Raw genomic sequence first — 144,179 nt, 5'->3', positions numbered from 1 at the left:
TAACATTTAATTTCGGGCATGGATTTTTTTTTTTTTTTTTTTTTTTGCAACTCTGAATCTTCTGTATTTTTTTTATTATGGTGCAACGTCGGATAACATTATGAATTTTATAAAAGCGATGTACAAAATTCTCAAATTTCGCTTCATAAACGTCTACTTGACAATTTTTTATAACACATTAACTAAAAGACCTCAATTTATTAACACGTTTATATATTCAATTTTGAAAATTCAATTTTTTCTGACTATAAAAAACTATAAAGAAAAGACTCAAAGAAACTTTATTCGAAATATCTTGAAGAAGACAATGCCTAACACACACGGTTTTGCATTTACGTCCATTTATGTTATCTACTAAACTGTTTGAACATATTTACTTTACTCATTTATGTTCGAAATTATTGAAAAGGTTGCAACAACGCTTAATTTCATACTGGTATTTTTTTGCAGTTTTTAATCTTTTATATTTCTTTTATTTTTATGCCATATTGGATAATATTGTGAATTTTATGAACGCATTTTGTACAATTCACAAATTTCGTTTTATAAACAACATTCTAGTCGACGAAATTTTACGTAGAGCACACCTGATTCCCACAACTGGTAACCTTCTATGTACCGAAACGGTGTCATTTGTAATAATCTGAGAGGATTCAGAATGCAATATCGGATATGGCAGGAGAAATAGCTAGCTTTGATATTTCCAGGTGACTCGCTTCAACTAATGTCAAAATGACGTGATTTGTAATGAGTATTTAATTACCTTTCCTTAATGTAATTCATCTGGCATTCGTTACACCAATTACTCTTGCGGTTCATCTTCTGACGAACGCAACGGGTTTGACTCAATTATGACATTCTGACAAGAATCCCGTCTTGACGCGGACTGAGATAATGTATTGATAATGAAGTTTCATAGACATGCAGGTCTACCTTTAACATCTGCTTAATTCCATTTTTCTGTGCACAAATGCTATTTTACAGGCAAAAGTTATCCAAGTAAAAGATAAAATTCAATTTTTCAGAGGTATCTATCTTAATTTCAGACTTTTAAAAGTTAGTTTTAATTCTTCAGTAATTTTTTTTAGTTTCTCCCATATGAAGCTAAAAGGATAATTTATTTTTATTACCTAAATATTCACATGTAAAATTTTATGAATCGAAGCATTTTAGACATTTTGCTTTCAAAAAAATATAATTTTAGAACTGCATCGGTCCATGTATTTCTAATGAACACAGTAGCTGAAATTCGCATTGATCTAGATGGATGCAATTTAGCATGCAATCTATGAATCAAAATTGTAGATTTCTATTAAATTGGAGAAAAAGGCTGTAGGATATTTGTCTTTTTTCAGATTAATTAGCATTTAAATATAATAATTTAAAAACTTAAGGATCTACATAAATGAAATTAAATATATATATTTATAATTAGACTGGCAGAGCTCTGTCAAATTTGAGGCCAAATCCTTCAATGAATTTGCTGCTTGTTTTTCTGTCGTTTTATATACATGCAACAAGACAGTTGAATGAATTTTAGATCATCACATCAGAATTATAGAACTATATTAAATTTTGAACGAAATTCGTTTAAGTATAAAGGATATATCAGTTATCGATTGTCTGTTTGTAAATACTGTAAATCAAAAAAGCAATATGCAAAAAAATATGAAGTTTGATTTTTTTTTTAATTTCTTAAAATAATAACTGTAATGATCTATAGCAGCTCAATATTTGAAATTCTACACAGCAATACTTTTCCAACAAAAAGTTTCTTTAAACTGAAAATGTATTACTGTCATAAAGCATCTCAACAATCACAAACAACAAGTAATAAGTCAGGAATCAATAAAAACAGAAACGCCGGTGCATCACAATCATAGACATGCTCAAAACGGATAAAAAAAATTTCGTAAAAAAAAAAAGAAATGTTATACATTTAATAATAAATTTTAGAAAAGATATTTTTATTATTGTGCTATAAAATAGAAACTATCTACATTTTAATTGCTTTCTAACCTTCAGACGTTCATCTATAATTCATTGTTATAAATATTTCAGATTCCTAAAATCAATTAATTTTTATATTCATTTCCAGATGGCGCCATGCGTATAAACCAAAAAAAGATAATAAAATTAATAAATTAATTGAATATTTAACTCTGAAAATATTAAAATTATCGTGTATTGCTATCAGAAACAAACAAGAGCTAACATTGTAAAAATCTAGAATAATAGAACGTGAATGAAAATTCGATTAGAAGATTCTATGTTTATACACCTGAAACAAGGCAAGATGAACAAGTCTTAAATCGTATTCTTCATTGTTTTGAAATAAACGAAAGAAAGTCAAATGGAGCATATTCAAATAAAACAAACATGTTTCGTGATTACTTTCAGAATTTATTCAGCTGTTTGCATTGAATGATTATGTTGCACAAGACGAATTAGAAGCATAATAAAGACTTTCTAGCTCTTGCACTATTGCATATTTTGCTTATAAAGACAAATTACTCCATCGACTTTCGCTTTGGCTCTCTCATTTTATATTCTTTGTTTTGACAGCGTCGATATTGCATAGTTTTGTTTTGTCACTTTTGCAACGTTAACAGAAGCAGAACATAATCATAATTGACATCACTTTCTGTTATTTGTTTTAGAAAAGGCGACTTTGTCGATTGCTGTAGAAACTTTGCTGTAAGCAACTTTCGTAATATGTAAACAAATGTGCAATAAAGCTATACAACTCATAGTGGCTATATTAATAAATGTAAAAATTCAGGATGGGTATTTTTTTTTAATTTTTATATCGTTTTTTTAATAATATTTTTTAAATAATTTTTCATTCACTTCTTAATGTTCCTAGAGTTTTGAAATTTTTTTAATACATGTATGTTCTTGCTAACAATACGATATTCTAATATTTTAAAAGAAACCAGTTTTCAATTAATTGATTAATTTGATAAATAAAATTTAGTTTTCATTTTATAAGTGGCAACTATTAGTAAATTTGAGAGGAAAAAATTATTTCAAAATGTCTGTATAAAAAGCCTTCTAAATTAAAGGCTAAAAAGGAGAAAATGAATGACGATTTCATAAATTCTTTTTAGTATATAAATAAATATGCATTTTTCAAAACTGATTTCATTGATATCAAAAGTAATGTTAATGGAATATTTGACTAATTCACACCCCAACATTGAGGGCCGCGATGGCCTGGTGGTAAGGTTTCGGCCTCAAAACTGGAGGGTTTCTGGTTCGTGACCTGATTTCACCGAAGAGCCGTCGTGTAAATGGATCTGGTAGACGTTAAAACCATCCGGTCCAAACGCCTCCCACTCATGTGGCGTGGTGGGAAGAGGGGGTATCAGCTCAGGTGTGGTCCTCGTCATCTGACAGCGGTTCAAAATTACGAGATCCGTCCCAAAATAACCCTAATATTACTTTAAATGGAACGTTAATAAAACTAAACCTAAAACCAAACCACAGCGTTGAAAGATAGACTTTAAAACCGATTTACAATAGCATCTATCTGAGTAAAGCTGAGTAGTAGTAAAAGTAAAACCGATCATCCTTAGATCATAATTCTCATATCCGCTCAAAGCTGACTATTGCTTTCTACTATAAATGACGTTATCTCCCAAAGTTTTGATAAAGGTATTAATTGATGATAGTGCATATAATACTATATAATTAAATTTTAATTCTAAAAAAAACATTCCAATTTATTAAGCATTAGCGTCTTGAGTCGCTGAATAATTCAACACAGCTGTTGGTTATGCTTAGTTTCAATTCAATCACTTAGGTTTAACTTGATGTTTCATGATTACCTCAATAAGAAATTTATGAAATTGTAACTGACATTAAAGTCGCTTTATTTTAGTAGCCTTGTACCTGTTCTATTTATTGTGTTGATTAACTTTCCTAATGGTATCGATTCCCCTGAAAAACGGCACTATGAAAAGCGCAATTGTCTGATTAATCTATATTGTAACTTTCGTGCAGTATAGCTAGTTTTTTACTTCTTATGAAGGAAATTAATGCAGATATATAAAGCACCTTTAAAAAATTTTTCCTTCTCCAAGAAAGGGCCAAAAAAACAAGTTCTGGTGAATCCAGAACAGAGAGTTGAACCAACACAATTTCAGACGCGCCTAGTGAAGTAAAAAATAAATGCAACTAGTTATGATAACGAAAGTGAAACAAATTTTTAAGAAACATTATACTCTTATACTCAGGAGTGGGGAGACTTTTCTAGGGTACTGGAAAATTCTAATTTTTTAAAGGTGCTTCGGTCCACCAGTGGTATAGATGTGGTGGGTTAAAAATGAGGTATACAACATTTATCAAAACATTTATTATATTCAATAATAAATACGGAATATGTACTTACCTACATAACTACAAAATAATAATAATAATAGCCAAAAATATAATAATATCAAATGATGCATTTAATATCAAACAATTCAAAATACATTAAAAAATAAATCATTTTCATATGAAACTAGTTCTCCTAGTTATAGTTAGCAGAAGACTTAGTCTTCATATTGTCTGCTGGTTTTAATATCTCGGTATATAATTACTAACTGCTAATCTTGCACCGGATTCGAAATGGTCGTCTGTGAGACAGGAAAGATGTATTATCTTAATTATATTCATCATTGAAAATGCAGATACGCACAGATAGGTAGAGCCAAAGAACGATATTAAATAATACGCACCTTTTTTTTAAAAAAAATTAGAATATTTTACTTTGTTTATTAGATTCCAAAAGCTTTGCTTAGATTTTGAACTAATTACTTTTAAAATTATATCATTTTATAGGAGATCTTCGTTTTCCTCCAGAGATAACGAGAATATATAATTTATATTTTCCTTCATTTCTACCACATCAACATTGTCAAATGGGTAACACATGAATGTAACAATTGGTTTCTTATAGTATGCGCGTCTTAGGTCTTAGTAAAGGCAGTGAGCCCAAAATGTCTTGGTGGCCCACCGGTCGATTTCGATCCACTTAATGTCCACCTCTGCTTATACTCAACCAATAATATGTCTGGTAATTGTACTATACTGGTAAATTCTGCTTTTACAATTACATGTTTGTTTCATAAATTCAAGTAGGAAAAAGCCACTAAATATTCTTATTATATATATTACAATATATTATAAGATTATATATTGTATATTGTTCTATTAGAATTCTCAAACATCATTCTGCTGGCGTCCTCGCATAGGGAGCGCATCTTCCCCTTGGGCGTCCCGGGTTCGAGTCCCGGTTTGGGCGTGGTTGTTCTTCCTGTTCTATCTATGAGATGTGTGCATGTGCCCTCCTGTAAAATGGGGTTGTGAAAGCGAATGAGTGATGCGTGAGTAGTCAAGTCGTACTCTTGGCCCAAGTTGGCTCTACGATAAAAACAAGAGGCGCTCCCCCTTAGGCTTAAATCGGCTGTCTTTGAACAGCGGGCTTGTCCGTGGCAAGTGCCGTAAGAAACATCATTCTAAAATCAAAGTTGAAGAAGGGCAATAAAACTGTTGCATTATTTTATTATATGGTAAAATATTTTGAGAAACTACATGAAATTTTATAATATATCATAATCAATGTGTTACTTAATTATTTTTCTGTTGAAAAGAAAAAAAATAATGTATTCAGTTTCACAATGGCCATGTTGTAAAAACTCGGGATTTCTTCAAAAGTTGTGAAATTTCATCTATTCATTCCTCGAAGCGACAACTGAAGTCTTTCAGAAAGTGAGCGCTTTGGAACTGTTTGTTATTCCTCTCATGAGTTTTACAGGAAATTGAACCGGGAACTTGAAATTTCCGGATACTTGTTGTTTCTGTTTTGAAACGGGATCAAAAGTTTAAAACACTAAAGTAAAAATGCAGCAAACCCTGTAAAATGTAAATATAGTTTATAATGCTAAATTAATGTTATCATTAGAAAGATTTTTAAGAAGTGTTTAACTCAATATAATATCATGAAATATAAGTCCTTAGTAGAATACTTGTAAATATTTCTTTAATAATATAAATATTATTTATATGTATTTTCTTATCTAGGTTACGAGATTGCTTGTTCAGCTTTCGTTTGCAACATTTTTCAATTATTTTTTTAGTATTATTTTCAATGTTTTTAAAATGCCCATATATTTTAAACTTTTTCTATTATTCCTGTGTTTTAAATATCGTTGAAAATTCTAGAGAAAAAAATGCATTATGTTTTAAATTTATTTTCGAATTATACTAATTGCACTATATTATGGAAAAACGTAAATTTGAAAAATAATTATTATTGCATATTAATATCATTTTTAATGAGAATGTTTTGTTTTGTTTTAATTTTCATACTAGGTTTTCAAAAATAAACATTAAAAGAAAATTTTTCTTCCTGTGTAAATCATTCCAGTTCTAAAATAATATTTAATTGTGTCACGCATGTTGAAGGCCATTTATTGTCATACTATTTCAAGGTAAAATTTAAAAACACATAATTTTATATATGAAACTGTTAGTTATCTCATTAATGCTTAAAAACATTATTGAGCAGTTCAGTCAAGAGGGACCTCTGAGTTAATAGCATAGCGGGACTGAAGAATATGTATCAATGGAAGATGATTGGGAGTTCTATACTCTTAATGCGCTCTTAACCATAAAATTATTCAAAAAGTGTAGATCAGTGTATTGAAATCGTACCTGCTGGGGTGGAATTCGCCAGTTTTCCTCTAAGAGGAACACAAGTGTGGATCAATTTCCTCTGAAACTACTCCAAAAAGATAGTATATCCTCATAGGTTGGAGCTAAATCGGACTTACCCAAGTGCTCGAAAATCAGTTATATCAAGAGAATTTATACTTTTCATCATGAATCCTTGCCTCTTGAACTTTTCTAGATGTGGCATATAAGCTATCAATATTTCTGAAATTGACACTTCGTAAAGAATTGTGAGTGAAAAAACAGCAGTTGAATTAATTAAACAGAATTTATGCAACAGGAAAAATCTGATTATTTTATTGCATTTAAATGGTTTATAGATATATTTACAATCCGCTTCTAATTACTTACAGGATTATCAATATCTGGTTGAAGTCTATATCTTAACATCAGGACGCTGTAGCTTTTAATATACAGTTTAGTAAGGATATCTGTTGTCATACTAACATCTTTTAATTACGTTATTATTAAAAATGTATAATTATTTTATTATTATTTTCGGATCGGAGATAATAGTGTCCAAGTAACGGTGAAAGTACAAAAATGGTCAATGTCGCCACTACTATACATTTCCCCTAGATTTTGTCTTATTCATTACCACTATGTTACTTCGATTGCACCATATTTATTACGACTAATATGTTACTCGAATGTTTCTTATTTTAAATTCAAAGTTGATTCAACAATCATAGTGAAGATACCCTCATATATTGTACCTCCTCTATTGTAAATCCATCTAAATTACCTACTTCTCGATTATCTTATATATCCTAAGATGAAAATTGTAAATCATTTTTGTAAAAAAATAAAATCTATTCGTTTATATTAACCTATGCAGTGTAAGTCATTATTATTAGGTCAAAAATATGTTCTTTTATGCATTTGAGATCGATAAAAAAACTCCATGAAATTAAACAGCTTTCGTTTCAAGATTACTAGTCATGCACAGTACCAACTGCTGATGCTTCTATTAAAAAATTCTGCTTAAAGATGTCAATTAAATTTATATGTATTTAAATTATATTCAAGGTTTTTAAAATAGATAATGCTTTTAATGGTTGGTACCAAAGAATAATACTTCCTATGATAGCGAGTTCTTCTAATCTATACGGAATTTTATTTTAAGGACTTTTGAGTGGCCTTTGAGACAGTGGCGAATTGCGGATAAATACCACTTTTGGATTTAATAATGTTAAGAAATCATCTAGTGGGACAAAAAAAACAACAGTACAGACATAAGTAGTCTATACAGAAACATTTGTGCCTTCCTCACCCCCCCCCCCTCTCTTGATAAGCCATTTCAGTTTCAGAAACCCATTACTTAATTTCGTATAGACTAGAACAACTAACTAGAACTAGAACTAGAACTAACTAGAACTAAAAGTATCAGAAACTTTGATTCAAACAGTATTCAAGAAAATGATCTGCGAGGCTATTATGATTTTTAAAAAGGGTTTTTGTTTCTATTTTCCTAAAGTTTTGGTTTTTTTAAAAATTGAACTTTTCTCTGTTTTTGAAAATGCATATATGAATATGAAGTTTTGAAAATGCATATATGAATAATAATGACTAATATAAAAGAACCAACTTTATTTTATTCATAAAAATAAAAGGGGGAAATAGATATTTTTTATGCCTTTTTGATGGTTGCCTTTAAACATTATTTATACAATTATTTGCATGTCTTTATTCTGTAAACTATAAAATATTGTTTGCAAATTTCAATAAGAAATTTTTGAGATTTAAATCTTTCTGGAAGAAGCATATTTTGATAAAGCAGAAGATAAGCACTTAACAAACATGTCTTATATTTACTTTCTGGTATACATATAGAACAGTATATGTATACAGTCTGGTATAGTATAGAACAAGTATTATAATAGTCAAAAATTCGAACTCGAGATTTTGACAAATCTCCACGTTTCAGGTTTCCCTGAGTTCGAAGTATATACTTTTAGAAAATGTCTGTCTATCTGTGACAAAGATTACTGAAAACCGTTTTGAACTAGATGGTTGAAATTTGGTATACGGTCTTTACCCCAAATTTGCAGTCTTCTACCAAATTTTAAGTAAAATCTGCTCAGAGAAAATCCATCTGTCCAGGTATTCGATTACACGTTAACACGATAATTATAAAACGTAGACAATTAGATAGATAACATTCGATAAATTTAACATCAATAGTATAGATAAATTTAACATCAATAGTATAGATAAATTTAACATCAATAGTATAGATAAATTTAACATTAATAGTATAGATAAATTTAACATTAATAGTATAGATAAATTTAACATCAATAGCATAGATACCTGTCAAATTTAATCTATGGTTTGACTGTCTGGTCGTCTGTACTTTTAGAAACATGTGAACCCGATAATTCAAAAACACAGTGACTAGAACATATCAAATTTGGAATAGGATTTGTGATTACAAGTGCAATTTTATATCAAATTTTGGTTTGAATCGGTTGTGAAAACATTCTAAAACAGAAATTCGATTTTTGGTTACTATTAACGCATGCCAAGGTTAATCATCAAATACCTCGCCAAGAATGACATGATATATTAGATAAAAATACTAAATTCACGCCATTTTTTAATATTTTATTACTACTGTAATTTCAATGTCCTCCAAGGCTTCCTCTGGCATAACAAGTTTATTAGAAAATAAGTGAGAAAGTTCTGGAAAGACCACTTCCTATAGTTTGAAAAAAAAATCAGAAATTCAAGCTTCTCCTGAAACCTCACTTTGTGCATTTCTTAAAATTGCTCTCTGCTGTTTTTTTTTAATTCTCTGTATTTTTTTTCTAAATTTAGAAGCGATAAAATATTATGAAAAAATGATCTTGAAAGGATTTTAAATAAATTAATAACCGTAGCTTTTTATTTTCCATGTCATTTTTCATGTTATACATCTTTTAAGTGGACTTAATCAAATATAAGTAACCATTTTGTAATCGACTGAATATGTCACAATCTACCCAAATAATTCTTATTTAAGCCTTATTTGTTTAAGAATTCTTTTATTATCAATTATCAATTTCTTTCTCAATTCCGCATTTCTTTTTCCGCAATCTCTTTTTTGGCAAAAAAAAAGCTGCTTTAAAAGAAGCATTTTCATCATAAAAATTGATTTTAATCTCTACAATACACTGTCGAAAAGAAGACAAAAATTCATGAAACGCAGTTAGCGACAATCTGACACAAAAAAGGATGAACGATTAATTAAAATATTGCTTACATTAGCGGAAAGGAAATGAATTCAGCTGTGGTTGATATTTGAGAAAGAATTAGATTCAATCAAGCAATTACATCTTATTTAATAAAACATGGCATAATTAACTAATGTGTTCAATTCAGCAATTTTTTAAGTTTCTTGTAACACTAATACTTAATCTATCATCAAATAGAAATATTTTTTTCCCTTGAAAAAAAATGGCATTCTCATTTTTCTGAGGTTTCTGGCAAACATTTGTTCCACAAAATGCGGAACATGATTTGTTGGATTAAATATTTTACTTCTTTTATCTCAATTTAAATATAGCATGCTTTATTCATTTGTTATATTATATCGAAAGGACATATTTTTTGCATTTCTTTTTTTAATCTATTTTAATTAATACTCAGAATTTTTTAACTCTTTATTAAATGATATGTTAATTCAGTTTATTTTTACGAATATATTAATTTAAAAACCTAAGTTCTGAAATGATTGATAATTAAAATTAAAAATTACAAAAGTCTGAAAAAATATAATTAGACTGATAAATACAAAAAAAATTATATCTATTTTGATACACTGTTGTAAGTGTTTAAATTCGTATCTAGAATTTTTTCCTTGTTGTTAATACCAACAACCTAATTTTATTTTTTTAATTTTAGAAAGTAAATTTTATGGAATTCATCAAGCATAGTAAGAAAATAAAAGAGATCGAAAACTAGCATCAAAATACATTTTCAAATTTAAATCATTGTATCTCCTTTTGAATATTAGAAGAAAAAGTGGGATTTCCTGTCAGGAAACCTTTTATATTATCTTACATGAACTAAAATATTTTTAAATAAGAATATTAATAAAATTAATGATTTTAAAGAATTTAATTAACTCTCTCTTTGCTCTCTTGAATTTGATGATGTTATTTGATAAATAAAAATTTACTATTATCCAAAAATGCTTCATCACTTTTTTAAACTATTACAAAAATAAACGTTTCAATTTATATCTTGCAATACATTTCTTTGGATCTTATTATTAAGTTAACTTTCATATTATGAACTATTTTTTTCTTTTTATCTTGAAATTTTCCTCTAAACAAAATGAAAATCAGTTTCCTCTGAAATTTAGTAAAAAAATAATTTAGATCTACATATCCATCTAATTTTTACGTCTAGTAACAACTTGATATTCCGGATCAAAGTATCAGTCACTTGAATAACAAAATAGTCTTACTTTCAATTTCTGATGAGGTAATTGATTAAATAATACTTAACCAAATGAGACAAATAACTCCCATAGTCTACTATCTAATTAATTAATTTTTCAATTAAATATTTAAATACTTCATAATTTTTTAAAGAATTTCATAAATGTTTCACTTTAGAATAGAAATACTTGATTAATTAATACATAACCAAGTAAGACTAGCTCCCATAATCTACAATTTAATTAATTCATTCTTCATGAAATATTTAAAATTTCACAAATTAATTTTTAATATAGCACAGAAAACTGATTAAACAAAATTAGAGAAAGTTTAGAGGAAAATGAAATCTTTTACATGGGTACAAGTATTTGAAAGTTTTGTATTATGATGTGGATTTAAAGTTAGTGAAAGTGTGTTCATAGTATAAAAGTCAATTTAATAATAAGTCCGTCTGTTCATTACTCCATATTATGATACAGTTTTAAAGGTGGAAATGTGTTCATAGTTTGAAAGACAACTTAATAATCCATGAAAGAATCCATCAAATTCAATAATACTACATGAAATCTTTCAGCATTTTTCAGGCATCTAAGTTTTAATTAGCCATCTTTGACAATCATCCGGTTCATCAGACATATTAAACATCATTAAATTTTATTAATGATGATTAATATGTTCTATACTTAACAGTAAAGTTTATAAGATTGTGACAAATATTAGACAGGAGTCACATCAATAACTTTACTTTTGCTTTATTTATTATGTAAACTAACTTTCCAAATAGAATCAGATCTCATGGCATCATAAAGCCATAAAAAAAAGCAATTTTCATATAATCTCTCTTCTGGTTGCGCATCGTTTTTCGAAGTGCTGCACCTTCACTTTCTTATTTCTCTTATATAGAAAAGAATTATTCATTAGCTTCCACCAAAAGAAAAAAAATCACGTAATTATATATTATGATTAATTATATATTATGAAATAATGCAAACGGTTTAAATTTCTTTGCAAAAATGAAGTATATTCTTCTAATTTATTGTTAAAATAATATTTGGAAAATGTCAATATTCAGAAAAATCTACGCAACAAATAATGTAATATTATTTTTTTAAAATTAAAATTTTAAAACGGTATATCATTCAAAATATTGTTGTTATAACGTTATTGTTGTTAGTCAAAATATTGTAATTATAAAGTTATAACGGTGAAATACCAAAATCTCACTTACATTTTATTTAACTTCATTTCTATTCTATCAATTCTATTCTAATAAAATTTTAGAAAACGTCTTGGGATACTTATATCCATCCTTCAAACTATATTTATACCTAATTTGGTAGTCATAAGTAAAACTTTCGGGTCTGCAGAAAGCTAATAAATATAAACATTCCCTTTTATTAGTAATTGAGATGTATAAATAATGTTTCTTCCCTTTATAAATTTAGATAAAAAAAATAAATAGTATGCTTTATTTTATTCATTCTTCATTTTTTCTGCTTTCTCTCTTTATCCATTTTATATCGTTTTACTTATCCTTTTATATTTCAAAATGCAGCGAATAAAAGAAAACGAAGAAATAACATCAGCTATTTAAATAAACCACTTTTTTCCTGATCCTTTGTTATTCTTTAATTCTCGAAAATAAATTTAAAGAAAAATGAAACCTGAAATAAAGTTTGATTTCGGTCTTTGTTTCTTAAAACGACATTAAAACCACCAAACACATTTCTTTAAATCCGGAAAATATTTACCAGAATAAAAGAAATGATATAAAGATTTCGAAATTCCTACATTCATCCAATTAATTTGGAAAAAAATATGTCAGTTATTGTTTTAAGGAAAAATGCGATTTCGGTATGAAAATAATTTTAAAATTCCGATCTTTAACAAATGCTTGAATTTATTCAATTAATTAAACATTTGATTTTTCCTTTGTTATTTTCTTTTGGTTTATATCTAAAAAGCAAGGCACAAAAGAAAATTGTCAATTTATTTTTAACGACATTTTCAGAAATACACAGCAAACAAAATTACAATTCGTGTCATTAAATTATAATTAACTTGGAGTAAAGAAATGTTTAGAATATTTATTTTACACTGGCGCATAAAGAAAAATATTTCAAAAGAAGGATGGTTACATTTTTGTTATTTTGATCTGTATACAGCTAATATCATAGAGCCTAAATATCTATCATTATCTCATATTCGAAAATAATTTTTCCAAGTATCGTGCTCAAAATATATCTCTTATCTAATCCAATTTCTATTTAAGAGATTTTAGTTTAAATTAATAACTAACAATAAATCCAGTGAGCTAACGAGTTGCTAAAAGTGGCTAGCAATACAACCTGCATTATTTCTGATAACATACAAAAACTTTCAAAGGAAGGAAGGCTCTGTCTTTTAAAAACTTTTCTTTAATTTGACTCTTTTCATGTTTAGGAACAAGTAGATTTAAAATCGTTTTATATTCATTTTCAAATGTGCTAGAGAGCTTAAATCTTGTAATTTCCATTAATCTTAAATGCGTTACACTATTTTAATATTTGTAGAATTTAATCATCATTTAAATATTAATAAAATAGAATTTTGACTTTTTGCCACTGGCGCCATCTGGTTTTGTGTCTGAGAAGCAATATACCTAAAGATTGCAATGTAGAGTATAATTAAAATTTTAAAAAAAAAGCTTTACTGATTGATACACTAGTAAAATTGTATTTTAAACATTTTTTGGTTATGATCATTTTTTTTCAAATTACTTATGCCATAATGACCTTATGATTTCTCCTTTTATTCGATCAAAGTTTTTTAAATATGTAAACAAATACCTTTAAGAAATTGAGTAATACAATAAACATTTTTTTTCCATCCAACATGCGGTTGACGAATTCTAATAACACAAAACACGCAGCAGCAGTTTATTATTGAAATCAACTGTACATTTCATGAGAGAAATAGCTTAATGAAGTAACAACATTGCATGAGAAGATGAAAAAGACGTAAATAATTTGTTACATTTTTCATTTCATCATGAAGTCATAGGGTTTTACTCTATTAAATGATTTCTTGTATTTAATAAATAGACAAGGTGGAATTCTCTTGAAATAACAGAGATCAAATAACAAAGTTTAAATAACAAAATAACAAAGCTCTATCACAATCTGATGTTTACAATTACTATTTTGAGGGAACCATGATTATATAATTATGTATATTTTTATATATTTCCTGTCGTTTCGAAGTCGTCAACTACTTTCCTGGAATAACTATGGTTTAAAATCCTTTTTGTTAGAAAATAGTGAATTTCTTGTCACAAGTATTGATCAATAACTTCATTTTGAACATATTTACTTGTATGGTTCACAAGAAAATAGTATTAATTGCAATTAATACTGTTTTCTTTTCTTTCAATTGTTCTGCAAAATAAATATTTTCCAGAAGGAATAATCTTTAGACAAATATATTATGGAACAAATAATTCTTAACAGCATAAAAAAATCAATGTTCATAATTTCTTCTGTTAAATATGAAAATTAATTTAAATGTACTAAAAAGATTCCTGGAGAAATATATTTTACAAACATAAAAATGTAATGGACTATAAGAAAGTTTCAACTTAATTCCAAAACTATTCAGAGGAACAAACAAAATAAACAATTTCACATAATAAAATTAATTTCTTTCATCTTCTTAGATCTACGTGATGAAAATAATATCCTTAATACTTGGGATGGGAATAAAGTTTCTTCTAAGAAGTCTTATCTCTTTAGTGCTGAAATCTAATGGAAATATGAACTAATTCAATTTCCTCTGAGATGAAAAGCATGTTTTCCTCTAGATATATTTTAAATAATAAGAATTTCAGTTAAAATTCAGTTAAATCTGCCATGAATTTAAAACTTTCTTCTTTTTACGTTATGCAGCATGAGATAAAATAACAGAATGGAGACAAATAGCGAAGATCCATGAACTTTAATCCGATATTAAATTAGAAATAAGAAAGCATTTTCGCCAGCAAAATTTCAAGATAATATTTATATTAATTTATTTTGATCTTTCAAAGTTGAAGAAATTGAATATGTTGGTTTATTTTAAATCTTGAATGTGAACAAAATAAAATTATTTTAGTGATAAGGCTTAACCTTAATTAAGTTGCATTTCATAAGAAATTCTTCTTATATTAATGCAATACTATATATATAATTATTCTCCTAGATTAACTGTAATCACCATGATTTTATTTCAAATATTTTAACAAATAATATCTTGGTAATTAGAATATAATGATCAATATTCTATTTTAAGAAATTTGCTGAATAAGTAGCAATTCACTACAGTTTTATAAATAACATGAAAAATTTAATTTTTCTTAATTGTCAAATAATAACTTCTAGTTTCATTAATTAATTACTTGTAATTGAAATTATTATATTTAAAGCCATAATAAGTATCATTCTCGTCTCATATTTATTTATCGCTTTATTTTATATACATTAATTGAAGATACATTCTCATTAATTTATATAAAATGCTGCATTTACAAGAATTTAATAACGAAACAATTCGTTTTGAATTGATTAATAATATTTAATTTCTCAGAATTATCAAATAGTAATGATTTTAATCTGTTGTTCATTGCATTTAAAATTGCCAGTCTAGACAGAAAATTATATGCAGGGTAATTCTGCCTACATATTAATTACCTTGCATTACTGACTCAATTATAAAATGCGATGATTGAGAGAACAATTTCTAGGATAGTATAGAAATCAAACAAGCATTTTACCAGATTTTTTTAGATCAATAATTGTTCTGTTCCAACATAAAATAAAATTTTGGAAAAAGAATTTAAAAACTAGTAATCTGAGCAAGTTTCTCATTATCGTGTCCCAACATAATTTTTAAGTGGACCTTAGCATTGTTGCAAAACATTTTACCATATTGAAAAGGTTGATGAGCTCCAAATATTGTATCTGTCTGTCTGTGAGCTAGACAATTAAAAAAACATTCAAAACATTTGGCAGCAATCTTCACCAAATGTGAATATTGCTGCCAAATTACATAAAATTAAAGTATATGTTTGTCTATGCGTATCTGATTATGATAACACTAGTACATTATTTCCTAGAGTGATAAAATTTGATATAGAGTTTCATCAAGTGTATTATATTTTCAGCTAAATCGATTAAAAGAGTCACTATCTTTCAAAATGTGCATTAGCGAGAATTGGAACATGATTATATAAAAACGCAGAGACTGATAAATTAAATTGCATAGTGAGAGTTGTGATCAGTATGTAAATTAGTAATAAAATTGGAATCAAATATCTAATCGCTTATCGTTTTATAAAAGATCTAATCTTTTTATTTATTTTTACTGCAAGAATATAAATCAGAAAGATTTGTTTACTTTTAAACAGGTCAGGTGAAAAATAAGAAAGTGAAGTTAAAGTACAGCGAAATACAGTGTGCAATTAAATGATGAATTACCCAAACCGTTTTGTTTCTAATAGTACTTTGTCCTTACAGAATTCAGATACAATATTTTTTTCAAAATAAACAAAAATGATCTAAGGATGTCAAATTAATTCAATTTTAAAGTCTATCATAAGTAAATTATTCAAAAATGCCTTACTAATAATAAAGATGAATATGAGTATGTCTGTGTGCTGTTACTCCGCAATCAGACCATTTGGCGTAGAGTTGCCAAACTTGGCATTTAAACGCTTTAAAGGTCGAGAATACGCATGTCGGAACAATATTTTTCAACTTGTAGTCAGAACTTTAATTAATTAAAAATTAAGTGAAAATTTTGAGTTTATTCGTGTTGATTTCCAAAACTATTCGAACACAAAAATGATTTTTAACATCCTATTAAAATTTGAAATATTGTCTTTGCAACTACAAAGGTTTTGGGGCATATATTTTTCTTCTGTTTTATTTAACTTTTAGAAGTAATTTACGCCTGTTTGAGAACAATATATTTTATTTCTGTTGTGAAATTCACCTCATTTCATAATAGCATCTAATAATTCATCCTGACCTTTTCTAAATTTTGATAATCAAGATAAAAAGATTCGACTTATTTTCTTTTGCTGAGCAAGTTTCAGGATAAAGTATGTGTCTAATGAATTTTTTTTATTTGTATTATAAACAGTTAAGATTAAACTTGAGAATCAAGCGATATCTAAATATTTTTAAATAGTCCTATTTTTAAACACTCCTGCTCTTTCTTGTAAATAATTTTATGTATAAAAAAAGACAGAAAATTAGAGAAATGTTTAGCACAATGGACAAAACTATGAAATTTTCTAAAATAGAATGAATTATGAGTCTATAAAAATTTGTAATTTAAAAATATTTTGGGTAAAAATAGTTGAAGGAAATATTCAATTCAATTTTTTAGAAATACTAAATCCCGATGAACCAACTAGTCGTCAAAGATGGCTATTTAAAAAAAAATAGCAGAATTCCATTTGCCTTCAAAAGAGCGTTTGGCTTAAAAGCGCATTCTTGTCACTTATGCATATTCGAAGACAATTTGTTCCGTTATTTTTTTAAATATAAAGAATTACATAATAAAAAAATAATAACATATGATAATTAATAATTAATAATAACTCTGTTAAATGAAAATCGTAATTTTGTGAAAATATTTTAATACCGCAAACAGTTTTGTTGCTGGAGAATAATTTTTTATTCTTATCTCCATAATAGTTCTCGGCTTTTATAAACTACATTTGTCTTGCGGTAAACGAATAAAACTATATTAGAACAACGATCATTAGCAAATGTGCCAAAGTTAGCCATTTATTCCGGAGCAGATTGTAATAAATTTCAGTCTTGTTTTTATTAACCTTTTAAATCCGACTTTTATGTATAAGAGGCAAAAATTTATCTTGTAAATAAATACTAGATTTTATCGCTTCCCAGGTAATGAACACTCCAGCATGAAATTACATCAGGCGGTTTTATAACTGCAATAAAAGCAAACTCATTCTTGCTTTCAACATCAAATTTCATAACAATTTATGTTCATGAGTTCTCATTCCATAAAAAGAACGACCAAAGAAGCACTAAACTCTTATCTAATTTATAAGAAAAATGTAGATCATTATACTAGATAAAACCCTAACTTGGTTAAATTAAGATCATTAGCATTAATAAATATTATTTTATTAAGTAAATTAAAACCAGCAAGGTATAAATTAAATTCACGTTATACCGCTTTGGCAATCGGCTGTACGTCCGCTTTATTTCTAATAATAATAAACAAGAAAGTGCGTGTGTGCATACGTGTATGTGTATATTGGAGCTTTACAAACCAAATGGTTTGAACTAGAGTCTCCAAATTTGATACAAATTTTCTTTGAACTGTGTGAATGTACACCTCAGTCACATTCTTTTATTTTTTTTACCAGGAATTTAATAAAAAGTTGTGTAAATTGTGACGATTTTCCTTGATAACTTCCGGAACTAATACAACATTAAAATGATTTTAACATTATCCTAAAAACAAAAAAATGGATATCTTTTCAATGATACCAATTTTTTGCAGTACATTTTTTTCAATTTTTAATCAATTTTTACTAAACATATTTTAAACACATTTAACAATATAAAGGAGAGGATAATTTTTGTTGAAGTAAAGCTTAAATCGCTTCCATTGCTGCTGCTAGCATTTTACCTTGGATTTGTTTCCACTCTTGATAATGAAGATTTAAACATTCGGCTAATTTTTTCAAATTTTGTAGGTTTCAATATAAAGTATTTTTTAATAAAATTTTGTTTACATCATGTAAAAAAAGTAAAATTGGAAAGCTAAAAAAATAATAAAAAAATTAGCATAATATGCGATAGTTTATCATTCAGCATGAGAACAAGTACAATTTTCCTATTGTCTTATTCGAATTCATGTTAAGCGAAGGCATGTTAAATGAGAATTCACAATATTACGGGAATATCATGTGTGTGTGTGTTATTTAAATTACTTACAAAGTGGTTCCACTCTCAAGAAATAAAATTTAATTTAATGAATGAATTAACTGATATCAAGAATACAAAAGTAAGCAAAATTTTCGCAATTATGCCATGTTTCGAAATGATTAAAAAATAGATTACAAAATTCTATTTTCACAAATATGAAAAATGTCGTTAAATAATTGTACAAAAATAAAATATTTTATCTAGTATTGTACGAAAAGAAAAAAAATATTAATTCCTTAATCAAACTGAAATAAAATATCCACATTTATAATTTTTAAGACTAGCAAGAGACTAATTAAGTTTGCTTTTAGAGTTTAATTAATGGCTCATTTAGAATCATGATGAGCATGTTTGGGAATCGGATTTCACCGTATTATCTTTGCACAGGATTCATAATCAGATGACGAGGACGATATCTGAGCCATATTCTCAGTTCCAAACATCCGTGATAGGACATCAGAAGAATACTTTAGAGTCTGTTATAGATTTAAAATGCCCCCAGAGCAGATTCTTCTTGAAATCTGGTTTTGATGCGGATCAGACTTCTGCTCAGAAGCGAATATTTTACTAACAGTCAAGATATTGTCATAAAGGTGGGTAGTATTTGAAAATAAAAATTGATGCATAAAGAAATTTAGACATTTGCATTAAGTATGAATCAAACATGATACTAGTATATCAATAAAATTTACATAGTTATAACACTTCGGTGAAAAACAGATTAAATAATTCTTATTATGCATTTTCTTGAATCGTATTTTCGTTCAAAGCATCTCAAATTACCGTAAAGATAAAATTTTCCTATTTTATTATCTCGTATATGAAATATACAAAGGGAAATTATTGTGATCATCAAAAATTTGAACTCGGAGTTTTTAAAAAAAACTCCATGTATCAGACCTCCATGAAATCCAAAAAACATATTTTTGAAACTATGTCTATCAATGAGCATGATAACTCAAAAGCAGTTAAGGGTAGATAAATGAAATTTGGTATGTGGTTTTTACACTAAATGTGTTGATTTCTATTAAATTTTGAGCGAAATACATTCAGAGTAAATTTATCTGTCCGGTTGTATAATCTAAAAGCAATAATTGCAAAACGAATAGAACTGGATGGAGTACATAGTTTTAATATCTAAAGTTATGTTGTGATTTATGACACTTTACAAGTCCGCATAACTATCGGTGAGCGATTTAAGCCGAGTGAGCGTCTCTTGTTTTTTCGTAAAGCCAACTAGGGCCAAGAGTTCGACTGAGCTACTTCACGCGTCACATTCGCTTGCACAATCCATTTTTACAGTTGGGCCACTCACGCACCTCACAGAAAGAACTCAGAAGAAGAGCAATCATGCCCAACCCAGGACGCCCAGATCACAGGGAAAATGCGCTACCCCTATGCAAGGACGCCGACAATCTCTTGGTAATTAGAATATAATGATCAATATTCTATTTTAAGAAATTTGCTGAATAAATAACAATTCACTACAGTTTTATAAATAATATAAAATATTTAATTTTTCTTAAATGTCAAATAATAACTTCTAATTTCTTTAATTAATTATTTGTAATTGAAATTATTATATTTAAAGCCATAATGAATATCATTGTCATCTCATATTCATTCATCGCTTTATTTTTTATACATTAATTGAAGATACAATTATTACAGTACATTAATTGAAGAAAAAGAAGAGCAATCATGCCCGAACCGGGACTCGAACCTCGGACACCCAGATCACAGGGAAGACGAGCTCCCCTAATGCTAGGACGCCAGCAATATCTGAAGTATAGATTCGAATCAATTATGGAACGAAATTCGTTAAAGAAGTGGTCGTCTGCTTGACTCTATTTTTACAAACAAGTGGCTGTAATAATTCAACAATGCAGCGATTTAAATAAATGAGATTTGATATGCAATTTCGTAATAACATTTGTAATTCAATACCAAATTTTGTTTTCAGTCGATCGGAAAAAAACGTCCAAAATACTCATTCGTCTCTCGGTCATTTTTCTATTTTTTTCATGCCAGAAAATTTATCACCAAATATTGCCCACTAATAGGTTCTTTCGTAACTATTATTCTTCAATGCCATGAGGCTAATAACACACAAGTGCACTCAGAACAGTCCATACAAGGCCGGGGAAAACTATTCCAAATGGTTTTATTTTAAAGTAATAACTATAAATAACGAAAAACATGTTGTGCTTTAAACCGGAAAATAACTTCAAATTTACGTTATTTACGATAGCAAAAAACAGTGCCACAGAATACAAAATCAAGCAAATCGAATGAAATCAGTCATTTCGAAAAAAATACCTTATATGAAAAGTAGTTCTTCAGTTCATGTCGTTGAATGCGCTTAGGAGGTTTCTTCCATGAACCGGAAACCAAATGTTTCGAAACGCAAGAACGAAGTATATCCTTTTTTCAATCCAATGAAGTTCAGACCCCTGAGCAGACGATATTTATCCAGGACACGAGCGAAAATAGCATCTGTTTGCATTCCATGTGAAAATGCGAGTATGAAAATAAATAATCCCAGGACTTTTTTTTGAAAACCGAATCGAATTTCAATGCCACTTGAGAGGAAAAACTCATTTTTATTGTCTTTTATACTTGAGTCTGACTCGTAAAATTACTAGTTTACGCACGAATGACTCATTTTTTTTTAAATTTTTACTCTATGAATTTTCCCTAATCTTGCCTCATCAGCTATGCTCATTTCGCTTTAATTGTTTCAATATAAAAAAAACCGAATCTCCAAATGAGTAAAAATATTCTCTAGAGTATTTGTTATTCAAGTTATGCCAACATTTCAAAAAAATTTGTTTTATTACTTTGTAACAAATGTACTGATTTTATTTTTCAAAAATAAGAGAGCTTGAAAATAGCGATTTCTTTTTATTTAATTTGATCGTTTCATGCTTGTAGAGATGCAATATTATAACAGATCTTTCACCCAAGTGAGCATTTTGAAATTTTGAAATATCAAAATAGTGTGTTCTCGACACAAGTTTTTTAATATTATCTTCAGAAATTTATTGTCAAATAATTAATTAGTTTAATCAAATTCCCACTCCAAATATATAACATCATGTGTACTGACACTGAGAGAAAACTGATTTTAGGAGTCTATATTAATGAAGTAATCTTTAGATTAAGAATTAATACATCTTAATACATCTCTTTTTTAATATCGCATGTTTTCATTTACATTTTATCAGATTGAAATAAATAAAAAAATCACAATTTTCATCTATATATAAAGTAATAAAAGCAAATTTGTCAGTACTAGTGAGGCAGATATTACAATCACACTGTTTTAAAATCCTGCTCCTTTCATAACGCAAACTTGTTACTTTTCTTAATAATTGAATTTTAAATTGAAATGCCAAATTATTTAATTTCATTGCTGAAAAGGCATGCAAGCATTAATTAAATATATTGAAGCATACTGAAAAATATTTACTACAATCATTTACCTCCCTATTATTTTCCGTTATATGCGTAATATCTTAAAGAACTTAACTTATGAATTCCAGAAGAAAACTAATTATTATAATAAAAAGAGGAATTTGTCACAAAACTTATTCAAAAAAACATGATTATATAATAAAAACATTTTGCTCTTTATAAGAACAATGAGATTTTTTATTACAAATTATATAACAAAGAATTTTTTTAATTTGTTACAACTTTGAAATAAAATTTTGTTGCCAGAAAATAAAATCCTCTAAAGATATGTGAGTTGAATTTTAAAATAATGTTGAGGGAATTTTTGTACAATAAATCTACGAAATTACTGATTTAAAACGTAAAAATTTAACTCGATCTTCAATAAGTTAAAATTTTTTAAACTGAATTCTAAAGATCTAAATTATATTTGTGCCAAATGCTAAGTTTTCAATGAGCTATTCTAAAGAGTACTAAGAAAGTCAAATAAACAAATATAGAATGCATATATTCGCTTTTATTAATAATAAATTAGGAAAAGGTGAATTGCTGCAAAAACTAATTAAGAATTCTTTACTTATCGGAAATAAATTTCTGTATCTAAAGATTCATGCATATATCCTCATGATAATTATATAAATTTTCTAACTGTTCTGTTCTAACTGAATTGTTCTAAAAAGTATTAAGAATGTCAAATAAACATATATACACATGCATATATTCGCTTTTATTAATAATAAATTAGTAAAAGGTGAATTGCTTCAAAAACTAATTAAGAATGCTTTACTTATCGGAAATAAATTTCTGTATCTAAAGATTCATGCATACATCCTCATGATAATTATATAAATTTTATATAACATTTGAGAACATACTTTAAAAAATCGATTCTCTTGCTAGATGCTTACACACACACATAAATTCATTGTAAAAAAGTATTAAAACATATTTCTAAAAATTTTATGTTACTCATAACATAGTAGTTATATAACAAAAGCCAAAAAATCCACTCAAGAGCCTTTTCTAAAAAAATTATCATTTATAATAATTATTTCATTTTATTTTTCTTACTATTCCGATAAATCAAAATTCCTTTCTGAAAGAGGGGGAAAGTATACTTTTACATATTTTTGTCCTTATCCTAATTTATTATTTTTTCAAAAGATCTAATCATAATGTGGGAAGCGCTGACAGATCTCGTATCCTGTATGGCGCCATGTTGGCCATGTTGCGTCACGTCATTAATCATGTGATGCTTTCCCGCCACTATTGGCAGACGAGAGTTGGAGAGTGAGACTGCAAGACGTGCAGATCACGCTCATGTATCTTTTATGTTCTATGTAGTAATGTTTTATCTTTTCTCCTTTAATCTTAATAAATATATTTCACATATTAATGCTGGTCGTTGCCTTTTCCCACAATAATTTCCTAAAAAAATACCTTCATGCTTAAATAAGTAATATTACTTATGTCAATTTATTTATTTCAAAAATGAATAAGAACATCCTATCTCAAACTTCTTAACTTCTTTTCAACATATCAAACTTTCAAACATATCAAATAATAAATACTATTAAATTTATTATTGATAATTTGTAAACTTATCAAGAGAAAGTAAGAATTTCTCAAAAATCCTTAAAGACAATACTCTGAGATTATATTAAATTCGAAGCTATTCTACATCCATTTGGGTACATCAGGATGAATAAAGACAATTATTTCCTCTATCATTAAATTCTGTGACCCCTTATCAGTTATTAGACTAATTTCTGAAAGGGCTTCCAAGCATATCTCAGATAATTGCAGCGAATTATAGCGTTCCTGGAATGAAAGCTATAAAATCGTTCCTTTTATTGAAAGTTTTATTGAAAGTTATTTTATGGCATCTGGCCAGACGATGATTTTTTATGATGATATATGTGTAATATTTGATAAAGATGGTGGTAAAATTGTGTTCTCAATTGATTCGTAAAGTGCACTAAAAATATTTTTTAAAAACAAATAAGATGTGAAGGGTAGTATAATTCCTAACAAGTCCATCAGCATAAATTGCATAAATCTAGCTTATCTTCTTTTTTATACGTGACGTAATTAAAAATGCATTAGTTTTCAAGTTCGCCTTAGGATTTAAAGTTTCGGTATATATTCACATTCAGTAACAAAATTAACATAAAATTATGATATAAATTAAGGAACTGGATTTGTTTCCCCTTTCATAAAATGAATAGTTGCTTGAGACCTTTCGAAACCTTTTGAGAAATAACATTTCGCTAATGCGTTTAACACATCGCTTCTTGAAAGCGTCTTGCATAATAATTTTAATGTTTTCTTTTTTTATTTCGAATAGAAATAGTTCTTATTCATAATAAGATCTTATCGGAAGAACATTCCGTCTAAAACCATTTCCGATAAACGTTCTTTTTACTTATACTGATTTTCTCTTCATAGAGAGTTTAAATTTTCATTTCATATGCAATCTAAACATGTCCTTCGACATTACTTAGGCAACTTTATCAGCAATTAGTTTTTATTTGTAGTTTTTGTCGAAATTAATTCCTATCTCCAAATTAATAGACCATTTTATAGCACGAATACGGATTTTAATTTAAGACTTGAATCAGAAGGCTTAATTAAACGAAAGAGGGGAAATAGATAAATGGAAAAGAAATTTGTGCAATAAAATATGGAAATACGTGATTTTAAATCTGGGTCATCATACTTCCTTCTTTAAAATAAAGCAGCCTATTTGTATTTTTAATGTAACCATTGGCAATAGAATTTTATAAATAAAGTTTTTAAAAAAAGTGACTACGTTGAAAAGGAATTCCCAGGAATTTCCTCTCATACTCTCTGATCACGATTAATAACCGTCTTCCTTGTTGATCCTCTTATTGGGGCGCACGAGTATCCAGATTTGTATTTTTGAGGGTCCCAAATATAAAATTTGAGTGCATTGTACTATTTTTTTTCTTTTGATTCACGATGTATAAACTTCTTTTGTGCTAACAAGTATACCACAAGGCTTACAATTGTAATTCAGTACACAATTGATAGTTGAATAAATTTCAAATATAAGGACGGAGACACAAATGCGAAGAAAAATGGAGGAAACCGAAAAATACACAAATACAAACAAAAAATAGAACAAAATTACTCACATACTAACAGAAACATGCAGTAAATGATATAATACAATAGAAAAAGCATGATCAAATAAAACTTAAATATTCAAAATACAAATACAAAAGCATAAAAGTATATGTGAAAATATATGTAGGCAAACACACAGAAGATCTAAATAATACGGGAGAAAATGCTATTAATATATGTATAAAAGGAAATGAAAGATAATTTACTCTGTACAAAGGCAGATAAATGAGGAAGCCAAACTATATTGTTCTTTAGAAGGCAGTTCCAGAGTTTACGCCTTTCGGGAATAAACTTGGTGCATTCAAATATCAGATGCTTGGCATCCTGGACTGCACCACTGTAGCACAAACGCCTATCTTTCTTTCTTTCACCACAGAATATCCCCGAACTTGGAATCTCTAGGATTCCCTGTCGGTTGAAAGGATATACGTGGGAGTATTTATTAAGATAAGAAAATACACATAAAAAGACATAAAATATCAATATACATAAAAAGACATAAAATATCATCAATACACATAAAAAGTAACTATATACAATATTGTAATTTTGAAGGAGTTGGTCGTTGGGGAGTATGAGTAGATGAAATCTATTAAAGTTAATATATTCTGGAGAAGAACTTGGTGCACAAACGCCTATCAGTCGGCGACACATTGAAGCGTTTTAAATATGCTTTAAAGTTTCCATGCCCAGTCAGAAACTGCGTAAGCTTGGAATTAGACTCAATTATTATAAAGAAAATCAGTACTTGTGAATTAAACGCATAAAATTACCAATTTTAGTGTTCGCCTAATGTTATTGGCAAAACATGATTACAAGAGGGGCATTAGTATGTGAGTTCCTGTGATCTTTTTAGAGGATAAATAAATCGCTTTTTAGATAAATCGCTCGTATTTTACAAATACCCTATTAACTTGAGTCTTTTTTTTTTCTCAGCCAAAATTTGATATGTAACTACAACTATATTCGGAAATTCTCTATCAAATTTCATTTATTTAAGACATGGCGCTTTTATGCTATCACGTTTATATGCATACTAAAGTATAGATTAACAAATGCTCAAACCTTTTATAGATTTGGTTCAAAATTTGATAAGAAATACGTGCTTGATGCTACACATATGTACTAAATTTTACCAGTCCAGTTGTTTATGTGTTCCTTTGTCCTCAGAAAACTGGATAGGCAGATTTTCTCAGAAAGGATTTCATTCAGAGTTTGAAACATTTCCAAATCGTCAAATCAAATTTGTTGATTTGATTTGAAGTAAACATTTTAAACCGTCTAGTTCAAAACGTATTTAACTTATCGTGCTCTCAGACAAAAAGATTCAGTTCCTGAAATATGTTTTACGGATTCAGGGAAGTCTGAAACGTCTCAAGTCGACAAAATCTCGAATTCGAATTTTTTATGTTTATTCTTTTTTATATTTTTTGTATGAAAAAAAAGCAAATAACAAAATTTTGATGAGGCGATCTGTAACTACACTATTAAATAAAAATCGGAAATATCCTTTATATACTTATTTTAAGTATTCTTTGTGTTTCACATGGATTGGATTAAATAAAAATATCACAAAAGAGATGAATCACCTGATGATAAAATAAAATAAATGCATTTGCCGTAAGGTGTAGTAATGATTAATTTTTTACATTTAAAATCATATATAGATTTGATTCGATTAGTATAGTTATTTGAGGAAATCTGAAAATGAATTAACAACTAGACGTTTTATATGTACTAATAACAATCAATTGAAAATACCAGACTGATAAGACAGCGCATAACTATTATGTTTATATCATAAAAGCCAAATTGGAATTGCAGAAATGTTATGCTTTTTTTATGTATAAAATATCCGATCAAGCAAATAAGCTTTTTTCAGTGAATCTAATGCTCACCATATTAAGAGAAGAAAGAAAATAATAAGAAGAACTACTTACATGTTTGTAAGTTTCAAAAATTAAGTACTTTTCAGCCAATGCTATTGTACCACATTGGAAAACAGATGCTCCAAATTTAATTTTGGGTAACTGACCCCAGTAAAATAATACCATTAGTTTCCACCCTAGTACTTCTGCAGCAAAGTATTCTTTTTCTATTAAAGAATTCAATTATCATGCATTTGCTTGTGATATGAAGGTTTATTTGTTTACTATGCTGAGCGCGGCTTGGAACACGATTTTACTGCTTCAAAATCGACTCTTTTCTCCTCAAGAGTCCAATTTTCCAGTTAATCAGTGTGGCATAAGGAATACAACTTCTGCAATTTTACTTAATTCTGAAAGCTCCAAGAAGTCATCTGGGAATAATTATTCTCATTGATCAGTATGTAATCATTGTAATCCATCCATAGTAGTCAGGATTTGGCAAGCCTTTGAGGGAAATTCAAACTATAAATAGGATTTTGTATAGTAATTAAATAGCTCTCTGTTGATAATTAAGTAAGAAATTAATGCATAGCAAATTCTTTTTTTTTTTTTTTTGAAAAATAATAAATATTTCGTAATTCAAAGGATTTTGCATATATACAAATAACGTAACAGATTTATCAGTTTTGGAGCTATCTTTTGCACAAATATCCAAATTTTTGTGGTATATGACTATTATTTTATTGATTTTTTTATCAATTTCATCTTTTATTCATCTTTTGTTCCATTCTGGTTGGAGAATAGTATGAATTTTTCATAATGATTAATTAAAACTATTTTCAAGCGTATTGACAATACTTGAAGCAACAATGCCTTATGTTTGATCTAAATCGTATTTTTTAAATTATCGACTAAAATAATTAAAAGAATAATCCATCATTTTAATAAAATACATTGAATAAAAGTTTTATATAGACCTGAAATGTTTTAAGAAATAATTTCAATATTCAACTGTTAAACTGACAAGTCACTGGATATTCTATTCAGAAAGCTTCTAGGGCACAGGAGTCGATTTAATATTTCTCGTTTAGTATTGATGAAAGGATATGCAGATCAATGAAATTTACTGAACATTATTTTTTTAAACTCTTTTGCAATTTTTTCGTTTTCTGGTAAAAACTTCTTTGATTGGTTGCCTCTTAAAATGCCATGACTGTCATTCAAACAAAATGGACGCTCTTCATTAGGAATAGGATGAAGTTTTCAATGATCATTAAACATTCGTCCTAGAATAGATAGTAGACAATTAATTTTAGAATTATTAATGATACTGCCCAAACATAAATGATTCTCTAAAACTATATCATTGTTAAGTTGGCAGAATAGTTTGAAGAATTTGTTTTACTCTATATTAGTTAGCTCTTCAGAATGAGAATGGATTGAAAAATTTTCCTATATGATATCCATTCCGATGACAAAACAGCTTGCAGTTGTCATATAGCTGTGATGGGATTGGCCCTGCACCTCATTATGCATTATCCTCACAGTGTCTTGAAATATAAAAAAAAACCATCACAAAACCTTTCACAAGAATGACTGAAAAGAATCTTTATCAACTTCTTCTCCAGGCAAAGAATCCAAAGAATAATTAAACTTACCAGAGAAAATAGACTTCTTGTCTTTCTGGCCAACAGCATCAAGAGACATACATTCAAAGACAAAAAGGAAAAAAAGAGCGCCACAATTTCTTAATATTCATATGTTTCCTTAAATATCTCTTTCATGTGCATTTTTTTGTAATCATTAACCAAATTATTTTATATTACATTTTTAACTGCCTTTTCATACATTATGTCATGGTAACAAGTGGAATAATCTCGGAATTCGTGTTTTTTTAATTCATAATATCCTTCTGTTTATTATAACTCCATATAATTTTTCTATACAATTTCAAAGTAAAAAATCCTTAGTAAAAGGTTTCATATTATTATCATTTTTATATGTTTGCAAATTCTGTACATAACTTATTTCTGTTTTATCTTCTGTAAATATTCTGGTGTTTAATAAAATTTTAGTAACATGCCCATAAAATCGTTCAGTTACCAGAATGGTTACCGATATGGGAATATGAGATGGCGTTCTGTTTTGTAGTTGTGACAACTCCATTTAAATGTAAAGTTTCAGGCTTTACAATGTAGACAAATATTGCCATATATTCCAAAGTTTGAACTTCATTGCTGCCTGATAATGAAATAATGAATGTATAAAACTTGTTTGAAATTAATAACTTGGTGTTTTGGATAAAGGATTAAGCTAGAACTGTATTCCATTCACAGATTTGTTTTCTAAATTTTTGAAAAAAAGCAACAGTATATTCGGATGAATTAATTTAATCGAACTTCACTAAACAACATTTTAGAGGATTTTTAATTAGGCCTTTAAATTGATATAAAAATACGTTATTTTCTTTGATCCTACTGTTGATTTGATGCTAAGCTTGCTAAGCAAACTTGATTCCATTTAGGTGCACTGTTAAATCGATATTTACATAAACAACTATTTAACTCTCTTGATTTCGGCCGATGAAGATTTTTATTTACGTTTTTTCTGTATTTTTTTTCTTCTGGGCTCTGTTAGACGGAAAAAAAAATGTTCATAATGTTAACAAATAATCATTGACTTGACAGGTTACTCAAAATGCCAAATAATGCCAATTGTATGCCAATTTGTAAGATTCTAGCAAATCTGACTACATCAAATTCATGAATAAAGATACAAGAAAACTCTGCCAGCCATTTATATTATTATATATAGCTACAGAAGAACTTTTAAATACTGCATTTTAATTTTAATTTTATATATGCTAAAAGGAATTATATACAGGATTTTTTATCGCTTTGACATGCATTGTTTTTCATACTTTTATGCAAAATGTTATAGTTTATTTTATATTTTATCGATACATTTTATTTAAAAATAAATCCTTTTGAAAATTAGAATATTTATTTTTGTTGAGAAGATTTAAATACAAGTAGATTTATGAGTCAGACAATGATGTTTCTTTAAATATTTTACTTAATGCTTTTAACTTCTTTCTCTAAACATACAAATTCTACATGCAAAATTTAAGAAAATGAAACAGAAGGCACTGCTTGTTAATCAAAATTTAATGCAGGCATTTCTAAAATCAACTTTTTCCAAAAGAAAGCTAAAACTTCCATTTCCAAAACACAACAGAAATATCTACGATTTCATATACTTTAATGAATCTGTCAACAATATTCCCATTTTTCAGCGTTTCGTAGATTCGCAATTATCTCAGCTTATTTGTAATAGGATTTGTTCAATACAATAACATCGTAAATTCTTAATCTAAAATCCTTCATTTCGCTTATCTACATCTGTTCTTTCTTTATCTTTTGTTTCGAGAAGTATTAGTAAAGTTTCAAGATTGCTTAGTCCCGAAGTTCATTTAATTAGCAGAAAGATAATTGCTTTTAAATACACAAAGAATTGTCGCTGAAAGCTGGCCGTAAAAATGTTAGATACTATTACGATAGTGCATTGTTTCAAGTGGATAGAAAACGAACAATGAATTTAATAAAATGAGATTTAAATGTCTGACGATTTCAGAAAATCTTCCAAATATATATTGTTTACAGATGTAAAATGTTTCTGTGTGCAAATACTAAGCGATAGAAATAGATCAAAGCACACTTAAATTTCTGACTTTTCATCAGAATTGTTGTTTGAGCTTCTCTTGAGCGTCAACGAATGGAAAGATTATATTGACACTGGAGAAAGGTACTCAAGTCTAGATATTTAATATTTCCTGTTATTAAACTTCTTTTATTTTAGCTTAGTTTCTGTTTTTAATCTTTTGAATACTAAAGTAATAAATTCCTCACTAACCTTTTAAAAATATTTTTGTGATAAAAGTTAGTTTGAGACTCTTTGTAATGTGTGTCAGTGTTCAAACAACTGTTGATTTATTCCATGTTTAGTCATGTAGATGGCACTTACTATTTTCTTTAAAAAACAGTTGATTATTGATAATATTATTCTGTAACTTATTATTCATTAAATTTGATATTTCAACAAGTATTCTTATACAATAAATATTGATTAAATGTTGTAAATTTATTTTTAAAAAATCTCGTAATAACAATGAAATCTGAAAATAAAAATAAATTCAAAAAGTTACTAAAAACAAAACAAAAAAACTCTTCGTTGTTTCATATTTTTCCTTTTTTATCATGTGAGAACACGGGGTTTTGAATAATTGAAGACAACGAATAATTGAAGCTCGAAATCGCGTAGGCAATGAATAAAGCATAAATGGCAATATTCATCTTCATCTGTTTCATCTGCTTTTACCAGTATTGCATTATTATTATGTATGCTTCTTTGAAATCAGATGCGTTTCTAAAAGTTTGACCTGCTGTTAGACACGGGGTTTTCACCATAGTAATCTTCTCGGAGCTATAGAAGAATCCCCCACATGGATTCATCTACTGCGCATGTGCAGATGGTTTTCGTTATATCTCATAAATTACATATGTTAGAGACATAGGGTTTTCACTTAGAAGTAACTCCGAGGGTCCTCTAAGTCCAAAAAAAAAAATTGGATCCATTGCGCATGCGCAGTACGGGTTTTGCTTAATATTGGTCAAACCAATGTCGGATCAATACCATAGAGTTCCTATGGGTCTCGGGAAGTCGATGACGCCAACTTCCGGTCAGACCGAAAGTTGTTATATCTCGAATTCTATGCAATGTAGAGACGAGTGCGACAAGTCTAAACATTCGTCTCTATGAATAAAGTCGAACGACATTTTTACCAAAACTCTGGTCTGGATAGGGTCCGCGATTGGGTCTCGAAATTTACAAATTCAAGTTACATTGTATTTACTCGTATAGTTGGATAGTACTCGCCGAAAAGCACTTATCGATATGAGTTTCACGTTGCTACTCTAAATGATTCGGGAGTTACGGGCTCTCAGAGTTGTAAAAATTTGAATTTTCAAGCGAGGTTTACGACCTTGTATATAAGCTAAATTCTAAATATAAGAAAAATCCCAAAATTGGATACTTCATGGAATGTTGTAAATCTTCATCAATTCACAATTTTAAATGTAGATTTAGAATTATAATTTTAATTCTTTTAACTGTTGTTTTTTCTCAGAATTATCCAAGGAGCACAAGAAAAACTTTATGTTTATTTCATCCGTTATTGAACTGTACGTTTAACTGTAACTGTTTATTTTTAATATTAAAGGAAAACAAAACAACAGAAGCAAGTTTAAATCTATACTATATTAAAAAAATTAGAAGACAAAACAAATTCAAGAGCATTCACAGAAATAAGTTGAAATTAATTTCGAATTGAAAGTTAATTAAAACATGGTTTATATTATAAGTAACTCTGACGAATTGAAGGCCGACTTTAAACCACAGATAGGCGAATGCATTAACCAAGAGAGAAAAATATAGAATAAAGATATTTTCGCAGAGAAATGAAGTGATATTAAATATGATCATATATATTATCATTTGTTCATAAAGTAATATATATTTAATATAAATCATAGTTAATATAAATTATATAAAATATGATCATGTTGGATTCAGAGCACACTTCTCATTAATAATATATCCTTAATTTCTTGTTTAGAGGGATCAAAATGTAAACAAAGCTCTCAAGCATTGATTTATATCCCTTTCTTGACTCATCAAAATAGGTTCGTCGGACGTCATGCCATTCCTACATCTCAATCGCTAACTAGGCAAAACTAATATATTATAGAATGAGCCTGTAAAATTTTTTTAGAAAATTTCGTTGTATAATTTCTATATTATTTACTGCTCTTTCTTTAACCGACCAACTATTTCATTTCCTATACAACGATTTAAATGCTTTCAACTTTAGATTAGGAAGCTCATATGAGCAACTTACAGATATATATCTGTAAGTTTCTGTAAACTTATCTAAATAAATTAATTGTATTAATAGTGCTAGATAGAGTTTCCAGTAGGCCTTTTTGAAAAAATGTGATTTATTAAAGACTTACATTGTATTAAATAAAGCGGGAAATAATTAATTAAGACGTGCAAATTCATTTTTTAAGTTTTCCATCTGCTTGCACTATCGAAAGCCGTATAATTTTTTAATTAAATACTACTTTTTTTTAGAATTTCTAATTTAAATACAATTTATCCTCTCTTTTATTTATAAGATGCTATCAAATCTTCATGGTATTTGATAATTTATTTCGTCATTATTTTTTTTATTTTTTTACCTAAGCAATCAAAAACATTAGTTAGCTTTTTATAAATTATCCATAGTTCCACCCAGTTTCTGAAGTATAATTGCAAACGATTTTCTCATCTGATTTCAAATTTATGATGAATTGACTTCAAAGATTAAATCTTGATAGAAATCTTTCAATTATTGTTAATTCCACTAAGAGAATCTCAAACATTATTTTAAATCTGCATTTAACCAATCAAAAAATTTTATAATTTTATAATATGTGAAAATACTTATATTATAAACTTTTGCTTTTTCTTTTAAATCTATTTCATGATAAGCCCTTCTGAAATTTTTAATTAAATTTATCTTGTTTAATTATATTTTTGTACATTTAGTTTTATTTAAAAAAATTCACACTTTATTCATATATAAGAAATCTCTAAAGACTTATTTATTCAATATTTTTTTATTCAAGTATAGTAAAGTAATTTAAACTACTTCTTTATTAATATTCTTTTAATAAATAATGTAAAAATAATTTTTTGATGATAGATTTTAATGAATTTTAAATTATTTTACTTTTAGAAGGCTTTTATTTTTTTTTATCTAAAAATTCTTCTTATTCTTTTTTTTTGTGTGGCGGAAGTAGTGAATTTTGAACTTTAATTAATTTCTAGCCTTCCTTTATAATGACTAATTAAAACAGCCCATTTTATTGTTTACGAAAGTAAACTTTATTGAATACACTCGGTGCTTTCGCTTTCCAATACGTGCAGCGCATTGATGTACAGCATGAAAACGCATATAGGGATAAACTTAATTATAGTCTTGTTCACACATCAAAAGCTTACGCAAAAGAAACAAGACTTAAATTCATGCTGATGAATCCTTTGAAGAGTTTTCGATACAATAATTTAAAAGAAACAAATTTTTAATGAATTTTTTACATTCTGCATTAATCAGTGTGTTATATCTGAAATTATTAATATTTTTAGTCAAAGCAAAGTATTCGGATATTAGTTGGTATAATTATCCTTAATACTAAATAGCATTCTATTTATAAATATCGAGTTCTTTTCTTCGAACACATGAGAAGAATAGTAAATTCCACTAATATAAAAATATGTTTCAGATAATTCAAAAATCGAATTTTCTGGTTTAAAGAAAATGCTCCGATTAGCTTTTCCTACTTTGAACCCAAAAAGTATTCTTAACTTATGCTAAAAAGCATACTAGGAGAAAAGGAATTATAAGCATAAAAAAATTGGCTTCTAAATTTTAATGAATTTTAACATTTTAGAATTCTATGCAAGTCCAAAAAAATACTTTTTTTAATTATGACTGTCACTATGTCACCATGATAAATGAAAACTTAATAGTCTTGAAAAATAAAGCTATATAAATATCCTTTACACTCAATTAACAAAATATAAATACAACCTTGAGCGATATCCGCTCAAGAGAAGTCATTATAATGGAATCTTAAAGAGCATTTTTTTATATTCACCACTATGTGTCATCACTCATGTAAAAGGAAAAAATTCAATTAAAGTAATATATTTTTATTAATTACCTTTTGAAATGTATATTAGTATATTTTAATCAATTATACGCCAAGTGTAAAAATTGAAAATTCTAGCACATCAAGAAATGAAGGAAAAGTCCATTACTAAGTTTGATCTATTGACAAAGAAGCATTTATACAATACAGGAAGCGAATCATAATGTTAAGAGTTTGTAAACTGTTTTATTCCGCAGTTGATTTCACGACCAGGATAAACTTTACAGGTGGTGAATATAAGGATAACTGAAGGATGGGGAATATATAATATAACTAATATAATTATGTAACTAAATTACAATAATAATATTATAATAATATAATAATAATAATAATAAATAATAATTATAATAATAATAATAATAATAAATAATAATTATAATAATTATAATAATAATAAATAATAATTATAATATTAATATAATAATAATAATAAACTAAATATAATTATAAATTAACTAAATAAAGAATTCTATAACTAAAGGAAGGTGTGAATATACGATGGATCTAAGATTCCCGGCCTTGGAGAATATTTTTCGGCAAAGTAATTAGCGATTTTTTCGACAAAAATGAAGGATCTTGAATATTCGAGAATCATCATGATATCTCTATTCAGATTTGAGTTCTAAAATCATAGGAATTATAAAAAAAGTTGGTGTCAAGACAAGAAACAGTAACCGAGTCTGGAGAATCAAGTGTTTGAACGTAATCTTTTTTTTTTTAACCTATGGTGGCCTATTTTAAAAGTGGACCTATGGTAACTTATTTTGAATGTTGACCAATGGTGACGTATTTTGAATGTTGGCCTACGGTAACCTATTTTGAATGTTTACCTACGGCGCTTTCTATTCGTACAGTTGTGTACCAGTGATTTTCCGCTTTGGTATTGATTTCTGAAAGAGTTGTTTTGTGTATACTTAATTTACTACTAATACTGATAATTCTACATGAAAATACGATTACCTGTATATAGTGTTTTCTATAGCCATATATACCTTAAAAATGTGTTTTGAACTAGTTTCTCAATCTTAAAATTCTACTGAATAAATGATGTTACATTTATAAAATAAAAGTTTAATGTTTTTGAATTTTATACCATAAGGTTCCATAGTTTTTATAATTCTGTAGTTAGTTATAAAATTTCGTAATTATTATGACAATAAATCTAAAAACTGGTTAAGTTACAATTAAATTTTAAATTAAAATTTCCAAAAGCAATTTATTTTTTTAATCATTCATAAAATAAAATAAAAGTAAGAATTGGAAAATACCGTAATAATTAAAATAAAGTAGATCTACCTGATCATTTGTTATTCTTTAATTTTCTGAAAACTGCGAAAACATATTAAGAAGCAAAGTAGTTCCCTCTCTCTGGAATTCTTAAAATTTGTTTTCCACTAAAAGAGTTTTTCTCGGAATAAAAAAGAAGAGAAATAAAATAGAGATTTCGACGGATGTGGATTAATGAATTTGACTCCAAGAGAATTCAGGGAAATTTTATTAGTTTGAGAAAAGTAGTTCTTTCACCATGAAAGTAGTAAGATGTTTCACATTTTTTTTTTTTTTCAGATAGGTGAATTTTCTTTTATTTCTGAATTTATTCGTCTTCTTTGCTTTATGTTGTTAGATATTATACTGTTTTGTTGAGCACGTACTTAGTTTTTATTATTTAATATTTGCTGATATCGAATTTCAAAAATAAAGCAAAAAATCAATTTCCAATTCACATGGGATTTTTTGCATAAAACTGGAATTTTTATTAGAAATAAAAAAAATTTTACAAAACTATCGAAGTTTTATATTAATTTTTCAAACAATTTTAACTTTTATCAGTATTTTATTAATTATTTAACTTCTATCAGTATTTTATTAATTATTTAACTTTTATCAGTATTTTATTAATTAGTACATAATGGTAGCCTCTTTCTTTCATGTAAATTATTAGAAATGTTCTGATATCGCATAAAAAAGCGAAACTAAAAATGAGGTATTTTGAGTAAAAAAATGATTAAAAAACGAGAATAAGGGACAATTTCTCTTCAATAGATAAATACCAGTTTTTAATCTCTTATTTTATTATTATTATGCTAATAAACTTTGGGACTAGCTAGTTCGCAGTGTATATTAGTTTCGTTTAATTGTATTACATCTCTTATACATAATATTGACAATCATTATTACCTTAAAATTTTATTTCTATCAGATTGTGGTATACATTACAACCCCATTATTTTAATAGCTTTGCACATGCTGTATTTATTGTGCTTATGAACCATCGTAATAGAGTCAACAATTATGATATTGTTACGAATCTGTGATGCGGCTTCCCAGCATAGTCGGTTCCATAGAAGGTCCCAGAGCTTAGCGACAAACTTGGCGACCATTTAGCGACTTGGCGACGAATTTGGCGACTTTGGTGCCAAAATAGATTATACCCGAAACATCGGGAATTTTCCTGATTCGTCCAGTAGGAACGGAGTTACGCCTTGAACGTTCCTGATTAGCTGAGAGGCTTCTAGCCCCGCCTCCTGAGACCTATAAAAGGAAGCACCCGCAGCTGCCGAGAAGCGGTGAATTGAGGAGAAGTCGAAAGCGACAGAGAAGATTAGAGTGAACCAGAGTCGGCGTGGTGAATTGAGTCGTGACCCAGCAGTGGTGAACGGACGGTGAATTGAGTCGTGGACCAGTGGAGTCGGAAACGACGGTGAAGAACTCGTCATCCAGGGACTAGAGGAGCAGCGACGGAGTAGAGCTGCTGTGTATACTGTTGTATGCTGCACGTCTCGGCTGAAGATAATCGTCTTCTGTGCTGTATATAGTTGTCGTCTTTGTGCTGTCCTAAACGTCGTTGTTTTATTTTCTACTGCCGCCTGCTGATTGTGCGTACTTTACACCATACAACTCTCACTATCCAAACGAACCCCCGGGAAATTTCGTAACATTATGATAGCGCTTTTAAATATCTAGCACTTTGGTTCCTCTGTCTTCCCCCTTGGGCAATAGTATATGTAACTTCACTTTCTTAATCATCGTATCAAGCAAACACAGATGTTAAATATAATTCTTTTTCATTGGATTATAGCTATAAAAGAAAGAAACACAATTAAATATTTATATTCTAATATAAAAATGTAATTTTAATACAAATACATTCTTGGAAAAATAAACAAATATTTTTTTTTAAAAAAATAGCAAAATTCATGAAAATTTATACCACAATTTAATTGGTATCATTAAAAAAAAATAATGTTTTCCATTTTAAAATAATATAAAAATGAGTTTTGTGAAACAATCTTTTTAATATTTTCACGAAAAAAAAAACTCCTATATCTCACTTAATCTTTAATTACTAAAAGTTAAGATCAAATTTTTAAAAAGCAGTACATTTCTAACCATCAAAGTTCATAAAAATACAATTTGGTAATTCAAAGTCATACAGCCCATCCTATAGTGTACCAGCATAAGCACAGATACATATTCTTCTTTAGTAAAGATAATTTAATGCAAATTCTATCAAAATACAAAAATATATATTGCTAAGTTATTATCCTCAAAATATAAGTATAAAAATAACATAGGAATAAAAAATATTTATTTTCACTTTAAAAATTAAATATTTATAAATGCACCCCTTCAATCGCGTCTCATTAATTTCTAATCCAAAAGAGAATACAATTTCAAGATGGAAAAATTCGTTTAATAAAAAAAGAGTTACTTTTTATTGTGTTTAAGTCTATAAATGAACTGCTAAAAAGTACTAATTCTAAATTTTTGCATGGTCTCCTGCTTCTAGTCCTTTTTAATAATATGTTTTTATCACACTAATATTTTGAATTAAAACGATACCCTGTTCATCATCTAAAATTGATAAGATTACGATACTTTGGATTTCATTATTTAGACCACTCAAATGTTTACTCAAAATAACAGATCTGGGATGATATTTCTTGAGAATGTTATAGAAGTAGTTTAAAGGCGTGTGAAATTGCGGTATTTAGAGCTGCAGAATTCAGTCAATATTTTCTCAAAAATGTTAAACTATTTTCTTTAAATGTTTGTAAGAATAACTTCAAGAATGTTTTAATAAATACGATTTAAGTATTGAATAAACAACAAGTTTTCCTTTTTTTTTCTTAAATATATTTACTGACTTAAAAAATAAAATTGTTCACGATATTTAAAATATTTTCCAGCAAAACTTATATGCCTTTTTCTAACAATATAGAAATTAGTTGCTTGGTGATAGTTAGAGTGTGTGTACTGTGTAAAATAAAATTTGCTGCGACGGTTGTTTTTTTTTTATCAGAGCCTAGAAAAACAAAAAAAGATATGCTTTTAAAGAATTTCGATAGGATTTTTTTTTTTGTAAAATTTCCTTGAAAATAGTCTGTAAATTTTATTTGCTGTTTAAAGAAAAAATATTCTTATTTAATATACCTAATGTCAAATGAGCAAATAGAATTAATATCTCCTTAATAATTTTTTTTCGATAAACAGAAGACGTTAAATAATTAAACAATAAAAAATGTTATTAAATTTTTAAATCCTTTCATGTGACAAATGCAATAAATAATTATGTACTGTTGAAACATTCGCCTCTGATTTTTTTTTTTAAATCTATTAAAAGAAAATAATCCAAGGCGCATGTAATAAAAAAAGAATTCCTCATGAATCTTAAAATGTAATGCTAACCTGAACTAATTTAATGCTATCTGAAAACACTTTTTTTTCGCAACATATTTATAAAAACATTGATCTGAGTGGAAATTGAATTAAAGTATTAAAAGTAAAACTGTCCCAATCTTAACTTTTAACAGTTTTCACAGTTTAAGGAGAAACAGTAGATGAAGAAAATAGTGAAAGCAATTTGTTTTTCTTGGAAGTGAAATAATGTCAAAGTTTCTTTCGATTTTTAATAAAATATATTTTTAAAGCATGCCCCATTCAAATACGAATCTTCTTTACTTTAACTGAAGCTTCCTATTGGAATTAACTTTGCATTTTTAGAGTTAAATTGTCCACACCTGCATGAAAATAAAAATCCTTACCTGAAGTAAACATTCCTTTATGCACCATTCCAGAACTAAAGTTAAAAGCATCCAGCTGCTATCTAAGTAGTAAACGATCTTCGGCTCTGTAACTTTCAGCTTTGAAATTGGCATCATTATTATCTGACCAGAGCTGTCCGTCTTATGGCTAGAACAATTACTATCTAATAAAAAACAATTCCGAATTAGGAAATTCACATAAATTAAAAATAGAGTTTATAGAATTAAAATAACAAGCAATCTATAAATTTCTAAGATCAGTGAAAATTTGACCAGAATTTAAATAAATATTTTTCAAATCAAACGAATGAATGAATTGTATTTTCAATCACAAAAATTCTCTGTTTTAACATTTTTTCAAACGAATGAGATTGTAATTTTTTCGTTTCTAAGTTTAAAAGAAAAAATTACAAACGATAAGAAATGTGTTATATTTTAAAGAAAAAAAATAGCATAAAATTTTTGTTTGGAGGGGGGGGAGGTTCATTTTACATTAAATTCGACCAACAAATGCGCCAGCAGGTAAATGTAGCGAGAACAATCGTTCCTAAAATTCGAAGAGATATCGTATATGTAAAAAAAAATTTCAATCTGAGTCATTAAATTCATTTTAGGTTTTTCTGTTCAATAGCAGAAAATGGGGTATTCGTGCACAGAAGCAAAAAGTTTCATTTCACTCCAGTTCAGACCAGTGAGCTGACGATATGCAACCACGACAGTGATGGAAAAAGCATTGTTCGTATTCCATTCATAAAAATAAATGGTTCGAGGTGTGTGTTTTTTATGTGTAAGTGAAAAAATAATCTAATTTGTAGTGGCACTTGATAAAAGAATATTTTTTCGCACTCTAATCCGATCCTAACAGCAATAGTTGCAGTTTCTGCAAGTATGATCTAATTTTCCTAAAATATAATTATCATAGGGTTTTTTTTTTCTTAGCTTTTGATTGTATAAATTGCGCACGAATGATTTTATACAATGTGTATTACCCTGAAATATTTCAGTAAGTTAAAAAAAAATGGTTTTTAAATTATCGCAATAATTATAGCATCTATCCTAGAATGACATAATTCACCTTTTTTTTTCTTTTTTTTAGAATACTACGAGATGGTTGTTTATTACATTGTAGCTATTAACATTTCTTTAGTTTTCAAAGATAAGAGTACTTCTGCAATCCTGAATCCATTGTACTTTTAATTAATTGGAATGAAAACTGAAAAATATTTCAAATTTAGAATATTATGCTAAGGTCTTCTGGATTTCCATATAAAATGCGTATGTTTATTTTATTTTATTAAACAAGAACGTCAGTTTTTTTCTAATTGTTTACTTTTTTAATGTTCAATTAAAAAAATTAAATAATTCTACTAGTGTATTATTAGGATGTCGTGTAAAATTTCAGATACCGAATACATTAATTTTTTCATTAGAACAAATTGTGTACATAATGGACAGGTCAGGAAGGTAAAATAAATTTCAAATGATTTTAAATAAAAACGAATAAACATTTGATTTCTATATGGAAAATCAAGAAGATAAATTTTATAGAATTTCTAATAATTCTTTCAGTTTAGAAATGGAATGCAGAGTAAAACGTAGTTTAGCATTAATTAATATGCTAAACTATATGTTATCATCATATATAAATATTACTTATTCATTTCTAAATGTAGTCTTTCATTACCAAAATATGCTATATTTATTTATGTTTGACCCATCCAGAACTCCAATTCATTCTAAAAATCCACCAAATTTCATAAGAGAAGAGAGATGTTATCTGACATGTGATATAGATTTATCATGCAGTTTTCACACCAACTAAATTGCCTCTTTAGAAATAACCCATTTGCAGCAGAGTTTAAACACACAAATTAAAGCTGATACATGTTTCATGTATTCAATTTTTATACATTTTTTTCAATTTGTTTAATACATATTTTTTGATTTGTAGAAGGTTTCTCCAATGTCAAATCCCCTGTAGGGAACATTTGTACTGTGAATAAATAAAAAAGAACATTTCTAAAACTGCTTCAAAGAAAATAAAGAAAAAGGAACCTCTTGCCATAAAACAAATTAAATTCGTTTAGTTAATCATTATATTTATATTTTCTTTTCTTTTTTTTTCAAATTCTCAGCATACTTTACTTGAAAGAAAATGGAATAAAAATGTTTTTCGTTTTTCGTTCTTCATTTTTTTTTCTCTATATTTTAAATTCTTTCGTTTAAAAGTTCTAATTGCAACTTCTGAAAAATCAGAATTCCATTAGGTTTTTAAAAAATGTTTCTGTCACAATTTGCTACAGTAATTAAGGAATTAAAAATCTTTTACCCAAATATTTTTATTAGCTTTCATTCAATCAAATCATTGGATAAATTTTGCTAAACTTATTATTTCTAACTTGCAATTTTATGATCAAAAGGTGGAAAGTTTCTTCCCTTAAGGTTATACTTTAAATTTATCTTAATTTCGTATCCATTCCATGACAATTTTCAACCAGCAGAATTATTAAAGTGTTTCATTTATTTTATCGTCTGAATTTTGAGTTCTCTTATTGGTTCTTTGAATTGCTTCAGCAGGGACTTCCAAATACGTTCCAAGAATCATATGATTTAAAAAAGGAACTTTATAAATTCACGAATGTTGTTATTGAAAGTTTTCTTAATGATATCAAGCTAAATAAGTCTTATAATGAGATTTCTATAGCTCGATAAAATAAAAGGAGGGGAATTTTTGTGTTCCAAGAGGATTCTTAAAATACATTAAAAATGCTTTTAAAAGGCGAAAGAACTGGGGTGAATTTTGTATTTCCTGAAATATTCATCGACATAATTTTCTTTATCGCATAGATTCAATCTTTTTCCTTTTACTTAAAGTAATTATTTACCCATTTGTTTTGAAGATCGTTTTGGGATTTAAAATTTTGATATATGTGTGTATTTTATTGTGCCCGTTTTGCGATAAATAAGATGTAAATACTAGAAAAGGTATCCATCTTCAAAAAACGAATGTTAGCTAGTGAAATATTGAAGGCATTTACGAAATAGGATTTTACTCATTCTTTGAACGCTTTCTTCTTAAATAATTTTAATGTTTTTCTCACTAAAAAAAATAGCTTAAAGTGCATTTTTAACGTCAAAGGTATTTCTTTCTAAAACTCCTTCGATACATTTTTATGTCACTTATGCAGATCATATGCAATCTTTAGTTTTTTTTTCTTTCATATAATCTGTAACATGTCTGATGTATCTTCATTTGCAATTAATTTTATTCGTCGTTTTCATGGCGCACTCTTTTTATCGCGCATAGCTATTACTAAATATATTTTGGATAAATAGAAGTCTAATATTTGAAAATAATAAATTTTGAGGAGATATCTCTTTAAAATTTCATTTTAAAATCATGTTTGGGAATCATGGAAACTTTAAGATTTCATAATAATCAATTTTATGAGAGAGCATTATATTCCTTGTTTAAGATAATAAACCTTTCTTTTTCATAACATGAATTAATTTTTATACAATGATGGATTTGTATTTTTATCTTTTAATTTTCTGAATTGATGTAATTGTGTTTGTATATGTTGTGCAGTATAATAGTTGTCTATACATCTATAAAAAATACAGCTATAAGATCTATATCTAAATAGATATGTAAGATCTTCAAATATATCTATATGAGTTCTACCCAAAGACATCAATTGATTTCCTCTTTTTACAACGATTTGAATTGAAAAAAGACATGTTTGCCTTAATATCTGATTGTAAAAGTGAAACAGCATCAAAGCAAAAATATTTGCTTAATATTTTGGATTATAAAAAGAAAAAAATGTACATTATGGTATTTTTCTGACGAATGGTTTTCGGTCTTGAGAAAGTTTAACTCAATAAGATTCTATCTATTTGGAGTCATTCTAATGTGAAAAGGGGACTTGTTTATTTGTAGGTTCCCAAACGTTTTCGTTATTCCTGAAATAGATTGCAATATTTCTATATTTAGAAATAAGTCTCCTGTATATTTGAAAAACAAAATTGTTTTTTACATCATTTAAGGTAACGTCCTCGTGAGTAAACACAAAGCAATCAATGTTGTTGAAGTTTATAACGAAGTTTTAAGCCTTTTTTATATAAACATGTAGGCGGACTCTTTAAAGGATCTTTTATCAATATTAGTGATTAGTTTTATCGTTTCTTTTGCTTTCTTAAATATGAAAAAAGTAAAGAAAATAATATTGAAATCTATAAAAGTTCTACCCAGAGACTCTTTTTCCTCTTTTTATAATGATTTCATTTGAAAAAAAATCATGTTTGTATTAATGTCTATTTATGAAAACAAACAAGAATCGAGTTAGACTTGAAAATGGGTATTGTGTCTTTATTCCAAACCTGTATATATGCCTAAAATCTTGAATAAATGTGTCATAGGATTTTATCATCAGACTTATGGATCTCTGTCAAATTTTGCATCAAAGCCTCTAACTTGTTGAATATTCTTTCGAATATATGTAAACTTAATAACTCAAAAACACAATAAGATCAATTAATATGTTTGATATATGGCCTTCATATCAAATAAGCGCGAAATTGTGGTATGTGAGAAAAAGTAGAACAATTGCACTTGTTTTTAATTAATTGTATCGCAGACAAAATAATTGAAAGAAATATTCACAAAGGAAATAAACTAAGCAACAATAAATCAAGAACAAAAAAGAAGATTACATATTGAAAATTCTTGCAAATGTTTATTCAATGGAAGAAATAAAGAAATCTTGTTTTCTTTCAAATTAAAAATTAATTAAATATCACACTTTTAACATCGTATTCTAAATGAGAAATAATAAGGAAAATATGTGAAAGCCCAATGATACGACAATGCAGCATTCCAAGCGTGAATTGATAAATGTATGCAGATAAATAAATTAATTAATTTTAGAAGAAAAGACAAACACTTTGCGGCAAGGTTCAGCAAATTTATTCAGCATGGAACCTTGGAGGGACGCAAATAAGCCGTTGTTTATTGCAGAAACATTAGTACAAGAAAATAATAATAATAATAATTTCTTTCCCACCGGCTCGGGGGAAATAATATGAAGGACAATGAGGGTTGCACAAGGACAAAAACCATCATTAAGCTGATAAAAACCATTAAAAAAATTGAAAATAAGAATTGATAAAAGAACGAAAATTAAGGGGGGAAACCAGCCATTCAAACTCCATTTAGTTTCCAAGATAACCTAGATTATTGTGTTTCAGACTTCTTTCGATTACATGACATGAGGAAGTATCACGACACCTTGAAAAGAGTATTGATACTTAATTATTTGCTTTGAACATATTTATTTATTAGCATGTTTTAGACTTCTTTTGATTACATGAAATGAGGAAGTATTGTAACACCTTGAAAAGATTATTGGCGCTTAATTATTTGCTTTGAACATATTTATTTATTTGCAAATTTTAGACATCTTTCAATTACATGACATGAGGACGTATTGTAACACCTAGAAAAGATTATTGGTACTTAATTACTTGATTTGAGCATATTTATTTATTTGTAAGTTTTAGACTTCTTTCGATTACATGACATGAGGAAGTATTGTAACACCTTGAAAAAAAAAGACTAATGGTACTTAATTATTTGCTTTGAACATATTTATTTGTTTGTAAATTTTAGACTTCTTTCGATTACATAACATGAGGAAGTATTGTAACACCTAGAAAAGATTATTGGTGCTCAATTATTTTCTTTGAGAATATTTATTTATTTGAATGTTTTATATTTCTTTTGAGTACATGGCATGATAAGGTATTATAACACTTTGAAAAGACCAATGGTACTTAATTACTTGCTTTGAGCATATTTATTTACCCAAGCATTAATAAATACATAGAGAAAAGAAGCGCTGTTTTTATTTTTGTTAAAAAAAACATGATAAAATTCAATGGATTATGAAAGAAAAGTTCAACATCAATAATTGTCAGTTTCAGAATAATGACAAATTTCCGGCTAAGCATACTAAGCCAAATGCCTGGAGTAACTGGACTAAAAGGCAGCCGCATGCAAGTTGATTATAAAATAGTATTAGAAAATCTGTCAATTAAGTTTTTAATATTCACATTTTTGAAATTGTAAAATATTTGTAAAATTTATCTCTCTGTGAAATAAAGAAATCAGGATAAAATGAACAATTTGTGAAATATTATTATATATAAAATATATTATTGTGAAATATATTATTATATTAATATATATTATTATTGTGAAATATATTATTATATTAATATATATTATTATTGTGAAATATATTATTATATTAATATATATTATTATTGTGAAATATATTATTATATTAATATATATTATTATTGTGAAATATATTATTATATTAATATATATTATTATGAAATATTATTTTCTATCTGTTTCATTACTTTACTTAATTATTGCATTCATGAGTTATAATAAATAAATTAATAATATCAAATAAATTTTGAGAAAATGTTGCAAATAAATAAATAAATTAAATTAATTAATTTAAAATTCAACTTCAGAATTTTAACTCAATAAAAAAATGCAATGAAATTTGCGTCTGAATTGACCAAATTTTTTCAATAGGTACCTCTTAATGTGCATTTCCTAGAGCCACAAAATATCTTAATCTACCATTGTTGAAAAATTAAATAAATAAAATAAAGATAAAAAAAGATAACTTTAAATAAAAAAGAAAGATAAAGATACTTTTGATAGAATACAGAGGCTACTATCTGGCATTGTTCTGCGAACACGAAAGTCGTGTGTATGATATGTCGTTGAATAAGTAGTATGCATGTATACTGGAAGTCTTTTTACTGTAACTAACCATCACTTTTATTACGTAATTGTTGACGTTTTGAAATCGGGGTTGGGGGGAGGGTAAATACTGTAGGCTGTGAGCCTTTTTTTTTTTTATCGTCCTGATGAATTGGTGCAACTTTAAACGATTTTTTAATATTTGTAACTTTACTTTTGCCATTTTATAATAATATAATTTATATAGGCGATTAATCATACAGTTTTTGGAAAAAGTCACATTTTTTAATACAGTGATTACAGAATCAACACTATGAAAATGAAGAACTAAAACTATGAATTCGTACACTCAGCACCAAAATACTGCAAACAGAACTACGGTTTATATTCGAATACAATCGAATATAAACCGTAAGAATTATAGATTATCGACTGTTTCTTAAACTTTGCAACTTTTTTGTGTTTTACTTCGCTTATTTATTATTAATTCAATATACGTTAATGACATTGATTCAACATATAGGCAATGTATATTTTTATTCGGAATTCCATCAATTCGCCTATCTATTACTTTTGTCAGCTTTATTATATATTAAATATAATAATTTACTAATATAAACATATTAGTAAAATTTAAAGACTAATTTATTTAGCAGCTCATTTAATTTGCTAAAAGATAAGAGCTTATAAGCATGCAAAGAACTTCTGGCTAAAGGGAATATGGCGTCCCGAATATGGCGTCATAATCTAATTACCCACATGTTATACATCAAAATACTCGTCTTAATATGCTATATCCGAATCTGTAAATATTAAACGATGCATACCTTGTGGGACACCCTGTACTTACTTATTCCAGGTGGATAAATGCATTTTGTATTTTTAATGCGCTTTATAATAAAATTCTATTTTTCAATTATAAAAGGGTACATTTTATTCGAATAAAATTTATTCGAACGGGTAAAAGATACAATAAATCTCTTATTGCAGTTAATATTTAGTTACTATTTCCATAAATAGCGATTCTTTCTTAAAAAAAGCATTTACCATTGTCTTTAAAACTTCTGATTAACTGTCTAATAAAAAAAGATAGCTGTCGATATTTTAGAATTATTACAATCTGCACAATTATTTTCGTTAAATCTGTAAAAAAGTGTTAATCAAAACTGTTGCACTGATAATTAGAAATAAAAAAAACATAATTTGTCAACGAAAATAAATATATCGTCCAACTAAGCATTTTCTTTGTAATAATAAACAGATACTAAGTCTGGGGATAAAGCATGAAACACTATTTCATTTTTATTATGATCTTGTTCTAATAACATTGAAATAAAAGTCTTTAAAGAATAAAAAAATGAAGTTGTTACTTCGGCATTTCATACTTTTATTCAAGAAGAATTTTTTTTCAATTTTAATTTATTCTAAAAATAAATTTAGGTTTTTTTTAAGGATAAGAAAAGACATTATTCAAATAATAAATAATATGAGTACTAATTGCTTCTTGGTTTGATAAAAAGCATGAAATTAACAGACGGAAATTTTACAAATATCATTGAAAAAAATTTAATTATTAAAACAAATATTAAATATTTTAATGATAATTTCTTAGCATTTTTAATTCCTTGTAGTATCCGAAGTACATAAAAAAAATATTGTAATAATCAAAAAAACCGAACTCGAGATTTTGATAAATCTCCATATTTCAGATAATTCTCAATCCAAAAACCATCGTTTTGATTTATCAAGCTATCCGTCGTTGAGTTTGATAAATCAAAAACGTTTTCAGCTAAGCTGATGAAATTTGAAATATGATCTTTATTCCAAATTTGTATATTATCATCAAATTTTAAACAAAATCCATAGAACGGAAGTTTGTCTCTTCGGCTGTCCGAATATAAATTGGCCGGGTAACTTCAGAATGAGCAGAGCTAGACGGACAAAATTGGATGCAGATATTAACATCAAAAGTGTAACTTAGTATTAAATTTGTCAGAAGGTTGACCTCCGTCGATCTCTACTTTTGCATGCATATGGATATTATAATTCAAAAGCATAACAATTTAGAAAAATGAAATTTGCTTAATAACTTTAATATTTAAATTGATTTTGTACCATATTTATAGATTTCTATGAAATTTTGAATTGAATCTCTCCAGAAAAATCCAAAATTTCTTTCGCCTTTCATTCAATAAATAAGAAAAATTCATTGTGCTCGGATATAATTTAAATTAGAATTTCTCTTAATGTTTTTTTTTCATAGTTTTTTTATGTATATCATAACATAGACATAAAGGAAAGAAATGAGAATTCAGAAATAAATAATATAACGTTTGGTTCATTACCCTTTAGTTTTTCTAAAAAGTACTTGATAATACGAAGAAAAACAATTCTCTTATTTCTTATTTTTCTATCCAAATTCTAAAAATGTATTTTAAAAATTCTTTTGAAAGAAATGCATCAAAAATATAATATAAAGAATGCGTCAATTGGAGATTAATGTATTTAACGCCAAGGAAATTCGAGAATATTTACTAATTTACGTAATGTAATTTTTTCCATATGCAATTATTAAAATATTTTATGTTTTGCAAACAGTTTAAACTTTTGAATTGTGAACCTATTCCCTTTCTATTTCGTTCATGCTTTATTTAATCAGATTCTGCAATTTCATTGTTTGGAATGGACCATATATTTACCTTTAGTTGTTTACCATTTCAGTATTTTGACAAATAATACAAAGTGTAAACAAAAGAACTAGATATTCTCTACCTTATCTTCGTTTTAAAATGATTTTTTTTTCAAATTGTATTCAAGAACTAAATTTAATTCTGCAAATAATGAATTGTTTAAAAGAATTTCTTGAACTATTTTACGAACTTATTCTATTTTGACAAATACAAAAGGAAATATTTTGTACCTTATTGTCGCCTTAAATAGAATTTTCCAGATTGTATTCAAGAAATAAATTTAATTCTACAAATAAAGCAATGTTTGAAAGAATTTTATAAACTATTTTATGACTTTCTCATTTGTATTTCAAATTTGAAAGCAATGCCAAATCAAATATATCTTAAATATATATATATATATATATATATATATATATATATATATATATATATATATATATATATATATATATATATATATATATATATATATATATATAGTTGCTAAATTTATATTAACAGATTTAACTATCTTTTTATCTAACGTTAAATTCTATAGATATCTAAATAATGAAATAGTTTGAAAAAAATCGTCAAAATTAAAATTTGAAGCATGATATTTTAGAAACTTTTAATTAATTATAAAGTAAGTGAGAAATAATATTGTACATAACCGATTTTAGACCTTATTAAAATTCAAAAAACTTCTTTTAATCATATAAATTTAATTGCATTCTAATTTATACATAAATATTAACCATTTTTGATAAGCTTTTTATATTGTTTTTCTCATTGTTGCGATGAAATTCAGACCGTTTCCATTATATCAACAAATATTGAAACGTGCAATTTTCTTTCGTTACTGAAAGCTAGTGTAGAAAAATTCTTTCTATTATCTTAGCAGTATCAATGAGATTTAAGAAAGTGAAGTTACAGTACCACGAAAACAATATGCAATAAAAGATATATTAGCTGGAAAATTAACGTTTTTAATAGTACAGTAACGTCATGCGACTTACTGTCATTAGAAGAGTTCACTTACTCAATAAAGAAAGCAATTGTATGACTTAAAATAATATGAATATATTTTTGATTACTAATAGATACTAACTTAGAATTTCTTTGGGGAAATTATAAAAAATGAATTTATGCATAAGAGATTTAATTGAGATCAAATACAACCAATATTCTTGGGGAACAAAATATTCGTCAAAGGCAACTAGTATAAAATGAAACTGACTTTCATTGGCAAATTTACTAATAAATAAGGGTCAAGAAAATTTAAAATCTTTTTTTCAGATCATCTAAATAATTACGTGTAGAGATTACACATTAAATTAGATAGATTATACGTTAAATAGCCTTTGTCAGAAAATATCAGCAATTGATAAAACATGGAAGCAACAAATATATAAAGAAATCTTTAAATTATTTGTTTAGTCAAATATAAAATTGTAAAAAAAAATATCAAGTAGAATTCCAACTGAATTCTAAAACTTTACTGAAAAACTGATTTTAAAAAAATTAACACCGCGGAACATTTCATTCTGATTTTTTTTAGATCTACAAAAAGAAAAACAATTCGTAACGCATGTGGTGAAAAAATAATTTCTTCTAGGTAGACTCTCTTCTTGAATTTTAAAATCTATTGAGAGCCTGAAATAATTAATTCAATTCCCTTTGAAAGCAAAAACACACTTTTCTTCGTAGTTGGTTTAAAAAAAATAATGATTTGAATGGAAATTTAGTTAAAAATAAAAGAAAACTAAGCCTGTCACGATCTCGAATTAATCTTCTTGTTTTTCACGCCAGTTGGGTAAATAGCAAATGAAAAAAATTCTGAAGTTGAAAGTAATTTTCCTTTGGAATAAAATAAGAATTTTAAAAGGATATTATTTGTCAATAAAATTTCAAAACATTTGAATGACTAAAGAAAAGCAGAAAATAAAAATTTGAATACTATAGAAAGTTTTAAGACTTGAATACAGAGTAACGTGAAGCAAATACAATTTTCAATGCTTCTAAATCGATATATCATTATAATTAAATCCATGATATTTTTTTATATAAGCGTGTTTCTAAATCCTAAATGGAAAAAAAAAATTTTGATTCGTCAGATGGTGTTTTTGAAAATTCACCTTTTTAAATTGAACTTGCTACACAAATAAATATATTTGGCAATTTAATTTTATTTTAAGATGAATATTTGTAATAAAAAAAAAAACAAATTTTATTTATGGTTAAATGGCTAAAAACAGTTATAAAATTTAAAATGCTCTTTTTACAACATTATAGCTTACTAAAGAATTCTATGCAAATGAATTGTGACAAAAGTTGTTTTATAAAAATATATTAAAAAGAGTTTAATACCCAAATATTTATTTTTTAATATTTAGATTTTTTTATTATTGAAATCTTTGTAATAATTTGATTCTAAGTTATTTTTACTTCCTTCAGGCTATCCATGGACATTTACATGGAGCTCTCTTGCAATAAAAATAAGAATAGTTTGTGCACTTTTATTATTAATAAATAGAATAAAATATTTTCTTCTAAGAAATAACAGTTATTTCCTGAAACATTCTCATAACACGCCTGCATCTGTAAATGTAAGTTTTTTTCTTTAAGAAAATCAATGTTTCATATTAAGATTGTTCAGTCTAAAAGTTATATTTCTTCTCTACCAACAAAAGATGATGATGATTAAACAATGAATTTGCATTTAAAAATGGCAAAGTGAAATGAGAAACTAAAGTTGTGAAAAGCAATTCAACTGTAGTAAAGTGATCATTCTATCTCATATTATACTGGCAGTAGATTTCCTAGTGTAGAATTTTGATGTCAGTCGTTCTGTCTCAAAAAGCTCACATAAACAAAAAATTGCGAAATTGTCAAAAAATTATGCTATAAACTTACAGACATTGAAATTATACTACTACAAAGTGTAGAACTCACCCATTTAGTATTTGTTCTAAATGCAATATTAAATTGATTAGAAAAGCTGAAATATAAACCTCTCCCTCCGGATCGTTATTTTTACTCTTTTCAGAAATGAGTCAAAATAGTGCTTTAAGACATATATAATTCATTTAATAATATTTATATTTTAACGGTCTGGTAAATTTGACTTCTTCCACTTAGTCACATAATATTAGCATCACTCGACTTTCTTTAATTTTTAAAATTTTAATGACGTCTTCCCTATATGTAACATCTCTGGTTTTCTTCTTTTGTAGAAGGATGACCATCTGTGAAGTAAACCAATCAGGTAACCAAACTATCAGGTTAAGTAAATAAGTCTTAAGTATAGCTAGCCAGGGGTGAAATATTCAGTTTTCAGATCCACATCAGCTTGTACCATATGCCATGATACCATATGCCTGCACTATGGTGCCATGATACCATGTTCCTGTACTATGGTGCCATGTATTTGTGTTCAAGTATCATGTGTCTCATTTACGGTGGTAGTATTATGATCTAGATGATTGAATACAAGTTGGCTGTCAAAAGGGATCATATAAATTTTGGGAATAAAAGTTTCTTTTTTGTTGATACTTGTGCTATTCTGGGCTTTAATAACATAATAGTTAACAATAAAGTAACTATTTCGATAAGGTAACGTACGTGACTTCGATAATGTACCATATGGCTGAAACCATTGCACAGTTTGGGAAGATGCATAAAATTGAGCACAAACAAGCAAATAAAACAAGTGCATAAAAGTGACCTTAAAATAGGTGAACAAGTATCCCAAGTAGTACTATAACCTAAAATCCCACAGTCAAAAGTGTTGTAAATTCACATGTAATATGGTTGTAAACTCTAGTGCTTTAGTGCGTTACGTTTAGAGAAAAAATTCAATACATCTTTTGTGAACCGCAATGCATTCACACGAAGCACCTTGGCCTTGCCATTCTATTTAGACACGGCAAACAGCTGACATGGAATGATTAGGTTGAAAGCAGAATGCTCCATCTTGTCCCTTCAATCAAGGCAACATGAAGGATCTAAGGCAGTAATGGCAATTCATTCTTAATTGTGGCGAATAACGAATTGATTAAAAACTTTTTTTCCAGTACCATCAAGAGAATTGAAAAAATAAAATCAGATATAACATTATGCATTATAGCATCGCATTTCTTTGTTTTTGATTTAAAATTGGAACAGTCAGATCAACTTCAGTCAGCTTAACAATATCTAAACCAGGCCACAATTTAAAAAGCTCAGTTTCGTTTATGTCATTTTTATTTTTTTATTTTGTATTATTTATGCTTCTTATTATTTCGATTAATTAATATTAATAATTCTACCCCCAGATTAAATCAAAATGCTTTATGACAGTGAAAAAATGTTTTATGATATGTATATAATAGAGTTTATTATTAATTAACTCTTTTGTCTACACACAAATTGTAGCAAAAAACAGATTAAGATTTTTTTAAAGGATTTTCGCATATTGAAAATGAGTTTAACATTAATTAATATTGCATTAAGTTTTAAAAAATTTCATTGCAAACTTTACACCAAGTTTATTTTTTAAATCTTCCTGGTCCTCTTGCCGTCTAATTCAAGAAGATTTATGATTGAAAAACATGCAAAATCCTATAAATTTACGTTCATTATCATCTGCTTCGCTATGCATTTATATATAATAGCAAATTTTACGATCTTTTTAAATTCTACTTTAAAAACTAAAAGCAAAAAAGTTAATGTTGCAGATAAATATCATTTCTTATCGTTTTCGGCTAAAGTTTCTTACGTAGCAAAATTTAACATCAAATTACCAGAGGTAGTTTTATAACTATAATAAACGCAAATTCATTGTTTGCTCTGCTCAAAAGTTCACGATATCGAATTCCATAAAAAAGAAACTTAGATGGCTTCGGAGTTTTTATTATTTTATTTTATATCCTATTTGAATATATTAAACGTCAGAAAACCAAAAAAGCTTTCATTTGGCTTTCAAAAAAGCTTTCATTATTTATTATCTGTCAATTTAAATACCAAGCTATTTAAAATTAAATTAAAATCGTTGTACTTAATTTAAATTAAAGTTTTAAACTAATACAAAACTAATTTATGTAGATGCACCCATAATTCTGTAATTTTTAAAAATAAAAATAAAATTATAATGACTATTTTCAAATCAAAATAATTAGATTTAGTACATTTAAAGAAATTAAAGGTACTTTTCTGTTTCCGAGGACCATAAAAAAAATCGCCAAATTGTTGACGGTTTTTTTTTTTTTTTGGCGAGTTGGCGAAAATAATTTAACTTTCACCAACAACCCTCGTAAAAAAAGAAGTACCAAAATTAGCCTAACTAAGGTATGTTATTATGTTTGAAATGAATTTTTAAAAATGATAAAATAATTCTACTTTTGAATTATTGCATAAAATTGATTGAAAAAGCACTTATAAACAAAAATTATATCAGTTAAAAACCAACCCTGTTTTAAAAATTGAAAAAATATGAAGGATTGATATTTTACATGTTTCAAAAATGTTCCCGAAATATATGAAAAACATGGTTATCAAGAGAGTGACAAAAAATGTCAAATATAAATGTTCAATTATAAAATAAATCAAAATTCTATATTCATGTAATTAGACCATATATATCATATTTATATTCACTATTGAAACCTCGGTTTTTAAAATCTACATAGCTAGTGTTGGTACTTAATTCTTCAACGACTTGTAATAAGATTTTAATGAAAGTTCAAATTTCAATTTATGCTCTAACTATCAGATTTTTTTTCGTTCTTTATATTTCATTACTGTTCTGGAAATTAGCATATTTTTTTCATATATCATAAGTTTCTTATCAAATATAAATAGTGATTTAAACTATATACATGATTTAAATTAATGTGCACCTAAATTCTTATAAAAATGGAATTTACTCCAATTCATAATGAAAAAAAATTTAAAAATAGTATTTTAAAGTTCTCATGAGGCAGTTCATCGAATTAGTACTTTTACTGGGCATTTTAAATAATTATTAATATCTCCTGAAAAATTTCCATTTTCCGATTGATATGATTTTTAAACTAAGTCAAAGATATTCAAAAAATATAATTTTAATATAATTTTTTTTTTTTTTTTTTTTTTTTGCCAAAACCATTAACACTTTCTCAGTAAATTTTGTATGACTCAATGACTGACTGAATCATCATAAAAAGCGCGTCTATAAAAAAATGAGAACTACATGAGAAGAATACACATTACATAAAAAAATCAGATGAGTAAGGTATAATGTATTAATTTGGTATTTTGATGCTAATTTAATTTACTATAATTGAAAGCCCTTATCCTTCATTTTTATATTTACAGTTTATCACCTTATGGGTAGCATTGCCCCACTAAAAGATAATTTTATAGAGCTACTTGAAATAAATTAATGTAGAACCTTCTGACAGTATTTTTTTTTTTTTTTTTTTTTTGCATCGTCGACCATTAAATAGATTGTTTTAGAAAAGTTTCCAAATTCCCTTGGAGAGAAACAAGTTTGTTTCCTTCTTAATTAACAATCACGAAAATCTCTCTGTCGGATTTTTTGTCATCTATTTGTCTCGGTTTATATTCTATTCATTCTCCCTGTAGATGAATAATATCTAATAATTTACTAACAACACGAAATCAACAAAAATATTATAATAACAGATCGCTGAATCATGAAGTCTGATTTCCTTATATCTAAAGACATTCGGTTAATCAAACAACAAAGTATTTTCCTATCTTTGACATCTATATGCCGCTCTTTTTTTTTATTTCATACGAGTCGTCTTTGTCGACCAGCTGGATTAATGATTGTTAAAATTTTCAATTAAATTTTAAATGTAGCTTTCTCTTCGTGGCTTCCCCAGCATAATATCATTTAACTGAAAATTTAATAGAATGCACCATAAATCTCTGCCAAGTTCTTTCCCTATCTTTGACATCTATCTGCCCGTCTCTTATATCTTGTCTAATACTAGCTGCCTTTATCGACCAGCTGATTCTCCAGATTAATCTTTGCTAAAATTTTCAATTAAATGTAGCTTTCTCTTGATGACTTCCCCAGCATAATATCTTTAATCTGAAGATTTGATAGACATGTACTACAAATCTCAGCCGATCTCTTTCCCTATCTTTGACATCTATTTGCCATTATCTTTGATCTTGTTTAATATTAGCCGCCTTTGTCGATCAGCTGGTTCCCCAAAATTAATGATTGTTAAAATTTTCAATTAGATATTAAATGCAGTTTTCTCTTGATGACTTCCCCGGTATAATATCTTTAATCTGAAAATTTTATAGTCATGCACTATAAATCTCTGCAGATCTCTTTTCCAATCTTTGACATCTATTTGCCATTATCTTTTATCTTGTTTAATATTTGGCGCCTTTGTCGATCAGCTGGTTCCCAAAAATTAATGGTTGTTAAAATTTTCAATTAGATATTAAATGCAGTTTTATCTTAATGACTTCTACGGTATAATATCTTTAATCTGAAAATTTGATTGACATGTACCACACATTAATTTAAAAGTCTCTTACAGTTCCGTTCATTGTGCAGTCCATCTCCCAAGTTTTCAGTCATCTCACCTAAAATATGAGCTTCTAAATAAACGAAATGTTGTTTAATATCGATATAAAATAATCGATGTTAAAATAATGTTTAATATAGATCTTGAGTGTGTGTGTTGGTCAGATAGTTGGAGACCAAGCTACCAAATTTAGAATAGATATCTTTTGGATGGAAAAAAGTGCACCTCGTTACCTTGAAGCATTTAAAGATTTTGATTATAATATAATTGATTAATAGTGAAGCAAAAATTTGGCATCTTTCCAGGATAATTCCCTAAATATTATCGATCAAAAATAGTTTTTGAACCATTTGAAAGATTTTTAAAAAATTGTCTTTTCAATGATAAAAATTTAACAATCACGCAAAATTGTTTGAATTTTGGGAATTTTTAAATGCATTTTTTTGCCTAATTTACAGCAATAAATGGCGCTGTTACCCTAAAATTAAAATTTTTTTCATTGTTTCGTCAAATATTTAATCTCGCTCTTTTCTTGAAAGTAAAGGAAGAAAGATTCCATTTTATATCTTGATTGATTACAGAAGGAATAAAACACTGACGTTACAGTATCCCTGAAGCTAGAAAACAGATGAGGATAGTTACACTTTTAACATAGTTATGATGTCATAGGACTTGCTTATACAGGGTGTATAACAATTATTGTCGGGGTTTCCGTACCTCATAACTTTCGAATAAAAAATATTACGCAAAAACCGATTACGTATTCGTAAATTACAACTCAAAGAATTTTATTCATGATATTAAAGTGTAAAGTTTGTACAATTCACACTTTGTAGGCATTCAGCTGAAGGCGATTATGTATTCGTAAATTACAACTCAAAGAATTATGTATTCGTAAATTACAACTCAAAGAATTATGTATTCGTAAATTACAACTCAGAGAGTTGTGTATTCGTAAATTACAACTCAAAGAATTGTGTATTCGTAAAGTACAACTCAAAGAATCGCCTTCAGCTGAATGCCTACAAAGTGCAAATTGTGCAAGCTTTACACTATAATATCATTAATAAAATTCTTTGAGTTGTAATTTACGAATACGTAATCGGTTTTTGCGTAATATTTTTTATTCGAAAGTTATGAGGTACGGAAACCCCGACAATAATTAATGAACACCCTGTATAAATAAGCTTCATATACATCCTAAACAGAACCTATGTTAGACTATTAAATTACACATTTTTAACGTCAATGACAATTTGATGATTGTCAGTGGCAGGCATAACTTAAATCATATACGATTAATATTGGTCTTGAGCCAACTGGTCGCCAACAGTGTCTGGTATATAATAAATTCTGTCGCGAACCATTCCATGTTCCAACACTTTTCTAAAGGGATTGAGAATTTATTTTTCAACTTTTTTTAACAGAAGCTCCCGTAAACAGGATGAGAAACGTGCTTTGTTTCAAGCAAGAAAATATCTTGGAATGTTTTACTAGATTTGCGATTACCGAACGCTCGCCGAACGAATAAGAAAGAAGGTAAATCGAGTGAGAGAATTCTTTTCCCGAAACTCGAAGATATCTCACATAAAAAGTAGATTTTCAATCCGAGTCGTTAAATTCACTTAGGGTTTTTCCGCTCCGTAGCTGAAAACGAGAAATTCGCATGCAGCGGCAAAATGCATTCTTTCTTCATTTCACTCCAGTTCAGGCCAATGAGCAGACGATATGCATCCAAGACACGGGTGAGAAAAGCATCTGTTTGTATTCCATGCGAAAACGCGGGCATAAAAATAAATGATTCGAGTGCTTTTTTGTGAAAACTGAAACGAATTTTCAATGCCACTTGAGGGCCGAAAAACTCATTTTTATTCCTTTCGATTCCGATTCGCTACAGTATTACTCTGTGCAAATGGCTATGTATGGTTCAGTTTTTGTTAAAATGGAGATGGCTTAATTTTGGAGTATTTAATGGATTGGAGAATTTTTACTGGAAATTAGGGCTTTAATTAGTTGTTGCTCTACTATACTTTAAAAAGCCTTTAGAAAAACAACATTTTAGTTGAGGATGCTTTGTTAATTTTATATCCGCCTTCAGAGACAAGCTAAATCCATCAGAAAATCGGTTGCATTAGATTTTTCATGTAGAGTCTGATATTCATTATTCTTAAAAAATTTGATGGAAATTTGAATTATGCTTCCCTGTGCAATAAATCTTCTGATAAGGAAGATACCTTTACAGATAGTGTAATGTCTACTGAATGGATATTCAAACAATAACTCCCAGTCTTTTGGTGGTTTTAACAACAAAAGTGAAGGATCCAGAATATTCCAGCATTTTGATGAAAGCTTCGTCAGAACTTGCGATCCGTTTGTTCTGTAACATTTTATATCCTTTTACAGAGGCTATGAAAACCTAAGAGACAGAGTCAGTAAGTAGTTAGCTGAGCTAACCTTAAGCGAGGAGCTGAGCGATATCACTCTTAGGAGTAATCACACTTGGCGACCTTTTGGCAACTTGGAGAAGAATTTGGCATCAAAACTGAAGGCTTCAGGATATTCGAAAATCTTGGCACTCGCTCCATTAGGTTTCAATTTTCACTGATAGTTCTAGAAGCTCCTGTTCCTTCGGCGAAGAAACTATAAAATAGCGAGAGTCAAATCTGAAACCAATCGGTTGAGTTGATCTCAAGCAAGTATCGGCAGAAATACTTTGGTTAAGAAGGAATTTTTTGAGTTTTTTAGCGTTTTGTGATATTGGAATTATTTAATTGTGATCTGCGCTTTTGTATTGTTGTTTACTGTAAATGCTTTTCTTGTGTCTTTAATTTTCTACTGTGTATTCGAGTTTCCGTGTAGAACAAGTACAGTAGCAAATAGCCATGTTTCATTCCACAAGAAAACACAAACACATATCAGCAAAATACTGTTGAAGGGTATACAAGAGCATAACTTGCCTTAAAATGCAGCGCACAGGCAGAAAATTCGTAGTAAACAATCACTAGCAGCACAAGGCACACAGAGAGAACTCGCAGGAGAAAAACATCGCTCAGTTACTCACTTTTTCGATTCGTCTATTGCTCTTACTGGCGCAATATTGATTGGTCATCAGTCTTATCTTTTGATTTTTTGTAATTCCCGTGACAAGGCAAAGAAACTTCTGTAGGGATATCGCAACAGCGTTCCTAATGGATATATTATCAAAATTCTAATAGTTTTTAGAAATTTTATTTCTGTCGCCAAACTTCCTTATCAAAAGACTTACTGTGGAAAAAAGCAATATTACAAATTAATATCAATATCATAGAATTTTTAAGCATGTTAATGTCTTTAATAAGACCTTCTTTGTTGGATGTTCTACATTTAGCGTACAACTGCTGATGAAATCAACTTTAAAACATTATCATATTAATAAGTTATGGATTAGAGGCTCGAATTTCTTTCGCTCATTTATTTCGATTAGCATTTTTTTACAAACCATGCTAAAAAATTACTGTATAAAATCTTAAAAAAAAATGTCTGTACAATCTTTTAAATCTCACGTATTTTATATAGGTAAGCAAATCAAATTTTTCAAATTTGCATTTGTTTGTTTACAGCACTGTCTTTACATGCTTAGTTCTAATTCTAATTTGATTGAAAAATAATTAAACTTTTTTTTAGTTTAAAAGGAAGTATCAAATCAGACCAATCATAACCAATGTAATCATATGTATTGAAAAATATTTTTTTTATGTCTGATGTTCTTATTAATCACTAATCAGTTGAATCATTGAATGCTATTCAATTTATTATTTATCATTCGTAAATTTACCTGCAAGAGACAGAAAATTTTAATGTTTCTTAAAGATACATTTTTACGTTTATCTTAATTTCATAGCATCTCATGACTACCCAGAAATAATGAAATGATTTATCTATTTTGATATAGAATTCTGAGGAACTTTGTAGCATATTAAGCTAATCTCAGCAAAGATTTTCAAATATGCACGAAAGAAATGCAACTTTGCCAAACGAGAGCCATAAACTCACAAATCATATTATTGAAAGTTTGTTTATGGCATTAAGCCAAACACGTTTTATGATAGAAGCTCCAATATCCGACAAAAGAAGATACCGGAAAATATTATGTGCCAAAAGAAATCATAGATAACATTAAAAATACTTTTAAAAAAGAGACAAGAATAGAAGAATTTCCGCATTTCCTAAGGACTCCGTTAGTATAAATTTGCTTTGATCATTTTTCACTCGCGTAAAGTAATTAAAAAGGCATTACTTTTGAAAATCTCTTTTGGATTTATACATTAATTAGAAGTATATATATATTTGCATTTAACGGAGACTGTGAGTTAAAAAAAAACATAAATGGAAGTCATGAAATAGCAGTTTTTAGAATTACTAAATCTAATACTCTCTTTGAATCTTTTTTTAAAATATGACTTTATTAATTCAGTCATATATTTCCTTTACTACGCTCGGTGCATAATAATCATTTTTTCCTCAAAAAAATAACTTCATCGCATTATGTTTTTATCGAAAAAGTTATTACAATTTAAAAGTTATTATTCTTCTTTAAATTTTCATATCTTCTATTACATTAATTCCTTTTAGAAAGAAGTTAAGTACCCTCCCCCCTCGTTTGCCTAGAATGATATTTTTTATTAATATGTAATTTAGTCTCACTATTATTATGACTCTTCAACACAAAAACATTTGCGTATAAGTCATTACCGACAAGTAGTAGTACTTACCGACAAGCTAGCGACAAGTATACTTACCGACAAGTAGTGTAGCTTACCGACAAGTGTTTGGCAACGGTGAATAAACACATAGCTTAATCCATTAAAAATCATAAATTTAATTAATAACACTTAAAGCACTTTTCCTACTTGGTGATATAATATGTGATACACATCTATGATCAACCAGATCCAAAGCTTGAACTGCAACAAAATCAAATATAAATCACAACATTTACAATGTTCGATCAGACATTTATTTGAAATAATAATGTATTTGAGCTCCTGTTGCCAACGCCACAGGTAGGCGCCACCACCAGCGCCAGCGAGATTTTGACTGTACATAGAGTTAAATTTCAGCCTTCGACTATAGCGAGTCACTGTCCTCTGTTCATCAGCCTGCACTCTACATCTTCCTGATGGTAGTTTTTGTTTGATGTTTTTGACTGGGACTGCTTCTGACTGATAGGATGAAGTATCATTACTCATAACAGCTGGATTGTCTACTAATTCCCTCAACATGTAGGCAGGTGGAACCTCTTTCAGCTGTCAATGGAAAAATGAATAATAGGTATAAATCTCCTATAAAAATTGCATATTGCTGGAAGCCTACATAGTTCTTTTATGGTTTCTGGTTTTGGGAAGTCCAAAATAGCTGCAACTTTCTCTGATATTGGAAAAATGCCTTCTGCTGACATAATATGTCCAAGAAATCTCTCAGATGCTTCTCCCAGAACACATTTTGAAATGTTGATAATCACGCCATAGACTTTAAGTCTCTGAAACACCTGTTTAAGATGCTGCAGATGTTGGTCCTCATTCACCGATGCAACTACATCATCGAAGTATGGTACACAAAACTCCATACCTCTCAAAACATGGTGGATGAATCTCTGGAATGTAGAAGACACATTTGACAGACCAAATGACATATAGGGGAAAGCGAAAAGTCCAAACGGTGTAGGAACAGCCATTTTAGGAAGGCCCTCCTCCTATACTGGGATTTGGTAGTAGACTTTTATCAAATCTAGAGTTGAAAAAATAATTTCCTTCCAGCACCTGCAAACAGTCATGGATATGGAGAACTGGATACCGATCTGGGATTGCAACACCATTTAGCTTCCTGTAATCTACACAAGGGCACCAATCTCCATTCTTTTTAGATACCATGTGAAATAGTGATGCTCAACTCGGCAAGGATGGTGTATAGTACAAAAAATTCAACAAACTTAATAACAAGCAACAACGCTTTATTTCACAAGAAATCAAGAAATACAGGTAGCAAATATCAACCAAGGAATACGTAAAGCAGTATTTGAAGACACTTACAACAAAGACAGACTATAAACACCATTAACATTCATAATCCAGTAAGAGAGCTCGCTCCACGATCAACATTGCAAAGAGAGAATCGATTTCTCGTTCGAGTACTTCACTTTCCATAGCTTTCCAATCATATACATAATTATCTACATGGATCTCTGAATCTCAGCTTTTAATAGAGATTTCGCCATAATTCTTGTACTTTACAAAACCTTTTTATTTGTTGAATTTTATTCATCAAATTCCTTGACAAATTTTCAAATGATCATTAAGATTAGTTATTATTGACCTGGCATCCATTAAGAATATCTGCAAATCTCGTTTTTTCAGTGATAATATTGACATTGCTCGAAAATAATATTACCGATTCCTGGAAATTGTGACATAAGCAATTTGAACAATTTTGATCAATTAAAATCAAAACCGGAGAACATGTTCTCCCTTTGACATATTGTTCATGCGTTTCCACAATATCTTGCATTTTGGGAATAATTTCTTTCATAAATTGAAGCGAATCAACTACGCAATGTTGTCTTCTTTCTTTTCTTTTTCTTTTATAAAGAAAAAATTATTCGAATCTACATTTTTGAGTATCGTATTACAACAGTATCGATTGAATTACTTTCTCACTTACAATTTGTCACATATTTGATTAAACACATTCAAATCGATGTACTTGCAGACGTTGAGCAAGCAGACGAAATTTATCCAAAATTGGATACACCTTTTCAGTTAAGAAGATAAAACATCTCCGAATTCCACATATTTAGATTTTGTGTAGCATGCAATCAGGCAACCTTACAGACCGCTCATTGTCATAATTTACCCAAAATTTGAATGTGAATTAATTAATTACAATTTCGATATTAATTTCAAAATTAACTTCTATATGTCTTTCAATTTTTGAGGTATCATGCTCTCAGATAAAAAAATTTCAAAATTATTCCAACAAATTCTATTTTTATTTGAAGTTTCATTTATTTTCTGTAATAGATCTGACCTAAAACTTCAGGTAATTGATCACTTTCATGATGTTTACTGGTTCTTTCGAAAATTTCCTAATAGTTGGTAGGAAGAAGTAAGTTTATGAGAGAGCAAAATAATCTATCAAGATGGGTGACGCCTTTTGGAGTTCCGAAACTTTTCGAACACTCCAGAGAACAGTATATTTTATTTCTGATACGACTAAGCTTTGATGATTCCGCCTTTTCTTTTCTTAGGATCGAGTATAGGACGAAGAATAGTTTTATAAAACTTAGGCAGCGAAATTTTGTATACATGAGATGGAACAACAAGTTTAGTTTATCATAATTATTTGAAATTTATCTAAATATATTCGAATGAATTCAATTATCATTTCATGTCTTGCTCGTAAACTTTTTTATAAGATTCAATTGTATATAACGAGGCTATTGATTTTCTTTTTAAATGAATTATTCGTTTGTTTCTTTTTTAATCATTAAAATAAAGAAACTGATAATTTTTTATTAAAAAATTGTGACGTTTTCGAAAAATTAAAAAGAAAATATTTTGATATACAATTTAAACAAAAAAAAACATTCTACTCTTCTAAGACTAAAAATGACCGAGTTATGAAGAATTCAATATCACTGTTTTAAATCATTTCAATAGCCACTTAAGGGGAGATCAGCTTGTCAATGGCCGACATTAGCATGAAAATAAAAAAATTCAAAGTTCAGACTTGTTCAGTTTTAAAAAGAATTCATTTATATTAATAAATATAAATTGCCCTTTATATCTTGTAAATTATCTACAAATCAAATAAAATTTTGTTCTTTTTCGCATTTTAAATCAATGTCAATATGTTCAAAAATGGAAAATAATATACTGAGTTTATAGAGATATAAATTTTTATAAACACGAGATTAAATGAATCAGCAGAGTAAATATCATAAAATATTTATTTAATATTTATTTAAAAATATTATCAAAAAATATTTAGAGTATGTAGAATATTTTTTTATTTGATATCATACGAATTTAAGTTTACAAGTTTCTAAGCGATCGAAGTAGCGTAGTAGTTCAAAATATCATAAGTAAAAAAGTATTCTATATATTTTAAAGATTTTTTTAAACAAAAAATATATAATTTTTGTGTGCTTTGAAAAATTTTATTATAGATAGATGTAAAAGGAAAAATTATGGAAATATGATTCTGATAATTATATTTACTTGATTAATATAATTATTAAGAGTGCTGATATGTTTTTCTATTCCATCAATTCAAAGAAAATAATTTTCAGAGAACTATTCATTTTTATTCAGATAACTTTGTAATTAGTTTTCTAAATCAAACAGTGATCTCCTTGAAATTTTTCCCTTTAATTATAGGCTTGTAATTTCCCCTTATGAGTAAATCTATGAATGCCGTCCATGGCATTGGCAAACAATAGTTACGAAATATAGATCTTTCGCATGAATCTAAAATTTATCTATACTTATAATAAAGCTCAATGTGTGTGTGTGTGTGTGTGTGTGTGTGTTGGCGCTCTACAGGTCAGGTCATTTGACATACAGCTATCAAATTTGGTACATGTATACCTTAGAGGTCGGGAATGTGCACCTAGGGTCCCTTTTTTTGAAATTTTAATTAGAATTTTAATTATTAGTTAAAAACTAACTTTCCCGCCAAAAAAAACTTCCATTTTCCCCACCACCAACTTTTCCGCCAAAAAAATCTTCCATTTTCCCCACCGCAGACTTTCAGTTATTTTTTTCTCCCAACAGAATTGAGGCTAGGGTTAACATTTTTCGGCGGATTATTTCAAACGATTCTGTTTATTTTCTTAATGTTTTATGCATTTAAAATTAAACATTGTTAATTAATCCATGTTTCACATTCATTCTGAAGTACTTTTGAATTAAAATAAAGCAGAATAAAGGAAATTAAAAATGTATAATCTGCATAGCGCTACCCCAACTGGCGTAGAAAAATTCACGCATTTGCGTTAACGTAACTGGCGAAGAAAATTCACGCATGCGCATTGTTTTCTGACTGTTGGCATGGCAACCAACGGATGATTTAAATTATTTTTAGATTAGTTGCATGCTTTTTTAAGTAAATTGTATTTATGTTAGTTATATATTTTTTTTATATGCTTATAGTTTTAAGTACATCGTTTTTTAAGTAGTTTTTTTTAACCTATTTTCAATGATTTAAATTATTTTTAGGTTAATTGGATGCTTTTGTAATTAAATTGTATTTATGTTAGTTATATACTTTTTTGTATATGCTTATAGTTTTAAGTACATCGTTTTTTAAGTATTTTTTTAAACCTGTTTTCGACCGATTATTTTAAACGATTCATTTTATTTTTTTTAGTGTTTGATGCATTTAAAATTAAACATTGTTAATGAATCGATCTGTTCATGATGAATCTGAGAAATTTTTGTTGACAAATTCTTGAGATATTACATAAATTAAGAAAGATGTTCTTTAGTGCCCATAAAGTGTAAACGCTCAGTGAGTCTATTATCAGTAATCATAGTATTAAAAAAATGCTTTGTTTCAGTAAAACATATTATTATATTAATTGCAGATTAATCATTTACACTTTAATTTAAAGCATAATTTCTACGAGGGGTAACAGAAAATTAGAGAGATACATATCAGGCTATGACTGAAGGCCCTTATAATATTATGAGTAAATTATATGACTATCAAAATTTGAAGTTTTAAAATATTTTGCCGAAGAATCTATTAAAGTTGGAATTGCGTAAAATATTTAATGGTACGACCGGAGTTTAACCTCCTGCTTGGAGCAATTTTTAAAAATCGCCAACAACGACCTTGCGAAATGTTCAAAAGCAAAGGCGCAGATGTTCAATTATAATGCATAATAAAGATTGCCAGCTTTGGAGCGTTATCGCAACTTGGCGAAGAAGGGGGTTAAACTCCGGTTCAAATTATTTAATTATTAAAATTTAAACGAACATTAAGATTGGCGAACCGTCTGGTCGCCAAAGGCGGCTAGTACTGAATATTTCCTGCGGATATGCACTTTGAAAGTCTTTTTATAGACGATTGAAACCAATATTTGATATCTATAGTCACAAGAGAACATGCCAAATTTCGATTTATTGCATTCATGATTTTTTTTACATTCTTACGAAAGTAAAGACCGAGAGACAATCAATGTTTTGACATATTTGGTTCAAAATTTGATAAGAAACTAAATTTTATATGCTAAAACTGTGTACCAAATTTTATCTATCTAACTTTTGTAGTTATCGATTTCATGTGTGCGCGAATAGCCAGACAGACAAACTTTCTTCGAATGAAGTCCGCTCAAAATTGTATAGAAATCTACAAATTTTGTCGTAAAGCATATACTAAATTTCATCCTTCTAGCTTAAAGCGTTTTTGAGTTATCAAGTTCACAAATAGCCGGACAGTAACCAGACATAATATCTAAAAGGGGCTTTTTTCCGATATTATGTCTGGTTCTGATTTTTTCAAAGTCAGGAAATTTTCGAAGAGATTCGTCAAAAATTCTAGTTCACATTTTTTTTTTTTTTTTTTTTTTTTTACCATTACAATACTTTCTCTATACTTCGTATAAGAGAAAGTAAAAACAAGATTAACAAATATAATTAAAAATTAATACACCAAACAGAAATATATATATATAAAGTAATATGTAAGATGAAATGTGTTTTAATCCTGTAATATATGATTTTTTAATCATTTTAAACATAAATAATTACAAGGATTATAAAGGAAGTGATAAATTGTAAGGATAATAAAGAAATTTAATAACATATTAATGATGCAGTAAATCATTTAAGCAAATAAATACTAATTAATTTTAATTAAATCATTCAGTTTAAAAAAGTTGTTTAATTAAAGTGAATTATATAATTCATTGTTCTTAGAAAGTGTGAATTACATTATTCGTTTTTCTGATTTCAATTCACATGGATAATAATTAAATTATTTTATTAAGTAATTATTAAATTATTCAATATTAACGAAAAAAGCGAAAGCTGAAATTGATTCAGTTATTAATAATTAAGATATATAATGAAGTTCAATAAAGAGATTCTTTAAAGATTAATTATTGTGCTCTTTTATGTTTTCATATTGACGAATAATTTAATATCAAGTATTTGGGAAATAAGAATGATTCATTGTTAAATGATAAAATAACAAAAAGAGAATTAAGCCAAATTACCAAGTAGAAATTTAGGTAAAAGCAGGAAAATGCACTGTTGAAGATAAATGTATCCGTCCACTTTTAGAAAAACAGTTCTAGGATAATAATGAACTAAGATACAATTTCAAGAAATAGGAATGAATAAAATTTATATCTTAGAATTTAGTATTATTCTCAGATGTGTCTTAAATCAATTTTAAAAACAATTTCTTCGACCCTCTCCCCTGTAATTTTTATATCGAAACACCTCGTGATTTTTTAAACAAAATAATGTTGCAATAAATTATTCAACTAATAGCCTTCTAAATCAAGTGAAAAATTATGATTTAAATGATGCTGACATTTACTTATGAGAAATGCCAAAATAACTATCTTCCCGTCCTTTTCAAATTCTAATGTTTCATTTAATTACACTAAATATTGAAATTCCATTTAAAGTTAAACAAATTCTGAAAATAATACTACCAAATGTATGTAAGTTGTATTTAAAAGAAGTCCAGCGTGTAAACTTAAGACTTTAACAACTTCTCTGATATCATATCAAACTGCTCAGCATTTGAGAATCATAAATGCATTGCTTTCATAATGAATCATAATATGCTGCTGTTTAAGCAAAGACTGTACAGATTCAGAGAGCTTTGTGCTTGGAAATTTGTATAATTTTGCATAATTTAAAAGCAAACCATGCGCAATATTTCAGCATACTGAATTTGATGGATGGTGTTTCAACAATAATAGTGCCTTGGTAACCTGAATAATCTCAAGAGAATAGAATAATTTTCATATATATCATATCATAACATCATTCAGTGATTTTATTACCACGATTTAAATACCATACGGAAATTATGTGAAATTTATTCTCATGTATCAAACACACTGACTCCTTTTATATTATTGTCATTTATTTCGTTATTATTGTTTCTAATACTATTGCTTATTAAATAATATCCATCTCTACTAATAATAAAGAAGAATGAATTGAGTGTGTATGTGCACGTGTGTGAATAATGTGTGCTATTGCTTATTAAATAATATACATCTCTACTAATAATAAAGAAGAATAAATTGAGTGTGTATGTGCACGTGTGTGAATAATTTGTGCTATTGCTTATTAATTAATATCCATCTCTACTAATAATAAAGAAGAATGAATTGAGTGTGTATGTGCACGTGTGTGAATAATTTGTGCTATTGCTTATTAATTAATATCCATCTCTACTAATAATAAAGAAGAATGAATTGAGTGTGTATGTGCACGTCTGTGAATAATGTGTGTTACTACTTATTAAATAATATCCATCTCTACTAATAATAAAGAAGAATGAATTGAGTGTGTATGTGCACGTGTGTGAATAATTTGTGCTATTGCTTATTAATTAATATCCATCTCTACTAATAATAAAGAAGAATGAATTGTGTGTATGTGCACGTGTGTGAATAATGTGTGCTATTGCTTATTAAATAATATCCATCTCTAACAATAATAAAGAAGAATGAATTGAGTGTGTATGTGAAAGTGTGTGCATAATTTGTGAAAACAAAATATATTCCCATATCTTTATATTTCCATCTTGCTGATAGATTTTTATGGTTTTTTTCAACTGCACGTATACTATATAGCTCCTATAAAGATATTATTACATTAATACATACTGCATACTTTAGGGATTATAGATATTATCACCAAATATGCTAAAAATGAAAATCGTCTCTTTATTCTACTATTAGCTGCCTTTGACGACTAGATGGTTCGGCTGGGATATTGGTTATATTTAATTTCATTAAAACGTTTAGGCATAACTTCATGTTTATGATATGTCAAATTGTCAGATATTAAATTCGAGTTATTTTAATTGTGTTACATATGTTCTCTTTATTATATACATGAACCTTTTAAATGAAAACTAGTCCCATTATATCATAGTGCTATTAAAAATGTAATTACCCATCTCATCTATCTTCTACTTTTCACGGTAATGTAAATTTATTCTTTTTATTCATATTGTAAATTATTACAGAATGTTAATTAGAGTCCTTTTTCTTAATATTCAAGACAGAAAAAAAATGCGGTTAAATATTTCATGAAATAATAAAAGTAATTTAAATTTCACGATAACAATGCAATCTATTGTTGAAAACTATTATAAAATAATTTTAAAAAATTGTCAAAATTTTCAAAAACTCGCAAACTATTATATTAAAATCTTCCAGAAAAACAACTTTTTTTTTAATTTTGAAATGATTTAAAAGTCATTTTTGTGCCCTAATAATATCAGAAATTAATAGAGGAAATCCAGAAATTCAACTTAAATCATAATTAATTTATATTTAAATTAAAATTTCCAAAAATCACTTCTAGATGCACTTTTGCATCCTCCAAAGTATATATATGCTAAATTTGACAACCGAAGACCATATGAATGAACACATATTTGCAAATATACATGCCCATACTCATACACACAGGTACACACACATTAATGTTTATTATTAGTAGAGAAACTATTGTGTTAAATTAGTGGATATACATACATACAATTAATATACATACCCAACAACAGCGCATATAAGCAGAAAAATACCATTGATTTCCAATACTATATTCTTATGATAAATCAAGTGTCTATTTCAATTATATTAAAGAAATTTCATTACCTAACATTTTCAGTTTGTGGAAAACATTTGATAATCATGCCTCTGTTGCTGATATCAACGCTTATTTAACCGCTCATTTGGGAGAAGTTTGGAACGAGACACTACTTTCTTAAATTCGTCTCTTTTCTTCTCAAGAGTCTAGTTTTCTAGTTGCAGACGATAATTATCACTCAAGGAATGCCTCCTTTTGCAGTTTCAGGAAGTTCCGAAAACTAGAAGAGATCGTTAGGGAATAATTAGTCTAAAAGCTCTGTTTCTAATCACTACTATAATCCAATCATAATAATCAGTATCTTGATATTCTCCGATAAAAGCATGGTTATTTATTTGTTTGTATTTAAACCGCATAATTGAAATCATTTACAATTAAGATATTTTAATATGATTTTTTTACGTACTATAAAAAATTGCAGATAAAGATATTATAATAGTAAATATTTAATGGCGAGAAAATGAATATATGCTTAATTATTTGTCCTATGTCTGGTACGGTGAATAAGTCATTTTAGACCACAAATTTAGAAATTTTAAACAGATTATAACAGATTCTGAATTCTTATTCTAATTCATCCAGTAACGATTAATAATTTTATCATGAATTTAGAAAACAGAGGTAAATTAATTAGATTGGCAAGAATATTTCAGAAATATTGCTATCATGCCGATTTTATTCCCTTGACTGGGTCGGCTTATGTGTGGTTTGTGAATAAAATGCCCGAAATTTAGCTTATAATATAAATTGAAATCATTCATAGACATTGTAACTCAATACAAATTGATCATTTCTCTACAAACATATCAAGTATTCTGTAGGCATTTATTTGGATGAAAATGACTACAATTTTCTAGAGGAAAAAATCTCTTATTAGACGCACACAAAAATTACAAAAGTGAGAAGCTAATATTCTCACCAAGCTTCTGAATAGCAAATATTATTGTTCAAATAATTCTACTTTAGAACTTAGTTCATTAAATTTTTGACTATAAAACTGGATAAAAAAATTATTTTTTAGAAAAATTTTATATTTATTCACTATCTGCATAACCTTCATGATTTTGAGGAACTACAGTATCGCATACTAGTAAAGATTAGTGTACCAGTAGAGCCTGCTATCTTCTAATAAGAAATGGCACTATCTGAAGCAATACTCGGTTTTTCTTTACGAAACCTGTTTCTTTTTAACATTCAGATCTTGTTTATGCGTGCCTCTATGAATTTTTTTTTTATGTAAAAAGAACAATTCTTATTTAAAAACTTTAGGGATTATTTCAAGTATTCACTATATACCAATTTGTGCAAGTAAAGAAGTTTGGGAAAAATAATCCTACATGTTACTTTCAAAATCCAGACTTACCTGTGAAGATTACCACATGTTGATTTCAAAATCCAGCCTTACCTGTGAGGATTACCAAGTGTTATCAACTGTCAACTCTTATATAATGGATCACAAGCTTAACCCTTATGATGAATAATTAATCGAAGATATGTAAATTATCATCATCTTTCTCAAGTTATAGTACCATGTTATGGTGCACAACTGAAGAGAACATGAAGATAATAAAATATATAATAACTAATAAATAATTTATCTGTGTTTGCTGAAAAGAAAGACAAATTTTCAATCAGAAAATCGTATCAAGTATTTTCCTTTGAATTTCTCACTTTAAGGTGGCATTTTATTTCTTTTATGAAATCTGGAAAAGAGAAATTCAAATATGTTGGTGTGACACTACAAATATAATTTCTTTGAAAAGAAAATCACTGTTTAGAAAAGTATCTAAACAGAATAGCAATGGTGACGTTTTTAATGATAATAAAAAGAATTTCAAGTCTGGCTTATACGTTTGTAATAAAATTTGACCTCTGAAGTTTTCTGAAGAATAGTCTGCTGGAAAAGAATAGTTAAGACTATTCATAATAAGGCAACTCCAAAATTATGTAACTAAGAATCAGAAAAGGAAATTTTGTAACAACGACTTTCAACTTTACAAGTTCAAATTTTCTTTCAAACTCTGAAGACATATAGATGAAATAAAATCGTTTTCCTCCTTGTCAGAATGAAATAGAATAGTACAGACAATATTATGTTCCAAGTTACAAGACCTTCTTTTATTAAGGATTACTTTGAATTTAAATATAATTTCTCATTAACTTTCCGTATTTTATTACTTATAAAAAGTAAAAACTTTTATAGCGGTTATTTATAAGAGGATACTTTGAATTAATAAAAAAATATTAGTGCTAAGAAAACAAAGTCTACAACCAGTCTAGGTAACTTAATCTGTATGCAATTAATTAATTTTTATGACATCATTTTTATGGCATGTTATTCCTGCAACAAAAACGGGCAGAAATACATATTCTATAGTTCTTCACGTCTGTATTTCTGCCATGGTATGCAATCTAAAATTATAAAACTGTTACAAATGCTACAACGAAGTTAAAATTGCATTCAATAGTCAGAAAAATATTCGAGATATTCGAAAGAACATTGTTCTGAAAATCTTTGCAACAACTTCTTTCTTATCAACATTTTAAGTACCTACAGTTTTTTTTAAATTATTTTTGTACCAAAATTTGTGACAGGTTTTGGTGTAATTAGCCGATTGATATACGAATTGTTACTAATCTGTAAATTCCTCTTTTCAACGATGTCACTAATGTCGCAAGGAAACAGTATTGTAGATTCGTCTCACACATCTGTAATACTGTTTCTTTAACATATCAATGTCAATACTGAGAAACAAATTTACAGATATTTTTAACGATTGCTAAGAATGAATAGGAGCCTTGCTTTACCAGATAATTGAAAGTTCAACTTATTTACACCACTTCTAAGAATTTTTTAAAGTCTAATTAAAGTAGCTTTCATATGTTTCTTTTCAGGCCGGCTGTCCAATATGACTGGGGTCATCTTCTCTCCTAGCTTGAACTGTCGCTTTGGTTAAATTCTCCCGCTTACTCATGTACATGATAACTTTGTAAAAAATAAATATAGCAATTAAATTCTATCCTTGATTGTTATATTTTTACCAAAAATTGCATATTTACATAAATGGATTAAATACATAGGTCTGAAAATAAAACCAAGTTTCATTAATTCATAGCGGACCACGCGATTCGATATGTAGTTTTTAAAAAATATGCAGTTGCAAAAAAAAAAAAAAAAAAAAAAAATCTTCCAATTAACCACTTTTGACAAAGGTCTCGTACAAAAATTTTAAACTTGTAAATATTTATTAGTAAATATCAGGTGTAAACCTCAGACAAAAACTAAATTCTTATCTTAGTTTGAAAAATTTTGCAGATTGCCGTGATTATCCATTTCCAGTAGGTAACAAGATAAAGCAAGTTTCAATCTTTTCGGAACACCCTGTATAACGAACGTTAATATTCCTTCGAACAATTTGTCAATAAAAACTTCATTTTTATTTTGTTATGATGTAGTTTACATATGCATTCTCCTCATAAATCCTATTACGATGTTTAAGACATACAGCTATAAAATCGATCGCTATTTTACTTGACTTGTTATTTTATCTAACAGATAAACATAATAGCTCTTATTGGGAAATCTTTTAATTATCTTATCTAAGAATTCTAATTTAAGCTTTCCCAAAACATCGATTATATTTAATGTATGCTTTGTTTAGAAGTTCATTTAATTAGTTGAAAGTTAATTACTCCAAAAGACACAAAGAATAGTAGGCCCACAAAATGTCACATACTTCGTAGTATGCAATTAGTTCCGAGTTGAAGAGAAAATTAACGAGGACTTACAGTAAAAGATTTGGAGGGCAAATGATTCTCCTGTTTCTTTCAAGTGAAGGATTTATACAAATGAAGCGATGTCAAAATTTTGTTAATAAAAGTAAATAAATTAAATTATATATATTTTTTATCATTATGTAATTCTCGTTTCGATTAAACCGTATGAGAAATTAATTTAATTTTTTCATACATATAACTGAAAATAGATACCATAACTGAAAATAGATTTGAGCTAGATGACGGAAATTCGATACATTGGCTCTACTCCATATTTCATGTTCATTAAATTTTGAGCAAAATTACAAATACAGAAAGCTAGATGGATAAAATTTGGTACATAAATTTAGCACCTAAATTGTTAATATGTATCAGATTTGCACTCTTAATATGAATCAGATTTGAAATTTATTCCTTTCTCTATTCTAGAGGGTTTCGTACTTTCTTTTTCATAACGTTTGAGCTATAGAAAATTAATTTGTACCTTTTACTGTTTAGAGACAAAAATATTTTGAAAAATTGAAATTAATTTTTTTTTTCAAATTTCACTAAGAAGCAAATGCTCTTTCGCCACCAACCATCAGTTTCACCACTTTTGAAGGCTTTGGTAATTCTTGAAAGCTTCAAAGACTCCTAGATACTTCACTACTAGCCGCCTTTAGTAACCAGCTTATTCGTCCAAATTATTGAGTTTTTAGAAATATTAATGGGGAATGCACATATTTTTTTTTTAATTTCTCCTTGTTATTTGATATGACCTGAAAAATTAATTTAACTGAATAAATTAAAACACATTTTAACGAATACAAATTAAAAATGTGTATGTAACACGAAATAAAAACAGAGGGGGAAATCATCTTATTTAATGTCCAAAAAATGGTTTTTGATCTTAATTTTAGAATTGGAAAAAGAAAGGGACTGTATATTTTGTTAGATGAGTTTGAATGTCATCAAACATTATAAACTGTATATAACATTTTAAAAATTTAAAAAAAAAGGAAACATAATACAAAGAAGAAATCGATATCATTAAAATGATAGCTTTTTTTAAATTTTAAATAAAGCAAAAACCATTTTATGAGGTAATAATTTTGTAAGATATGGTCATCTATTTCCATAGTTTAAGGGAATGGTGGATTCTATTAGGCATTTTTGAGAATTATTCACTTAGAGTTTATGAAATTTTTTTTGCATATGTATTAAAACATAAGTGCATCTCTTTTTTTAAAAACTTTTTTAAAACGAAATATTATTTCTAAAAAATTAGATGATAAATAATTTCTTAAATTTTTTCAATATTCCAGGCGACTTAAATTTTTAATTTTTTTTTCTATTATTTTTTTCTTATTACCCAATATGAATTTATTTGGAACAAAACTGTTTATAATTTTGTAATTCCAATTAAATGCTATTTTCTTAGAAATATTTTTATGCACACTTATTGAATTTTCATAGAATTTTATGTTTTCCGGAATTCAAATTGACATTTAATTACCTAAAAAAATTCGAAATATAAAATACTTACCCTATTTTTTTTAATATTTAATCAAAATCTCGCATTATCAATTATGTTTAATTTTTTAAAAAATCAAGATATCTGGAACATTTTAAAGGTATTTAAATCATTAAAAAATCATTTAGGGAAAAGTAATTAAAGTGCGCTTTTATTTTCTAGGTCCTTCAAATATTCATTTTATTGAACAATACATACAACATTATTTTAGTTCAGTATAAACATATGTTATGGTGAGGAAATAATACTAATAAAATTTAATATTCCCATACATCTTTGCTTTTTTCAATGTTTACTGTCCCCTTAAGTCATAGCAATTATTCACTAGGCAATGATTAAGCCTATTTTCGCTCTTAATTAAAGTTTGCTTTATGTCTACTTTTTTTATCTTGTTTGCGTAGTCCGAAACATTTAGCTCCATTTATTAGAAAAGCATTGAAGTAAGTGCAGATGTAAAATCTTTCAATGAAGCAGTCTAACATTCACATAGTGATTTATTTACATTTGATTTTTGCTATTCGACAATTTCTTTGCTAAGTACCTTAACTTTTTATAACTATGTAGATATACCTTAAGTGTATTCAGATTATACGTTATTTTAATATATTTAATAGATTAATATAATTAGTTTTTGCTTGAAACCTTTTAATTATTTTATCTAAATAATCTGCTTTAAGCTTACCTAAAGTATTAATTGTATATGATGTGTGTTTTGTGTTGAAGTTCAATTAAGATAACTGCTGCTAAACAAACAAAGAACTGTAAACCTGCAAAATTTATGGTACAGTTCTAGGCTATTAAGGTTATTATAGGTCTAGACTGAAGAGGAAATTAATAACCTGTAGCAAAAATTTGAATAGATTCCCTATTCTTTCAGACAAACGATTTATACTAACAAAGCTTACTTTCTGAATACAGCTTCGGTAATGAAAAAATATATGATATCTTCAATATTACGAAAGTTTTGCGTATTAAGAAAAATTTTCGAGAAAAAATCGATCGGGGAAAAAAAGAGATCCAAAATACACCTTTGATTTTGGTATTGTTATGTGAACCGTATCTTAGCCATTAACCGTCAAGATAAATTGTCAAGCACTACTCGAATAGATTCCTTCTTAAATAATATTCCCCGATGGCCTACAGTTAATAATGCATATGTAATGAAAGCTTATAAGCCAGTTAAAAGCTACGAAACATAGGCAATTGCTTTTGTATTGTGGTCATGTTACTCGGCTGCAAACCACAAGGTCCCGGGTTCTATTCTCGCCCATACCAATTCGCCACACATATATCCATTTATTAGAGAACATGCGAAATGTTTCGAGAAGATCATCCCCACTGGCTTTGTAGAGTAATTGAGGGCTGGAAAATTATATTCCAATTGGTTTATTTGTGAAAATGCTTCAGTAAACCGAAATTTTACTGTATTTCCCAAAACCAGTAATATCCCTTTTCAACATTTAGGCTACCTAAGAGACTCTAACATTCCTCTGGAGAAGGAACATTACATAGGAGAGGAAGTTACTTAACTATTTTCTTTATATTTGCCCACCATAATAATCTAAATCTATATTAATATATATCTGTACTAATAAAAAAATGTATCTAATTACTAATATCTATCAATATCATACTAATAATAAAGATTCTCTCTCTCTCTCTCTCTCTCTCTCTCTCTCTCTCTCTCTCTCTCTCTCTCTCTCTCTCTCTCTCTCTCTCTCTCTCTCTCTCTCTCTCTCTCTCTCTCTCTCTCTCTCTCTCTCTCTCTCTCTCTCTCTCTCTCTTCGCGCGTGTGTGTACGTGTGCGTGTGCGTGTGTGTTTTACCACTGCAAGTCAAAAAACAGAAAAAAGAGGGTCTAGAAACATAATTTAAGCTTATATATCCTCAAAAGGAGATTTTCTCGAAGTCAAAATGGACATTTATTTCAGCCACTTAATTTTTCACGTGATACTGCAACAATGTTGAACAATCAAGCATATGAAAATTAGACTGAGAAGCTTAGGAAAGTCCAAGACAAGTACAACTTAGAGTTTAAAATAAAATTTGAATTTAATTGATCAGAAAATATTTAATTTAAAGAACGCTACAAAATTGAATGTATTTCATAGAAATAAATAATAAGATTTGTCGTATTTGTTTCACGTTTGTTGAGCAAAATAAAATTAAATATTTTTTACGTTCAAATACATTTGGATTCTTAGAACTTGAACTCCTAAAGACTTAATATAAAGATACGAGCACTAAAAATGAAAGTCATTATTTTTTTAATCATTTAAATTTTATGCGAACATTGTCTGCAAATGAAGATTTTAATAGTGCTACCTATCAACAGAAAAGCCAAAAATAAATACATCGATTTTCATTGTGAGATAAGCAATTTAGTTTCAAATGAAAAACATTTCCTATTCAGTATTGTCATACAGCCTTTAAGCCCATCATTAGCGGTCTAGCACAAATAATAAACACGTATATCTCATTTAAAGCCGTTTCTATTAGGATTATGTTAAAGTATTCGGCTTACATAAAGCGTGTTTATTCTTTTCTTTCCCAAAGACTTTATTGTAGATGCTTTGTTCCAAATCCCATAAATGTTGTATAATTGAGGCGTTGTCACATTTCACATCATTAACAAAAGGCGAGCGATAATGCCACATGTCGTTACTCTCTGTTTCCTTTTCATTGAACAAATCCTTCGTAGTTCTATGCCATAAATATTTAGTTCTGTTTATATAATAAAGAAAAATTATCTTTGTACTAAATAATAACAGATGGCAATCCTAAATCACTGTAATGAACAGATTTCAGTAAAATATTAAACAAATAAATTAATGAATATTAGTGAGAATGGCAAAAATGTGTTTCCCCATTACAAATGCGACGTTTGGGGAGAAAAAGTATTTTCCAAATTTATTTATCACCGAGAGCAATATTGAATTGGTTTCGTCAAATCTTTGCTAATCCGTGTACTTAAATCTGAACCACCTTTGCGTCATTAAGTCAAATAAAAGTTGATATTTCCTTTGAGTAAGTATTCTATTAGATGTTATTCTGAACTTATTGAAAACTTCTAGTAAAATTATTTTGAATGCTTTTAAAACTAAAAAGTAATTATATTTTTAAAAATATATATAAATAAATGTTCTACAAATGAATGTGTGCTGCCACAAAAAATTTGCGTATACATTCAGACGTTAACACCATTCGAGGTAATGGTAAAAAGTTTTATAATTAACCAAGACAGTGCCTCTTAAATCAGTCTTAAATTATTCATTGTAACTGTTATCTGCAAAAAACAATTGTTCTGAAAAAATAGACGCAGCGAAAAAAAACAATGAATTACGAAAATATCTCCTTCATTTTTTATAATTTTTATATTTCAAAAAGAAATTAGGCTATTTGCTAAAAAATAACAAATTTAATTATTGGTCGGTTAACTAGGATTATTGAAGATCATTTCACTTGTCAAATTTCATTTTAAACCTAACGCGAGGATGTATAATTAATTCATTGTGGCAATGTTCCGTTGTTGTTGTTTTTTTGGACCGATTGAAAGCAACAGCAACTGAATCCACAGAATCACATGCCAAATTTCATTTATTCAAATCGGGTTTTTTAATCATTTCACATGCTTATGAAAATACGATCCGAAAGACGGTCAACCCTTTCAATGCGATTCAATTAAAAAAAATCTACATTTTATATGCTAAAAATGTGACCCAAATTTCATTTACGTTTAAAACTTTTCCATTATAGTGCTTACACTCATGTAAAAGACGATCAACCCTTTGACGAATTTGGTTCCAAAATTTATACGGATCTATCTTTTATATCCGGTATATCGAATTTTATTATTCCAGCTCCCTTTGTTTTCCAGTTTTCGTGTTAAATTATGTTTGAAAAGCCAGAAATACAGACTTACTTAGAATGGATTTCATTGAAAATTAGATAGATATTTGCTAATCTGACGTTAAATCCATATACCAAATTCCATCCGTCTAGTTCAAAAAGTTTTAAGTTATCATTTCAGAGACAGATATAATTTCAGAAATGTTTTTCTGACTCAGGGTGATATAAAACACGGAGATTAGTCAAAATCTTGATTTGAAATTTTTGACGATAATAATATTTTGTTTTTATATATTTCGTATAACAAAAACTAAAAAGTTTAAATTAAATTAGTATTTTTGAAGGAATTATTTTCAATTTTTTAAATACCTTCTGCCAACTCATAATTGGATTTCAGGAAGTATTTACTTTTTATTTCTCTAAATTGTAGCTTAAAAATCTAGCAAAGTAAATCATTTGTAAATGTTTGTTATTCTAGACATCTGTTCAACAGGAAATTAAACTAGAAACTGAAATTTCCGGATTTGCTTTCGCTGCGAAGAAGATGAGAGGAAATGACTCGGAAAGTTACTTGGAAAATGTTGTCCGTCCGTCAATTAATTTAGTGTCTAATGAGGAAATTTACTCCACTGAAAAGCGGTGAAAATGGTGATTTATTGAGAATAATGAAGTCCTGTTGTTTCCTAGGTCAAAAAAAGTAACATTGCCAGATATATTTACTTATTTAATCGCCAAAAATATTGCTTAATGAAAATATATGCATCTTTAATTTTAAAAGAAGCTTCGTTCAATACTGAATTCTAGAACCAGATTCAACGAATTATCTTTCAGGATAAATAATCAGAGTAATTCCTTTTTTTTTTAAGCAATGTGAATTGCTTTAAATTAATGTTTCAAATTTCTTTTCGAAAGAAAATCTGAAATAAATGTAATCAAATAATTCCTCGCCCATTTTTATATTTCGAACCGATATCTTATATATCGAATAATACGTAATCATTTTAATGACAATAACAATTGATTATTTGAAAAATTCTTATTGTATCCCAATTGATAATTTGATGAAAAATGCCTAAGTATTCATAAAGTCATATTTTTTTATGAAACAGAGGGTTTATACCCTCTATGAACGTGAACTAGTAAATAGTTTCTAAATGTTTAGAGATACATTTATGCTTTCAAATGAGGAAACGCTTTAACTAAAATAGCTAAAAGTTCTGAAATCTAAATTTTTATGTTATTCTTCAGTTCTATTCATCTTGTTCATAACACACTAACATTTAAACAAAAAAAATACGCCGTTCTTCAATTAAAACTGACCAAATTATGAAGCTTTAAATTTTGTTAATTAAAACCATTCACTTGCATATTGAAGTAAGAAATATTCTTTAATTGGCTTATTTTGCTTGAAGTAGCTATCGATATGATCTAGAATTATCTAAAACAGTGATATTAAAAATTTAATAAATTGGCTAATTTTGAATAAATAGAAATGAAACTGTTTTATATAAAATGTTATGATATCGGAAATATTCTATTAAAAGTGAGTAATTGGATAAGAGAACTGTAAAATCAAGTTTAATTTCATATTTTTTATTGCTGCATTTATTGACTCAAATAACAAATTATAAATCGTTAGAGTATTTAAAATGAGTTTTTTTTTTCAATTTAAAGAATATATTTTTAATAGTTTAGAAATAACTTAATGAGCCTGAACCAAGTGAATATGCTTGCTTAATAAGCCAAAATTAGGTGACCCTTAATATTCCAGAGGTGTTCTAATAAATTAAAGATTTTTTTTTATCAAAACAAAAAAGGTAATAATGTTCTTGACAAAAGAAATGATAAATAGAAAGAGTAAACTAAACAGAGAAAAAAATGAGGTTGTGAAATGATATGGCATTTTGATGCTAATTTTATTATCTTTAATTGAAGGTTTGAGTATAATTTAAATTACCCTTCACTTTTGCTCTGAAAGTTAGGCAGTACTATAAGGAAGAATGACTTTTTCCAACTTTGACTTTTTTATATTTTTTACATGTGTCTCCATAATTTCCTGAATCCTTTAAGTAATTCTTGTGTGAAAAGCATTTCGTATCCAGGATTGTTGTCATCAGTTTGAGGTTAGGGTTTTTTTTTTTGTTTTTTTTTTTGGGGGGGGGGCATTAAACGGGATAGATGTCTTACAGGATTAAGCATTTTTATGCTTTTTTTACTCTAGCATTGATCTTTAATACAACCATCTTCTAAAATTATTTAGTCATGATTATTTAATATGATTTTTCTGTATTTAACCCTAAAATGCATATTATTGTGAAATATCTACAAAATAATTTAATTTTTTGTCAAATTATTCAAAATGCAATAATACATGACTAATAGAGGTGGAACGAAAAATCAGTTATTTTTTTTTAATTTGTAATAGCGCAGAAAAGTTGTATTTTAGTGTAGATAAAACAAATTATAAATATGAAAAAATATTGGAGTCGCAAAAACGTTAAAGTTTCATAAAATTTAAAGATTTTTTTTTTTGCGGAATAATCACCTTTTGACTTTTAATTTGTAATAGGGCGGAAAAATTGCCTTTTGGTATAGATAAGATAAATAAAAATTATAAAAAATATTAGAGTACATGTTGAGGTATCACAAAGACGTTAAATTTTCGTAAAAACACACTTTTTGAAACTTTTTAAGGATTTTTGTGCCCCGATTATGAAATAAAAAACTTTAAATGGGTTTTGCCATATGTATAGCCGCTGGAGCGCTTGTTTTTGAATTAAGGCGGAGATTTGTCTGTGTCCGGTGACAAGGACAGAGCTGGTTTCAAATCAGTAGCTTTGCCGAGTTCGGTTGAGTTGGCGTCTACGCTCCGTCTATTGTGTAACTGATTAACGTAACTGATTTGTTAGTTTCTGCGCTTGTTTGCTTTGCTGTCAATAAAAATGGCTCAATCTAAATTAGTGAAGACAAAACAAATATCGGAATGAATTTTGGAAAATTTAGTGATTTGCTTGAAGTTGAACTCACTACTTACGAATTTAGTTTTACTGTTATATTAGACATAACCTCAAAATTGCTTCAGAGAAGGATCCTTCTGTAAGCGAAATATGTGATAGAACAGAATAGAACAAATATGGTCAAGAGCTTCTATTCCCGTTGCTTCTAGCAAGAGAATTTCACAAATGATAAAAGCTTATCATGCTAAATACAGGGATTTATTAAAGTCTAAAGGCGTAAAATTTTTAGATAAGTTTGATTCCAACCTCACAAAATTTTGAGAAGAGGACAGACGTTTATTTGACATTGCTGACTTGTTTAAATGAAAAACTGTGCCAATTATGGTCGAAGGTTCAAAACGATCAACGTTCTAACAGGAAAATGGTTATAGGTGGTCCAACCATCTTTTTAACCTTATCTCATATTCACGCTATCTCTCTGAATATCTCAAGAAAGTTGTAGACCAGATTATTCGAAGAAATGGGTACTTTGCTACTTCAGAAAATATCATTTTGTCCATTCTAAGTGCTGAACATAAAATTCAAAGAGAACTTGGTTTACGAAGTGTTTTAAAAGCAAGAACAGAAAGTAAAGACAGTCAGGAAGTTTAAAGTTCCAAGGATAAACTTCGATGCAGAGGATTACATCTACATGATCTCATGGTTTCAAAATGACGTAACTGACCATCGCCCCCTTGTTAAAGCATGTTTCCAGAGACTCTCGCAAACACTAAGATCTCTCAGCATCCAGCGTCGAAAAAATTTGCATTCGATATTGCATGATCAGTCGCGAGCGCATATATGCTAACAATACATATATATATATTGCACATGATAAATGAATAAAAAATAAATAAATTCTGAAAGTGTACAATAATTAGGCGAAAAGTTACTAGGAAAAAACCAGAACAATACTTTTTAATTTTAAAACAATAATTTTCCTGCCACATTATATTTCATACTCTAATATTTTATTAAACTTTCTTTTTTCTTAAATTTTGATATGAATATATTTTGAGAGAACAAAAGAACGTGCTATGTTTTAAACAAAGGAATTACTTTTAATGTTAAAAAATGCGGTCTTTGAAATAGGAGAACATCTAAGATTTTTTACGATATTTCCGATTACCGACATTCTTCCAACTCATACATAAGCAGATGAATCGAAGAAAATGCATTAATTCTTGAAATTCGAAGAAAATATCTTATATCGTAGATATAATATATTTTTATAAATCCTTTCTTGGTTTCATTCCAGTTCAAAATAGAGAGCAGATTGTATGCGCTCACAATGTATTAGCATCTCTGTATTCCATACGTAAACAAGGGTATAAAAATAAATAATTCAGGGGAGGGGGACTGTGCATGCCGAATCGAATTTCGGATCACACTTAAAAAGAGAATTGTTATTCCTTTCTGCGCTTCTGTCTGATTTATAATGGCATTAGCTCTGCCTAAATGGTTGAATATAGTACAGTTACTGCTAATATGAAAATAATTCGCTTTGTTAATGATGCCATTAGTTATTTTATTGATTTGTGACTAAAATTGTTAATTTTTGGAGATTTTCCAAGTATTCAATTTATTCTTTATAATAAAAAAACACACACACTTCAGAATTAAAAGAATTTGAATTAGATTTATGCACTTCCAACTCATATTCAGAAGGTGTTTCCTTTTTTAATAAAAAAAAAATCACAATTATTTTTTTTAATACATGAGTTGGTAAAATCATGAATTCGCCATTTTAAATTATTATTGCCTTTTCCAAAGAGACGGTGTTTCTAAAACAGATAGAATTTATTGCAAGAACTATATTTACATTCTAAGAACTCTCTTTAAAAGTTTATGTCTTTTTTCCAAAATCTTGGCGCATTTTATGAAAAGCACCTAAAAATGCAAATAAATTTAATCTCTTGGAGTATTTCATTTTTCTTATAAACGTCCCTTTCTCAAATTATAATGTCCATACCGAAGATACGAAACAAGACCTTTGCCATTATCAAGTAAACGAAACATTCTGGGCTTTTATTGTTATGAAAGTCCATGGACAATAATAATCTACTTCTTTGTAAATGATATTTTTACGTATAAATTTAAAAGTTCAAGCCAGATGCAAGAGGGATACATTGTTATTTTTCGCGTGATTTTTAAAATTACAGAGATACCTGATTTATATTAATGCGTCAGTGAACAAGCACCACAAGCAAATAATTCTTAACAAATCACATCTCTAAGTTGATTTCCAATTTTTTTTTCATAGAATTAATCTACTTCACCATTCTTTATTTGTTAATATGTAAAGCGTTTATAAATTGTCCTATTTAAACTCAAATTTTAAGCTAAATTAATTAAAAAATTTCTACAGATGTGGAACAATGACATAAATTCTAATTATTTAAAAATTTCCAGAGAGGCGTTTAGGGAAACTCATTCCAACGTTTTAAAAATATATCTTATTAAATATTATGTCAGATAAGCTGCTCCTATTTTTTGTTCTGATGTAGTTAAATAAATTAGCTTTTTTCCATCTTTAGTTAGTTAGGTAATTAGAAAGCAATCGAATCACAAATTATACCTGAAAAATAATGAAATAAAAATCATAAAAATTTCTATAATACAATCAAATATTGTAATAAGTGCATAAAACTTTTTTAAAAAACAAGTTATTATTAAATCTGAATTACGAAACATTTCTTAACAATATAATACACAATTCATTTTAATTTTATTCAATTCAAATTTAACAATTTATTGTACAAATTAAAATAGAACTTTTTGTAGTAAAACTGTTTACATTCTTAAATAGTATGATGTAAATTCGAAATAGCATATTTTAATTGTATATCAAAAAGTTTCAAAGTATAAAAAGTATCAAATCAGTATCAAAAAGTCGATTGCAACTAATGCGGAGATATATGTATAATATAAAAAAATAGTTTAGCATGAATATGCGGTTCAGAAAATTGTATTTTGAAGAAAATTTATTTGATTTAACTCTTAATTGGACGTATTGGAATAGTTTTATAGCAAAATTTAAAACATTTTAGCGTATCAGGTGACTAAATCTATGCAGGATACAAAAAATTTAATTTTTTATACTTCCTTATGAAACATTCAAATAAATTCTCAACCTCAAGCTATATCTGAGCTAATTTTTGGGAAGTGCAAAAAATAAATTGTATTAAAACAAATATATTAGTCAATTGAATAGCCTAATAATTTGTGTTTTTATAACTTAAGAATGAAAGAAGCATTTCTCTTCTAATGGCTTATTTTCTAGTTTTGATGCTTTAAAAAATTTCAGGAAGACATAATTTTAAGGTTGGTTGCCAAACTTTTAAATTTTTAAAAATTATAAGGCAATAGTGATACCCACTTTTTAGAATCCGAATTTATAGCGAATCACTTCATCCTCAGAAAACGGAATTCTTTCGAAAATAAACATCATATGTTCTTTCCTAAAGATATTTAATAAACTAAAAAGGATATTCTGTGAAGAAGAAAAGATATATATTATTAATATAATTTTTTCAAAATATTTCAAATGTGTGAAGATTTTAAGCTGACGTTATTTTGATTTGGTTTAGTTCAGTTTAGTAATATTAAAGCCCAGCTTTAAAGCAACTCTAGTGCTATTTGGGGACGGACCTCGTAATTTTGAACCCCGGTCAGATGACTAGGACGACACCTGAGTTGAAACCCCCTCTCCAAACTTCTGCATCACACCAGTGGCAAGACTTTTGACTCAACGGATTTAGCCAAGTCATATGGGAAGACATACGCATACATACAAAATCTTGTTGCAACTCACCAAATATCGTTTAGGAACTCTTGAACATAATCCAGACTTTAACATTTAACAGACAAATCTACAAATTATAAATAAAATTATTAACAACAAAGCCGCCTTCCTGGCCTAGGTGTAGTGTGTCGTTCAGATGATCTGGGCGTCTCGGGTTCGAGTCCTGGTTCGGGCATGGTTATTCTTTGCGCTGTGTACTAACAGTGATGTGTGTGAAAGAGCATCCCTGAAAAAAGGGGTTGTGCGAGCGAATGTGTGAGCGTTATCTTCATATGAGCAAGAAGTCAGACTTTTGCCCTTCAGTGCTCAAAGGAAGCTACTGCACAAACTCACTGCACTTCCCTCAGAAGCTACTGCACAAACTCGGCTTAAAATCGCTGACTTAGTCATCGGGCTTGCCTATAACAAGTGCCATAAGTAACAACCACTAATAAAAATCTTAATATATTTAAAACTATACTTATATCATTTTCTTTTTAAAACTTCTTTATAATTAATTCATTCATACTTTTAACATCACCAACGCTTTTTTAAGAGGCTTCAGAGAAAAACTCAGATGCTAAACTTAATTCTGTGTTTCTAAAAAAAATTATTTGTGTTCGCTTTGAAACTTTGGGATTTCTCACTCAGATTAAATGAAAATATTTTTCCTAACTTAATTTTTACGCGAAAGTTCTAATCAGAACTTACTAGAAAAAAGGCAAAGTGCTTCAGGCTTCAAAGTGCGATATTTATAAAGTCAATTTGCATGCATAGTTAAAAGAATTAAAATCTCCGACCTTAAACGTTCTTATTAAACTCCATTCAAGCAAATCGTCGAATAAATGCTGTTAAGTTTATTATTTGTAACTCGTAAACTTATCAGCAAAAGGCGAAAAGTTTGTTAAAGCCCCTTAAGGTTATATTTTGCATTTATCTTAATTTCCCAGCCATTTCACAACCATTCGGGACCATCGAAATTAATGAAGCGACTTATTCGTTTTATCGACGCATTTTGAGGTCCCTTATCGGTTATTAGGCTAATTTCAGAAGGGACTTCCAAATATGTCCCCGAGAATTGTAACGAGCGCTATAAACTCGCAAATAATGTTATTGAAAGTTCGCTTATGGTATTAAACCAGACAACTTTTATAATGAGATCTTTAATGCTCGATAAAAGAAAAAGCTGGAAATATTGTGTTCCGACAGAAATCATAAAGAAATTGAATGAACTTTACATTTCAAAAACATTTTTCAACATAATCTGGTTTGTTGTATGGACTCATTCAGTATACTTCTGATGATATAATTGTGAATGCGTTACCTTTTTTTTTAAACCGTTCCGGATAAAATATTTAAATATATATGTATATTTAACTAAAATAGTATCATATGTTTCTATAAAGTACTTTCAGAAGTTAGAAGTCTTTTATCGCATTTTAATTCATATTTGTTAATAGTTTTTAGAAAATTATAGAAGTTATATGCTAAATATTTTATTTGACTCTTTATTTTTTCTTTTTACTTTCTTGTATACGTAGTATAGATGATGATGGTGTCGTGTTCGCGTTACCACGGAAAGGGGGTGCAGTAGCTTCTGAGGGTAAAGACCTCGGAGCACCCGAGGGCAGAAGTCTGACTTCTAGCTCATATGAAGATGGCACAAACACATTCGCTTACACAACCCCTTTTTACAGGGGGGCACATTCACACACCTCACAGATAGAACACAAAGGAAGAACAACCATACCCGAACCGGGATTCGAACCCCGGACGCCAAGATCACGGGGAAGATCCGCTACCTCTATGCCAGGACGCCGAAACGTAGCACAGAGAAAGTGCGATATAGTAATCGACAAAAAAAATTCGAACAAAGATTTTAACACATCTCCACGCTTTATAAGTGTTAAAAGTTGAGTTCAAAAAAACATTTTTCGTAAATGTCAGTCTGTGACAAAGATAATTCAAAAATGCTTTGAGCTCGACGGATGAAATTTGGTGTACGGTCTTTACACTCAATTCACAGATTTCTATCAAATTTTGAGTAAAACCTATTCAGAGGAAGTTCGTGTATCCGGCTGTTCGAATATAAATCAACATGATAACTACAAAATGAAGATAGCTAGATAGATAAGATTCGGTGAGCATATTTAATTTCTATGGAGTAAATAGCAGTCAAATTTTGAGCCATATCCAATGAAGGGCAGACTGTCTGTCGGTCTGTACTTTCAGAAACGTATAAACGTGATAACTCAAAAATGCAATGGGTTAAATATATTAAATTTGGTAAGAGATTTTATGACTACAAGTACTTTGTTTCTAATTTTCGTTTCAATTGGTTGGGAAAAGCATGCCTAAATTCTATTTTACTATTAAGGCAAGCCAGAGATTAATTGCCAAAACATTCACCAAGAATGATACTATAGATTCAGTAAAAATGCTGAATTCGAGCCAAAAATTAAAATTTCTTAACTATTGCACGCCAATGCCATGAAGCATTTTCTGTCACGACAAGTTTATTAGAATGTATACGATAGTGTTTTAGGGAAATAAATATCGCTGGTTTCATATGCATCGTTGATAATTTTAATATTTTCTTCTGAATAGAAATAACTTCAATTTTACTCAAATCTGAAAGAACAGTAAGTTCCCATGCAATCTATGCGAGGTTTTAACTTTTAGAGATAATTATTTTACACTTCCTACTTTAAAATAACTTGATATATTTAAGAAATGTTGAATGGAATTATTTTTATCTATCGATTTCACAATAATCTATACATATCTCGCCATTCATAGATACTTTCACAGCGTAAATATGAATTCGAAAAAGAAAGAAAAATAACCATACAAGCAAATGGGAATCAGGATTGCTATATTTCTGTTTGTAATATTAAAATTTCAACTTTTTTTCTTATTCATGGTTTAGGATTTTATAACTCTTATAATACATAACGTTCATCTTTTAAAGATTTTAACACTCGATATTCTCTGACATAAAATTCAATTAGAAAGAATTAAGAATATTTCAATAAAGAATAATATTTATCTCCATTGTGAATTTTTTTCCTATATCAAACTTGACCTGAAATGCTAGATAATTCTTCTCTCGGCTAATAGTTACCGATTCTTTCGAATAATATATTACCCAATAATTGGAAGTAAAAGGCAAGTTTGTAAGAGAACAAATTAATCAATCATGATAGTTAACGCCCTTTGGAATTCCAAACTCTCTGAAGACTCTAGAGAACCGTTCATTTTATTCCTGATTCTCAGGAACTTGATAATTTCGCCTTCTCTCTTCGGTAGAGATATGTTTATATAAAGAATAGTTTAGTGAAACTAAAGGTAATACTTCTAAACTTCTAAATCACAAAACTTGGTTCATTATCAGCAGTTTGAAATTAAAGTCAAATTAATTTGCATCGATCAGTACTTTGATCTAAAATCTCACATAGTTTGCTATGAGATAGAAAAAAATTAAATTAAATATGGTCAGGGAATTTTTTAAAGAAATTCTACCGGGTAAAATGTTTTCTTTATTTTTATTCTCAATTAACAAATTTCAGTTGTCGCTGTTTAAAGACAGGTTGAGAAAAATGGTATCCAGAAAAATAAAATATTTTGTATGCTATAGAGATACAAATTATGAAACCAATTTTGCTTATAAATAGAATACAAACAAAATTAAAACTATAATGACTATTTCGTGAAACTATTTAAATAGTTGATATTTTTATTAATAAAAAAATTACTTTCATGAACTGAAAAAAAAAACATTCTTCTTTAGCTGTGTCATACCTATTAAATGGAAGTATTTTAAATCATTTCATTTATTTGCATCTGAATTGTCACCGGAAATTTTTATTTAAGCTGTATATGATTAATTCCTTAAAAGCCATTAATGACTCACGGAGAAAATTACTTTTATACAGTTTTTCAGCATAACTTGACTTAGCTAATGCTTTCTTATTATTAAAAAGCATTTTAGAGTATGATATAATTTTGTGCATTATAATATATAATATAATTTTGAGCATTATAATATTGCCGCATTGAAAAAACAGCAGTCGACTCTCCATGGCTGAATGATCATAGCACTGGTCTCAAAATCAATAGATCGTAAGTTCGAATCCCGCTAGGGACAATGCGATTCACAGTTTGTGTGAATATTTAATTCCTTGATTTTATGTTTTCCTTTATTTCATGTTCCGGCAGATTCTGGACCATTCTTTAGTTTATCAGATCAGTGTTCTGGACTTTTCTTACTGTCTCCAGAAAAGTATTCTGGAACTTTCCCTGTTAGTATTAAAGCAGAAGATCTGTCAGTCACTGTGTTCTGAGTTCAGAGTTGAGTTAATAAATTGGTTTAGCTCTACTTCTTGTGTGTGTCATTGTGTTCCACACTAAAGTATCTATGTGACAATATATAATATAATTTTATGTATGGCAAACTCGCACTATTATGCGGCTACTGACTGCTGGTTTAAATGAGCGCGGTCACAACATTTTCAAAGCTGGAAGACGGGGTTTTTTTATCTTTTTCCACCTGTAAGAAAGCCAAGTTGCCCAGTTTTTTCAAATTTCAGCATATGTTGCGTAGGACACCTGGAGACATTGGACCTCTTCGTATCTGCTTCATACGACGAAATTCCGTCAGAGCTGCAACGGAGTTTTGTTGGTTCTGATAGAAAAATTTCATCAGTAGCGCTTTTTCTTGAAAATTGGCATAACGAACAGCAAAGGAACTAATGTTCGTGCAGAAACCTGCCTTCTTGTTATCCAAAGAAAAATGGTAATAGACATGCGCTGTAACGCAAATTATGTTTCACATTTTCAATATATGCAAATAAATGCCCTTTGTGTTACAACGCCATCTACAGGTGAATTTTTGTACAATTTTTAAATTAATAAATGTAAAGAGCATCATCTGAATAATCTGTAGTTCAAATTTTATCCTATTTGAACCAATAGAACGCATTTTAGAGCCCTCTGAATTGGGTAACTTATTTCTTGCTTGATGTATTTATATATATTCCTTTATACATGTAAAACTCACATGCATATCCATCCTTTTTAAGGTTTATATTTAACATATATATGTGCAATATTTACAATTTTCTTAAAAAGAGCTTCAGATACGGAACTAGCTGAGGCCTCCAGACATAAACCAGCTGGTGTGGTCTCCCTAAAATTTCCTCGCATAATCTCTAATAAATGTGTCATGCCAAAGAATGTAAAGAATAGCATTGGAGTACATAAGTTACGAAATATTAATTTTGGCGTGAATTTGGGCATTTTTACTGAATATACCATATTGTCCTTGGCGAGTTATTTTGCGATTATTCACTTGCATGGAGTTAATAATATCCAAAAATCAAATGTCTGTTTTGGACGCGATTTTTTCAACAGATTAAAATAAAACTTTGACACAAAACTGCACTTGTAGTCAGAAAAATCCTTACCAAATTTTATATATTTAAATCATTGCGTTTTTGAATCGTCGTGTGAAGCAGATGTTTCTGACAGTATAGACCGACAGACAGTGAATCAATCGTTGGATTCGGCTCGAAACTTGGCAGGTGTCTACACTATTTGATGTTAAATATATATACCGAATTTTAAGTATCTAGCTCTCTACGTTGTGTAGTTATCGTGTTGACTTAAATTCGAATAGTTGGAAGACGGACTTCCTCTGAACAAATTTTACTCAAAATGGAAAAGAAATCTGCAAATTTGCTGCAAAGATCATATACGAAATTGCAAGCATCTAGCTCAAAGCATTTTTGAGTTATCTCTGTCACAGACAGACGAAAAGACATGTTCTAAAAACATATATTTTGAACTCAGGAATGGCTGAAATGTAGAAATTCGTCAAATTCTATACTTTCTCTATACTACGTGAATGAGAAAGTAAAAAGAAAAGAGAAAATTCTAACTAAAGTGAAAAGTTTATATTTATAACAATTATTTCAATACGGCAATAAAATCTCCAGTTTAATAATATTTAATTGAATCTATGCTAATATTCACATGCTACATGCAAATAATTAAGTGTGTATTCTACATCTAAATCCTTGGACTCGTTTATTTGAGTCTCCCTGCTCTATTTTTGGTTATCGGAAAGTATTGAGAGAGTTTGACGCTTCTTTTGTTTTCAAGCTCATTTAATTAAATCCTAAACACACAGATTCGCATATCGGAGAAATGCCAGTTACCTGTGAGAACGAACTTTGTTTAGAGTTAAAAAAATTAACTGTGACTTAAATAATGTGAGATTTTAGAGTCAGCAATTCTACCCATTCTTTCAAGTTTGAAGATTAGTTCAATTAGATTACCTTCCTGTTTTGAAGTTAAGAAACAGCTATTTTGAAAGAGACGTTGTTGCTTGGATCCCTAGTAAAATGATCTGTGACACTACAGTAAATTCTATTGAGGATAATGCGGTAAAACAATTTATTATTCATTTCTATATGTTTTCCTTGAAGTGATAAAGTAACCTGCATAGATTTTTAGATTTTCTGATTTTGATTTTTTTTTCCCCTTTTGATTATTTAAAGTAAAATAAATGATTATTATATAAAATGAAATGACAGTAAATTTTAAAAAATTGGAAGAAAAGTGAATGAATCGAAATAAAGCTGATGCATATATTTCAAAAATAGTGCTTTTAAAAAAATTTTCCCTCTCAACTGTATACTGTATATAAAACAATATTTCACTCTTTACTGTATATAAAACAAGCTAAAATTATTATACTTTATAAATTTTTACTTTTTATAAACTACATCAAAACTAAAAAGCAAGAAATTTATTAATTTTTTATCAGGCATTCACAAACTTAATTAATGTACATATTCATAATACAAAACAAATTTATAATACAAACAACATATTTATCTACATATTTACATTAATACGAAAAGTAGAGAAAAAACGTGAAACAGATTCAACAAAGTTGATTCGACACCGTTGAAAGTCTTTTGAACGATTTATATATATCAAATTGATAAGATCTAAAAAGCATTGCAGAAAGCATTAAGTAATATTTGATTCATAAAATAATAAATGATTAAAAAGAATTTGTTATAGGTTGGTTCAATGAACTATGATTGGATACAGTTGTAAAAATATGAATAATTAAAAGCATGAACGAAGCATTCAAAAGAAAGTTTCACAAAATTGTATGAAGGATTAAATTATACTACTTGATTCTAATATCGTGCCTTCTTTAAAAATGAAATAATAATTTAGAATTTCTTATTTGCTATTCTTAATTTCTTATTTGCGATTATTTTGAATATAATTGCGACATACAAGATTTTCGTAACTGATATTATCATTTTGTAAAAATTTCATGATGAAAATTCTATTACACTTATAAAAAAAATTATAAAACATGTCCGCTATCATTTTAGCCACTATTAAAATCATTCTGATAAAATATTTTCAATATAAAATCAAATATTTAAGCTTAATTTAAATGAAGTCATTTTATTATTTTTTAAATCTAAATCTATACTTATATAAAGCTCAATGTGTGTTTGTGTGTGTTGGCGCTCTACAAAAAAGACCATTTGACCTACAGCTACCAAATTTGGTACATGTATACCTTAGAGGTCGGGAATGTGCACTTGGGGTCCCTTTTTTGAATTTTTAATCAGAATTTTAATTATTAATTAAAAATTAACTTTCCCGCCAAAAAATCTTTTCATTTTCCCCAACGCCAAATGAGTAAGGCTTCAGTTTTTTTTTTTGTTTTTTTTTTTCCCAACAGTAATGAGGCTAGGGTAAACATTTTTCGGACGATTATTTCAAACAATTCTGTTTATTTTCTTAATGTTATATGCATTCAAAATTAAACATTGTTAATGAATCGATCTTTCAGATTCATTCTGAAGTACTTTTGAATTAAAATAACACAGAATAAAGGAAATTAAAAATTTTTAATCTGCATAGCGTTACCCCAACTGGCGTAAAAAAATTCACGCATTTGCGTTACCGTAACTGGCGTCGAAAATTCACGCATGCGCATTGTGTTCTGATTGTTGTGACTGATTGCGGATTTGATTTAAATTATTTTTAGGTTAATTGCATGCTTTTGTAATTAAATTGTATTTATGTTATATATTTTTTGTATATGCTTATAGTAAAGTACATCGTTTTTTAAGCAGTTTTTTTTCTAACCTGTTTTCAACCGATTATTTTAAACGATTCGTTTTATTTTCTTAGTGTTTGATGTATTTAAAATTAAACATTGTTAATTAATCGATCTGCTCATGATGAATCTGAGAAAATTTTGTTGACAAATTCTTGAAATATTGCATAAATTAAGAAAGATATTCTTTAGTGCCCATAAAGTTTAAATGCTCAATGACTGTTTTCAGTAATCATATTACAAAAAAAAATACTTTGTTTCAGTAAAAAATATTATCATATAAATTACAAATTAATCATTTCCACTTAAATTTAAAGCATAAATTCTACGGGAGTTAACAGAGAATTAGAGCAATACATATTACGTTATGACTGAAGGCCTTTATAATATTATGAGTGAATTATATGACTATCAAAATTTGAAGTTTTAAAATATTTTGATGAAGAAGCTATTAAAGTAGGAATTGCATAAAATAAATATTTAATTATTGAAATTTTAACGAACATTAAGATTGGCGAACCGGCTGGTTGCCAAAGGCGGCTAGTAACATATAAAGAACAATATAATGAAATATCGAATTAATATGACCTTCGTAAATCTGGTTTTATAAATAGAAAATAACGAAATAAAATTTCAAATGGGTGTGTCCAAAGTTTATTGATGAATAAGAAATTGGAAATAAAGATATTTTCTAGTAATAAGTGTTTTTTATTTCACAAATTTAACTTAATTTTTTCATCTATGGACATGAAAATAAAAATACAGAATTTTAAATTCATATTTCGACAAACGTTTTATACTATTTCTTTCTGTACACATATTTTGAAGAACCACTAAATGGTCCAGAATTAAATTTTTGAATTAACTAATGAAGTGTTAAAATTAAAGGGAAGAATTCTAAAATCTATTTTCTACATTCTAGAATTCTAGGAAAGAATTCTATAGATTTATTTTCTACATTCTTATATAATGAGATTACCCCTGGGTCATTTTTCTGTATATCTCCTTTTTCTTGTTTTAAACTACATAAAATTCCATATTTGATTGTTTTTTATTGTGAGAAATTGTTTAAATGAATAAAAGTGTTTTTCTATGAAAAATTCGAATATTTCACGAAAATAAATATGAAAACAACAAATCGATATGAATGTTTTTAAATAAGACTTAATAAACCAAATTACATATTTTGCTTGATTTTACGATTTGCAAATGGCGTTCAGTAAGAAGTGCTTAATTACTTTCTAACGAACTGTTAAAGAGTGCATTGAATACAACAAGAGTAAGATTTTTAAAAGAGTAAAAATAAAAGATCTATTTTCAGCGGAAATCTAAAATGAAGATCAACGAACATGCTAGAAAAATTACCATGAAGATTAGCTTCTTATAAGATATTTAATAAAACTGAATAAAACGATTATTGACCGGCGTCCTAACAAATAAACTAGCTTCCACAAGCAATAAATTTGCATTAGAGAAGCTGATGTAAATTGAAAAACTTAAATCCTATTAACTATTTTGAAGTAAAATTTACATTTGAAAGCTGCAAATCAAAATGCAGTTAGTACCAAAAACGAAATTTTTCCTAGCGTTGAAATATAGTGAATACCAAACTTTTAAAATTAGAAAACAATAGAGGTATCTAACACATCCTACACAGTTTATTAAACGCTTTCATTTGTGCAGTATGATACCAATAACATAAGTACTGTTAAGAGTGTTCCGTAGAAAGTGCCATCAGAGCTAGCACGACAATTCCTCTTATCAAATGCGAAGCAAAGGTCATTTACCGGTAAAACACAAAAGTACCAAAATTGGTCAGATATTGCTTTTTCATACTCCTGAAAAAGCAATATCTTGAAGTTTGAAACATGGTATTAAAACTTCATTTTCCCATTTCTTTCTTTAAACTGTTTGTTGAAGAGATTATATTTAACTTATCAAAAATATTTGAAATTAAAATGGTTAATTTTGGTTTTAAGATCACATATGCATCATAAAATCAGAGTCATCAATAGAAAATTTAATATTGATTTGTTTTAAGGCGTCTCTCGATTTTCTTAAACAATTCTTTTTTTTTCCTTTATACTAAATAAAAATAAATGAACGCCCTTTCTCTAAAAGGCTTTCCAAAATACCAAATTTCCTCAAGCCTTTATAGTAGTTTCAACTTTTAAAATGCATAAATTTAAAAATTATAAAAAAAGCTTTCGGTAAAAAATGATAAGTTGTCAGTTAGAGAAAAAAAATCTGTGACATGACAATAAAAACAAAGATATGTGTTAATTAAAAAAAATTCTAAGTTCTAAACATAAGATATAAAATTTACGAAGAAACGACATGTGAGAATATTCATTTTTAGACTAGACTAAAGAATATACAATATATATCTATATGCCTTAATATGCCATATTTGAAGAAAAAAAAAGAAATATTCTTAGTAATTTATATGGAATAATTTAAAGTAGTCTAAAAATTATTCCAACTTTGTTTTATGATAAGATGGTAGGAGAAAACAACGCAGAAATGTCAGATATTAATGTCAACCTCTCTTTAACAAAAATTTAGCAAAAAATATTTTTGTCATTTATTAAAAAGAATTTAAAATTTCCTTTTCATTAATTGTATCTTCAATTCTTTATAATTAAAGAATTTTGCTATGAAGTTTTAAATTTAACCCCTGAAAACAGATATTCCACATAAAACTGTATTTTTATCTTAAAAGAAAACTATTCTATAGGAAAGTATTTTTCTAATAATACAAGTTTGTATTAACACCTTCCTTGGTCTTATAAATTTTATCCACTTATTTAAATTTTATTATTTTTAAATTTTACTTTTTAAATACATTTTATAAAAATAGATAATTTTGATAAAATGAGATTTTTTTACGTGTTAAAATTTATTAGTGAAGTACATTAAATTTTATTCAAAAACTTGAACGTGAATACACTGTACATGCTTGAGTAGGAAAGTCCATACATACATACACACACACACACACACACACACACACACACACACACACACACACACACACACACACATCTAATATTTTAGTATATATATATATATATATATATATATATATATATATATATATATATACTAAAATATTAGAATCAAGTTAATAGGAAAAAAAAAATCAAAAAAAAAAATTAAACCAAAAAAATTATTAAAAAAATATTAAAAAAGAATCCGGCCTGAAGACTTTTTCAAGGGTCACCCTCAGGCAGGGATTGAAATAAAGGGATTTTTTCTGTGAGGACATACAGACATAAGTCTAATAATGATTCCTCGTGACCCGAAAATCCCCTGAAATTATGCTCAAGAGATATACCATTTTAACAGAAAGGAAATACAAAATAACAAATTAGAAAAAAAACCACAAAGTAAAAATACAATAAAAACAATAACAATAAAAACAAAAACAGCATTAAAATTAAAATTAAAATTAAAAACGAAAAGGCCAGAACATACCATCCAACAGTGAAGGAAACTTTAAACAATCGTTTGTGATTTCCTGTTTTAAAAAAAGTTAACGGTAAATTATGTAAACAGAGGTAGGCACCCAGCGCCATCTATTGAGTGATCCAATATGCAAGTAAAGTTCTATTTTTATTTAAGCCAAAAGATTAATCCCAAACCATACCTTGTTTAATTAAAAAATTGACATTACAGTAATTTCTAGGAAAATCATTTTTAATTAAATTTTTAAGGAGGATATTTGATACTTCAATATAAGAATTTTTATTATTGCAAACCCTTTTGATCCTGTTAACTTGTGAGAAAATTAGATTTTTGAAAATTTTAGAGTTTAGATTGGAATGGTAGTTACATAGTTTTGTTATTTTAAAGTTGAAATCATCCCTTTTATCGTATATACCAACTATTGTTTTATCATTAGCAATTTCGATTTTTAAATCCAGAAAGGTAGCCTCAAGTTGATTTTTATTTGTATCTTTTAGAATTAAATCTTTTGGATAGCAATTAGTAATAATATTAGTATTGTCGAAGTTAATCAAAAGTAGGTCATCAATATATCTCCACCCATTTATTAAATTATATTTAATTATTTTTTTCTCATAGTAATGCAGGAAAATATTAGCTAAAGCACTTGAGAAAGCTGTCCCCATTGGAATGCCCTTGACTTGTTTATAAAAATTAATACCATTAAACACGTAATTTTCAGTAATATTAAAATTACATAACTCAAGCCAGTTATTTTTAGGAATGATATTTTCATTTAAATATTCGTCATATATAAAAGTGCAGACCTTTATTAATTTTTCATGAGGTAGATTAGTGTATAAATTTTCGAAATCAAAAGTATTAAGTTTATTAATGTTGTTATCTTTAAGAAAATCCAATACTTCTTTGTTACTAGAAATAATAAAGTTGTCTTCATTTTTTATTTTGTCCAGGATAATTTTTAAGTATTTAAAGAAATGTTTACCCGTATAGTAATTATAACTACCAGTGCTACAGGTTACGAATCTGAATTTTAATGGATTTTTATGAAATTTAACTGTTGGGAATAAATAAGGATAGTTAAGAGAGCAAGTCTTAGTTTTGGTTTTTTTTTGCGAAAGCTAGCATTCTTTTATCTAATTCCTTTTTCCCGGTGTTCTTTAACATATAAGTTGCATTAGAGTTATATTCATTAATTAAAAGTTCTTTATAATAATATTTACAAATTAAACAGAAATTATTTGCTGATTTATCTATTACTGTAATAACAAATTTTTCTTTTAAATTTTTTATTTCATTTTTTAATGTTTTACTAAAATAAATCCCACGTTCTTTAGATCTGTCAAAATCAGTATTCAATTTTATTTTAATTTCCTTTAAAATTCTCACTTTCCATTCCCCGAAACCTTCCGCAGGCCAGTGGTATTAGTTTCGTTTTCAAACTTTTTCTTACTTTAGATTGGTTATATATATATATATATATATATATAGAATCAGAATATATTTAAGAATATAAGGATATTAAATATATTTTTAGAATATATTTAAATCTTATTATTTGTACTCGAAATCAGAATGAATTTTTTAAACTTGAAACTTTATTTTGTTACAGAAATTAAATTTATATTTTTTAAAAAATAAGAAAGATTGTTCTAGAAGCAAAATATTACATTTTACTCAATTATAAGTCAATAATTTCGAAATATAAATTAAAATCCTGCGCAAATTTACAAGTCTGCCTTTTGAATGTAAAAAAGATAAAAAGGAAGAAATTTTTTTTTAAATAAAAACGAATGAAGTAATAGAAAGGATAAAAATAAAATATTATATATACATATATATATATATAATAATAATAAAATAAAATATAAATTTAACAAACACATTAAGCTTAACAAATCTATTTAATGCCCAAACTTTCGAAATAAAATTTCAAGTAATTGCGAACACAAAAATGAATTGCATTCAGAAGTTAGGAATTGACTGGAATTTATTTTCAGATGAAATCTTTTTGCAATTTGGAGATGAATTATTTACATTGAAGAAATTTTCTCGAATGAATTTCAGCATTTCACAAAATTTCGAAATGATAATAAATAAATAAGGAATGTTGATTTGTGAGGTTCTGAGTCAGGTCATTATAATTCTTAGAAAAAAATTAAATGAGTTATCGTTATTTTATATTCTTCATTTAAGTTTTCACCCGTTGGGTATATTCCTAATGGAAAGTTTTGCGAAATAAATAAACGTAGTTTATATATCATCCTAAGCTTGAGTAACAAGCAGACGATATTTATATATCAACCAAAGCTTAAATAACAAGCAGACTATATTTATACATGAACCAAAGCGTGAATAATAAGAAAATATGGAGAAGAAAATTTAACGAAGTAGCAAAAAGATTTTTTAAAAGATTATCTGAAAACTTGAAATAATAATAAAAGTAAAAGTGTTAGTTTATGAAAGTAAGTTTTGAAATATCAGTTATTCAACACATCAAATATGTTATAACATATAACATAATTTATTATGAACATGAAAAATATAGATTCCGAAGTTATTAAATTAGAATTTATACCCCAAGTTTCTTATCAAATAAATTTGAAGCATCTTCGGTACTTCTCCGAAATAAATATAGTAAATTAGAAGAATTTTTGAAATTCTCTTACAAAATCGTTTGCAAGTCTCTCTAAATTTTTTCTAATGCTGATGAATATCAGAAGGATTCTTTCTTTCTTTCTTTCTTTTTTTCTTGTTCTGCATTTTTGATTAAACACATTCTTATCAAAGCTTTATTGCTTAAGTTTATAATAAAAATTTAAAATATTAAATATTAATTCGGAGTTTTAGAGAAAAAAAATCAGTTGAAAAAACTATGTCTATTAGTGGAAAATAAGATCTGAGCCCATAAAGACATTCTTGAAGGACATACAGACGATGCATGTTTTCCTAAATGAAACACTGATTGTGTTTTTTCGATCATAATTATTACAGCAAAACGAATGCGCAGAGGATTACTAAGCATAGATATAATTGATCATATAAAACGATAATATTCTAAAAAGTATTGTGAATATTTATTAAAAGTGTAATAAAACACATTGCAGGACAAAGAGACTAATTAAAACTCTAAAACCAGAAAGCTGAGCTAGTTCTCCTAGTTATAGAATAAAGGTCAAATAAGTGGAATTATGTGCAAGTGAATAATTTTTGAACAGCTAGACACACGCACAAATTTACTACTCTAAACAGCCATAAAGCACACATAAAAACTGAATTATCGAATCACTGAGATACCAGCACTGACGGGAACTGTGGTTGAGTCCTAAGGATCATCACCGGTCACGATACAACCGTTCCCATGGGAGGTACGTCCCATCATCGACGGAAGGTATCCAACCTCCACCGTTTTCTCTACCCACCAGGGTTTCGAGAACTAATTACCATATCGGAGTCTTCTCATCCTCATTTTTGAGGTGCCTCTCCAGTGGGAGTTTGAACAGATAGAATTATGGATGAAGAGATAATATTTTCTTTTCTTTAGAAATCATAATAAAATGAATGAAGCTGTCGCATGACAAGTAAATTACCAGCAATGGTTTCAAAGTAGCAATACCCAAGCAGCAAGGTATTTTGCACAGTATTGGGCGGTATTTAATTATGCATATTATTCAATATTCAACAATATAATACTTCATTACAAATGCTGTTTAGTATAAAATATTGGGCAATATACTTGTGCTTTCAAGTTATGTAAGCATATCAGCATATGGTTAACTTTGGTGACTAAAGAAGGAAAGGTCTTTGAAATCAAAAGATGGTCATATCCGATTAGAATAAAACAGTGGAGAAAATTCAAACTGTTATTATTGGACTTATATGTTTTAATTTGAAAAGAAACAGACTAACTGTTTATTATGTCTGACAGATGGCGTTCTTCAAAATAGAACTCTGTAATATAAAATATCATCTTCTTATTAATTTATATTTTTTTCATTTGAGATGTAATGTGTGAGTTTTTGCTTGTGCTCTTTCAATATATTAAATAATTGTTTCTTTCGTCTAAAAGTTGTAATCTGGATTTATTAACATTTGGATTACTAATTACTGTTATTTTAGATGCCTACAGAAAATGCCACTGCGGAAAATGGAATATAAGTGAATTATTTTTCAGATAAAATATTATTAAATTTTTTGTAATAGTTATTAATTCTGGCGGCCCTTTCAGAATCAAAACAGAATCGACTCTTGAACTGTGATATCTCCGTCCACCTGTAATTCCTATTAACAAAAAATCCTCTACAATATTGTTTCAATATCTTCATGACATTGGGATTCAGAATATCGATCAACATCTTGGAGGTATCGTACAATATCTTGTGTTAATAGGGATAAGATTACCACTTATCCGAAGCCCTTTTTAATAGCATCGTGCGAAGAAGCTAATTGGAGGCGGCAATTTGTTTAAATAGAATACAGTTGTCTTCATGGTGAAGAGATATTTCTGTTTCGAGGACATTATTCTAACAATACATATAATGATACTATATTTTCACGGCAATTAAACTATATTTGCTATATATATTAACTATATTTACTATATATATAAACTATATTACTATATTTGCACTATATTGCTACGAACAACATCGTCGACATATCGCGCAATGCATTGTGCAAATAGGTTAATGTTGAGTGATTACGCAAGTAATAAAGAAGCGTTTTGAAAGATGTTTGTCAAGTATTTCTTGATATGGAAATCGCAGATGGAATGGTTAAGAAAGGTTTAGGTTTCAGGAAAGATTTCGTATGACAACAGGACATACCTTCTTATTTCGTTTGTAATACTGAATACACGACGATACATCAGAATGGTAATCCAGTTCATTTCAAGATCATTCATTAATAGAACTATTAGAAGATATTTCTAGAATAGTAGTGCGTCATCATATAGCAGCCTTTCAAAGTATTACAGCGCAGTTGGTAATACGAATTCTTTATGATACATCAAGATTGCCAGAATTATCAAACAGCTTCCTTCTCAGGTTCAGCTTGCATGGGCTCATTTTGTTTCCCGATTTTACTAAACAATTTCATACTGCAGAATGATACGCGACGTTTCTCATATGTTTATCGTGTTATCCGAATTGATTTAAAAGTTCCGTACTGCAGGATGATAGCCAACACTTGTTCTATCGGATGTATGTTGGCACTCCTATCCACTTTTAACAACGAATATACGATATGCAGAGAAATATTTCTATCACATGTTTCGCATGATTACGTACGCATTCTTTTTTTTCTTTCTCCGGAAATGTATAAAATATAAAAAATATATATATTAGATAATTTAAATATATCATTTGATTTCATAGATGCAAGAAAGGAAAAACAAACAGACAATTTAAATTTTGACGAGCCGGCGTCCTGGCATAGGGGTAGCACGTCTTCCCCGTGATCTGGGCGTCCCGGGTTCGAGTCCCGGTTTGGGCATGGTTGTTCTTCTGTTGTTCTATCTGTGAGATGTGTGAATGTGCCCTCCTGTAAAAAGGGGTTGTGCAAGCGAATGAATGATGCGTGAGTGGCAAAGTCGTACTCTTGGCCCTAGTTGGCGCTGCTATAAAAAATAAGAGACGTTCCCCCTCAGGCTTAAATCGCTGTCTTCGTAACAGCGGGCTTGTCAGTGGCAAGTGCCATAAGAAACAAACAAACAACAAACAAATTTTGACGACTTGGGGCAAAAACTGATATTAAGTTTCATTTATAACACTGATTTCGTAATATTGTACACAGATAATATACACATGTGTACAGATATAAACCAAAAAACCAATTTTAAAAAAAGATGTCTGGAAGGTCACTTGGAGTTCGTCAAAGCGCAAGGCTTATACTTACTACAAACACCATACAAGAGAAAATAATAATCCAAGCGAATATAAATTCCTCCAAATTCTTTGTATGTCTAGTATTTACAAATCTTTTCGTATTTCCGTAAATTAACTGAACCAACAAGTCTGGAAATATGAACAGATTTAATTACAACAAATGCTATATGAGACTGATAATCCATGGTTTGTATTTATTTACGCAGAGAGCCTAAGAACTCCTTAGCAGACACATTCAATACAAGACACTAACTGAAAACGTGGTCTGAATTAATGATCTCATACAAAGCACCAATAACTCATCAACAGAAAGGAAAGCTGGCTACAAGTGAAAAAAAGTGCTTACCGCTGTGGTCAATGTTCTATGAAAGCTTTCGAATAATCTCTATAAACCCTTGCGTGCTTACTTTCATATCTACAACCTCGACAAAATAAAGGAACTCTTTCTGCTATTTTTTTCTCATCCTGCAGCAAACAATGACAAAATAATGCATTGTCTCCATATCAGCAACATTGAGGTAATTGATGCAGAAACTGTCCTTTCTTGTTTGCTAAGAGATCATAACAGACACAGACTATTTCAGACAAGAATACAGAAGAGGACCAATTACTCACATATGGATTTCGCTTCGGTATACGGATCTTGTGGGAAAGGTCATGTTGCCATTAGGTATTAATAAATAAATTGCATTGCTTGTTGTCTGATATTATTCGTAAATGGAAAGAAGATCCTGTTTCGACAAACAAAAGAATTACTAGGAAATAATTTGATAACCAATTACTAATTTATGTACTTTTTCCTGCAACTAAAGATATTAATCAAATAATAGAGTTATTTTATTTTTATTTTTCAGTTTTGTCTATCAATATCTTCGCCTGAAAATTTAAAATATTACTACTAAAGAAATTACTATTTTAAATTAACTTGGTCATTAAATACAAAACATTCTGATTGATTAGTTATACTTGCAAAATATCGGAATCAATAAGCAAAATCGATTCATTTGCTGAGCCTGGGGATCTCTCTCGAGGTTCATTTCGTAATATTCCCCGAAAATAGAGGGCAGTGAGTAGTAGGCGACTATTGTCGACATTTCTAGGAGTCGGAAATTTACATATGAAATAAAAATTGACCAAATTGATAAACCAATCATAATTTGGAAGATTCTAACCACATTTCTCTGAATATGTGTGCGTGCGTGTGTATGTGTTGGCGTTCTATATGTCAGACCGTTTGCCCTACAGCTACCAAATTTGGTACATATATAACTTGAAGGATAAAATGTGCATTTCGGAGTGATTTTTTTAAATTTTAATTAATTAATTTCCGCAATAATTTCTGAAAATGTTATTGCACAAAAATGAATTTTACACCATTTGGAAATTTAAAAAATTATATTTTAATTATATCAATTAAATTGCGAATTTTTTTTCTGAATTTAGGCAATTTTTTAAAAATATTTTTTAAACTAATTTCCAACAATAGATCACGTTGTTATTTAAAAATTCAAACCATTTCATACCGCATAATTTTCCTCCATGGTTAAAAGCTAAAGAAGGGTTCTGTTTAATAACGGTGTACCTTACAAAACGAATAAAAAAAGTGGTTACAATAGTGCGAAATTTAGAAAATAGGTGAACTGGATATTTATATTTTTAATGATTCTATGGAACTATCTGCATTAGAACGGTTCACGTACGCATATACAAAGCTACTAAAACAATCTAAATTAGATTATTGAAATGACATTGCTTTAATATCTAATTATTGAGCTAAATCATAGATAAGAAGATATATCTAAATGATTTGTATGAAAATAATAATATTCCTGCAAACCAATTGGTCGTCTAAGGCTATTAGTTATCACAGTGAATTAGGAAACAAACTTCAATTGATGCATCATTAATAACAATAATCAATTCAAAAAAGTTGAATATTTTAACTTGTCTACATAAGAATTTGTGCTGAAATAACTAAGTAAACTTGAAAATTTTTAGAATGATGGATACACATCATTGTTTGTCATTTATAGAATGGTTGATACGCTTCAATATTCTGAAAATATTTACTTTGGTGATTTATATTAAAATATGAATTTAGATTATTTTTAATTATTTCACAATAGTTCTCAGTAAGCTTCATTTTGTATGCACTGTTCCTTCACGGATTTGGAAACCCTCTGCGCCTTTGCGCATGCGTTTGGATGTGTTGCATATTCAAATCAAGCAGAGGTCGGTCCCAGAGGAGTAACATTATTGGTTGAATCATTTTGTTACCGGAAGTACGTTGTATTTCCGGAAAAAAATGTGATTGGATGTTTGTACTTTTAAATAAAAAGAACGGACACCGACTTGTGTGTAGGTTGTAGCTATATACTCTGCAAGATGCAGACCTTTTTATATGTTTATTAAAGAATTTGTTTTTAATTTTATGCCTAGTTTTTACACTCTGCTCTTGTTGTTATGAGAAACTTCAACTGGATGCATTTATTTAATTAAAATAGAGATGAAAGGAAAGATAAAAAAAAAAAAGTAGATGTTTACATTTAACAATTAGGTGAACTCGAATTAGTCATTGATTTAATCAAAAAAAATTGAGGATAATTGTGGAGAAAAGATTCCAATTCGCAATAAAATATTCTAAAACAATTTTTTATTTAACTAACAATAAATCATAATGAATAAATAAAAGAGTTTTGTTCTTAAAATTGAAAATTCCCTTTATTACAAAAAAATAATATTTTTTTTATGCTAAAACAGACTGAGTTTTACTATCAGTTACCATATAATATATTTTCCATATACTCAGCAAAAATATCTTCTACCTTATGAAACATAATATATAAACCGTCTTGGGTATTTAATATCTCTATTTTTAAATATAATTATATCCCCAATTTTAAATTACTTTAATAAAACAAAAATTATTGAATATTATAACATACAAGAAAAAGTATGACAAAGAATACACGATAAAAAATATTAAAAAGTTTAATAAATTTAGTTTTTATTAAATAGAGCTTCCATTTCAAATAGACTTCAACCAATATTCATTAACACATACTTAGCGGCGTAGCGGGATATAAAATGATTCTCTTCGCCCCTAAATATAATCTGTAGTTTTCAAGTGTAAATTGCGCTAGAGTATGGTGTTATTTTTTCAATCTCTCATCATAGTTTTTTTTTTTTTTCAAAACTGACGTGAACGCATTAACGCACTGTCTTAGCACCGTTCAAGGCATCTATAATCCCTGCCGGTTTGTCCTGGCACCTGGAGAACCAGGAAAATACAAGGAATTTTTTTAAAAAATATCTAATAAAACAGGGAAAATCCTGAGAAATTTGAAAAAAAAAAAAAAAGCGGGAAAGTACAAGAAATTTTAAGTTTCTTGGCTCTTTTTTTCCCCCATCTAAAAATTGCAAAATTTCTAAATATTGTAAGAATAAATGTCGTAGCCAATAAAATTGCGATTGTGTAATCGCGGAAGCTCACACCTTGTCTACTCGCTCCCGTTATTGTTGCTGTTTTTCTGTATAAATTCAGTCTAATTTCGTTTTAAGATGCAGTTGTTCTTTTTCATGAGATTCCGGAATCCTAGATAGTTGGAACTACGTGGGAGAAAGAATAAATTTATCTGCAGGAATTCTGCAGGAATTTATCTGCAGGCATTCAATTTCTGTACTCTCCTCACTTCTAAAAATTTCAAAATTGTCCTACGGTTAAAGACTTTTATCAAACTGGGGGAAATCGTATTTTCGCCGCGCGGATTACCCCGAATCATTTCATTTTCTGCAACATTCAGTTTACGGAAGCATCGCGGTAGTGGTTAGTCGCTTGTATGTGAGTTTATTGAGTGGTTTGTTCATTCTTTGAGAAATTGTGAGCATACTTTGAATAGATTAGAGAATTTTTTTTAAACACTGGGCTGTTTAAAATCTATATTTAATACGGACTGGACGGATAAAAATTTTCTTGACTTAGCTGAATTGATAAAAGAAGTTCCGCGAAATTTATTTGCTGCATACTGCTTGCTCCGTAAGAAGATAATAAGCTGAAGTTATATGGAAAAATGGGCGCTTATTAGTCATGTTAAAAGAGGAAAACACAAAATTACATGCCAGTTCAAAAAAGTTATCATTGATATTAGATTTATAATCTAAAAAGCATACAGAATATGACACCAAATTCGTTGTTCGAAAACAAACCGATTTCGAACTTTTTAGTTCAAGAATAATCATTTAAAGCTAAGCTTCTATAGACATTAGAACTTTCTGCGTTACATTCGTCGTTTAATGCCTTCAATGATATATCAAAAATATTTTTATATATGGTCACTGATTGTAAAATAGCTTTAAAAAAAGTACGTTAGGTGATACAAAAATGCCACGCATTATTTATTACACACTAGCTCCTTTTTTTTTTATATAACAATCTCTTAAGGAAACTTTAAGTAATAAAAAAAATTTGTAATATGCTTTGATGAAGCTTTCAATTGCATTTCATAAAAATGCCAACTGGGTCTTATTGTAGAATAATGGTGTGAATCCACCAATAGAGTCTCCGCAAGATATCGGAATTCAGTATTTTTAAGCTGATACCACTTCAGTATACCACTGCTCAGGATCAGTTTGAGAATTTTAAAGTTACTATTCGGACATACAGTTACTTTTACAAATTTGTATGGATTGTAAAAATGGAAATTTAAAATTTTAAAAACATGTCAGTGGAAAACTTTCGTGCAAAAATTAGAGTAAAATTTTAGATCTTGGTACTTGAGAACTACACATAATCCATAGAGCGCTTCAGTAAAGCTATAAATCTACTGGATAGAAAATAGATGTTACTCTTAGAGCAATGTATAGAATATTTAAAGGTAATCCATATAAATGTGCCGATATCCTGAAAATGGCTGTTCTTCTGAAGTTTCATTGAAGTTTTTTTTCTATCCGCTGAGTAGAAAATGTCAAGTGTTTGCAAGCGTGTTTTCAAATTATTGACAATATAAAAATATATATAGACTAGCCGCCTTTGGCGACCAGCCGGTTCGCCCATCTTAATGTTCGTTAAAATTTTAATAATTAAATATTTTATGCAATTCCTACTTTAATAACTTCTTCATCAAAATATTTTAAAACTTCAAATTTTGATATATAATTCACTTATAATATTATAAACGCCTTCAGTCACAACGTAATATGTATCTCTCTAATTTTCTGTTAGTTCCCGTAGAATTTATACTATATATTAAAGTGGAAAAGATTAATCTGCAATTAATATAATAATATTTTTTACTGAAACAAAGTATTTTTTTGTAATATGATTACTGAAAAGAGTCACTGAGCGTTTAAACTTTATGGGCACTAAAGAATATCTTTCCTAATTTATGTAATATTTCAAGAATTTGTCAACAAAATATTCTCAGATTCATCATGACCAGAACGATTCATTAACAATGTTTAATTTTAAATGCATCAAACATTAAGAAAATAAAACGAATCGTTTAAAATAATCGGTTGAAAACAGGTTAAAAAAAACTACTTAAAAAACGATGTACTTAAAACTATAAGCGTATACAAAAAATATATAACTAACTTAAATACAATTTAATTACAAAAACATGCAACGAACCTAAAAATAATTTAAATCGAGTCCGCTTCCGTTGAAATGTAAACAATCATAATACAATGCGCATGCGTGAATTTTCAACGCCAGTTGCGGAACGCAAATGCGTGATTTTTTCTACGCCAGTTGGGGTAACGCTATGCAGATTAGAAATTTTTAATTTCCTTTATTCTGTTTTATTTTAATTCAAAAGTACTGAAGAATGAATCTGAAAGATCGATTCATTAACAATGTTTAATTTTAAATGCATCAAACATTAAGAAAATAAATAGAATCGTTTCAAATAATCAGCCGAAAAATCTTAAGCCTAGCCTCATGACTGTTGGGAAAAAAAATTGATGCCGTACTCATTTGGCGATTTGAAGATTTTTTTGGGGGGAAAGTTAGTTTTTAATTAATAATTAAAATTCTAATTAAAAATTCAAAAAAAGGGCTATCCTATCTTTTAAGTTAGATCAAACTGCACACGGTGTGCAAATTTGATTAAAATCGGTTAAGTAGTTTAGGAGTCCATCGCGGACAAACAACGTGACACGTAATTTATATATATTAAGATTTCAATAAAAAACAACAACTTTGCCTGTATCTGTCATTATCTGAGTAATAATATTAGAAATTCTTGTTGGGATAAATTGATTCTGAATAAATTAACTTCTTCTCTTATATTGCTAATATTATTAATCAATTATGTCTTTAAAAAATTCCGACATATTAACCAATAGTGCCTTTCTTATAAGAAAATGTTTTCATTCTTGTTAAACAGTTAATGAAAAATATTGTCAAAAGAATCATTTTTGAGGAAGCAAAAATATTAGACAAATTACTACGACTGAGAAAAAATATCGATATTGGAATTGTGACTACAGCTACTTGAATCTGAAACAGAAAAAAAAAAAAAAAAAAATGAGGACTTTTAGTAGTGTTTTATATTTGTGAAAAAATGCTATTAAAAAATATTCATTTCATCCCCAAAAAATTTGCTGTTTTAAAAGAATTATTGAAGAAAAATGCACTATTATGTAAAAAACGAATCAACTATTTTATTCCAAAGCACAAATTTTCCAGGCGTGTTCAGAACGTGCAAAGTTAACTAAAAATGGAATATAATGAACAGCGTAATTTTAATTTAATGAAAATTTCATTTAGATAGATTTAAAAATTCATTAAATCCCTTATTTTTGACTAAAAAAAATAATTCTTGAATTATCACACGGCAATACGGCTGTGGAAAGCAGATTAATAGCAACACGAATATACTTGTTGAAAATCTGAAAGAAGATTCTTTAACTGATCTAAGAACTCTGTATGATGTCAAACTTTTATGGAGATGTTTTTGATTTTTCGATTTCAAAAGATTTGCTTCAGTATGCTAAAATAGCAAGTGTCAAATATTATGAAGTTCTAGAAAAGTGGAAAAATGTTCAGGGAAAAGAAAAAGAGTCTAACAAATGCAAAGCAGCTCGACATGAAAAAAAAAAAAAGAAGAAGAAAGAAAAGCTGACAACTGAAAAATCTACAGAAGTTACAGAAATTGATTCCAAATATACGAATTGGCAAAAATAAATATATAAAAATACTAATTTCACTTCGTAATGTTTTTTGTTAAATAATCTTTAAATGGTTGTATCGTGATAGTAAAAATGCTATTTTATGTTTTATTTCACCCAAATTCTTAATTTTATGCAACTTACCATTAAAGAGCTTGAGAGATGATCAGCATCTTTCCCACTCCTTAATAAATTAATCTAAAATTGCTAAAAAAATCTAAATTGCTTGCTAAATTCTAGGCAATAAACAAGAAAATGTGTGTGTGTTTTTTTCCCTTATATGTAAATATAAACATTCTTTTAATATAATATTACTTAAAGTAATGTAAAACTGTTGTTTCCTTTCCTTGTTTTTCCCACTTCTTAAAATCATGTAGTATGTTATTCCATCATAACTAACACGATTGCAGTTCTCGCATTTCCTTTATATAGAGTATATAAATAAGGAAAAAAAAGAGAAAACAAAGGATTTTTTTTTCCCCCGGATTTGAGTAGCCACCCTGCCCTAGTTGCTACGCGTCTAAATTTACTCTACCTCAAAAAAGCAAATACTTCTTATCTACAATTCGTTTCCACGATGACCAGGAATATAACTTTAATCTGACTCGCGGAAATCGCGAGCTGATCATTTGCTATCACAATTGAATCTGATTTGATTTAACGAAATCAGAACTTTTAAACCTATCATATCCAATTCACCCTTGTCAATGCCATCAGTCTGACTAATGTATCATTCTGACATCTTCAACGTTATCAATCAAAAATATACATATTTGTTTTTAAAAAATCAACCTCGGAAGATTTGAGATAAGTTACTTCTTTCCCCACAGCTTTCATTCCTTTTTGAAAAATCAAATCATTATCCCCAGATTTCTCCATAAGTATCACATTTTTATCTTCATCGCTATCAGTTTAAATTTTTTCTCCCCATTTGACATTAATGACTTTAAATTATTATTAATAATTGACATGCAAAAAAAAAAAAAAAAAAAAAAACGTATACATTGGTTAAGATTTTTTTTTAATGCTAGTAGTTAATTTGACATAAAAAATGAACCTAAACCTTGTTATTAGTTTTAAAAACTAACTCCTATCGATTAATAAATTATTTCAAAGGCATGTTTTTGTTACATTAAATTCCTGTTCACATTTGCCCCATAATGAAAATTATCAATGATTATAAAGAATGTTAGCTTGTTCCAAGAAGAAAAAACAAAAATTGAAGTTATGTAACAAAACGGTAACAATAAACAGTCTTTGCAACTGCTATATCAAACATCCATATTATATATATATATATATATATATATATATATATATATATATATATATATATATATATATATATAATTTAGCAACATATACTTGCGTATATAAACAGTGAAAATGATGAATAATGAAATTTATTAAAATTTCTGTTCCACTTTTTCTGAAATAACTAACTAAAGACAACAATCATTGGAGAATAACACTGCAAAAAAACAGTAAAGCATTTTTCTTTTTCCTCTAGAGTATATCAATCGCAGTGCTTTATTTGTTGTTCTATAAAGCCTCATCAGCGCTTTTGTCGAGCCTGAACTTTTTTTTTGTTAACATTTCGATAAGGAACTTGATTCAACCATATTTAAATTGTATCACTAGTTACAAATCTTCATCTGAAAATGTGTACATAATTTCAAAAAGAAAAGACTATTTAATCAATGCAGAAAATATAAATAAATTTTCAACTCTATAATTTTTCAAAAAAATATAAATTTTTTAAATTTTAATTCATTACTTTGTTTTTAAGCATGTGATTAACATCTTAACTACAAATGCTTAACATTATCAACAGACCAATAAAACTGTAATTGTAATTGTTACTGTAAACCAACTGTAATAGAATTCATTTCAAAACACAAATATGAAAGATCAAGCAAAACTTTATTGCAAAATTCAGAGCTTACAATTTGCCACAAAATTTGTAAAGATTTTTGTTTGCAGTGAAAAAAAATTATACTATAGTAAAAACACTTTAGGATAAATACATGAAGTCTAAAGAATATTTGTTGGATAAAGTCAAATATACATGCAGAATATTAATACATATATAATCTCATTCATATTTTAGGACAAAATTACCAATTTTAAAATAAAATTGTCAAAATTAATTTAAAAATATAAAAAATTGACATGTAATTTTTTGATTTCCTAAAAACAATTAAAAAATTTTAATGTAGCAAGTTGGGGGAATAAATATAACAGTTTTGAAAATGATTGCACAAACATATAAATTCTAAAAACATTCTATAAATGATATCAAAGTTTTGCTATTTTATAAAATTTAAACATATATAAATTTCAACAAACAAAAGTAAATAAAAACATTTATATATGATTATAATGAATGATGAATATATGAAAAAAACAAAAAACAAAAACAAAAAACGAATTTCATAAAACATGAATAAATATAGACAACAATATTTCTAAATTTAAAGAAAACTAAAACAATATCACTAGGTAAAGTGTCTTTCATCTCTTCTTGCAAACTTTACCAGTGACAATATATACAAAAGTAATAAGAAATGCAAAAACAATTGTGTATGATGTTACTCCTCTACATAGTAAAGAACACTAATTATCACTGTCTGAACCTTCATCATCACTAATAAAGCGTCTAGTACTAGTTTGTCTCGGTTTTCTTTTTCGAGTTTTCTCTTCTGGTTCATCTCCCATATCACTGTCACCTTCATAATCCCCACCTGCAAAGGATAAGTCTCCATCTTTTTCCAACCGCTCCCTAGCACTAGTGAAAACAGACTGAAGAACTATAGAGTCCTCATAAATCAAAGAGCCTTCCACATTGTAGGTCTGGGCATTTGTGCACAGCAGCATGAAATCTGTTTCCAAATCATCCAATGATCTATACCGATGTTCCTTTATGCGATTTTTTATTTTCTGCAAATCTACAGGTTTCTTAATAACTTCATAATAATCAGGCAATTCTCTCTTAGAAGGTAAATGCATGAAAGCTTCACTAAGAACTCTTCCATCACTATCTTTATAGTGAATTACAATATCAAGCAGCTTTTTCATTTGCACAGTTAATCTAGGTGGATTAGGTTGCATTTTTTCCATTGGAGGTCTACCACGTCTCTTTTTCTTCTCGGGTTCACCATCATCTAACTCTTTTTCTTTCTTCCTTTTCTTACCAGCAGATGAAGAACCTTCTTTCACTTTTCTTTTCGGTTTCGTAGTTTCAATTTCATCAAGATTGCCATCTTCAATAGCTTTCAGCCATTGCTTGTCAGTCAAGGAATCTGAATAATCAACTTCTTTTCTTTGCCGATTACCCCGACCAAAAATTTTGTCTTCTTCCTCTTCATTTGTCAGCCTTTCAACTTCAGCATCATCTTTGATTAACCAAGCAGGCAATTCATCTTCTTCCATTAGACGAGGTTTACGCTTTGGATTCCTAGCCTCTTCTCTCCTGCGATCCAAATCCATTTTTTGAAATAATTCGAATTCATCCTCATTTCTAGCAATCATTTGGTTTATGGTTTCATCATCAGGTACTTCGTTTTCTTCTTCTTCATCAACTTCATCTTGTGCAAGTATAGCCTGAAGAAATTGATGCCTGTCAGTCCCTGTAGACTTTTGATCAAACATTCCAGCCTGAATAACTTTTTCATCCAAATTCAATTTATATTTAGCTGCTGCAAGAATACGTTCTTCAACAGAGTTGACAGTAACTAATCTCAATACTCGCACTTCATTTTGCTGACCTATTCGATGGGCTCTATCTTGAGCTTGTAAATCTTGATGTGGATTCCAATCAGAATCAAATATTATAACTGTATCAGCTGCTTGGAGATTCAAGCCTAATCCACCAGCTCTCGTACTCAGTAAAAACAAGAAGTATGGGGAAGTAGGATCATTGAATAATTCTAAAAGATGGCCTCTATCTTCAGCTTTAGTTGTTCCATCAAGTCGGAGATATGGATGACCTCTATATCCTAAATAATCTTCCATAATGGTCATTAGTGTTGTCATTTGACAGAAGAGTAATATGCGATGGCCACTTTTACGAAGTTTGGGTAATATACGATCTAATAATTCAAATTTACCAGATGCTCTATATAAATCAGGTCCTGATATCATAGAATTGGATAATCCCATATGTTCAGCACAGGCTTCTTCAATATTTTGAAACATGAAAGGATGATTACAAATCTTTCTTAGCTGCATAATAGAGTTCATAAGGGTTTTAGCACCTCCTTTACCCTTTTTGTCCTTCTCCGACCCATCTGTCAACAAGACTCCTTTTGTCTGCATATGTCTATACAGTAGACGTTGCAAAGCTGACATATCACACTTAACAACATACTCTACTTTCTCGGGTAACTGAGATTCTACTTCTTTCTTTAGACGTCTTAACAAGAAAGGACGTAAAACTTTATGAAGACGTCGAATAATCAAAATGGTTTCTTCTTCATTCAATTCTACTTTCTCACCGGTCGTTGCAAATGGAGCATTAAACCACTGCTCAAAGGTATTGCAGCATTTAAAGATACTAGGCAATAAGAAATTCAGCAGAGCCCATAATTCAGGTAATTTATTTTGCAATGGTGTTCCTGTTAATAATAATCTATGAGGAGCAGTATAGTGAGTGTTCAAAATTTGTGTAAGTTTGCAGTGTTGGTTTTTCATTCTATGACCTTCATCAATTATCATGTACTTCCAACGAACTTTGGCAAGAATAGCTTTATCTTTTATTACATACTCATACGTAGTTAATACAACATTAAACTTTGTTGCCTTTAAGCTACAAGCAATTTGTCTTCTTATATTTGGAGACCCTTTATAAGCATATTTTATAACAGAAGGCGCCCAACGATCAAATTCAAGCATCCAGTTTGATAAAGTAGACAAAGGTACAATAATGAGATAAGGACCATGAACTCTCTTCTTTTCAATTAAATATGTAATCAGTGCAATTGTTTGAATAGTTTTACCTAAACCCATTTCATCAGCAAGAATTCCATTTAAGTTGTTATTATAAAGGGAAACAAGCCATTCAAGACCTTTGATTTGGTATTCTTTCAGCTTACCATTTACCATGACAGAAGCTTGTTCTTTGACTTCTTCACCAATGGCATGAGCAATATTATAATAATTCTGGTACCCGCCACAATTCATATATTCATCATCCTCAGCCGTAGCAGAGTTGAGTGCTTGTTTAGCTTCTTCACCAGTACGTTCAACTGGAACTTGTGCTTTTTGTGGCTTAGCTGGTTCGTCTTCATCTTCTGAATCAGAAGTATCTTCATCACCATCTTCATCATCATCACTAGCTTCTCGAGGTGCAACTTCATAACCTGGATGCATCTCAAGCCAAGCATCTAATTGACTAGCCAAAGGTGCATTAGCTCCAGTTAGAGTTTTTCCTGTTGCAGTTTCAATCACATTAACTCTGAGATCACTCTGTTGAGAACATTCATCAATAAGTCCTTCTTGCAAAGAATCATTTCCTTCTGGATTTTCACCTTGTTGTTTCTTCTTCTTTTTCTTCTTAGCTTTTCTCTTCTCTTTAAGCTTCCTCTTTTGTTCTAATTTATGCTGCATGACCATGTCAGTAAGATTGTGAATATATTCATCAGTTTGCGATAGTAAAAATGCCAAGCGTTTATCCTTCTTTTGATCAATGAGTTTCCGATAACCTTCTTCATCTTCTGCCATCAAACGTTTCATACGTTCTTTATCAATCCTCTCTTGTTCTTTCTTCTGTTCTCTTTCAGTATTCGCATGGTAGGTAACTACAGCCTTATTCAATTTACCTATTTTTCCCATGTTATTACGATGATATTCTTTAAAATCTTTAGCATGTTGTAAAATAGCATTTAAATATTCTTGATGTTTCTGACGTCTTTTGCGCTCTTGTTCTAACTTTTGCTGCTTCTCCAATTTTTCTGTGATCCTAGCCTCTCTTAAGCCCTGACGCTTAGTACGTCTATACAATTTAGGATACAAAGCAGTTTCCAAGGTGGTGTCACGTCGCATACAACTCACTACTTCTGCTCTAACTTGCCTTTGAAAGTTAAGTAAGCGCAAGCCTACTAGCTCACTCATAACTTTAGTGCGAATATCTTCAGAAAGATCCCCAGGTAAAGAGGATAATTCTTGAATGCGCAAAGCTACTCGAGCAGCCAGTCTGTGTTCTCGCTCTTTTAGAATTTCAAGTGGATCTATACCTAGAGGTTTTGGTACAGGGGTTATTCGATTTTGTTTCTGCTGCTGTATTTGCATCATTGAAGGTAACTGAACAGCTTGAGTATTTGGAGGACCCTGTGGTCTAGTTGGTGGTCCTTGCATAGGCATTGGGGGGGCAGACTGAGGTGCATTTATGGGTTGATGTTGTGGTGCAACTTGAGCAGGTGGAGTTTGTTGTTGCTGAGGTGGAGGCATAGATGGCTGAGGCATATGAGGGTGCATAGATTGTGAAGGTGGCATTTGCTGTGGTATCATGTTGTTGTTCATATTTTGAGGTGGAGGCTGGGTCTGCGGAATAGGAGTACGGATAGGCTGACCTGGTGATGGTGCTCCAGGAGGTCTTTGAGCATAAACTGGTTGGCTTTGCATTGGTCTCTTAGACTGGATAGCCATAATTATATTTTCTGGAACAGGCTGATTTCTTGAGAGTAATCTGTAAGCCATTATCTGAGCTCTCAATTGTGTTATTTGTGCAGTAGTTAATAAAGATGGTTTCTGATTAGGTGCTGCAGATCCTTGATTTGGCATGGGACTGCAAACAGGTGGAGGGCCAGAACTATTATCAGGATGTGGAGAACCTTGAGATCCATTCATAGGCCCACTACTATAGTTAGAATGGGGATGGTGAGACTGTTCACTACCTTCCATGTTTTGTGGCATAGGACTAGTACCAGGTCCCATAAGTCCTTGACCACTTGGAGCAGAGTGAGACCCTTGTTGATGGTAACTAGATGCAGTAACATAATTCTGAGAATGTTGCTGTGGACCACCTACATGAGATTGTGGACCCATGTGAGAAGCCATCATGTTGTTCTGAGAAGTTGGCATATAGTTCATATTATTTCCTGATGGTGAAGGTGGTGGTGCCATATGTTGTGGAGCCATTTGATAATTTTGGTTTTGAGACTGAGGAGGTGGTGCTCCACCAACAGATGGATGTGATGACTGAGGCATTTGCGATTGTTGTGAAGAAGGATTCATTCCATGAGGTCCCATTTGTTGAGGAGGAGGTGGTGGTCCCATACTTGGACTGGGAGCTCCTGATCCAGGATGAGGACCAATACCAGGACTATGTCCTCCACTAGAGGGTATACCTGGACTTTGAACAGTTTTTCTAGAATTAGCCATAGCCATCAATTGGGCATATCTCGGATCTTCTTGCATTCCTTTTTCTTCCATAGTATTAATTGCCTTCTGTAACATGTGCAAATTATCTTGAGGATATGGTTGTTGAGGTGGCCCTTGTTGCTGCTGTTGAGAAGACATGTGTTGAGGAGGTGGTTGTTGAGAGGGTGGTTGTTGTTGCTGCTGCTGTTGTTGTTGTTGTTGTTGCTGCTGCTGCTGCTGCTGTTGCTGTTGTTGCTGCTGCTGAGACTGCATGTTTCCAGCAGAAACTCTTAGACCTTGATCCTTGTTAGACATGCTTATTCAAATCTCAAATTATCTTTAACTATAAAAGAAAACAAAAAGAGCCAAATATTTTATTTTTCATATAATACAAATAGAAATACAATAGAAACTTCAATACTGCTGTTTAAGCTAATCAATAATAATATTTGTTTTTCAAATGCTATTTTAAATTGATTTTAATTCTTTTTGTTAACACAGATTAATCTGTATTAAGAGTTATAAATAATAGGTTTCAATAATAAAACTTGTAACCCCTATTTAATTATACAGGAATTTTTGCCAACAAAAAATTTCATCTAATTCATTAGAATCAAAAGAATCCACCAGAGTTATTAAATAGTGTTTGATCTTTTATATGATCATAATGTGTGTGTGTGCGTGCGTGCGTGCGTGTGTTTTTTATTATTAATTATCTTTAGTATCCGAAATATTTTATACATATATATTATAGGAAACACTTTTATTTGAAAAATAAGTTGAGTCTTGTTATTACAAGTGAGCAAAGAAAGAAATGTAAATTCTACAATAGAACACACACAGAGAGATCTTGTGTATATGTGTGAATGCATGCATCATAAAATTTTATTACGTTACATCATTCCTTTGGTTTTTAGTCAGTCATTTCATATTCATTAGGTCTATTATAAATTTTACATTTAGTTCTATCAACATTTCTAAACAGCTAATCTTTAAATATTATTCTCAGAATGGATTTATATGATATAGTATATGATAGTTACTTAAGATGTATTAAATCATTTTTTCATCTTGTTTTAAATATTAGGAAAAGTATATATATTGATTTATAAACAATTTTATAACATTTTTCATTTCCTAAAGTATTTTGCCATTTCCATTAGATTATAAAATTTTGTTATGTTAGCTTTCACTTCATTTTTTATTAGTATCTTATAATTTATTTCTTCTAGCTGATAAAAACAAATTTGTTTTTCCTTTCATATATTCGCAACTAGTCACCTTAGGCAACAGATGATTCAATAGCAACAATACTTTGATTTAAGATAAATCGTTTAGATATAACTCCATGTACATGATTCTACCAAATAATAAATTATGAAAGTATGTTATTTTAACTGTTTTACTTAAGTTCTGTTCATTGAATAATGAACATTTCTAATGGAAGCCCATTGTATAATATCAAAGGGCTATTCAAAATAGAAATGTCTGGTTCATCTATCTTCTAAAGTTCACAATATTGCTGCTTCATTTTTTATTTGTTTTGTAAACTACATAGGACTCAAACACATTCCTTTTTCTTTAACTTTCAAAAGAAAAAGGATTGTGAAAGGATAAAGAAAATCATGTGATTAAATATTTGATAAAATAATGGAAAGGGTTTGAATTTCAGGGTAACAATGTAACATACTGATGGGAATTAAGCAAAAAAAAAAAAAAAAGGAAGTTGCCAAAATTTAGGAATAATTTGCACAATTATTAAATTTTAACTTTAAAAAGGCAAATTTTTAAATTCTGTAACAGTACAAAATTTATTTTTTGCTATAATATTTTTGGAAGTTCTTGCAGGAAAATGCCAATATTCAGATTAATTTTTAATTCATTAAAACTCTAGTAAATTGAAAAAAAAAAAAAAACTGCTGCTAGGTACACATTTCACGATATACATGAGCCAAATTTGAGTGCAGTAGATCAAACAATCTAATTTGTAGAATGCCAATACACAAACAATTCATCTTCATTATAAGTAGCGGTTAATATGCTTTTTGTTATAATTATTTTTATCGCAAATTAAATTCATATATACAATAATAAGCAACATTTCTGAGCATAAGATTGTTATTTCATGTTCAATTTTGCTTTAACTTGATTTTTGAAATTTCCAAAACATGAAAGAGCTCTATCATATTACAAAGAATACACAAGCTTCAAGAAATACAACTACATCACGAAAATAATTTTTGCAAGCATTTGCTCGGTTATTTTGATCTTATAATACATGAACAAACACAAATTTTAACACTCTGAAGTTCAAGCCTGAGTATAATTAAGAGAATCGTTTTTAGTGAAATGGACAAACTATGTGTGGTTCTCAAGGTCAACTTTAATTAATTAATTTATTTATTTATTTTTAGTTTAGTTATATTAACATCGTGTTTTAAAGCAGCACTAGGGCTAATTTGGGATGAACCTTGTAGTTCTGAATCGCGTTAATTGAAGATGACGATACCTGGAGACATCTCTCAAGTCTATAAAATTATAAACATTCACAGTTTTTTCAGATATCCTCTATAAACTTTTAGTTTAAAAAAAAAAAACATACATGGCTGCACAAAATAGATGTACGTTTATGAAACAATTAAGAAATAAAATTCAAATCAGTTCTTTTGAATACATCACAAAATTATTTGTTATTGCATTTTCCCAAGTTGTTTGGTCAAATATATGATTTTTAGATTCATTAAATGAAATGATCTGATACCACTGAGTTTTTGTTTTTAAAAATACTTTTCTTTTGTGGAACTTTTTTCTCAATTTAAAATTATTTTTTTATAACTTCTCTTTCAATAGTAATTCTTAGTACATGTAAATCATTTCAGAACTCCAGATAAAAATAAAAACATTTTGAAACATCTCAGTGAAAAAAAAGATATTTCTAATTTTTTTTAACCATAAAAATACTAAAACTTCTATATCCACAGGAAGATAGATGCATGTCCAAAATGGCTCAGATCTACAAATTTTAAGAAAATTTCTCAACATTTGTACAATATAGTTTTAAAAAGAAGCAAACAATTACTTTAAGATTTTTTTTCTTTTTTTTTATTAAATAAAAGGATAGTATTTTAATATATAAAGAATAACTGTGGAATAAAACTACAACAAATGACTCAAAAACTTGATTTTCATCTGAAGTTCTCTTCATTTAGTTTCTCTTTATATAAGCAGCTCATTCATTTAATCTTCAACATCACAATTGCTCTTTATAAAGCATTATAATGGCCATGAGTGAAAATGTTTTCTATAATTACCAAACATTAGATGAAATAACTGTTGAAAATGGTAAAGTAAAATTTGTAGTCCTGCTCTCAAAATTACTTTTTATGCATAATACTATGCCATATATTTAATGAATCAAAAGCTAATTTCTAATAAGTAACCACCAGTGAGAAAGGAGGAAGGAGTATTCATTTTAAGATCTGTGAAATCAAACTGACCATTTCAACTCAACAGAAATTACAATAATGCAACAGAAACAATCCTTACATATCAAGATTATAAAGAAATGGAATAGAAGATAGTGACAGCATTGGTCACATTAAGAAAAAATGGTTCTAAGTTATGCAAATATAAGCTATGTCTGTCTTATTCAGTCCCTGTAAGATGATTGTTCTAGATATACTGAATCTGCAACTGAGATTTGCAACTGAGAATGCAATTAATCATTAATTACTTAAAACTTGTTAGTTTCTCAGATGAATCAATCTTCATGCCTCAAAAAATAAATAAAAAAGATTCTCATATTCAGGATTCCACATGCTACATTACAAATAAAGAGAAGCTTCCGTATCTCCAAGTAACAAAGAGACACACATTAAAAACCATTACATAATTGATCTTTAAACTCAATTAAAGTATTAACAATTTACACAAGCAAACATATGTTTGTTTATGTATAATAATTTTTGCATAGCAAATACTTGTAATATGGGAAAATGTTAAGAGAAATATTTTGGAAAAACTTTAACACACTCTGAATATGTATGCAAGAGCTTCACTACTAAGAAACATTCACAATTACTATCAGACTGCTGGTAATATAATAAAAAGTAGAATAATTATTGAGAATCGAGCATTCAATTAATATTATGTACAAATGAGCGCAATCTCTTTATTTGTTATTAAGTTTATGCATACAGTATTATCTTTTCATGTTTTTCTCATTCCATTAAAATTTATGTATATATTAATACTGTTTTATTTTATTTTTTTATTTTTAAATCCTGAATTCAAATAGCTATCATATTCATGAATATGTATTGTAACAGCTCATGGGTTTCAGTAACATTTAACTGTACAGATTAAGTGATGATTGAAATGATGAAATATTTGATCACAGATTTTACCTGCCTCTTGATTTTGGATTCTGACTCTTATTTTCACTGTTTCCACAAGACTTGTGCAGGTAGATGACGAACAATTGCCATGACAAATGCTCAATATAATGCAAAACATAGTGGAAAGAAATAGAAGTGTAGAAAAAGGTTCCAAATAATGAATTAATTCCAAATTTTGACAATAAATAATGCCAAAACGATTAATAGACTTAGTAAGATCAGTAATGATGTGATGGGTTTCAATGGCATCAGTTTTTATTGTAATAAACCTGAGCTATTTGAAAAATTTAATTCAAATTTCCTTGATAAGTCAACCACAACTAATGCTAGAACAGAAATCTTCTTTGAAAATAAATACTATATATTTGCTTGTCAACAAATGATAGTAGCCAAAAAGTAGATGGAGCATTACAAATTCAATCGAATATTTCAAGATGTACTAACACATTGACAAACAGGCAGAAATCACAATTGGCAACAAATAGAGAATACTGATATATGCCTGCAGAGACACTGACATGTTCAAGACGTTTGAAACTATAAAAAAAAATTGTAAAAACAAATCTATTGATCTTAGTAAAGTATTGTATGTGACTGACATCAGTAAGAACTTATTATCAGCTGAAAAGACAATGAAGTGAGAAACCTCAAACTTCAGAGATTTAGATTATACGATTTGTTGTTTATTCTGCTAGATGACCTTAAATAATACACAAGCACGTTAAATGGATTCTATGAACTACACGTAAAACCAGTCAAGCCACAAGTGACAAAACAATTTGGTGAGATCCTATATGCTGATTTACTCAAATTATCAGTCAAGTCAAGACGTGGAAGGAAGTAAATGCTAGTATATACTCTTATATACGAGCATATAAGAATATATATGCTAATATATGCTCTTATATACTAGCATATACTATATACTCTTCTCAGACTTTTGTAGAATTTTGGAGACACAAAAATGAATCTGAATAAAATCAAACAATTTCTTGCTCATATCAACAAGGATGTTGTAAATGTAAGAAAACTGGTCATAGATAGGGGTGGGGGTTCAACAATGCTAAATTGGTAACATTTATATTTGATGTAGGAATTAATTATATTGCAGTTATACAAATTGCAGATCATTATACCATATATACCTGAACAAAAAGATTTGGTTGAAATAGTGAAATGTACAAAATTGGAAACAATTTGTATACTGTCTACATTCTGAATCGGACAGGCCATGTGAGACCATATGAAACTCTCTATTTGAAGAATTATTTGAACTCAAGCTGACAACCAACAAGATTCAAGTTTTGAGATAAACTATTTTTGTACATGTATCAAATTTCAACAGAAATGAACTGCATGACAAGGTCATAAAGGGCTGTTTGGCTGGTTATTGTGATTATGATGGATATCATTTTTTTCATACAATTAAAGAATAACATAATGAAGAGTATCAAGGTAGTATTCAATGAATAGTAAATAGCCCTGCTTCTCAGTCTCTGGAATTGATACCTATACCAGTCATCAAGTATAGTTTTTGAAATTTTAGCTACTTTCATTGATGCAGACACATAGAAAATTAGTGACCGTTGACCTGATGAAAGCCAACCAACCAAGTTTATAATTATATCTTTCAAGACAATTCAATAGCAAGTTAGATTCAATGATTACAATGTGTGAAGTAATATTCTGAAGCTGAAAAAACCCAAAACATATCATGAAGCAATGGATGGATGGATGGATATTGGTGTTTATTGGCGCAAGAGCCATATCTGACTATACTGCGCCAGACATATGGTTAAAATATAGTCTTAGACTCATGAAGCAATGGAGTATCTTGTCTGTGGATGAAAAAATAGCTTTGCATGCCAAGCACAGAACACAACAACTTGCTTGAGCCACTTAAAGATGAAAAAGGGTGGAGATTAATCCAAATGGCTAAATTAAGAGATTTTATACTTGTTTAGTATAAAATGGTGGATACTGGCTATAATGGTAAATATTGGCTACAGTGAAACATTTAAACCAATGTGTTGCAAAGATACTATTCAAGTTAAAATTGTAATGATGGCTAAGTAAAATATAAAATTATTTCAAATAGACATTGAGATGGTATTCATTTACAATGATATGATTGAGGAGATGTATATGCACAAGTCCAAAAGAAACAATGGCGAAAAGGACACATATGTTAGATACAATAATTTTTATAAGGCTTAAAAAAAGCTGGATAATGCTGTCATACCCAGTTTACTGATGTGCTTTAAGAAATATGACATGATCCAAAGTAAATCCAATTACTACCAGTTCATGTGCAATGGTTACAGATACAAACTGCAGATGGCAATTTATATTGATAATGAGATTGTCACTGTTCATGATGAAGTGGCATTCCTAACATTCATGGATGATTTCTAACAACATTTCAATGTTAAAGGGATGGCAATTAACTGTTTTCTTAATCTGCAAATTGGCCAATTAAAAGGCATCTCACTCTTCTTACACCAAGAAGCAATTACAAGGAAGATTTTAGAGAGATTGGAAGACAAAACATCATGCATTCTGGTAAAGAAGTCAAACCTCCATGTTGATAATGGTCAACCAAATGACAATGGCATGATTACGATCAAGAAGAAATCAGATGTTGTTTATACGAGTTTGGTGTCTCGTAAGTCGGACAACCTGTTCAGAAAATGCTAGGAAAACAGTGCAGACAATATAAAAATACTTTTGATATTGGACATGGCATTGTATATATATATATTAACAGAGAGGACAGAAACATGTATTCTTCAGTAATGCAGATAAAGACTATGCAGAAGCATGCAGGTCTTGCACAGGTCTGGTGTCTTTCTATGATAGAACAGCAATGATATGAAAGAAGCAAGTTACAGGAGGCTAATTCGATGACGGTATAGTCCCTAGCAGCAGCTGATGCCACAAAAGACTTGATACAGTTAAAGCAGCTGTTAAATAAGATAGCCAACAGTGTCTCATAGCTAGTTCTGCAGAATGATAGTGAAAATGCCATCAAATATATAAAAAATTTTGATGTTCTACAAAGCATATCGACCAAAGACACAAATTTTTCCAAGATGAGTTGTCAAAATGACGAGATATGACAGCAATCATGAGCAGCAAGTAGATATTCAGACTTCCTGACACAACACTTTCAGCACATCAATTTCATTCTCAAAATTCATTGTGAAAACATTTAATGCATATAAGTGACAGTTTAACCCATATAAACAATGACTGTTTTCCATGTTCATGAAAAGCTGTTGAGTAAGTTGTTGTTGAATCAAGTACCTATTCAATTAATACTATGTGCAACTAACTGGCATCTCTTCATTTGTTTTGTGTTATTATGCTTATGCATTTGGTATCACTTTCTCACATCTTTCTCATTCCTTAATATTTATGTAAACAAAGACATGCTGTTTTTCTCTCCTAGTTTCCTATTTTTAAAATCCTCAATTCAACTAACTGTCACTTCAGTTCCTGAATATTGCAATAATCATTCTATACAAATTTTCAATTTATATAAGCTTAAATCCCAATCAAAATTCAAATTTCTATACAAATTTCAATTTAATAAAATTAATTTAGTCATATCAATCAATTCTGATGAGTTACATTTTATCAGAACAATGAATCTTATTTTAAAGTGCACTTCTGCAATAATGATACAGCATTGTGATTAGTTAGATATATTTAAAAATGTCAAAATTAATTAACAATTAAAATTACTAGTTAAATCTTCCAACTGTTGAGATTGAAAGATCTATCTAAGTTATATTTTCCTATATCATTCAAAATGAAGAGACCTGCTGCATAAATGCACAAATGAATGACATCAAAGGAGTAATGCCAATTCCTTCCAGTGTTAAGCAATGGGGGGGGAGGAAATCATACACTTTTAAAAGCATAAAAATTTTTTTCCTAAAGATAAGATTAAAAAAAAAAAAAAAAAAACAGTGGAAAAAATCAAGTTTAATAGATTTTTTTAACAGAATAAAATATTTGTCCATGATATTAACAATATGATAAACTAAAATTAGGAATATTTAATAAAACTTTTCATTAAAAAAAATCTGAATAAGGACTTAGTTTTCGATATAATTGTTAAAATAAATAATAAGCTAAAGACATTGATGATTTTTAAGAAACTGAAAATCTGAAAATAATTTAATTAAATAGCTTGTTATAATAAAATATAATTTTGTTTAAATAATTGTATTTCACTTAAGCTAACAGATCAGATATCTTTGAGACATTTTTAAAAACATATTATAATTAAGGCTAAATATAAGCACAAATGAAGTATTTATTATTATTATTATTATTTCTCTCAAAAAGTTGGTTGAGGAAAGGCAACAATTAATGTCATATCTTGATGTCATGAGATTTCATATGAAATAAAAATAACATTAAATCAATTGATTGATATGTGCCTGGTTTATTTGTTTTATTCTTACTATTTTAAATATATTGATTTAAAAAAAAACACTAACACTCCTAATAAATCATATAATATGCTTTTGTCACATTGGTTCACTTCCTAATTTTTAACAACTGTAAGAAGGAAATAAAAATGTTATACATTTAAAAAGCATTTTGTTTTCACAAAAAATATTTTGTAAAAGTAATCTTTAATGCAATAAGCTGCTACCACTACAAAACAAGTTTAATAAAGCAAAACAAATAGACAAAAATTCATTATAATACAATATTAAAAAATAACTGTATCCATCAAAATAAACTTTGGTAACTAACACCAATGTTATGGAACACTATTAAATAATACTTTTTCAGCAATTATTTAACTAATTGAGAGAAAAATCTGGTAACTTACTTCGTACTTTTTAAATGTCTTTTTTTTTTAACAAAAAAAAAGGAGGTCTAAACATTTTGGTACAAGAATTTTAACGCATGCAAAATCTTAATAACTTTAAAATGTATAAATCAGCCAAGTAAATGTAAAAATTCATTTTTTTTAATTTAAAAAACTTATTTCCAGATAATACAGTATTACCCAACTTTTATACTTTTCAAAAAGTCAGCGTAATAGAGGTATAAATGGAGGGCAATATAAATCAGAGGAGAACACTTACATGTGTAAATAATCAGGAAGAAGATATAGAAATTTCACAAATGCACATTATTAATATTAAAGAGGAATGTATTCTTACTCTAAGCACACACGCACACAAAAAAAAAAAAAAACTAATATCCAACATAAATTACCAACACTATTCAGTTATTGTAATTTTGCTCGAGTTGTGTAGTTGAAATATTGTGAACTACATTTTTTTAATTTGGCTATTTTTTATATTGTGGAATTATTTTTGATTGCATAAGTAATGATTCTGTTTCTTTAAAACCTAATAATCAATATCAAAGTAATAATAATTCTTGGTACTAAGTTTTATTTTTGCTTTTTCAGCACAACGGCCATTATGTTAACCATAGTATGTCATACTAAATTGTAAAAACAACATCAACAAAAAAAAAACATCTTATAAAGAGATAAAAATCAATGTGAAAATACTCAGTAAAAAGTTTACAATGCCTTTATAAGAGATTAAATTTGTATTCACAGTATAAATAAAAATGTGAAGTTCTTATGAATAATGTAGATAACAGAACTGAAGAAGTTTTGAAAAAAGGAAGAAAATCATCTGAAATTAAAATTTTAACAATTCCACAGCATATGGGGAATGAATATTGCACAGTTGCATTGCAAACACATTGTAATTGTTCTCCAAGGTGAGAGTAAGTAAATCTTATAATTCCAACAATTAATCAAGTTAAAAGAGTATCAGCTTTTCTATTTGATGAAGATCACCAAAACGTTAACAATAAAACTTAACAGAATGAAGACTATATCCCAAATTTAATAGTTGTTGTCTTTGGAATAAATAGCAAGCAAATATGCCATTTTAATTTGTTAGTTGGATAAAATCAAAATAGAAGTTGTAGGGGATTTAGCAGCTTCACTAGCTTGTTTGTAACGTACTATTCTTATGTGAGAAGATTTTTAACAAAAAAAAATTATAAAATATTAAAAGTGAGTTTTTTTTAACATATCTAAATTTAACTTTATATTTAAAAATCAAAAGATAACTATAATTATGAATAGCCTGAAGAGATATAAAAACATTTAAAGAACTTTGTAGCTGATTTATAATATGTTGCAAAGTCTCTCTTAATTATGTATCTTATTTTTACTGAACAAATAGAGGAAATTATGTCAAAAAAAAAGCAAAGAAAATTTGATCAAATGTACAAGATTATCCATAAAAATGAAGACAAAATTTCAGTAATATACTCTGTGTCCAATAAAGATTTGTTGGTATATAATTTTTCAAATATTAATACGATGATATACATTATATTCATACTAATGTGCATGAAAACATATATATACATTAAGGATGCAATATATATACATATAACTAAATTACAAATTGTTAGATGCAAACAATTACACCAAATATAAAATGTTATTTTATTTATCCAAAATTATAAACTCTTTTCGAAAACAATGTGTCAGGGATATTTGATTACGTTAGATCAAATGAAACAATGTTATTTAAACAAAAGCATAATAGCAAGTAAAATTCTAACTTTTAACAAATAAAGAGGGCTAACTTTTAAATTTCTTCACTGTCATTAACTGGCTCAAATAGAGTTATCTTTCAAAATATATTATATATTAGGTTTTTACACAGAGTTAAAATATATACAAAACAGGAAAAAGAAGATGTAATTTTAGAATATTTTTTATTAAATATTCCTAATTTTTTTCCATCTTGTTGCAGAAATGGAAAAAAATTTCTGTTGTTAACAGAGCTCTTAAACCTGATTTTATTTTCATTACTTTATATTGGAAAGAACTGGCATTGCTCCATCAGTTTATGTTATAAGCACATTTGCTCTCTGCAAACAAACTTTTTTGTAAATATGTTTGCCCTTTATTATGATTAATTGAATAACTTCCGGTTGATTACAACACTATTTTATTTCAATTTTCTTTCCTTGTTCAAACTGCCTAACATGTCAGTAAAAACAATAGGAAACATAAGCATTTAATAAATTATGAATATAGGAAATCTGAGGAGATACAATAAAAGGCACTGTAAAAAAAATAAGAAAATATTACAAATGAAATTGTAAAACTAAGGTAATACTGTAATTAACTGAGGTACTCTTAGAAGTATTTCGAAGAAATTTCTTACAATAAAATGTAAATTATAATTTAATTTTACCTACCATATATAGTTTTGTAATAGTGATAAGGTTTCAGGTCACCAGCAAAATCAAGCATCAAGAGTCAGAGCTGGGCAAATGGATCCAGCCTCCACCAAATTGTAAATGAAGCAGCATATTAGAAATCTAGTAATAAAATTTCAACAATTAATTTATTGTAATTTGAAAAGCAATTGGGATTAATATTCATAATGAAATATTTTTAAATATACAAATGAATATATACACAATAAGTAAATAAAATATACCAAAAAATTTTAAATATCATGTAGCACATAAATGTTGACATTTGATTCTTGCTGCACGCTGATCTTGAGATTCTGAAGCACATGAATTTGCAATTCGTACATGATCTGCTTCTATGGTTACTTGTCATTCCTCATTTGTTTGAGAAGTTCAAATTTGCTTATTTCTACGTGCTTCACTGGTAGATCTACTAAGCGATGAATGTTTGGGAAGTATATTTTTGGACAAAGCAATCAAAACAATATACATTTTTATAACTGAAATATTGTTTGACGACTCACGGAATAAATAAAAAAATTAGTGCTTGCACTGAAAAATTTCCATTATATATAACTTACCTTGATAATAATAATTTTATCTTGCATGTGTGAGATAAGCTCTGAATAATATTTGCCACAGCCAAAACATTGTGCATGCTGAATGGCAATATCTTATGTAGATGACCATTCATTAAATATTTTCAATTTCCTTCGCAAACATATGAAATGATTAGTTTGTAAATTTTATTGTATTCCAAATAAATGCTAGTATAAATTTATATTTTAACCACATACCAGTAATCACCAAAAACAACTCAATAAAGATATATTTATTCCAACCAGAGATTAATTACCAAAAAAAATTGCCAAAGATGGCCTGTTAATTAACTGATTACTTTTGCCAAAAACATGAAATTAAGCTTAAAGTCTGCCAATGGCATGCAGTTAATGTAAAAGTACAATATAGGTAAATAATATAACCAATTTGAATTTAGTTTAATTATCATCAATAGCGAAAAACAAATGTCGTATGTAACATCTATATGAGCCATATCTGCATATCCCCAACACATCAATCAAAAATTTATATTACTGTAGTAGAAAAGAATGACTTGAGTTAATAAATATAAGGTATTTCTTTTTAGAAACATTTAAAATAAACTGTAGAGGTGCTTATAAAAATTGAATATTCTAATAAGACTTTACATCAATTTTTATCTATTACCTCATCAAGAAACAATTTTTGAATTTAGATATAAAAATTGCAAATCGATCAAAAGCGTCTATTAAAAACTGAATATCATCCTATTTTAAATTTTAAAATAAAATATAATAGAACCTAAAGTAAAATAAATATCTCTACTTGAGTCATTAATTTTGCCCAAAAATTTAAGAAAAGTTATTCTGAAGAAACAAATTTACAAGAAATATAATAAAATGTAAGGATCCAATAATTTTGGGTGTTTTCTATTCTCACAGTGACGAAGAAAATAAATATAACTGCTTTCAAATTAATATTTGATAGTAAGTTCAATTGTTTCATAAAATTCTCAAAACATTTTTAAAACTCTTCCCCTTTCTTGAATCAAAATAATAAAAGATAATTTCAAAAAGGATATTATAGGTTATACAAGGATTAAATTAAATGCAAATAACCAATTCGTTAAGAAAATAGAGACATTTAGAAAATATTCCTTATTATATTAAAAAATATCAAATAAGTATTATACTTCATAATATGAAATAAAAAAAATCAAATTTTTCTTTAAGAGTTTAATAAAGTTTCAAAAAATCAGAAACACATAATTCTTATACAAAATCAATTGAAAATCTTTTCGAAAAGCATCGGCATTTTTACACTGAAATGGTTAATTTAAAATTTATTTCCTACAAAAATACATCTAGAATTCAATTGCATTAAAAAAATTCAGAACTTACAGTTAACTATTTCTTCTGTGAACATATAAAAAAATCTTATTAATTATCAATTATAAAGAATTTACATTATTGATTTTATAGAATAACAAAAGCTATATGTTAGAGATATTTTTCAGTACTTACATGTTAATTGCATGCTGGTGAATAATAATTAAAAAAGTAAAAAATCAAATGAATATTCTTTCATAACTACAATTTTACTATGTTCATCAATGGCATCGAATTAAGAGTAAAGTTTACAAACAGCTTGCAATTAAAATGTCAGTACCTGTTTCCCCATGAAACTAATTAATTCAAAAATGGAACAAATTAAATTAGCTACTTGGTCTTGACACCTAAATTGTAGCTCTTTATCCAATTTCAGACTCTATCATTCAAAAAGAGAATTACATTTCTCATTCTATTCATTAAATTGCAAAACTAAATATAAAAAGCATTATATTATTTAGGAATACCAAATAAACAAGATAATTTAAATGTAAATCGAAAGACTTTAAAAACTGACTTTATATTTTTTACATGTAAATTCACCTAATATCATAATTACTCTTTGTCAAATGTTTTATTTCATGAACATAATAATAATTAGTGCACAAAAGAACATAGAATTTGCCTTTGCAGATATAAAATTCAATTACAAATAAAAAGATTATAGTGTTTTGATAAATTTACTGCATTAAATTTGAATTAATACTGTTGAAATGAGTTCAGATTTTTGAGATTTTAATGAGAGTGCATAATATCCACAAATTTACAGACATGAATTTGCAATACAAAAATAAATCAAAATGTTTTATTTTATTAGCACAAATTTGGAATTAAGCATGATTATTATTACATATAATTGCCATAATAGTCCATTCGAGGTTATAAAAAAATAAAAATTTCATTCCAAACAATTAGGAAAGTAAATATACACATACTTACAAATAATAATTTAAAAAAATTAAATATTAGGAAATTTATTCTCGGCGTTATTTTTAGACATGCAAAACAAATATCAAATTTTAATAGCTTATTAATAAATACAAAAATATGCAATAAGTAATTAAGCAAAGCAAATCAGGATATCTAAGAAACGACTGATCTTAAGAAAAAAGAAGGAATTAAATCACAGCTATTCGTCTGTACCCAAGATTTAATAAGAATTTAAGTTTGTATTATTAATTAATCAGTTCAAAATACTGCTGTAATATCATATTAATGAACATAACAAAAAGTTTTATACACAACTTAGAAAATTTTCAACTTAAAAGCAAAGTTTGGAAGAAAGAGATCATTAGAAATAGCTGAAATTGCAAAGAAAAAAAAACAATGCCGCTTTATTATCAGCCATATTGAAATAACTCAAATGGTACTCATACAATGAAACAAAAAAAATGTTAATATAACATTTTACATGTAAGAATAGCTGTAAACCAATACAGAGAAAGTGAAAATTTGTTTGGAGATTATGAACCTACCGAGCGTTTTAAGAAATGCACCCAAACATAAACAAATCAGCCGATTCTATCTATGCGAAAACAGAAACCGACTTCCCCTGTATCTATAGATTTGTTTCCCGTTGCCAACTACCAAAGGTAATGTTATTGTCTCTCTAGATATTCATAACTCAAATAATAAAAATTATATAATATGTCATTTGATGTGCATGATGGTATAAAAGATTTAAAAATTGTATTTTCTTCAAAAAGTCGCATAACTTATTGAAATAAATGTTAGAGATTTTTATATAAAAATAGCAACGAAGTGAAATGATTTGAATGTGTTTTTGTATTATGTTTGTAGCGTTAACCGGAGGAAGTATTGGAGGATCAAGCTAGGTTCCAATTAGTGCCTGTAGACGGCGCCAGCAGTCTACAGCCATCTATATGCGCTAACAAGAACTATCCCAATTCCAGTATAAGCTATAATAGGGGTTATAAGATTTGGCAAATAAGCATATTTCTAGCGAATTATGCCAATCTTTTTCATTTTCTATTACGCGCTTTTGTTTTTTATTTTATTTCGCTAAAACTTTGAATCATCAAACTGTTTCGTTTCTTTTACACTCTTTCAGTAATTCATCTGATAATTTTTTTTAAATTGAATTTGATGTAAATAATTCTTTATTATAATTAAAATGTATTTATTTATTAAGAATTTTTTAAAGTCATTCGCTAAAAATTATTATTTATTAAATAACTTATTAAAAATATAAATGTATTTATTTATTATTTTTTTATTTATTTTATTACTGTATACTTATTTTTCATTTGAAAGAAAACGTCCCCAACAGTCGAAAATAATAAAAATATTTTCATGCAAAATTTGAATAAATAAATGTTTTAATGTTATTGCGATTCGAAATATCTTTTGGCTGCAAGAACTCTCCATATAGTATATATATATATAAAAAAAATTTTTACTAAATGCAAATTTTTTTCTAATAAAAGAGAATGTGTGTGTATGCCTGCAGAGAAGAATAAATATGTTTTGGAGGGTGGGAAAGTATAATGTTTGTAGAGCAATTTTTTAATTTTTATTGTTTAAAAACCGCGAAAACGTGTGACGTTTTTCTGCAATAACTTCCGAAAATGTTTCCAGATTAAAAAAGATTTTAATTCATCTTTAAAATAAAAGTATATTTATGCGTATATGCTTTTAATTATAAAATCTTATGATATTCTTTCTTTATTTTAACAAATTTTTATATATTGATTTTCAACAATATCGTAAATGAAAGACAAATCATTTTCATTGTTCAATCAAAGCTAAACGATTTTCCTTTGTTAAAAAATATGAGATAAAATTATTCATAGTTTTAGTATAATAAAATTTATAGGCTGGCGTGCTATCAATAAATTGCGTCTTTCGGGGCAAGTTGTTGGACTTAGTGCTTACAAAGTTAGCTATTTCTTGGGTAACAATATTAAAAAACAGTGTTTCAAAAATTAAATTAAGATTTTAATAACAAATTAACAAAATTCCAGCATTTTCTTTAATAACTTCGAAATATATCACTGACCAAAAACATTTTAAATTTTAAAAAAATTAGTTTTTCAGTTATCTCTTTTTTAATTCCATTCAATATTTTTCTTCTTTGATCTTAGTATTTTTCAAAATACTTTTAAATATATTTTTCAAAAATATTTTTCATTTGTTTAATAAATTATACTTCTATATGAGCACATTGCAGTGATATTAAATACAATTTTATGTGCATATTATTGTCATTTTAGTTTTTTAAAGATAATATAAAACTAAACAATTAAAATCTGCAACCTTGGCTTCCTATACTGTTTTGGATGAAGATTCAAATTTACTTTATTATTTTCATTTCAATTATTTATTTTTTATTTATTTTCTTTCATTTATTTTAAGTTAACATAAAATTAAAAAATTAGGTATAACTGGTATAACCCCCCTAATAAAATACATTTGATTTTTTTTTACCAGTTTTTATGGCTTTTTTTTAGCATTTAATAAATAAATTGTAAAAATTAACTTTCTATTAGTTTTAATATATTCACTTCTTAGCTCAATCATTTAATAAGTCTTCCATCAACTGTAAGATATTCTTTTCGAAGGTTATGTTAATTATTTATATATTATAGTTTGCTTAAACAGTAATTCTCATAAAAAAACTAAAAAACAGTATTTTTTATAATAATTTACAACTATATATAACTTGTTCTTTTCTTGCAATTCATGCATTAATTTAACAAAAATTAAAATTATTGCAAATACTTTATAATTAATTGACATAATTAAATTAATACTAAATGTATGATGGACAGACCAGCTGGTCACCGAAAGCAGCTGGTACATCCCAAATTATTTCGATTTCGTTTCCAAAGTATACGTCTAACAATAATCATCCTTATAATGTAAATGCGTTTTCAGTGTGAAAAAATAAACAGTATATATCCTTGGGGAACGCGGTGTTTATATATTAAATTGTAGTTAGCTAGCATTAGAGCTCATGTTTCTTCTTGGGCTCTAGCAATGTCATACATGGAATACCTGCTTAGTTATGCACACCGACTTCTCTTAAAATCTAAAATTAATATTTATTGACTGATTCTCTATTTAGCAGCTCAGCTGCCGTGTATGCGTCTATATTGCTATATTAATGTAGAATGTGTAGCATGGACCTTTAATAGTTCTATAAATTTTTACATATCTCTTCTAATCAACTACTATTCTTTGAATAATCTACATTTATTCTCTGAAAATGTAATGAACTTGTTTGTAGATTATTTCATGAAAATAAGCTGGAATGTATAAACCCCTTCAAACCCATAATGGGATTTATGATAGATGATTTAATCAAGTAAATTCTTCCAATCAGACTTTAAATCTTAAGAAATAAAAAATTCAATTCAATTTACATCAAAAACTATTGTTGTGACTGTTTCAAACGCTATCAATAGAAGGATACTGGAAAACCTATTAGGAAAAATGATAGAAAAAAAACCATGAAGGAGCCCGAAGTGGAGCAGTTCTCTTAGTTTTCGTAAAGGGGATGTCCTACAATGGCAATTTTCAGGCATTGTGTTTTAATTTTGTTCAATTAAATCCTATTACTCCTTCCAATGGTTAATCCATTAATCTTATCCGGTATCAATGACATCATGTAATTGATCTTGACCACTTGTTATCTGCTAGGAGAAAACAGATTAAGGAAAGAAATGTCTTTGAAGGGAGATAAAAAAGATCCTTATATTTTCTATAGACTACTTATATTCTCTTTTCAAATTTATCACAGAAATTGTACAAAATTAAATATTAAGGTAATTCGAACCTTTAATTCGAAATATCGTAGTATATTAATATTTTAGGTTTCTTATTTCATTTTAATCTATCTTAATATTATTCTTTTCCCTTAATTACAACAGCAATAAAGTAAGTAAAAATGGTGTTTAATATCGCATTCTTGAGTATAAAACCAAGAATTAAGCAGTATTGGTCTTTAATCGATTGCTTCCAATTGGGCGACGTTCACAAGGTCTCTTTCATATTTTCTACATACAGAGTTAATTTTTCTTCCGCTTGCTATGGACCTTAATAAACATAAAAGAATCCTAGTAGTCTTTTTACGAAGGGTATTATATGTTCGTAACATAAGATTTATAGCTACTTTATCTATTTAATAGGGGAAAAAAAGGGGCACGAGAAGGGTATTGGGACCGGACATTTCCGTACGAGTCAAACGTCCAATAAATCATTCTTAGCTCATTGAAAAAAGGGGCCAGGGAGTGATTAGTCTTTGTTAAAAACATATAAGCCTGCTGGCAAGAATGTTTAGTGAGAAAATGTATTAGTATTTTAACTAAATTTTGATACTTAAACATAAGAAAAAGCTTCTGTCTGTTTGTACATGTGCTGACTTTACAAACCAGCCTTTTTGACATATATCAATCAAAATTCGCAAATATTTAGTTTGATAGGTAGGGATGACGAATATTTTACGAGCAGTTATTACGTAACCAATATCAAAAAGTCACAAATACAAGTGATCAATATTTTTCAAAGAGGGGTGTGATTCAAATCTTTGATACGATCTTACTGGTGATATTTCGATTACAGGTTTTGGATCAAGATAGAAAGTAACAATCGATGCGATATCACTGAAATTTGCCGGAGCAGTGGCTTCACTGGAAAGTAACAATCGATAGATCTGTCCAATGGAAGCTCTCGAAAGAAATCTGTGAATGGATTGAAAAGTGAACGGACCGGTTATTGAAATTATCGTATCATTGAATTGCATATCACTGAAATTTATCGGAGCGGTGATTTTACCGGAAAGTGCGAAGTCACCGCTCCACTTTACAGGAGTGACTTCCGATATTCGCATATGATGATGTACTATACCATAGAGATCATTTTTAAGTGTTCATGACATGATTGACTTTGATTATATATATTCTATTTACTACTGGCGCCATCTACTGGTAGAATATAGAACTAAAGTAAACATTTTAAAGAAATTACATATATTTTTAATTTACCTTTTCCAGAAAATGGTTCACTCCAATAAATAAATTAAATAAATAGTTTTGAGAAAAAAAATTAAGAAGTAAGTTGAAACAGATAAATTAATTCAATCATAAGTTATTTAAATTAGTAAATTAAGTATTAATTACAATTAATAAATTTTATATTTAATATTAAGTAATAATTTTTAATTAATAATATGATTGAAATAACAGATATTTGGAACAGATATTTAAAAATAACAATAGCAAAATTATTTGTTATTCAAAAAATCGTGGATTATGCATCTCTATTGATAGGTAGTGTGGTGAATAACATATAAGCCAGTTAACAACTCTGCTACCCGAGTAATTGTTTTGGTATCATGGTTATGTTACTGGACTGCGAACCACAAGGTCCCAGGTTCTATCTTCGAGCATTTCCATATCGCTAAAGTAGAAATGTGCTTTTCAGAGCGATTTTTTAAAAATTTTAATTAATTAAAAATTAAGCGAAATATTGGTCCTTATTCGGGATAACTTTTTAAAAATTTACAGTAGAAAAATAGTTTTATAGCATTATAAAATTAAAAATATACATATCCTTTTAACGATACCAAATTTTTTTATCATGCAATTTTTCTTACAATATTTGATAAATTTTTCGAAATATCTTAAAAGTATTTTGCAACAATATATATTTTATTGTTGAAAAAAAAGCTCAAAACCGTTTCACAATGTTGCTTCTAATTTTGTATCTGCTTTTTTCTTTTCTTTTCTGTTTTCATCATTGTTACCAGTTTTTTGTCCATCATTGTTTTTTTTTTTTTTTTTTTTTTTTAGAATTCACAATTTAGAAGAATTTGGAAAGTTAAAACTCTTCAAGCAGCAACGGAAATTATTAACTCCACTTAACGTACTATTTACTTTTCTAAATGGATCTTTGGCGAAACTTTTCATGAGCAGAAAAAAAAAGCATTTCTTTTTTAAAAAATAATTAGCGTTTTATGCATTGGATTCTGGTTCATTATAAAAGTGGTGTTTTCTATAAAATGTGAATAAAGGAATTTTTAAATAAAAGTTTTTAACTAGGAAATGTGAATTTATGAAATTATATTCTGCACTGAATTTACTCAAAAAAAGATATTTGTTTTTAATTTGAATTCTTCTCTATTCTTGAAAGGTTATTTTGAAGAATTTTGTTTTAAGTTTTGCGAGCTTAAATTCTCACAAAAATAAGTATTTTTTTTTTTTTTCCATTTTTAAAAACTTTTTTTCCATTATGGTAGATATGGATATTCTATCAACATTTTTCTTTATTAATCACCATTTTAACAAGACGCATTTATCCATATGTCATTAATGGGAACATTTGAAATAATAAGTTTTTTTCGTGAAATAATTTGCAGAAGGGGGGAAAAAATCTAATTCCAATTTCTTTTTTACTATAGTAAATATGATGGATGAATGCTTTGTGAAGAAATTAAAAAATGCTTTTGAAGATTTAAAAAAAAATGAAAATTTTTTTGAATTTCTTGCTTATGATAACATATAAGACGTATTTCAAATTTATATAGTAAGTCCTATAGTCATCTACGGATTCTCTTGACAATTTCAATTTCTGTAGCATTTGTAGAAATAAAGTTTTCCAACTTGAAATTAATTAGGACCATTAAATCATTAATTATAAAACATACTTACGATCATTAAATCATTAATTATAAAACAAACTTACGATCATTAATTCAGCAAGGACGCTTAAACTGTTGGGTAGTTATATCGATCGGATCTGAAATCAGCTAGATTTCGGATTTATATAAAAAGTTCGCAAAAGCAAATGAAAACAAGAAAAATTGCTCCCTAATAATAAACGACAATAATGATCCATGAATTTTCAATTATTTTTTATGTAAGTCCTAAAAATTATTTATTTCTGACAATGTTCTTGCATTTCAATTTTCTTTTTGTACCAAATAAAGAATTTTCATAAATCTTTGTTAAGTCACTGAAATAAATAGTATAGTGACCTATTTATTTATTACAGGTAGTATACAAATTTTTGTTCATTTGTTGACTAGCTTAAGTGCATTCATGAATTAAAAATTAAGCATATGTTTTAAAGTATATATATGTTGCGAGTATGTTTGGTTTATTAATCAGTGTGAAAAACACGTTTTAATCATTTTCTATTTAGCGTTAATTTCGGTTTGTGATTTCCATTCCATTGCTGAGTTATATCCATAGAAACATTTTATTTAATACTAGTCACCGAGCAACTGGCTAGCCGAAGTTAATGGCCGCTAAAATTTTCAATTAAATATTTTACGTAACTGGATCTTAATAGCTTCTTCAGAAAATTATTTATAAGCTTCAAATTTTGATAGATAGTCTATAATAAATATTATATTAGAAGACTTCTATGATTCGGCTCATTTTACTATGTATTACAACAATACAATCTTTACACGTTTTAGTCTTTTAACAATACAATCTAATTTCTAACCTAGAGGAAACAAAAATTGGTATTTTTCTTCATATATAGTATTTCAAAGTATTTTAAATGTAAATTTTTCAGATTTTTTTTTTTTTTTTTTTTTTTTTTTTTTTTTTTTTGCAGAATTAAATAATTACATTGCTTACTTTCCTGAAATCAGCTTTGCCAGTAATAATTTTTGTAAAAGACAGAATAATAATTCGCACTGTAAAACGAAAACTGAACATTTTTTTGCAAATTTAATAATAACTTTGATGTTCTTCCAGAATTCTTATGCTTTTGTATTATTATTCTTGATATTCAGAATTCTTAAGATTTTTGCTGGAAAATGTGCTTAAAATATTTTTTAAAAATTGATGAAATATGAAAAATAAAAATTTATACTACAAAAAATTACAATCATTGAAAAAAAAAATTCTGAATATGTAAAAATAACATTTATACTGTAATATTTTCGAAAGTTATCAAGGAAAAAAAAACATCAAGAACTTGCTTACTTTTTAATTAATTAAAATTCTAAATGAAATTTTTAAAACATTGCTCCGAAGTGCACATTTTATCCTTCCAACATAGTTGCGTACTAAGTTTGGTACCTATATGTCTTATTAAGGTCTGATTGATAGAGCTGTGGTGGTAACATCATAAGCCAGATAACAACTTCCGGAGAAGAGTGTTCACTTTTGTCTAGTGGCTTTGTTACACGGCTATGAACCCTAACGTTGCGAGTTCGAACCTCAAACTTGAACAGAGCGTCAACACCCAGATATACAGACACACAAACACATACTCATCTCTATTAGTAGTAGAGATCGCTCCTGGTGACTAGCTGGTCAAACAAAAATATTGATTATATTCTAAATAAATTATTTAGTTATAACTATATATCCATGATACCTCGAAATTTCCAGACATCAAAGATGTGTTACTTATATTGTCTTACACAAATACTCACATACGCACGAAGACACATACATTCCTCTTTATTATTAGCATAGATAATGCATTTCATGTTTGTAAAGATGAAGTTTTGTAATGGAATTTTTATTCACTCTCTCAGGTAACAGAGTTTCAAAATTGCAAGGCACGTTTGTATTCTCTATGACTATACATAATTTTGCTGGGAATGAACTTGCCAATTTACTTAATTTTTAATTTCACATGAGTGCCATCCGGTACTGAATACGAGAAAAAAAAAAAACAAATTTCTTTAAATGTTCTATAACACTAATTTATTACTAAATCAGGTTATATATATATATATATATATATATATATATATAATTTTTAAAAAGCATCATTTAAAAAAATTTAGTTCATTAGATTTAGTTTAGTTAAACCAAATATGAGCATTAAAATTAATAGCATAAAAAATTAAAATACTTTCCAATGAATTCCAATTGCAAGAAATAAAATTAAAACAACCTCGAATTTGTATTCCGAATAAAGCATCATTTTTTAGCTTCCATTAAGAATTTAAATGAAACTTGTAAGTTCATTCCATTACTTTGTGAAAACTTTAAATTTCATTTTACAACCCAATAGAAGATAGAATTTAATTCTGAGTTAACATATTAAGTTTCTTGCCATTTAATTAATTATAAATAGAAGGAGCCTGTGGGAAATTCCGCTTTCCCAAGCTCTCACTGTTTTTAGCCACAGTCAACATTCATTTCTAGTCAAAAATTATATTCATAAAACGTAATTATGAGCAAAAATAAACAAATTATATCATGGTATTATCCTTTTATTAAGAAAGATCATGCATAAATAAGATCTGCCTTCTTCATAGATCCGACCGACAGTCATCCACACTCAACCCTATGCATTCCAAAAATGCGCTTCATTCTTGGTGTACAAATAATTTTTCAGCTTTTGGCGCAAAAAAGCTTTTCCATAAGCAACCATACATCTATTCCCCCATTTCCAACACTACTGGAATGAACCCGTCCTCGAGTGCTACTTCCCCCTACCGCTTCTAATGCTTCTCCCCTTTTGAAGTTCTAATGGGGGTTCAAGCGTCCTCCGGTTAACGAGTTTCGTTATGTTTTGCTTTGCTTTAACTAACTTGCATTGAAAATTGCCGTGTCTAAAATTACATTTTTATTAAAGCTTTTAGTATTTATTTGTAATTGGAATTAAATTTATTTATTAGGAAAGTACCTGTTTCCGTAAAATATGAATACGCGAATGATAATACATTTAGAGATTTTAGTATAAAATTTCAATTCAGTCGGTAGATTTTTAATAGAATAGATTGTAAATGCGATTCTTCCCAAAGTTTCGTGTCAAAAATATTTAACACTTATTATTTTTTCCTTATTATATTGTTTCCTAAACTGAATATAGCTATTTAAAATAATGTTAGGATATAAGGCTAATCAGTCTGTGAAGCCTTCATATGATCACTATCATGATACAGATGTTGACAACACTGGTGATCAGCTCGTGGATTTCAGTAAAAGATATCCTGAAAATGATCCTGAAGAAATCTGTCGTCCATCGTCGGTGAAAAATCCTCAACTTTCTCTAACATCAATGAATTCTGAAGAGAACAAACAGCCAGATGATGAGGTAAAAGTTTACTGCATTGAAGGTACGCCTATAATGGCATCTTCTGCATCATCATATTGTGATCTCAGAGAAGTTGGCATTATTGAACAAAGCACAGAAGCTGTGATATCAGAAGAACGAACAGCTAAAGAGCATTGTTTTTCTTCACCATATAATTTTTCCATTGATACTCCAGAGAGTACAAAAAACTGCATCAATTCCAATTTGGTTGTTGATGAAATTCATACATTTGATCAAGCAAA

The 144,179-nt window shown here is 28.2% G+C and overlaps 2 protein-coding genes across 4 annotated transcripts in view; one reads left to right on the top strand and one right to left on the bottom strand.

Annotated features, from left to right (window-relative positions):
* Positions 1 to 37,687: 37,687 nt before the first annotated feature.
* On the bottom strand, positions 37,688 to 134,478 carry LOC129968528 (probable global transcription activator SNF2L2). 3 transcript variants are annotated; one of them, XR_008784422.1, is made up of 4 exons: positions 134,379 to 134,478; positions 130,976 to 131,098; positions 40,469 to 40,616; positions 37,688 to 38,502 (listed from the first exon to the last, which is right to left on the bottom strand). XR_008784422.1 is itself a non-coding variant. In XM_056082512.1 (3 exons), exon 3 carries the CDS (start codon positions 119,619 to 119,621, stop codon positions 114,564 to 114,566), a length of 5,058 nt encoding a protein of 1,685 aa, XP_055938487.1. In that variant the 5' UTR covers positions 119,622 to 119,649; positions 130,976 to 131,098; positions 134,379 to 134,478; the 3' UTR covers positions 114,061 to 114,563. The 3 variants fall into 3 exon arrangements, 2 of the variants coding, with proteins under 2 accessions (XP_055938488.1, XP_055938487.1); XM_056082512.1 differs by lacking the exons at positions 37,688 to 38,502; positions 40,469 to 40,616 and adding an exon at positions 114,061 to 119,649; XM_056082513.1 differs by lacking the exons at positions 37,688 to 38,502; positions 40,469 to 40,616; positions 130,976 to 131,098; positions 134,379 to 134,478 and adding exons at positions 114,060 to 119,649; positions 123,713 to 123,768.
* An 8,875-nt stretch (positions 134,479 to 143,353) lies between these two features.
* Positions 143,354 to 144,179, top strand: part of LOC129968530 (adenomatous polyposis coli protein-like) — a 19,687-nt gene continuing 18,861 nt past the window's right edge. Inside the window, exon 1 of the mRNA XM_056082516.1 lies at positions 143,354 to 144,179. This exon is cut by the window's right edge and continues 23 nt beyond it. Coding sequence (XP_055938491.1) covers positions 143,725 to 144,179 — 455 coding nt within the window. The 5' untranslated portion in view covers positions 143,354 to 143,724.

The sequence above is a fragment of the Argiope bruennichi genome, chromosome 5, assembly GCF_947563725.1.
Source record: "Argiope bruennichi chromosome 5, qqArgBrue1.1, whole genome shotgun sequence".
NCBI classification, from domain to species: domain Eukaryota; kingdom Metazoa; phylum Arthropoda; class Arachnida; order Araneae; family Araneidae; genus Argiope; species Argiope bruennichi.
Note: the sequence above shows the minus strand (reverse complement) of the source record. Positions and strands in the feature narration are given on the sequence as shown.

Coding starts and splice junctions, on each gene's coding strand:
- LOC129968528 (XM_056082512.1), bottom strand. CDS start 119,621: ATGTCTAACAAGGATCAAGGTCTAAGAGTTTCTGCTGGAAACATGCAG.